At 35.9% G+C, this 144,179-nt stretch overlaps 1 protein-coding gene across 1 annotated transcript; it reads left to right on the top strand.

The window, feature by feature from the left end:
* The first annotated feature begins 24,104 nt into the window (after positions 1-24,104).
* Positions 24,105-111,681, top strand: LOC131064890 (indole-3-glycerol phosphate synthase, chloroplastic). The gene is made up of 10 exons (XM_057999222.2): positions 24,105-24,369; positions 24,459-24,635; positions 24,958-25,131; positions 48,558-48,632; positions 48,775-48,819; positions 49,039-49,203; positions 66,075-66,153; positions 66,468-66,550; positions 110,886-110,954; positions 111,208-111,681. The coding sequence occupies exons 1-10, from the start codon at positions 24,253-24,255 to the stop codon at positions 111,316-111,318; spliced, it is 1,095 nt and encodes a 364-aa protein (XP_057855205.2). The 5' UTR covers positions 24,105-24,252; the 3' UTR covers positions 111,319-111,681.
* The last annotated feature ends 32,498 nt before the right edge of the window (positions 111,682-144,179 follow it).

Here is a 144,179-nt window from a genome sequence, read left to right as displayed (position 1 = left end):
CATATTAGGGGACCATTTTCTAACAGAAAGAGAGGATTTACCAAACATCCAGGGGCCACCACTTAACACCGCTTCCAAATCTTCCCCACATGAAAAAGAGAACACAAAAAAGCCTCTAGGCAGGGCAGAGACTTCAACCTGTCCTTTCATTCTCCATTTTCTCTTAACAAAGGATCTAACATCCTCAATATTAGGTCAGGGTCCAACAAATTTCCCCACCAGAGAAAGAGTCATTAAAGAGATACTATGGTCAATAACCAAATCAGGAATCTCAATCACAAGTTTACCTGTTCTATTGTCTGATATATCCTTCACAAAGGGGAAAGATGATTTACCAGTCGGTTTACCAGATGCTTGTCTTGCGAAGAGACTATTCCAGGGTTTAGGTATTCGCCCCTTGGTATTTTCTGAGTTGATCTTCACCGCCTCGGGGCTTGAATCTTGAGAATCTTTTAAGTTTTCAAGATCGGGAGGAGGGTCCCATGTTTGTGGGTCCCCATCCTATCTTCCATCCTCATCATCAGATGTTTGTCCTTGAGCTGCAGTGGAGTTAGAACCAGAGGAACCAACATCGTTGTTCCCTCCATTTCTCGAATTCAAATTTCCCACTGCAAACGTTGTTCCTTCCGCTGTTCCCTCCATTCCTCAATCCAACCTTAGCTTATGTTAGTATAATCATGCATAACCTATCAAACTTGTTGTCTCTTCCTTGAAATCTTAATAAGCACGTTGATAGGTTGGTTGCAATAGAGGTTCCTTAGAATGTTAGTAATGCTTGGGATAAGAGATTAAAGAGGATTTGGTCTAGCATTATTAAACCCAAGAAGTATTTTGTAAGGAGAAAGTTATTATTCAATAAAATTGTTGTTGGAGAGGTCATGGTGGATTATAAGTCTAAATCATATGGTTGGTACATGGTGAGATTGTCTATTATTCATTTTTTTTATTGTCGATTCTCAAGGTATGGCATGCATTATTTTTTACTTGGGATTTTACTTTTAGTAAACATAGTATTATCTCATTTGATATCTTATATGGAAATATTTTGTGTTCTTTCTCTCTTGATAATTTTTTAATAGTTTGTGGTTTGTCATGTCCAAATAAGTTCTCTAGTTTATTTAGAATAATAAAAATAAGGTTGTTTTTTAATGGATGTAAACACATAATTACTAGACATTCTAAAAAAATCATGGTACCTTTGGGTGCCAGTTTTATTGCTATACAAGTGAATAAAAAGAAATATGATATCAAACGACTCATCATTGATAAGAAATCAATAGTTAAGAATCCTCATGCTATCCACTGGGACAAGGTTCTAAATGATTTAGTGTATGAACATGATAGATGGGTGATTAAAAGATATATTGTGATGGTTAATGCCTCTTTAAAAAGTTGGTGTCTATTCTAATTTTGGGTTATTCTTAGTGATGTTGTTAATAGGGTGGTGGCGATCTCTTTAGTGATTTTTTTGCTCTTGTTATTATATATTTATGGACTAGTTTGTTATGCAAAATATTTTTGGACCCTCTTCTTTTCAAACATGGATGCTTCCCTTTTTTCGGATGTTCCAATTAAGATGCATCACAAGTATTAGCATTAGGAATGTGTTTATTATAGAATCAAGTCTCTAGAAAAGGGTGTTAAGTATTTCATTAGCAAGATGCACATGAAGTGTGGTCATATTTAATAGTAGGTGCTATTATATGATATAGGTTATTTCTATATGTACGAACTTGTTATCTTGGATTATCGATCTGATGCGGGAGGGATCTATGACAAATGTTGCTAAGTGAATGTGCATAAAGTGAACATAATCCAATGTCTTAAACTTAATTTAAAGTTCATAAAAATATATTAGATAATGGAGAAACATGAACAATAAAGAGAGATAAGTATGACACTAAACAAAGAGAGAGGAAAGGACACAAGATTGATTACGGAGTTCGTCTGAGTGGACTACATCTCCAGGTCTATCTCAATTGAGTGACCAATCTATTAACAATGCTCCAAATGCATTACAATCTCTAAAAAGAGCCTCTTGCAATATACTTTACAATCTTCTATAGCATGTCCACAAAGTCGTGATACAAAATTCCTCACTCAAATCACCTCACATAAAGGTTCTCAAATCCACAAGGTTGATTTACAAAGAGCAAGGAAAAGACTTTGCCAAAAGGTTCTTCTACAAAATCAGAGCATTATTACATCAAAACTCCCTATTCCCTCTACAAGAATTCTTGTCACAAATTATTTACAAGCAGAGAGAATAATCTCCCTAATTCTCTTCAGAAGAGAAAATCCTCTCCCCAATTCTTTTCTCCAAATTTGCTCCCATATGATGTAAAACCATATGATTTTACAAATCACTCATATCTCCCAATTTAAAAAAACAAACTTATAATCAAGCATATAGGTTTTAATGGTTCCACTTAATTCGAGCCCTTATATAATTATCATATTACAATTTCGAGTTTGAATGAATAAAGGGTTTAATGCTATTTGAGGGGCTCAAACCCTTTGATCGTGGGCCACCATTTGCTTGAACGAATACAAATAATCTCTACCCCTTATCTTTATTAAACTCGCTCGAAAAAGGGCTCAAATAGAAACTAGCCCCTTTTTATCATCGAGAAAATCGCTTGCTCTAGCGGTGGAGAGGAAAAGTAAAGAGGGAGAGGTTGAGGGTTTGACCCCTTCCTCTAAACACCATATATTTTAGACATGAACTGCCAAAACAAACTCCCACGACTTGAGGAGAGAGATATGTGTTACATGAAATTTTGAACTATTTTAAGGAGAGCATATCCTCTTACGACTTGAGGAGAGAGATATGTGTTACATGAAATTTTGAACTATTTTAAGGAGAGCATATCCTCTTGGATCAATTATTTCCTATTCGGTTATTTTTTTGGGTCAATCATAGATATAACTTAATATAATGGTATCTTATCTTTAGATGGTTAAATTGGATGGGTTAATCTTTGTGGCTATCACTTTTTGAATTTTTTTTAGTCGTGTTGAATCTTTCTATATCTTTATAAACAATTTTTGAAGAAGCTATATTTAGAAAAACAAATTTCATTATATATAAAAAGACAAGAAACAAGTGGTTTCCTTGAATCTATTAGGGGACGTATAAGTTTTTTAGCAAATCACACTAACACATGAACTATGTGAATTAATTTTTATATTAGTAATTTCATTTTTTGCAAATTATAGTAACACACAACCTATGCAAACTTATTTTTTATATTACTATTTTTTAGGGGGGAAATGGTCTGAAAAATGGAAAGATAATTTTATGTCCTTTACATGTCACAATTTAGATCCCTTACTTCATGAGGGATAATCGAGGATATTTTAGAATCATAAGTATAAATTAATTTTTTTATAAAGAAGACCAATATATTGTTATATGCTAGGTGAAATAACATCTTAAAAAATGTGAATACGATGAGCAACACTAAGCTTATCATAATTTTTTTACATAATCTAGTAGTTCCAATTCTTTAGTTTATATATTTTTTTAATAATGATAATATTTTTGAAATATTATTTATTTAAATTCTATTTATAGACAACTGAGTGTGTAACAAGAGACTGATGGCATCCAAAAGGAATTTTTGGAACTTTTCCTAATAGTTATAGGAATAAACTTTGTTACCCATGGATGAACACATTAGTCTTAAAATAATGTCTAATCAAAGTTCACCTCAAGAATGTCATACTATATTATCTAATTTATTTTCTTTCAAACCTATAAATTATTGTGAAAAGTTATGAAGAATTAAATATAAAGACAAAAATATTTTCTAAGTAATACACATGTAGATTGTAGATTATAATAGAATTAAAATATTTTTAACTATTAAATCATAAAGGTTAACATAGAAGTTCTTTTTTTGGTCGGTAATATTATGTTATTTATTAATTTATCAAAAAAGAGTACAAAATTCATAGTTCATAGTTCAAATTTACACCATCAAAATTCACCAAAATTTAGCTTCAAAAAAAGTTCAGAGCCAACATGACTATCTACAAAACCCTACCATCATCTACCCCAAACCAGTCCATTACGCTTTGATTATCTAACCCATGCAAATATATGCCATATTAACAAATACATACAAAATAATATTAAGTCTAAATAAAAACATAGATTATTTCTTTCGCATGGCTTTGAGTGGTTTGTTCACCCAAAAATATTTCAGCTCGATGCCTTTCTCTAGTGCAATAACCCACTCCAAACTTATGAATTTTATAATAATTTTTTAAAAAAATAATATAACACATTTGTAAACTACAAGAAATAGTGAAATATGACAAGTAACCATTCCATTCAATGTTAAGTGTTAAACAATAACATATGGCTTCTTTTGGGTACAACTAAACATACCTTCTCCATACTCAAGTTGCTCTCACAAATCCATTGTTTTGTATTTTCCTTTCTTCTAAAACCTGCATCTACAAATAGTCTACTTGTCTAAATGTTCAACACAAGGTCAGTGCTTATTAGATATGTGATCATCAAATCATATCAATACTTTAACTGAATCATTCATACAATAGATGACTAATGATTTTATAAAGATGGATAAGTCATGCATATTAATGGGAAGGTATGGAAAGATCGATCAAACTCAAGAGCAAGACCTAAGGGCCAAACCTAATGTCTCGGGGGCTCATCACAAATGGCCTTGCCTACGTGAAAGCACAGAGACTTCATAGTTCGTAAAACAATTTAAAACCCATCTAATATGATGGTATAAGAGTGGGTATGCAACCCTTTCTAGGGTCCAACTCCCCAGACATATTCCTCGTCGGCTGCCACCCACTTAGGTGAAACAAAGACGAAATCCTTACTAGTTCAACTACATAGTTATGTCACCCATAAATCTCCTCAAAAGGCTCCTCTAAGGACCTACACATGGGTTCCTTCTGACGTCAAACCATAATTTTATTATAAATCATCATGACATCTTTGAGTAAGTAAAGTAGTTGTATCACACTCTTTGACCATTAGAGGTAAATGTGTATAGAAAACTCTCAACAGGGTTAAACAATGACTTAATAAAATCATCAACTAGTTATGCACAAAAAAAATCAATAACAATATACAAGGGAAATCACTCTCATTATTGTAATAATATAAAACAAGGCACTAGTAAAGATGTTTACCACGACTATAACAACTTGGTATCAAAGATGTTTATTAGCAAATTTAATTCAGCAAACAAATATGTCAATGAATGTATTGTGAACAAATGAGCCAACTGTAACACCATTCAATATTATTAATAATGGTGTCAATTATATAACAACTACAATGATGGAGGTAGCATGGGTATATCTTGCCACTAAAACAACCTATATGCTTGGGTGAAGAATAGCCAATTGTAGGTAATACTTTATGGGTTATAGTTGGAACTATAAGAAATAGATTATATTGTCTAAATATTAACCAAAATCACTATATTAATCTCCCAATAAATAAATCCTAGTATACTTAAATTCACTAACTATACCTACATTAATTTTGTAATATTCCACCTTCAACGATATAATACTCTTAAGCTTCAAAAATTAATATAGGTACTAATGCATTCTCATTTATCACTTGCATTTACTTTCTACTCATGTGACCCATTATAATATTTACACTATTATTGGCTTGAATGAATCCTTATCAACAATATTGTCAATGGTTCATGATATTAGCAATGATATTACTATTAACACTTGTGTTTAAACCCTTAACCAAAATATCTAATTATCTCATTGTTGTTATTACCAATGCATTACATTTGGCAATCCTAATCAATAATAACATTACTAAAATGATTGTTAGCATACCATTAATATTAAGGATCATCAACATAACAAGGATCCTATTGTAAAGACGAGATGGTCTAGGTAACCCTTCATTTTGGTTAAGACTCTTATATCATGAGTAAATATCTATTACAATTTAATGCATGCCAAAATATCTACTACACAATTCCATCAACCATCCTACTCAATAGCAAAGCATTTGATAAATAACCGATGACTCCAAGTTTAAGGAAAAATTGACATTATATTCATGATCTTAAAAATTCATAAACACTCTAGAACCCCTCCAACATGAAAATTCTCAAGTTTTAAACATTGAATCCACCTATGTTAATATCTACATGACTCAAAATCATACAAAGGATCGTACAAGCATAATATAGAAAAGATGCCTTAAAGTCAAACAACATAATTCCATTATTTGGATTCTACCGCTCTAAGGGACAGAAAGAGAGGCTTCAACTCGAATCATTTGAAATACTAAATAGCCACTTTGTTTTTATTTAAATTTATTTATTGGTTCCTCTAACATGCAAAACAATGGTTTATAGAAGATGGAGAAGAGTATTGAGATGGTTCAAACACAACTACTTACTTAATTTTAATCAAATGCAGGAACTCAAAATTCTAAGATAACATACATAATTAAAGCCTATAGCTGCAAGCACAACACTTCAATTAAGTCATTATATGCATGGTTAATAATCAATAATCAATAAGTAAAAAACCATAACAAAGCGACTAATTGCCTTCTAAAAGATGCGAGTATAAGATTGCTCTCAGATTGTTATAAGCAATACCAGTGACTAGACTACACCAAGACGAAGGATTTAATCTATATGATATTAACTATATGGATGCAAGATGGATGAATAATTCAAGCAAATAATCAATTCAAGCAATAATGGATGCAAAATGGATGAGTAATCTAAAAAGCACAATAATCTTCAATGACTCCAGAGCGAAATTAGCGTGATAATAATCTCCAAGCGTGTTCTCAAAAATCTCTGGGGTAAATTGGAACGAGAGCTGAAGACTGAATTTATAGAGAATTGCAAGAGAAAAGCTCAATTTAGGATTAATTGAAAAAAATTAAGAAAACAGGTTAAGTTAACCTTGAGATAGATTCCAATTATAGTTTAATTGAAATGCATTCAAATTAGAAGTCCAAGTTGCATTGGAAATAATAATAAATTAATTCCATACATTTGTGATAAAAATAGATAATTCTTTTATTTATTCAAGAAAAGAGTCTTTTCAATGCAACCGAACTTCTTTTTCTGAAAAGCTTTGAGTTCCAATTTTAGAGAATAATTCAATAATTCAATTTAAATTACTTTTCTGATTTCAAGTTCTAAATTTAGAAAAAAGAAATAATATCTCAAGTTTGATTTCTCTCTCAATTCAATTCTTTTTGTTTAATTTCAATTCAACTCTTGTTTTGTAATTAATTCCTCTTTTGTAATAAATTAATTCCTTTTGCATTATTAAATGGAAAATTAATTAATTAATTAAATATGCAAGGATATTTAATAAATTAAAATAGGATAATTGATCAAAATGATATTCTTGGAAATGATTCGATTAATTAAATGAATATTTAATTAATATTGAGTAATTGATTTGCCATGTGATATTTGATAATTAAAGAATTAATAATGTGCTCAAGATTGATTTAATTGCCTTTGGTTAGGACCTTGGTGATGTTGTCGAGATTAGAGGCCCATGGTTTAGATGACCATTTTTAAGGTATTACATTTGCCCCTCTTTGAATTAATGTGCGAGCAACGCGTTGGTTCAAAGAATGTGTGATGTCTAGAAGATGCTAGTTCTGAACTTGAATGATCACGAACTAGATGAAGAGCAAGGTGTTTAGCTTGATTCGAAGCGACAAAGCTAAATGAAGTCTGATTAAAGTGATACCGTTCCCAAACTTGATTGAACTGAGGAAGGATAGAAAACAAAAGATACCGAACTTGAACTTGATTGATCAAGAAGCGGATCTTACTGATCTAGAACTTGATTGAACTTAGATATAGTGAGTGATGATAAAAATCGATCTTGAACTTGACTGATCAAGATACGATGAAGATAAACTGTCCAGCTTGATCAAAAAACGAATACTGAACACCTGCTTAGATTGAGTGTGATCAAAGATACTCTTTAAACTTTTGATTGAGTTTAAACGAATAATCAGCTTGATGTGAAGCGATGAAACTGATTAACCTTAAGAGATTGATTCAGATGAAAGACAAATATAAGCTTGATTTGAAGCGATGAAACTGATATGCCCCTAGCGGTTGATTCAATTTAGATGATCGAGAGATCTCAACTTGATGTGAAGCAATGAAGCTGAGATGCCCCTTAGCAATAAGAATTGATTTTCTTTAGTTGAAAAGATTTTGCTCGACTTTTGATGAAGATTTGAAAAATTTCTCAACTTGTGAGATGTGAGGTCATAAGGTTGTGAGTATGCCCCCTCGGGAATGAAATCGAAAGATAACAAGGGATTGATGATAGGCAATTGTGTGGCGAAAATAAGTTATTTGAGCACAAATTGATTATGAGGAATATTTGAAAAATTCGGTGTTGATTAGTGAAATTGAACATAGAGTTGATCGTAATGTTGATGTGTAGAATTGAAATTGAATTAAGATTCAACATTGAAATTTGAGCGCAATTAGAAGAAAAATGAGCATTTTGATGAAAAGAGCGCTAAGTGGTCCAAATTGTGAAATTGACTAGCAAATTAATCTCAAATTTTGATTTCAATCTCGAAAATGGAATCAAAACGGTCAAATTAGCTAAGGGTGCAATTTTCATGTCCATCGGAGCAAGTTGAAAAATTAGGTTTTTAGCTATATATGGGACGAAAGTGTCATTTTCAAATCATTTTAACCCTCCAAGTTTGAAAATTCTAAAAGTCTTCTGCGAAGAAAATGGTGGTCCCTACTCATCAGCATCGATTCGAGCACCAGAGACGTCATAATCGACCCCAAAATTATGAGCCAGCGGTAAGTGAACGATCTTAAGCCTCTTTATGTTTTCAATTTTGAATTTTTTTGCTCATTTTTCAAGTTTTCGCATGTTTGGGGTCGGGTTTCACATTTTATCGTGCGAGACAGGATTTTGTCTTGTACGAGTAACTGGTAAATTTTCTTTTGTCGCTTAGGGTTATTAGAATTGTCGTTCGGGACGCACCCTTGTATCATTCGACGGGTCTGTAAAAAGACCATTTTGTCATGCAGAGTCCAATAATTTGTCGTTTGGGGTTATTTTATTGTACGATAGCTATTCTTGACTCGTACAAGATTCTGTTTCTCTGTGTTTTGTCGTTCGAGCGACAATGAGCATTTTTGAAGGTCTAAACGTGAAATTTTGATTTTGCATTTGACTTAGTTGGATTTGCATGATGTTGTCGAGATGGTTCCAACACAACTACTTACTTAATTAACCATGCATATAATTATGACCTTATGACCTCACATCTCACATGTCGAGAACATTTTTGTTTCAAATCTTCATCAAAAGTCGAGAAAAATCTTTTCAACTAAAGAAAATCAATTCTTATTGCTAAGGGGCATCTCAGCTTCATCGCTTCACATCAAGTTGAGAACTCTTGATTATCTGAATTGAATCAATTGGTAGGGGCATATCAGTTTCATCGCTTCAAATCAAGCTGATATTTGTCCTTCATCTGAATCAATCTCTTAATGTTAATCAGTTTCATCGCTTTACATCAAGCTAATTATTCGTTTAAACTTAATCAAAAGTTTAAAGAGTATCTTTGATCACACTCAATCTAAGCAGGAGTTTAGTATTCGTTTCTTGATCAAGCTGGATAGTTTATCCTCATCGTATCTTGATCAATCAAGTTCAAGATCGATTTTTATCATCGCTCGTTGTGTCTAGATCAATCAAGTTCTAGATCAGTAAGATCCGCTTCTTGATCAATCAAGTTCAAGTTCGGTATCTTTTGTTTTCTATCGTTCCTCAATTCAATCAAGTTCAGGATTGGTATCACTTTAATCAGATTTCATTCAGCTTTGTCGCTTCGAATCAAGCTGAACAACTTGCTCTTCATCTAGTTTGTGATCATTCAAGTTCAGAACTAGCATCTCCTAGACATCACACATTCTTTGAAAAAGTGGGCGCCAGAGATGTGTGTGTGAAAAAGTGGTCTATAGTTGCAAGCACAACACTTCAATTAAGTCATTATATGCATGATTAATAATCAATAATCAATAAGTAATAAACCATAACAAAGTGACTAATTGCCTTCTAAAAGATGCGAGTATAAGATTGCTCTCAAATTTTTATAAGCAATACCAGTGACTAGACTACACCAAGATGAAGGATTTAATCTATATGATATTAACTATATGGATGCAAGATGGATGAATAATTCAAGCAAATAATCAATTCAAGCAATAATGGATTATATAAAATGGATGCAAATAATCTAAAAAGCACAATAATCTTCAATGACTCCAGAGCGAAATTAGCGTGATAATAATCTCCAAGCGTGTTCTCAAAAATCTCTAGGGTAAATTGGAATGAGAGATGAAGACTGAATTTATAGAGAATTGCAAGAGAAAAGCTCAATTTAGGATTAACTGAAAATAATTGAGAAATCGGGTTAAGTTAACCTTGAGATACATTCTAATTATAGTTTAATTGAAATGCATTGAAATTAGAAGTCCAAGTTGCATTAGAAATAATAATAAATTAATTCCATACATTTGTGATAAAAATAGATAATTCTTTTATTTATTCAAGAAAAGAGTCTTTTCAATGCAACTGAACTTCTTTTTCTGAAAAGCTTTGAGTTCCAATTTTAGAGAATAATTCAATAATTCAATTAAATTGCTTTTCTGATTTCAAGTTCTAAATTTAGAAAAAGAAATAATATCTCAAGTTTGATTTCTCTCTGAATTCAATTCTTTTTGTTTAATTTTCAATTCAACTCTTGCTTTGTAATTAATTCCTCTTTTGTAATAAATTAATTCCCTTTTGCATGATTAAATGACAAATTTATTAATTAATTAAATATGCAAGGATATTTAATAAATTAAAATGGGATAATTGATCAAAATGATATTCTTGGAAATGATTCGATTAATTAAATGAATATTTAATTAATATTGAGTAATTGATTTGCCATGTGATATTTGATGATTAAAGAATTAATAATGTGCTCAAGATTGATTTAATTGCCTTTGGTTAGGACCTTGGTGATGTTGTCAAGATTAGGGGCCCATGGTTTAAATGACCATTTTTAGGGTATTACAATATTGGTTATTGACATTAATGTTAATGCTATTACAGTCAATATGGTGTCAAATTCGTAGGGCTCCTCTGGTGCATCTTACAGTGACACGCGAACTAGATAGAATTCATTTGGGGATTTTCCCATTTTGGCACTGAGTAGAAGGCAAAGAAGAGATTTATTGCCAAGCGCAACAGCTATACTAGACAAGGGGATACCGCAAATGATGGTTGCTCTAACTATCTTCCAAACTAATGGTTCATGTTGGTCCTTAAAAAATTTCTACCATACACGCTTGCTACAAATATATTGTCATTTGTCCTTTGATTCCACAAAAATCATAACCCAATTAATCGATTAACCCAATGTACTAAAAATCTCTTTAATCGACACATAGATCACCAGAAAATATCGATTCTACTTCTTTGAGATATTTTGCATCAAGTTGATTCATCAAGTCAACTTATAAAATTTGCCTCATATCCATATTCGTTGGTTTCATATCTCATTAAGTAAATGACATGCTTGAATAATTTAAAACATACACAAAAAGAGAAATTACTACAGTCATAAGACTGTTAATACACAATGAAGACTCATTTATACTAATTACAAACACTTTTTGATCACATATTCAAAATTATTTTTTCTATATAGAAGTCCTAGAAAAATTCAAACATTTCATGCAACTCTATTCAAATAACAATCTCATCTAAAATCTATATTTAGAACATGCAATTCTAACTGAGACATACAACTATAGTTCTTTCCATGTGATTAGAAAAAAAATACAGTTCCAACAATGCTCAGCACTATTTCCACTTTTGCATGCAACTCCACACCCATTCTTGTGAGGCGTAATAATAAGAAATATTGAATACCTTAGCAATACCACCGAACAACACATTGACGGATAAACATGAGAATGTGCACCTATCAGAGGAAGGGCTATCAGAATGCCACAGAGGTTAGTAAAAGGCAAGTGACCCCAAGCGTGAAATAAGGAGATCAGAATGTGTATCAGTGAAAGATAAAAAGAAAAATGGCAGGGTCGTAGCTCCCATAGAAAGCATGAACATGCATTCGCAGGAAAGGTCGTGAGGGCACTGGCCGATAAGCTCAGAGCCAAGCAACAATTTTAGATTAATGTCGATACTATAATCATCACACAATCATACAGGATTATGAAAGAAGGAAAAACCATCAATGTCAGGAGGAGTATGATATTCATACTCGGATATACATATACACATATATAAGTATTCTCATATGTAAACCGCCGTAGCACAGGAAACTTAGATTGAGATAATGAAACCTCAAAATGATATGCATAGGATAAAGAGCGAAAGAACGCGACAATGGTGAGATAACATGCAACAAATCGATTAATCCAAACATTAACTAAATCGGGAGGATTAGATCGACTCTGACCATGAGGATCATAAGCTGATCGAGGCAAGAGAAGAGGTAACATGCTATAGGCAGGGGAAAGAAAACGTAACAGTTCAAGTAAGGCGTACTGCTTAAAACAAAGATCCAAAAACAACACTTTTGACCATAATTATAAAGGTTCGAATTCCGCCACAAATCCACTCACAGGTGCACTGAGAGGAATACAAGCTCAGAAATGGACTAGTGGGACAGAGGTAGAATTTTCAGAAGTAATACGAAATCCAAAAAACTTACAGTTGGTCTTTGTCAAAGGCAAGAAAAGGCATGAGCTCGCTTGTGTAATGCGACATCGGTGTATTGAAGCAGTAGACCGCCATATTTTCATTTTCAACCACCATTGCGTATAATCTTGCTTTGTACATTACGTGCTCAATTATAATATTGAGAAAATAATTAATTTCCAAATAAATTTTGCTCTCATGTGTCTGTCACCACTTATTACTTTTCTTTTCTTTTCAAAATAGTTTCATCCTTATTCAATTTTTCATCTCTAACTAACATCACTCACAATATTAATAATAATGATGATGATGATGATGATGATAATAATAATGATAATAATAATAACAATAATATCAAGTTTTATCAAGCTCTAGAAGGAGGGTTATGACATCTGGGACCTCCTCCATTCTCACCTTCTTCTTCCCCTTTGCACATTCACGATCTTTCTTCCATGAGTAGAGCTTCAGTGAGTCCCAACCAATGTAAGCCTTTGCCTGACGTTTTTCCTTGTTCATCCACTTTGTCCAGCGAATGAATGACATTAATTGTTGAGGCACTTCTTTGTCTGAGCCCTTTGTTGCCTCCATCAGTAGGAACCCTATTCCAGGGACAACTCGTGCAAGTACTCACTACAATCCAAACAACCAGACACCATCCACACACCCCTTCATCACACATTCCACCTCTTCTTTCTTGCCAACCTCTAACCCCATGCCACCACCATTAATACTATATCAATGTTTGTTATGTATTTGTGCTTGATCGGCATAAAATTGTTTCCAAGAAGAATCTCCATTATTTAAATGAACACTTCTTCATCAAATTTGAAAAGGCCTTTCAACCTCTTCTTTGAAATTTTCCCCAAGAATGCCAATTGTTGCTTTGGCATAATCCATGAGAAGGTGGCCTCCATAATGTGAAGTTCTCACCACCCATCTCAATCTGTGGACACCACATGCAATCTCAACAGGTTATATTAAAAGTTAATAATGGGATTAATCTGGTGACAAATAATAGGATTAGTTTTGTGTCATTAAGATTATTTTGTACACATATTTTTATTATTTGTATATAATTATCTTCTGAGATAAAGATGAAACACCCTCCCAAGCTTGGTATAGAATAAAGTGTGGCAATTTGATTGTCAACTTGACAATCTAACCCATTTTTTTCATTAGGTTTTGTCTTTTAGTTTCTATCCTTTATAAGTGCTAGGTAGAATTTGGAGTAACAAAAAAGCCCATCAAGACTTGTTGGCTTTTTGGTCCACCAGTTATTTGGAGATATTTTCTTTGTATGGCTTAGATTTTCTAAATGATAATGCTTATAGATTTGAAGATGCATTAAATGATTTTTTGTTATGCTTAGTTCCATCTAGTGATCTACTATTGATGGAACTACTATGTAGAGATACTTTGTCATAACATATTTTTATCTATTTTAGTAATTCTTCAAATTTGTTTAGAGAATTAAAAGAAAATATAAGAACACAAAATATATCTATACATATAGCTCAATCTAGGGAATCACTATTAGTCTATGATCCAACAAATTTCAATACAAAATGATATAACACACTCCCGCACATGGTAACATTCATAAAATAATATGTGGGTATTACATCTCTTATGTATAAGTGTAAACAAAGAACAATTAACTTGGTACATGATAATGGGACTTTTGAAACACCAACTTAAGTGGAACTCACTTGTTCCCTCTTCAAAATAAGTGAACTCTTTTATAGTTTAGGATACCTATATAGGGTACAATTTGTGCTCAAAATCAGTATCTATATGCATGTATTTTGTTACAAAAATTATTAGTATTAGAAAAAAATAAGGATCAAACCAATTAATAAATAATAAATTATAATTTTGTTATATTCAACTTAATATGATTTTTTCAATAATTAACCTAGATTAAGCACCTTGGGGCCATAGAAAAAAAACATACAAAGCTCAAATTTAGGCAGCCAATGGGCTCATCCAATTCTTTCAATAAAATATGTATAACATATCTCAAAATTTTAAAAAAATCCATCTCCTTTAACCAAAATACCTCACCATTTGGTTTCTCCTTAAAATTTACCATGTTAGATCTCTATTGGCCTTCCGTGAGGTTAGGAAAGTAAAGACAAAAATTACAATATAGTTTATATGTAAATTGTTCATATATTAGTGATCAAAATTCAAAAAGTGCACTGTCTAGAAAAAATGGACCAGCCCATGATGATTCATAGTATCATAATAGTATATAAATGCAAAACAATAGGGAGGTAAATAACTATGACTAGCCCTATGTCATAGCTACCGAACAAGGAAGGGAATACAATTTACACATAACCCCCTCTCCACATAACATACACATATATCCTATTATCTCCCTAACCAGGAAAAATCTTTCTGCCAGAAAATGATAAAAAGTTTTAATGGAGTACCTTACGGTTGATGGTAGGTTTTCGAAAGTTTACAATTACCACTTTGTTATCCTTAACCATTTTCACCATGGATCTAAGATATTGTTGCCCTTCTACTTGGCTTCATCCCTTAACGATAGCTTGGCTGACCATGCCAAGAAACCTAATTCCTACCCCATTTCTCACTAGGGCCTTATTTTGTTAATATATGAGCATTTGAAGGGTAAAGCTAAGGCTAATAGGGATGATCCCTTTGTGGAGAATGCCCACATTTCTAAGGATTATGATGGCTCTGATTCTGATGAGGATTCTTCTAATCTTCCTCCGAAAAAGAAATTGAGGGTTAGTGATAAAGCAAAAAAAGACATTGAAGAGAATGTTGGTTCTAAGTAGGAGCAAGAGAAGGAGGTGGATGAAGAGGCGGAGAACGAGTAGGAGAAGGAGGTTGAGGGTTAGGAAGGGGATGAGCAGGGAGAAGAGGATGTTGAAGAGTCAGAGGCGAAGGATTATCCCTATGTTTCGGATAACAGGGATGATGTTCAACATAACATGGAGGAGGGAAACCCTAGGTCTGAGGACTCTGCCCCGGATTTGGAGAACGCGGAATACATTCTGAATGCTGCTAGAAATAGCACCCTGGAAATGTTCAATTTCCAGAAATGGGTGATTGATAACATCACTAGCATTCACGAAAAACAGAGAGAGCTGGATTTTAAAATTGAAAATTAGATTAAGGGTATCAACATTAAAGATAAAGAGGATAATGCGGAGGATACTAGTGCTGCAGAGGATGAAAAAGAAATTCTGGACTTGGCCGGAAAGTGACATTATAAAGGGAGATTTGAAGCACCTAGAGGATGTGGTGAGGATTATCAAAGAAAAGGGGGAAGTTGATAATGGTCTGATAAACAATCGATTCAAAAAACTGAGAATGCTTTGAAGAAATTCATGGAGCATAGTCTGATTGTGTTGAAGGTATCCTCTCAAAACATGAATGCGTTATTTGCTTGCCTGGAAAAGGATAAGCAGAATAAAGAAACTGTGATTATTGATGACGAGCTAACTTCTAGTTCTGTTCTACACTCTTCCAGATGCAGAACCAGGAAAAGTGCAAGTGAGCTGGAGCTGAAGACCAAAGGCAATCAACAGATGTAGGAAAATAAAGACCCATAAGAGGTAGCTAATGCGATGATGATGCTGGTCAAGGATGCAGAAGAGACTATAAAGATTTTCACCTGAAATGTAATTTTGTTTTAGGTGTGCCAGTCTCTCGCTGGCCTTTTGTTGTTCTTTTCTTTGGTTGCTGTTCTTTTTGCTGTTCTTTTGCAGCCTTTCTCTCTTTGTTATGTCTTCTCTAGTTTCTCTATTGCTTATCTCTATGTTATGTAAGCGGGTTTTGGGTCCCTTAAAACCTGATTTTCCTTAATAAAAAACATACACATATATTTATGAAATTTATCATCCTTTCTAAGGTCACTCCTTTAGGTTGATTATCATATTAAAATTCATAAAAAAAAGGTGGAGATTTGACACAAGCATTAGAGTGTAGATTCACCTTGAGATTCTTTCCCACTTCTACAACTACATTATGAGTCTTGTAAATTTTATCCATGTCATGAAAATGTTCTAGATGATAATTGATTTTTTTACCAAATCCTATCTATATCAATATGAATTAGATAAGTCCCTAACAACCGTAGACATTCGAGAGGCATAACTCATGGACCAAGAAACGTCAAACATATTCCTTCACCCAATAGAATGATTAGGATCAGATAACAACTTCAACATGTCTTACATAATGACAACATATCCGTAGCATCTATTCTTTTTATAAAATCCTAAATTTCCAACACCCAAGTCTACAATGTAGGATTTAAGACATCTTTATCTAGATAATCTAAAAAATGTCAATATTATCTTCAACACACTTCCTCTTCTTCCTTATCTTGTTCCCTATGCATACCTTCTTGTCATCCTCTAGAATTTGAAACTTGTATTTTCTACCATTAGCTAAGTATTCCATCACAACAAAGGCACAAAAATAGATTCAAAAGACCAGAAAAACTTTTCCCTAAGTTAAAGATCTCATACTAACTTCATGAACCAAGGCATCAACATGTAATACTTTGCACAAGGAATTCACACTTAGAAGATTGATATTAGTCTCTTCCCAACCAACCAATAACATACCATACCATAATTATTATTGTTCCTTTAAGCATGCAAGAGAGTGACAAGAGAAAATCTAAGATCTGTTATTCCAACCACCTCCCAAAATAATGTCAACCATATGACTAGCTTCCCATTATTATGAATTAACATGAATACTTAAACCATATAAATGTTTATATTTAAATCATAATTACAAAAACAAAAGAAGTTCCAATCTAATCCTTATCTACCTTAAATATAAAAAGAGCAAAAGAGGAGACATTGAAAGGACAAAGAGAGTAAAGAAGAACGTGAAAGGACAAAGAGAGTAAAGAAGAAAGAGGCTTATCTCATTTGCATAGAGGTTTGGAAGTACCTTTCAAATATTGTTTATTTCATAAATTGGATCATATAAATATTGTTATTTAGTTTATATTTTTACATTTTTATTATCTAGTATTTGATAATATGTTTGTCATTACTATTATTATAGATGAATTGAATCACAAAGTTGGGATTTCATGCTTTCTAGGCATCGTTTGTTCATTGTTCATAGAGACAATAGTGCTACAAGTAAACATTCATGCAATGTGCTACTATCCTTAATTGAGACTTTCAAATTTAAACCCTAAATTCTTTATTGCTTGTACTTTCATTTTCGTAGTTAATAAAACATTTTTATTTTTCTACGTGTTTTTGTATATTTTTGAGTCCACTTTTAGTAACCATTTTAGTTAGTTATTTCTATTTTGTTTATTACAAGTTAAACTAGTTCATCCTAGTGTATTGAGTGAGGTTAACTCTCAAGGAAGATCTCTTTTGTTGAAGTTAACTTTTTCTTTCACCAAAATAACTATGGACTTTTTTGCTTGTAACTTGAATAAGATAACTATTTATATAAAGGGGCTACTAACTAGCCTCTAACGATATTCTAATAGGTTCCATGCACGTATGGTGCACTTTCATGTGGCTAAGTGTATGATAGGTGTTAAACTTATATGGTGCCAAATGTCACACCTATATGGTTGGATACATTTGTGGTGTAGGTGTGGCTAGAAGTTGGACAAATATGGTACAAAGTAGTTTTACCAAAGTAAAGACATCTTCACCCATGTGCAATATTAAAATATATGGATAAACAATGATATACAAATATGTTTAGGGAATATGTGTAATGCCCCGCCAGGAAACCCTGAAGGGATTAAGCTAAAACACAAGAATAGAGTGCAAATAATTTTTTTTATCTTTTATTTTTAAATAAAACACATCATAAAGATACAATGAGATATCATAAGTTCAGATAACACAACGGGAGACTAAAATAACACCTAAAGAGTTTCCCAATGTGGTTACTTAATTCAATATCAATTCAGCTTACACAAATTCATCCAATTAAGCTGATAAACTTAATGACATGATAATACTTAAAACAAGGATAATTTCTTTCGGTAAGTTAATATTATAGATCACATGATAAGGTTCATCCATTGAGGTTAAAAGTATAGATAACATGATTAAGGTTCATCCAATAAATATTAACCATACACTACGTTCAAACTTTCATTAAAACTTAAGTCATGCATCTAATTTCATAACGTACTTAAATTTCATCATAAACTAATGAATGTTTTTCATGCATACTTAATTTCATTATCAATAACTGAATATATTCCATTACTCTAATCTACATTCTTTCATGTTCCAAATTACTGCATTTAATAAGATGACTACATACATTCTTTTAAGATTAACTTCATCTAATCCACATTATACATTCTAACATAATGCCATCCATACATGATAAACTAAAAAGGAAACATAAGAACATAAACATCACATAACACCAAAATGATATCGAAGTTCACCCCTAGAGGGCTACATCTCTGGGTCTGCTCAACTGCAAGACCCCTCTGAAAATTAAATAATAGAGAAGAATACATAAGGTCACATCATTTATAATCCTATCATCAAGGCAAACATAACCAATAATACATACGACCACATCGGTCAAATAAATACATGAACGATCCCTGAATAGGAAAGGATCCAACTGAACATAATAAGAAGTAATTACAAAACATCAACTGGAGCATCCACGAAACTAAGTCTTCTCAACCCATCATAAGCATCCCATGGTCTAACATGGATATCAGGTTCTCACAAGGGTATATACATCAAGATGACTCCACAACAATGCTCCTATCAAGACAACACAACAACACACTAACGAACATAAGGGACAAGTGTCATCACATAACCTACTATGGTTACCATGGCAGGTCTTCATAGGTTCTGACCCTATCCACTGGGTTACCCTAGCAACCTAATCCAAACCTCCAGCCCATCCAAACCTTATGTGGACCAAACACAACCTTTTGTGAAGACAAGGTTGATGGTTTACCATTTCAGGACTTCTCACTGCATGCCGAGTCTGTACTAGCACTCATCTCATACATGAGGCACAATTATCTTCCTTAATGAATCATTAACTAACTCTCTAATATGCTATTAGGTTATCACTTATTTAGACACACTTTTGATGGGTTACCTAGCAACCACTTTGGGCGCGACCCCCAATTGAAAGCCACTTTCCCAAATGACACTAGGCTATACTCAAGCGAACTCCTAAACCAAGGAATACACAAGGTCAAACAAACAGAGTTCAAAATGATAGGAATACCCACTTAGTCAAACAAGACTTCATATGAGGTGCACTGACTGACGGTACTCTAACTAGAGACCTGACCAACTATGGTCAACCACAAACCAACATTCAACACCTGCATAAAGGACATGACCGGATACAAACCATCACATGAAAACAGTAAATACTTGAGATCAAGGACATAAGTAGGTACCCAAATCAACAAACGACAATAACCAACAATCACAATCAAGGACTTGCCATTTCATAAGCAAATGCGAATACATAAATTTAAACATGCATAAGCAATAACCCGAAAAGACAATCTTTTTCCATATTGATTAAACATTAAAAATCGATCCAGTTTTCTAAAAGATCTAAGTTTGATTGTAGTTATCTTCCACATCTAGGTACAAGCCGTTCATGGTTTTCTAACTCGCTAAGTTCATATGCATCATAACATAACATAAATACTTCATCATGAGTTTTTAAACCAAATTCACATTAACATAAATATTCTATACGCAGAACACACAATGATATAAAATCAAATATTTAGATTAATCAACTAACATGATATTTATTGTTCAAAATAAAACATCATTCTTATTTTTTTCGAAATAAATAATCCACTCTCATATCTCCAAAACCAACATATACTTTCAAAAAAATTGAAAAATACATTTAAGGAAACTTAAACTGGATAATCATTTCCCAACGAAATAAAGTTCCCAAGCATATATTAAAATAATATACCAGCTAAGGATATTAATTTGTATATATATAACTTTATATATACCTAGGTTCATAATTTACAACAATTAGTATATATTTAGAAAAATATACCTTAATTAACAAAAATAGAATTTGAATATTAATTAATGTATATTTACCATTATACAATTAATTAATAACAAATTAATCATAAATAATTATTTAATGACTAACTTAAATAATAATTAAAACTTTATTTAAAAATACTATTATTTTTTTTTTAACAATATATATATATATATATATATATATATATATATATATATATATATATATATATATATATATATATATATATATATATATATATATATATAAAAGTACAAAACCCAAAAGGGAGGGGGGTACCCACGTGGGCCCCTTGGTAGCCCATGCTACCATTGGTAGCGCTGCTACGGTAGCAACCGCTACCTCCCCGCGTGGTGGGGGTTTAATTTAATTTAATTTATTTTGTTTAATATATTAAAATAAATAAAAACAGCACCCCAGTTTCTGGGTATTCTCAGACCCAGAAAATTTATACTTATTTTTAATTTTTAAATTTTTTTTAAAACAAATCTGCCCCCCAAATAAGTAGTCACAGAGAAATTCTTAGTCAATCTCTGAGAAATAAATTTCATTTTCAAATTCTTCAGACATAAATATGCATTTATTTTGATGATCTCAAACAAAACCCCCAAATAAAATAAACTCAGAATTTTTTTGAGACAAAATAGAGAATGGATTCAGCCAATTTTAAAACACCATTTCTTTCCCAAAATGAAGAAATAGATTTGCATCCATGAACAAAGGGTTCAAAGTTAAATTAATTTCTCACTTCATAACCAAAATGAAAGAGTTTTCTGAAAGAAAAAGGCAGCCACACACACACATGAAGCTCCTTAAATTCAGTCAAATTTCAACAAAAACAAAGAGTTAACCAAAATGCCAACCTTGAATGCTAACTTGGAGGTGTTGAAGATGAGCTCCACCTGCAAAATTCACAAACTCCTTCCACAAAATGCCCCCAAATTCTTCCCCAAATTTTTCCATAAAAATTGCTCTCCAAAAATCATCCTCCCAAAAATATTTTCAAATCTAGGTTATATGGGAAAAGTTTTGACCAAAAAGCCCCTTTTAGAATTTAAAATACAATCCCAAAATTCTTATTTTTGAATTTAAAATACTTTCTTTTAAAATTAATCTCCAAAAATCATTCTTTCCAACTATATCAAAATATATATTAAACTTGCTTTTCTAATTAAAATTGATTTTCCCAAATAATTGAAATTAACCTTTCTATTCCAAAATGCCAAAGAGATTAAATTAATTCTATTTCAAATAAATTTAATCTTTCCTTTCAAAAATCATAATTAAAAATATTTATCATTAAAATTAATCATTTAATTGAACTTGCTACCAACTTGCATTGAGCAATTCTAATTAACGATAAATTGCATAAAAGGAACCTATTTAATTTAGTCCCCAAAATACTAATGCATAAACACACATTAAATCCAATTAAATACTAAGGATTAAATGCTCAATTTAACCACACACAAAACATGCAACCCAAGAAAGCCAAGCAGACAAACGACCTGCATTCCCAACCACAGGGGATATCGACAGACGACTAACGACGCTCACTTGAGCACGACTAGGGTCAAACGAGGGTCTTACGACCACCTAATCCAATTCTCTAAGGACCAAAGAGGTACACTCAAACCTGTGAATCCAGGCAGAGACAAACCTCGCACCCATGCGGTACTGTACCTGAAATCTCCTGCAACCAAGAGCCATACATGCATACATATATATATACTTAATGAAAGTGTTAGCCCAAGATTAATAACACGAAATAGGAGAACTAATAAACTTGCATACGAATTGGTGCGAAAACCACATTAACAGGTACGCACAAAAATCAAAACATATGACTATAACATTATAACATGTTAAACTAATCAAGGTCAAATTGAGATTAAAAATTGATTAGGGCAGGGGTACTACAATATGCATTGAGAAATGTATAAAATTATTTTGCATAGAATTACCATGCGATTGTTTAATGCACATTGAGTGCACACAAGTGTTCAAGCTTAGTGAATGAGTGAAACTATTGTTGTGTTTGTGGTTGTGATCCAATAAATCTTCATAGTAGTTCACATGTCAATTAAAGTGGGGACAAAATGTAATTGTGAAAATTGCATACCTTGCACTTTTTCCTTTCATTTTGAACTCACGTTGATCCAATTGGCCTTTATGTAATGACTAGTGTATAAGTGACATATTTGTACATAAAAGTTGATGAATTTTATGAGCTTGATTGATCCCAATTTCTTACATCCTAAGAACCTCAATTTAGATTGAAGTTGTGGTGCAAAGTCAACTTCTAAATTTTAAATTCAAATTTTAAAATTGGGTCCATTCCCTCCTCTTCCTATTGACAATTGCTTGTTGACTTGAGCACACATTATTTCAAAATATAATCTATGGTGTTTTATAAAAAGATAAACTCTAATTTATTTTAGTATATTGATATATCTAGAATTTAGAATGTAGAATCAAGAGTTGTAAGTACACTTCTGCATTATCACTAAAGCATTGACACAACACCAACATTTTTATATATAATAGCACTTAAACATAATGCATGATTACTTATTGTCTTCAATATTTGTTAACACACTATTGAATAAGTTTACCTATGAATTTGATCAAGTAGAACATAATCCCCACTTAAGAAGCTCCTTCAAGATAAGGTAAATGTAACCATTGTCAATTATTTATTACAATTCTAGATACCTAAAAGCAAGACAAAATGCTTTTTTAGATTGCAAGACTTGTTAGTTTTTTTTACATGATACAAATCAATTTTGTGCACATAATTCACTTCTACATTGCCAAATTAATTTAATGCTACAATTTAAAATATTACAAAACCAACTTTAATATCATAACATCATTTTAAATCACACAAAAACAATTTAAAACCCAATGCTACCAAACCACACATAAAAGTAAATAATCCTGATCTCTATTTATCATTTAAAGAACATACTTATTAGCTAACTTGAATTTCCAATCTTCAATGCTAATTCCAAACTATTAATCACATTTAGTTATCGCACTTTATCTAATAACCTGTCAATAGGAAGTATTTTATTTCTTTAAAATGGGAAAAATTTCAAGCAGCGAAAATGAGCTTCAATGTTTTTTAAAACCTCCCCAACAAAGTTTACCTGAAATATTAACTGTTTGCCTCTTTTTTGACCGCCAAAAAAAATTGCGAGACGGAATGGCCATGAATCAGCTACCAAAATTCAACCAAAAAGCTAAAACGAAAGATTTTAAGCACAACTGATAACGACTATATGGGCGAAATGACGGTAGCTAATTTGGATGAGGATCAGCTCTCCAAAGACAGCACGGGGCTAGATAGCAATGTAGATAACGGTAGCAGAGAGCAGAGAGCAGTGTTAGTGGGCTCCTTGTGCAGCATACAGGAACATGGAATGCAGCATGAGGTTTGGGCGTTTAAGAGGTATGGACCATTTGAATGTGAGGCCAAGGTCTACTGCCATTAACAAGATGAGACTCCTCCCCTGCAATGCTCATGCTGACCAGGTAGGACTTGGCTCTTGCTTTCACTGTTCTCTGTGACTAATGTTATTTCTTGCTCATTCATTTGGGTTTGTTGTTGAATTAAATTTCAGCGGTATAATAGAGATGAAGGGGGGACGAGCATGCCCTTGGGCATTAGAAGGCGTCCTTCCACAGGGCCTCCTTTGCATTATGTTGGGCCTTTTGAATTCCGTTTGCAGAATGAAGGAAACACTCCCAGGAACTTGCTCGAGGAAATTGTTTGGAACAAAGACAAGGAGATTTGGGAGGTAACGATCTTTAATTTTGAACATAGATTATTGTCAGGCCATGGAAATTATGTAAAAGGTTTCTTGAAATGACTATGTAAGTTTTTGCATCCACAATTTGAGTCGCACTCGGTGATCCGTCATCAGGATAAGAAAGAATGATAAAATTTTGCATCAATTTTGACCTTTGATTTTTTTTATAACCTGTTTGTTATTTAGTAATTTCAGTACAGATTTATGGTGGTATTTTGATAAACTCAGCTAGTTCCCTATTTCATAATGGATTGCATTGCCTTTGAGTTCTTTGCTTGCTTTTGATAACAACACACTCTGTACATTTCAGATGAAAGAGAGAAGACCCCTTGCAAGCTTGAAAAGAGGCATGACAAGCCTGCCCCCAAGGGATTTTATTGGTGCACTCAAGGCTCGAGAGGCAGAAACCGGTATGCCCGCTCTCATTGCAGAATTAAAGAAGACGTCACCCTTTGAAAGTGTCCTCCAGCCTAATTTCAATGCGGTAAGATAATAATGAATGCCATCTCTGGAACACCATTTGTTCTATTGATTTTGCTATTTTACCTCAAGGCTACAGAATAAAACAGATCCTTTTTTTATTGACTTGGTGCTCAGAAGTTGCTGTTATATCTCTGGAATATAAATATCAAGGGAATTGGGATATAAGCTTGAGTGCCTCATATGGTGAACAGAAGCCTTGCCAACATGTTGATTGCTGCATGCTTGTGTTATTTTGCATTCCACATTGTGAGTGCAAGCAAATATGATCTGAGAAAAACGGGTTTTTACTTTTTAGAAGGGCCACTTGACCATAGCCAGACGCCAATTTGAGTACCTAAGCTACTTTGGTCTTCTTGTTAAAATGGACAATTATAGAGAAGGGAATGCGGAGAAAAAGAGAAACTATTTGTACTTCGTGATCATATATAATTAAATAATGGTGTTATGTTAACCGCCACTGCGGTTCACAATGATGAAAACTAACAATTGTTGTTCTCTTCCCCCTTCAACAAGTGGTACAAAACAAGGTAACCCTTCATTAAACCATTGCGATTACATATTACTAAAAACACAAGAAGCAACAGCTTCCCCCTGAAACGAACAAACAAGAAAGTTCCATTCGACAATGTGCAGCATTTCTGTACAATACATTTACACCCTCTTCTTGGAGGTAGGTCTGACACAATATGTAGTATACCACTCCCCCGTTGGCTGATGCAAATTTGATATTTTTGTTTTTTTCTGTGTTTTTTCTGATTTTTTTTGCTTTGAGTTTTGGATTGTTTGCAAATTGGAAACGAATGCAATAAAGAGAATGATTACTGGAAATGAAAGGAACAAATACAATTGCAAGCAATAACAATTTTTTGATATTTATTTGATAAGAGGGATGGCTACATACTCCTAACAGCAAATATAGGTCTGATACAAAATCTGGGTCAGCAAATAAATCACCAATGGCTTGTGAAAACACCATCAAATACCTCCATTGAGACTGATCCAACTTATAGTCTGATTACCAGGTCTGTTCCACCACAAAGAGGCCTGAAAGCCCTAGTTTCCAGCTAGGGATTGGCTGGAAATGATCATTAGATGGTACGGCCAGCTGGTGAAATTAAAGTAATGCTGATATGTGCTGAAAGGAGACCTCGATCTGCAAATGAACACCTTGATGCTGAATGCCTGCAAAAATTGAATAATTCTGACCCTTGGAGGATCTTTCACTTCTGTAGGCCACCGAATTATGAAGGGATTTCGTCCTCCACAATAGATCTGAGAATTTCTTCTCCACACAGCTGCTGCTCTCCAGAACCAATGCCAAAGAATGAATGAAATGAACCTTCAAAAGTTACTTTTATTCTCCTTTCAAAGGCTCACTTTTTTTCCCTCCTTACTGATCAAACTTTCTCAAAGTCCCCTTTTATTTTTATTAAGTTGTTTTTAAAACAACTTATTTGAGCCTCCCTAGACATCATGGCCCATGGTGGTCCTCTGATTAGTTACTTTATTAAAATAATATAAACTTTATTAAATCATTACTCTTTTATGATTATTTAAATATTCAGATTTATTCCCTGAAATCATACCCAATCACCGCCAAACTGAAACCTGATGTTGCCACTGGTACCCGGTACCCAGAATGATGACTGGGCGTAGTGCTCCAACGGCCACTCTCTCCTAAAAATTAGGGATCCTCCTCAAATACTAAGGAATTGCCCCTAATCACTGAAATTCACACTCCACTGGCTCCCTGACAATTCTCCTGACATCCTGGTGGATCCATTTGTGACTACCAGTCTGCTCCTAAAAAATAGGGATCCTCATAAAAAATAGGAGACAATCCTTGAACAACTGAAAATGCTCATAGGGTCTCCTACTATGCTCTACAGGCTCCGAGTGATCTTTGGGTGAACTGTCAATCCCTCCCTAAAAAATAGGAATCTCCCTAAAATTTAGGAAACTGTCACCAAACATCTTGAACGGTTCACAGAGCCTTCTACCAGTCTCCTCCACAAAATTAGGTCCTCTCCTAAAAAATAGGAGCCACTCCTAAAATTTAGGAGACTATCTCTAACCCCTGGAAATATCAGATAAACTCTTGAAGTGCAGTCAGAAGATGTCGTGTGTGAATTTGCAACCCCTGGATGGGTTCCCTATCCATCTCATTGGCCTACGGGACCTTGCTGATAGGCCAATCCCTAAAAAATAGCTGGTGTTCAAGAAGGGTCAGAAATGGGGACATTACAGTCTGCCCTCCCCAGAATTGTTTGCCCACAAGCAAAGCCAATGCAAACCCTAAAATCAATTGCCTGAACCCAACTGAAACCAAGAATGATCACAGGGTCCCAAATCATCCTCAGGAAGAAAGCACCACACGGATGTTGCGCCACTTTGATAACATCATGTCCTGACTTGTGTAGCAACTCCTCCTGACCCCAAAGAAATAGTGCACTGAATACGCCGATGCTAGAATCCAAAATCATTTTGTCACCCATGCTGGAGGCGAGGAGATAAATGCATCTCATTAGAGGAATATCATTAATGCTCTGCTTACATTGGTATGCTATCATAAGGATATAAGATATATCCACCATATGTGTGTAGGATAACATACCACTCCACCCTATGCTATTGATATAAATTAGAATAACATCCATCCTGCTGAGAATATCACTAGCAATGATGCAACTAATATATCCAATGGTAGGAGAAGATGAAATCAACACTGTACCAATCTCTAACAAAGAATGCATGAACCCAAACTTCCCAAATCATCCATCCAGCTGCTGTCCTTAAGGACCAAGCTGAAGCCTCTGTGATCAGGAGTATAAAACCTTCATCTAGCATAAATGTAATGGTTCCAACCCAATGGTACAAACATGAAGTACTGCTGCCTTCAACATGCTCCCTGATGTTTTCTTCATACATCACATATCCTCTCCAAATGTGATAAGGGAATGAGGTTGTCATGAAACCAAGTTATGGTGACAAACATTGTAGACCATATGGTGCTTTACTCCTCATCATGTCTTTGTATTACAACATAGTAAGTGAAACCATGTGTAGATAGATGCCTCCCAAATTTGCATAAAGGTAGAGAGCTGTTGTTACAAAACTGAAAATCAGAACTTACCTTTACCATGTTTTGCCACATTATCTTGATCTTCTGGTGTCCTAGATACACAAATAAGATTTCATCTCTTACTGCCAAAGGACTAACAGTCATAGAGGACAACTCCACACTAGCATCTGGTTGAATAGAAGTTGCCAAGCTATGACCACATGAAACCCAAAGACTGCTGTCCCAGAACAGAAAATCAGAACAGCTATCACGCCATTCAAACATATCCTTCCTCCTTGTAGGACTAAATGTGTTATCCTCCTCAATCTTCATCATCTTTCTGCTTGGGAGAGGATGGATATCAACAAGTGCAAGTTTAAGGAGTGAATCAAGTTGAACACCAAACTGATTTGGACTCACATGGCTGCAAGTTAGGTGTTCATGTGAACTACTATCCTCTAGTGCCAAAACCTCACTTCTTTGATTTGCCACACATTCCTGGTCATGACCTTGAATTAAGATGGTATGATGAGTACTCACAATTCCATGCAATGCCTCATTCCCATGCAATACACCCAACTCTTCTTGAGGAGTGGATGCTACCATATGATGGAGCAAGTAAACAAGACTGCTATTGCAAAAATCAGAATGGTCATCATACCCTTGTGTCATGTTGTCATCCTCATCAATTTTCCCCATGTCATTGTCCTTTCATCTCAAAACATCAAAGTATATCTCATCAAGTGCAAGGAGATGGTCTTTATCCGCAAGCAGGTGTAGGTAGTTTGTTTTAACCACTACTAAGGCCTCCTTGAGTACATGCAAATCGTCAAGTGGTGGACCTTCCTCGGAACTATCATAATGCCTTAAGATCCTCTGACACATCCTTGCCATTATCTTTTGGACTTGATTGAAATGGTTTAGAGCCACCTCAACCATTTCTTCCTTTACCATTAACTGACCTCCCAAAAGATGCGACTTGGGTGACTCAACACCTCTCTATAAATTTTCTGATTTGTCATCATATTCACGCACCTCCAACCCATGCTTGTAAATGCCATCAAAATAGATCTCACCAAGCATGAAAAGGTGATCTCTATCAGAAAGAAGCTGCAAGTAATTGGTCCTTATTCCCACTAATTCTCTTCTAAGTAATTGAAAATCAGAAAAAAGTAGTTCTCCACCATGCCCAATGTGTATCTCAGAAGATAACCAACAACATTTTGCCACCCACTCACAAGTGTCGTCAAAATGTCTGATGGCTCCATAACTGCCCATCATTTATCTTTAACTGGCTTGACAAATAATGGCTCCCCTGTGACCTATCAGCCCCATATAGATTCCCTGATTTAAGATCAGCACTATACGATGTCAAATCAGATTTGTTTCCATGGCTAGCATCAAACTCATCAGTGCTAATAATGTCATTCTTTAAGCCCAACCGTGTGGATGAAGTAGTGTCTTTAGTATGGTCATAAATAAGTCCATTACAAGCAGGAACGCCGTCATATGTAGGATCCAACACACTCGCCTCCCATGTGCAAAATTGTTGATCACTCAGCTCAATAATAATGTGATCCAAGCCTTCCTGTTCACTGCATACCACATTCTTTGAGTGCTCATCATGTGTATGAATTGGAGAAACGAATCACCCAAAATCGCCTAGGCTCGATGAGTCCAGGAGGCTCGGACTCGGACTTGCCCAGACTCGTTGAGTCTGGCGAGTCTCGACTCCCAGACTCAGCTGACGGCAATGACATTTTAAGTTAAAAAAAACAAAACTTACAGTATGTTTTCAATTGACTTTTTGTTTGTTTATATTATGCTTTTAGCCTAAAAGTGAACTTCATTTCATTCATTTGGCAAAATAGGAGGAGAAAGGTGAGTTGTGAGGAGAAACAAGGGTTCATTCCATTTCCGCCCTACTTTCAAGGCGGATGAGGAGGTTCTTAGTGGGCTGTACTCAGTCATAGAGTGGATGGCACCTGCTGGTTGTACTACCAAAATAATGTGAGAGATACAGTTGTTTTCTAGTGCTCAAGGGGAGAACTTCTCTTGTCCTATCTACAAAGAAAGTAGGACAACTATGATGCCAAGTAAGAATACATTATAAGGCATAATTTTAATTTTATTATATATTGTTAAATAAGAGTTGAGAGTGAGACTGATTTTTTTTATTTTTCTCATTTCAGATAATTGGTGGAATTTTTTGGCCCAAAAACACCAAATATTTAGAAGTTGGCCATTCACATTTTGAGCCAACCCTGCAGCGCATCTGGTTGTGAACGCAATTGGAGTATGTTTGAGCACATACACTCCAAGAGGCGCAATAGATTATCTGTGGAGAAGTTGAACGATCTTGTCTTTGTTCACTACAACCTCCGCCTCTAATAGAAAAAGAGTGCACAGAATGACATCTCCCCTATCATTCTAGAGGAGGTTGATCCTGAAGCCGAGTGGACCACTAAGGCTACAAAACTTGTCTTTAGTGACGACGACATTTGATTGGGTCGACCGGGCAGATAGGCTGAGGTTGTAGCCATGGTAGAGGAGGAGCAGAGAGCACAAGTAGAGACAACAGAGCCAGAGGCAGACACAAATATTCATATACCTGATGTTGGTGAGGGTGGCATGGTGTCACTGGCAGAGGCTATGGCTGCCGAATCATCTAGGACCTACCTTAGACGCTTTCGTAGGAGGGATGCAGGCTCCTCTGAGCCATAGGCTTGTAGTTGTTTTTACTTTTGATATTTGTATGGAACATTTGATCATATGATGACATGGATTTTTTATTCCATGAGTTTTGTAATATTGTATACATTTGACAATATTTATATATCTATGTTTGTTATTTCCTTCAGCTACAATTTGCGTTTATGCTTATGTGATTGATGTATACTTGTGTATGTAATCAAATTAGCTTCTATTTGATAATGTTATTGTGTCTTTAAGGTGTATTTAATAAAGGGTGCATGAAACAAGTTTTAAATCTTTAAAAATCTCTAAATTTCTTGAGTTTTTCACTTTGCCGAGTCTAGTCGAGTCTGAGCCGAGTTTTTTTTGCCGAGTCCAAGTCTCGAGTCGAGTTGGCCTTGCTGAGTCCGAGTCTCGTTTCTATGGTATGAACATCATCTAACTCAACAATTCCAAGACAACGTTTTGATTCCATGCCAAATTGAGGAGAGAGTGATGAAATAATACTAGACCCAATAAGAGGGAACCCAAATGAACTCATACCACCTTGTGGCTGTTCCATCATAGCTGGTTCAGTCATTTCAATGTCTGTATCTTCTGCAATCCTCATATGCTCTACCTCTGGAAGCACATGAGTGCATTCAACACTGTCACTAGCTCCATTCGAAACATTAAGGAACTCATCACGCACAACCTCAACTACTGATTTTTCTTCTTCTTGAAGGACAAACTCATCGATAGTAGGTGCATGCATGTCATAGGAATCATCATCAACATTCTCAAACTGCTCACTTGTAGTTTTTCTACCCTCTTCTTGAGCAAATAGATCAAAAGCTATCATGTGATACTCCTTTGCAAACTCAATCTTGTAGCATAATCTCGGATGGTGGTTCATGAAACTATTGAAAGGTAATTCTTCTCTAATAGGTTGGTGAAGTGTATCATATTCCTCAAACATGCTAAGAATTTCTTCCCTCATCTTTTGCTCATGAACCCATTATTAATTTTGAATTTCTGCTGAAAGCACAAGATGGCAGGAATATATGAGCTCTGATACCACTGTAGTATACGCCCCGGTTGCCTAATGCGAATTGGATTTTTTTTTCTTTTTCTTTTCGAAGGTTTATTTTTTTTCTTTGATTTTTTTGTGATTTTTTGAGTTTTTTCTGATTTCTCTTTTTTGAGTTTTGGATTGTTTGCAGATTGGAAACGAATACAATAAAGAGATGTGATTTCTGGAAATGAAAGTAACAAATACAATTGCAAGCAATAACAGTTTTTTGATATTTATTTGATAAGAGGGCTGGCTACATACTTCTAACAGCAAATATAGGTCTGATACAAAATCTGGGTCAGCAAATAAATCACCAATGGCCTGTGGAAGCACCATCAAACACCTCCATTGAGACTGATCCAACTTACAGTTTGATTATAAGGCCTGTTCTGCCACAAAGAGGCCTGAAAGCCCTAGTTTTCAGCTAGGGTTTGGCTGGAAATGATCATTAGATGGTACAGTCAGCTGGGGAAATTAAAGTAATGCTGATATGTGCTAAAAGGAGACCCTGATTTGCAATAATACCTTCAAATCTGCAACACCATCTCAAATAGAAACCCTGTGATGCCTGCAAATGAACACCTTGATGCTGAATGCTTGCAAAAACTGAATAACTCTGACCCTTGGAGGATCTTTCACCTCTGTAGGCCACCAAAATATGAAGGGATTTCGTCCTCCACAATAGATCTGAGAATTTCTTCTCCACACAGCTGCTGCTCTCCAAAACCAATGCCAAAGAATGAATGAAATGAACCCTCAAAAGTTACTTTTATTCTCCCTCCAAAGACTCACTTTATTTTTCCCTCCAAAGCTCACTTTATTTTCCCTCCTTGCTGATTGAACTTTCTCAAAGTCCCCTTTTATTTTTCTTAAGTTGTTTACAACTTATTTGAGCCTCCGTAGACATCATAACCCATGGTGGTCCCCTTATTAGTTACTTTATTAAAATAATATAAAGTAACTTTATTAAATCAATACTTTTTTATGATTATTTAAATATTCAGATTTATTCCTTGAAATCATGCCCAATCACCCCTAAACTGAAACCTGATGGTGCCACTGGTACCCGGTACCCGGATTGATGACTGGGTGTAGTGCTCCAACTGCCACTCTCTCCTAAAAATTAGGGATCCTCCTCAAATACTAAGGAATTGCCCCTAATCACTGAAATTCACTCCACTAGCTCCTAAAAAATAAGAACCCTCCTAAAAAATAGGAGACAATCCTTCAACAATTGAAAATGCTCATAGGGTCTCCTACTATGCTCTACAGGCTCCGGGTGATCTCCGGGTGAATTGTCAATCCCTCCCTAAAAAATAGGGATCTCCCTAAAATTTGGGAAACTGTCTCCAAACATCCAGAACGGTTCACAGAGCCTTCTAGCAATCTCCTCCACAAAATTAGGCACCCTCCTAAAAAATAGGAGCCACTCCTAAAATTTAGGAGACTATCTCTAACCCCTGGAAACACCAGATAAACTCCTGAAGTGCAGTCAGAAGATGTCATGTGTGAATTTGCAACCCTTGGATGGGTTCCCTATCCATCTTATTGGCCTATGGGACCTTGCTAATAGGCCAATCCCTAAAAAATAACTGATGTTCAGGAAGGGTTGGAAATGGGGACATTACACAAAATGGTTATCTTTGATAAGCTTCAAGCTTACAACAAAGGCCTTGAACACTAGATGCAACTCTTTATCGTGAGCAATAGAGATAATTTCCTTTTAATTATCAATGGAGCACATAATCATCTGGATGTTACTGGAGGCAACACCCCTCCGTAGGACCCTTACATCCTAATGTTTTATTATTTTGAGCATTGTATAATCATGGTTTGGTTATTTAATTAATATGTAATGTCCCCTACTTGGAAGCTGTCATGTTATCAAAAATTGTCATACATCATTAAATGCATTACCAAATGTTATTATGCTTATTACTACTATTTCTTCATATTATAAATCATAACCCTCTATATTATGGTCTAACCTGGTTACTACCTAGCCCTAATGGAGGAAGAGGTAATTATTTAGCTAGGGCGCTGTGATACCAAACTACAAACAGGCTCCCTCAAGGTTTATGGATGCAAACCCTTACCCCATTTCAGGATTATACCTTCAAGGTTTACGGAATCTGATCCTTACCCCATCTCGGGACTACCTAATTGGTTGGAATTAGACTGCCTCTCCCTGAGCACAAATCTAGCCTATCCTCCATAGGCATTAGCAGAAGTATTAAGGAATGGGATATTAATATTATAGTCTTTTTCATGTACTATGAATGTATATGAAATTAAGTATGACTGTCATACATATTGCAGTCTATATTAATATTACCTACTAAATTCTGCATACAACATTATCAGGCTTCATATATTAAGCATGCATATTAAGCACATCCTATGCATACCACCAAGAATAAAGATGTTACTGCCTGTAACTTAATAACAGTTCTGATCTGATCTGATCCATGGTGATGTCACTGGATGCTTTGAATCCTTTCCTTTATATCTCTCAACGTGAGGGAGAGGTCACACCTCTTCATCATGTATGCCCTTTGGCAAGAGACACACCCTTTCCACCAGTAGCACCCTTTGAAAGAGTGCAACTCTTCATTATTTCTGCCCTTTGAAAGTGACACAAGCTTTCACAATCAGATCTGCACTTCTGATTCCCCCAATTATCCTCCCTCAAATGAGGTTTTCTTCTCCCTTTTATATCTCATGTTTGAGGGAGTCACAACTTTTCATTTTATGTCTTTCGACCATTCAATAATTAAATATTAATTATATTCTTTTTTTATTTTAATTTAATTTATAATATTTTAGTTTTATTATTATTATTATTTACCATTAAATTCTATTTCAAAGTGGGGACATTACATAATATTAAGTGTGTGGATTTATTGGACATTCATTGTACCTCATAGGTCACTCTTGTTTGTTGCACCTCATAAATCATTCTTTATGAGACCTTTATATTGATGTTGTTTTATCATCTTCGAATCATATTTTGTAAGAGAGCTTTGCACTTAAGGAGGTTGCTCCTTCAAAGTAATAACTCCTTTTCTGCTCTAGTTTGTTTTGGGGTCTGTTGGCCAATTCTGAGACCCGTTGGTCAGTCAGAGGTAGAATTACGGTTTCCTATTTTCTAGGAGGATGCTTTGACAGTTTTGGTGTCTTGCATGTTGGAATTTTATAGTTCTGATTTTGGATTCCTTCTGGGTTTTCAGAGAGCTTTGCGATGGTGTGACATGCAACTGAATTCGAGGACTTTTCTGAACTTACTATTTTTAGTAAGTGGGGGCGATGACAACTTATTTTTCTAGGTTTTTTTGGGTTTTCAAAGAGCCTCGCGATGGTGTGACATGCAAACGAATCTGAAGACTTTTTTCGAGCTTACTAGTTTTAGTAAGTGCGACGACTGCTCAGAATGTAGTTAAAATCACTTTGGAAACACTTACTATTTTTAGCAGTATGCTATTTTTAGAAGTACTATTTTTAGCAGGATGTCAGCAGGCCTGTTTAGATGGCTATTTCCGGCAGGTCAGTTTGAATAGTTGGTCTTCCAACATTTTTGGTGCTATTCTTGGCAAGGGTTCTTCAGCTCAGTTCAGTGACTATTTCTGGCAGGGCAATTCTCTTAGCTTGTTTCCCCATATCCTTGGAGCTTGTTTTGGCAGGTTCAGTATTTGATGAAAAAATGGTGTTTTAAATTTAAATTATAACTTAAGTTGGACGATTTATTTAAAAGGGATTGCTAAAGTTATATTGATATCTAAGTCATTTCCTTAATTATATGTGGGTGATTTTTGGTTGAGGAAAATATTTTATAAGTGAATTATTGTTAAGGCAAGATGGACACCTTAGGAGGAAAAATAAGACAATTTTATTTAATTCACTTTATTCTTTAAACGCCATAATACACTTTATCAATGTATTTTTTATAAAGTGTATTTGCCACCAAGTAATGGGCGATTTTGGAAAAATGAAATGAAATACAAATTAAGGAAATTGGAATGTGGTTGTTTAATCCCATATTGGAGGGAAAAGAAGTTCGACTTGAGGAGGAAGTTATAAATATGTGCCTTGGCCTTCATTTGGGACTACCCAAGAATTTTTAATAATGAAATGTTGTCGAAATGTAGAGTGAAAGCTTCAGGGAACGCTTACCTCCTAGCCATAGCTTGATTTCTTGCTTGCAATACAACAACTAGTTGAGCTAGAGACTGCTCTTCATTCAGAGGAGTGGATTGAAGATAATGTTGCAGATTTATGTATTAGTTTTCTGAATCTGGAGTGCTGTGTGTGGATTTTCAGTTTGCTGGTTTTGGTGTGGCTGTAGCATGTTTTAGTTCATAACTCTTAGTTCGTGTGTCAGATCATTCTGGGTACTTGCTCATTCATTTCCTATGCCTTGGGCGATTCATCCTGTAAGTTTTTATTGAATATCTTGGAGTATTGGATTTTATATAGCAAGTCGAACCTTTCAGCTGTAGGCATCTTTGCTGGGAGGTGTTTGGGGTTGTGTGTTATGCTGATTCTGATTTGTTGGTGCCATTTTCTCAGTGTAGCCTTAGTCACTTTAAGCCTAGGGCCTTTGGAGTGTGTTTAGAGATAATTTGAGTGTGTGGGGAGTGATTTAGAAGTGTTTGTGAGGATTTTAATGTTGCTGGTTTGTATTTCCAGCCTACTGTTCATTCATATCAGATTTAGTTTTTTTGGGGTTGAAGCTGGTTTTCAGGTGTGTGAGTCTATTGGTGTGGTGTGAAGAGTCTTGGTAATAAGTTGCAGCTGTCAGTTTGGGTTTTGGCATTTGAATGTCCATGATGAATCATATTGTAACGTTGGTTAGTAGTACTAACAGCAATTTATTTGAACTCTCTTAGTCCCACTGCATAAGTGGAAGAGGTTGGCCTTGCCGCCTAGTTTGGACAATGATTCTAGTAATTTTGTAATCCATGTTTGCATTGTAAAGCTGATTAGTAGTACTAATAGCTATATACTTGGATTGTTGTTCTTTGGCCCACTGCATAAGTGGAAGAGGCTGACTTGCCGCCTTTTATCTATTGTAACACTGTCCTCCCACTGAATAAGCGGTTGAGCTGGTTGTAATCTCATTTTTAGTCCTCCTGCTGAATAAGCGGTGGAGTCTATTGCTATGTCATTTCTAGTCCTCTTGTTGCATAAGCGGTCGAGTGATTGTTGTTCTCTTAGTCTTTTAATCTTCTAATTGGTTGGTTGCACCGCCATATTGCTGTAGAAGTTCTTACACCCGTTGGATAAGCAGAAGGGGCTGGCTTGTCGCCGAGTATTGTATTTGAGATTTCATTTCCAACAATTATTTGAGCTAACGATCCCCTTGACACCGTATGCTCTCACCCTCCCATATTGGGTTCTCAGTGATCAGAAAGTGGAAGGGTTACTTTCAGCATTTCCTTTTTGCGCAAGTTTGATTATTCTAACCCTAATGGGTGAATCTTGTTGTGTTAAAAATAAAATAAAATTAAGGGGGATATTATAGAGGTGTGCGATACTTGTTCCAAATTCATCAGTATAAGCATATCTGCAGCTATTTCCAAGCATTCATTGTTTTCTTTTTCACATGTTATTACTTCTTTGATATAGTATTTGTAGGTGAGATCCTAACAAGTGGTGTTAGATCTCTTCCAAGGCTGCATTCCACAACAATAGGAACAATTTAGTGGTTTACTACAACTACCCACCATATGCTCTCACCTTGACCTTACTGGATCTTAGTGATTAGCAAATGGTGAGATTAGTGGGGTACCGATCATTTTTTGGTCAAATTTTTCTCTTTTTGCAGTAGTGGTCTAGGTTAGAAATCTTGTGTCGATGGTTCCAAAATATCCCTAGACAGTTTCATTTTTGGCTAAGCATGTTGAATCAGATTGTAAAGTGAGCTGGGATTCTTTTCATCAATGTTAAAGCCTCAGTTAACATATGTATAGAGTTGCAAGTTTTGATGTACTGTAATAACCCACCAAAATTGATTCAACAAAAATTGAGTATTCCTTTTTTTTTTGTTTAATGTAATCATTATGTTTTATTCAATTGCATAGTCTGGGCATCCATCCATTTAGGATTAGGCATTCATCCATCCGGGATGAGCATCTAACCATACGGGTTAGGCAATTGTCCATACGGGACATAAGATTCCATCTATCCAAACGGGATAGGCATCTACCCATACGGGGTAGGCATCTATCCAAACGGGATAGGAGATGCTCTGGCCAGAGACTTAGACTCATTGGGACCATTTGGGTCCTGAGCCACTCACTAAGTACTACACTCTTCTAACAAAAGTGCACCGAGGTCGCCGTCCTTAGGAGTAATTAAAATAATACAAGCTTGAATTCCGCCTTGGAATTTGGCTTAAAGCCTCGAGAAGTCAAGTGAATCCATACGGGATTCCTTCCGAGTATGCATTGAATTTCTTTTTTTTCAATTTAATTATCTTATCTTTCAATTAGGATTCTTACTCAACCAAGCCTAGACCCCACCCACGAACGCCTGAGTACGAGGGACAACTCCGTCCCAAGACTACCTACATACCCACTTCGGCACGGGATCAAGGCGTAAAGTATGTAGTTCTATTTTCTATTCTATGGTTTGATGTAAACTGATTTGTGGGTACGCAACCCTTTCTAGGGTCAGTGTCCCAGACAGTTTCTCTGCGGTTGCTACCCACGATGGTAGCACTTAAGCGAAGACTTGTGGCCTAAAAATAACTAGATCCTAATTCTTATCATGAGCGTCACCCTTGACCCAATTGCAAATCACCAATATCCCTTCAAGATAAAAAGAAATCAATTTCATGAGAGCATTTAACTTGACCATCCCTAAAAGGGGTTTACTATGGTTTATCTCAACGGATGTGAAAATCATTTAAAAGTTATCTTATTAAATTATCGATCCAAGGGGGATTACCCGCCTCTTGGATTTTAACTTCCAAGTGTCCCTTATTACTCCCCGACGATTTATAGGGACGATGCCACAGACGTCGTTAATGCAGCTTTATTAGGCGTTAAGTGCAGTAGTTCAACACGACGGCATTACCCGTAAGCATGACCCAGAGGCATCGTATATACCGAACGCTGCTAGTTTTGGTTTTCCAACTTCCTTTGTTTAGTTTCTAAACTAAGAGCTTATGAACATCATGCTTGAAATATAATTATGAAATGGATGTACATAATTTAAACTTTAAATACTATTTGAAAAGAGAAATATCATTATTCTACAATTAAACGAATTAATACATGTATTGGCATGGTAATGATAATTGTGAACTTATGAGTAATTGCATGAAGATAAGGAATGCGAAATAATATAAATGCAATGCAAAAGTAACGTCATTTACATACAAAATACAGAAATGTTTTCTCTTATCGCGAGACTAATTAATTATAGAGTTACAAATTCCCCATGAGTGATTAGCTTATATTTTTTGAAATTTTGGATCAAATTGAAATAATAAGACTTATTTGTTTTTAAGTAAATCAAAATCATTGATCAATAATCCAATAATTCCCTAGAGGAATTGAAACAATAATTTGATTTCCATCTTTTGCTAATTTAAAATTTTTTTTTTTAACTAAACAATTATATATAAAAAAAAAAAAATTAACTTAAATTTAATTTGAAACGATAAAAGAAAAGTAACTTAAATTTAAAAAAAAAAACGATTTTAAAGTTCCATTGAAATTAATCATTAACAAGTGTATTGTTTAAATGTAGTAATTAGGGGGGGGGGTGGGGACCACGGGTCCCATCATCCCCTGTGGTCCTGCATGCGCAGGCCCGTAGGGAATGAGGGGGCCGCGTGGTCCCCTCCACTCCCTTGCGGTCACTTACGGTGACTGCAGGGTAGTGGGGGTACCATTAACCCCGCGGTTTTCAATAAAACTTGCGGCGGCTGTATTAAATACCGTGCGAGCATGCCTTCTGCTAGCCGTCTCATGGCAATTTTTGAATGCCGTGCGTTACAATGGTTTAAAGTTTGAAATAAATTTTTATGTTTTATATATATATATATATATATATATATGTGCATTTTTATATGCAAGAGAATTACATTTCTAGATTATTGAAATTCACACAGAGAAGAATAGATAACAGGTATGTAAAAAAAATATTAATGTTAGAGAGAATACAGATTAAGTTCCAGGAACAACATACAATAGAGAAGTAACCAGAGAGGGATTATTTATTCCTTTGTTCTTTACACAGGGAGATTTATTTACAGAGAAGAGAGATAAATTTATTTGTACACAGAGAGAAAATTTTTCACAGAGAAGAAATGTTAATTATATTTTTACAGAGGATTTAGATAACCAAAAAATGAGAAATCACAATGAGATCTCTTCAAATATACGTTTCAGATTTTAAATCAATAACCAGAGAAATGATTTTGGAGAAAGGAGATAAAAATAGTTCTGATTTTAGCAAGAATCAATCTAAAACTTAATAAGAAATTTTAAACGATTTAATCTAATTCCTATCAAGAATTTGAAATATATGGATCTAACTTCTTAAACAATGGATCTAATACTTATCAAAATTTGAAACTAATGGATCTAATTCTTATAAAGAATCTGAAAATAAATGAATCTAATTCTCATCAAAATTTGAAACAAATGATTCTAATTTCTTAAACAATTTAATCTACTTCTTATCAAAAATTTGAAACTAATGGATCTAATTCTTATCAAGAATCTGAAAATAAATGAATCTATTTCTCATCAAAATTTGAAACAAATGATTCTAATTTCTTAAACAATTTAATCCACTCTAATTTGCAGCAAGAATAAGATGCATGAAAAAAAACTAAATTTGAAAGAACCTGGGTGCTTGAAAATGGTGTAGAATCCTCTATGGATCTCCCTTTATCCTTCAAACTTGAAGAGAAGTCCTCCCAAGCAAAAACCTTAGCTGAAAAATGAAAATATGACTACAAGAGAAATTTTTTTTTTGAAGAATTTCTTTATGGAATTACCAACTGCTTTTTTTTGAAAACTTGTACATCTTTTATAAGAAAAATCTCCAAATTCCACTACCTAATTTTTTTAATTAAAAAATAGAGATTCTCTCCCAATTTGGCCTTCATGCAAATTGATTAGACTTAGTGGGAGGAGTTACATGCAAGGTGGTGGAGAAGCCTTTAGAAGCTTCTTATTCTTCCTACAACATGTGCCATAATTTGGGTGAGGAAATTTAAATAAACAATAAAGAAAAAAAAAAAAAAGGTATATTTTCCATGTGTGTGAGATTTATTATTATTTTTTTTAATTCCTTTATGATATTCATTCAATAGTTTAGCCAAAAGAAATATAATAGAGTTTGTATTTTAATCCAAAGGTGATAAAGGAGGGTTGTGACATGTACCTTCAGGTATATCTGAAGACTCTCCAGATTAGGAGAAACATGGGAAGCCATCTACCGTTTAAAAGCTATAGCACACTATTTAACAGTTAGTATGAGGAAGTTACTCTCTTTATACCTCGAAGATTGGATAGTATGGCTATAAGATGGTGGATTTCTTTGTAGTTAGAGTTTTGAAATTTTCAGCCATTTCACTATTTGTGAATGGGAAAAGTATATCAAAGAGTCTATAGGTCAGACACACCCTAGCCTAGAAATTTCAGACTTGAACCCTAGTTGTGATAAAGTTTGGACACATTTGGTTAGAGATTTGTAGATCCCAGCAGATTTATACATTAATATAGTGGGTAAGTGAGCCGTAGCATTCCAAGCAAAGAAGTTGTGTCAATTGCATCTGAGGTGTTTGGCTCCTTTACAGTTTGCCAGTCTGCAAATTTCAAAGAAAAATTCTCATCATCTGGGAGGAATTTGATGGGTTTATTTGAAAAATCAGCAGATAGTGTATTATTAATTAAAAAAAGGTTTTGGAGTGACTTATTTTCAACCATTTACAAATTATCCCAAATTGACAGTCTCATCTTGTCGATCACTTTGGTATAATTTTTTTAGTAATCCTGTTGGCAACACAAGTGACCAAAATGGCTGGTAGGCATAGATCTTAGAACCCATAGAACCTTTTTTTGGAAAGGTTGGATGAAGAAATTAAAAAAAAGATAGTTAATAGTTAATACAGTTCACTATAGCTCAGCAATTTTCCAAGGTGAACAAGTTAGATCAAATTGATGATCCCAACAACAGATTGATTGCCCTTAATGCTAGATATGACACTATCAACCAACAATTCCAATAGAGCAGACAATCAGAATGGGACAAAGCCGTCACATTGAACATGATACTTTCCAAAACTAACAAAATATTGGCAGGATTCAACATACACTTAATCTAGACTTCCCTAAATTCATTGATGATGACCTTGCAAGTTGGTTATGCATAGTAGAATAGTATTCTATAGTCAATCAAATTCCCATGACTCATAAACTCTTGATCATTTCATTTCAATTGGAACTTGAAGCCATTCAATGGTGTTAATGGCTGGAGTAGACATATGGTTACTTCACATAGAATCAATTTGGTGAGCACCTCTGCATCTGCTTTAATTCGAGCGAATATGAAGATTTCACAATGGCATTAACTAATTTATGGCAAATTCATTTGATTTGTGACTACTAGACACAGTTTGAAAAGTTGGCAAATCAGACCAATGGTCTTGATGACAATCTTTTTAAAAGTTGTTTTATCAGTAGCTTGAAGGAGATATTTGTGCAAAAGTCAAAATCTTTAAGCCTACCACATTAATTGAAGCTCTTGTATTGACCAAATTAGTTGAAGATTAATTTATTGCTTAGTACTATCCCTATAAATCACCACAATCTAGCACTCAATAGGCATTTCAACCCAGACCACATAAGGGCAGTTGCCCCACACCAAGTTAAGGCATCCGATCATCACCCATCATATGCTTAACACTTGAGGAAATGGCTGCACACTATTGTAAAAGTTAATAGAACACAATTTTTTAATATTCTGTTAAATTACAAGATATCATTTACAAAGAGGTTCATCTCCTTATATAGAGATTGGAGGATGAAACCAAACAATCGGATAAACATGACATGACTCACCCAACACTAAGAATAGCCAAATAAAAAAACAAAAGCAAAAAAAACATTTGCAACTAAGGTGACTTTATTACAAGTGTAAGCCTTATCTAATAATTATTTAGTATTAATCTAATACCCTTGAGGCTTACTTCACTAAAAGAAAAACATATCAAGCTAAAAACACCTCAAACCATAAGTTTGCCATTCTTCAAAATATTTTCTTTGAAAACAGACCATACACCAAGTAGAACTCCATTGAGCTGCCTCGAAACTTTGTAAAGGTGTAATCCTGAGCTGAATTCTCAAGTTCTTGGATTATCACCTCCCCAAACTCCCAAATTACAGATCTCCCAATAATTTGGACAACAAAGGCAACCATCCATTTTGAGATTTATATACACTACCTTCTTACCTGTCTTCAAAGTGTGGACTTCTTAGAATACATGCAATTCATCATTCATCTTCGTATAGAAATCCTTCCAGGCTCTCTTGGCAATGCATTTGGAGAAGTTGCAACATGGCAACAAAGTGTGTTGGCACTAGCTTCAAGCTCAACACATTTTTCTTCATGATATCCATTAGGCAAAGTGCAAGGTTGTTCAACCTTCTGAGTCTGCTCCATCTTCATTGTGCTGGTCATTCAGAGCAACTCCAGCGAAAAGAACATGTTGCAATGTGGCATGAAAAAACATGTTGCCAATGGCAAGTGCCATTTTGGATAAATGGAGGATGTTTCATCTCTCGTCAAAACTTTGACTTATGGAGTTGATAAGACCAATAAATGCCAGAGTAATGCTTGGAATGTTGGATATAGTGTTGTAAAATTTAGCAATATGTGATGAAAAAAATATTTCTTCTCACACCATTCTGTAGTGGATGTTATTGGGCCTCGAAAGCTATCCACCCTTTGATTTGACATTCTTTAGAAGTATCTCTCCCTCAGGCCAAACCTTGTGAATTTTGCCAAAAATGGGTTGCATGAAACCATTTACAAGTTGAGAAAAATAGCAATGTCCTCTTGTGAGTTGACAATCTAGTCGCTCATTGCCTCCAAATCCCTGCAAAATTCTCATTTAGCTTCAAGGTTCAGGTAGCACGCAGTGAAAATTTTAGCATGAGTTGATTGATATGCATTGGTTCTGGATAGTCTTCTTTCATAAGGAAAAACCTCTCTAGTGGGTGGAGATATTGTGCCTCTTTTGAAGGTATCTAGCAAGGTCCTTTAGCTGTAACACATCTTTATGAATAGTAATCACCAAATTTGATGCGACTCTCTTCATATATCTCTTCAACATATGCAACCCTAAGCTGAGTCGAAAGATAATCTTGTGAGGATGGCTGAAGCTTGAAAGAAAATTTTCATCATGTGTCCTTGACTTTTTAGGTTACAATGGGTATCAGTTGTGCACCTTGTAGTGGGGACACCTCTTCATCATACTTGTTAGTTAAGCCTCCATTTGACAACTCGTCAAAGTCTATATCTTTCAACACTAGATCATTATCAAAGTAAATGTTCGAAAAAATATCCATCTTTGGTGAGAACTTTGCCATGCATCATATTTTGACACAACAATAGGCGGAGAAAATTAACATAATGTTTGCTCTTCCTCTTCCTTGATATCTTCTTGATATTCATCTTCTGTATTCACTCTTCTATACGTCTAATTCCTTTCACATACTGCTTTGACGCATTCTACGATGAACTCGTTCAGATTTTTTGAGTTTTTGGTACCTTTGTCTTGTTGATCATAATTGAATGCTCTATAATATTTTCTTCACCTATATGAGCTGAAACAAAGAAGTCTTGAGCTGCTTTCACTATCAATAAAACATTCTCATATTTTGTAGCAATCTATTTTAGTATAGGTTCGTGATAACCAATGGATTTTCGACATCAACTTCTTCATTATCATGCATGGGATCTAATGAAGATGAAGATGAGTCAATGTCAAAAGGAAATTCATTTTATCTTCCACTAAAGACCCATTCTCTAGGTGTTGTGTAAAACAATCAAGATCTAGTAATGATTCCTTCATACATGTCTTTGACATAATATAAGCCTCTACAGCTGAATTATTTTCAAGGATAGTATGTTTTTTATGAACTCTGATCCTTCATCGACATCATGAAAAATATCAACCTCTTGGAACTGAAATTCCTTGTTAAATTAATTTTAGAATTCAGGCAACAACCCCCTTAAATAAAGAAACATTTGGGCTTTCTAAAATGAAATTAGATGTTGAAGAAAACAACAATTTTTGGCATGAGGTGCTATGTTTTTTCAGGAAGTATTGCTTGAGCAATTTGAACAATTTGAACAATTTGATCTTCATCAATTAGATTTGGTGCAAGCTCTTCGAACAACCTTTCAAATGAAGAAAAGAGGCTACTATTCATCATCTCTGTTGGTATATTTGACTTCTTGTTTGCAGCTCTACTTCTTAGATGTCTGTGTGACTTCATCCTCCTCAGGTAATATGCAATACTTGTATAACGTTAGGCTTTTCTTCCATCAAAAGATTTTCTTTAGCCTCAAAGTAGGCAAAATTTTTGCTTCTCACAGGTTCTCTTATGTCACAGATTTTGATTGTGTGAACGCATAAAACTATTCAATGTATGATTCTACAAATAATTCCTTACCCTATTAGGTTGTATTGGGTATATCCCATCACAAATCCACCACCGTATTTATCTATTAGATGTTGAGGATCATCCAAAGACCCTTGATTTTTATTTGAAGTTATTAAAATTCATGGGAGCTTTTGCATATCAAGATAACTTCTTGCTTATGAGTTGATTAGTTTCATGAAACATGCAGTATGTGTGTATAGGACAAGAAACTTATACTACTTGATTTGTTGGGAAAGTAGGTAGAATATTACCATCACTGATATAATTGATGAAACTGAAAGAATCATTTTTACTCGGAGAAGGTGCATACTGCTAAAGTGGTGGGATGTTCAAGGGGCTAGTGGTCTGTTTGAATAGTTTTGTGATTTAATCTTGAAACAAACTTCTTTATAGGTTTACTCATGTTTTTCTTGGCATTTGAGAGTTATGCGAACAAGATATGATTATCTTCTACTAGTTTGAAGCATACAAGAAGCCTATCGCTCATTGATTTCCAACTAGTGATTGAACTGACAACAAGATGATGAACCCAGTCTGTTGTTGCCCCTTGCAATGTTTCGACAAACAAGTGAATTAAATTTTCTTTATGCACCATATTTAGAATTCCACATGCAGTGGTGAAGTTTGAAAAAGATTCATCTATATGCTACTTGCCATCACCAGTTCACTTTGAAAAATTCTTCATTGATCTATGAGGAAGCGCACAATTCTTTCACAATGTGCACAACACTTACTAATTTATTAATGAAGTTATTCTAACACAACTTGGAAACTTGCACAACACTTTAAGACCTAAAAATAAAACCAGCTTTCCTAATTCTAATTCTTCTACTCTTCCTTTTGCTTTTCTTATTCCAGTGAAGATTATGCATGCTTTTTCCACCACCTAAAATTAAATTACATTTTTGTAAGCTTTTTACCACCTTTTTTTATTAAATTACATTTTTGCTTGATACACAAATAAAATATTTCTGCACATTTTTATTATATATTAATTCTAAAGAAAAAAATTAAGTAAATATAATCATGCGCAAAGACTAATAATAGCCTAAGTAAGCCTTGTAATGTCATTAAGTACATTATTGGATTTTCCTTGGCAACTTTGACCAATCTGAAGTGTTGTTGCGATCTCTAGGTCACTTGATGATATCTGAAGACCTTTTGATGAAGCCAAATTTCAGTCCACTCACTTATCCATCGGGCAATGAAGTCAATGAATATTGTATTTCATGAATTTCAACCACAGTAAAACCATATCTGAACCATACCTGATACCAAATATTTTTTTTTGAATGCCACTAGGTGCCCGAGTCTTCAAAAAGTAGGCCCCATTTATAATTAGTCTCTGATTAGCCTAATAGAATTTTTATCCCTGTATGAGGATAACACATAGCATGCAATGAATTGAGGGGGAGCTTCTCTGTCTGCAAGATTCAACTCCCAGCCAAAGTTCCTGTGGAGCAGACTTCTCTGTGCTAGGACTATGACATGGCAAAGATAAAAGAATATTCTTAAAGAAGAATGAACAACTGTAGCTATGAAACTCATGGCAAAGATAAAAGAATATTCTTATAGAAGAATGAACAACTGTAGCTATGAAACTCTGCAATAACACTTCTGCCCAAGAACTGCACTGAACTCGGGCTCTCCTTCCTATCTGGATAGGATCTCCCTGCTTTCCAGACACATGGGAACATACCTTCCTCAGTCCCTCAGTCTTCCCAACTTGTCATGTCATAGTCTTCTTTGAAATTTCACTTGAGCAATTGGTTTTATTTTGAATTTGTGATCTGCTTTTAGCATTTGATTTGTATTACGCTTTCAGCTGAAATTAATATTTGCATGATGCACATCAAGCCTTTGTCTTCACAAATGAAAAAAGCAACATCAAAACTACATCATCATCATCATACTATTTCAATTACCATACACATTCTACCAAGATTGTAACACCTTGAGATTGCAAAATATCTTTTCAGGCACAATGGAGCCCTTAACCTGGTTATTATAGTTCAGGCCATAGACATCAAATTTTCTTCATATGTGTGAGGTCAATATGTGTATAAAGCATCAAGAATTACCTTCAGGTAATGTAGAATTTTTCTTAATGCAAGAGCACATGATTTTGGTTGTCAACGTTTGTATGAGAAAACTGGAAGTGGCCAATGTATGCAATTGTAAATATCCTTCATTAGGAGTTCCTTGAGTTAATACATGGTTTTGTAAAAGAAGATTTGCTTCTAATGGAAAAGTTCTGTGGCATCAAAGAGCCAGAATGATTTTGTAAAATTATTCTTGGTACTTGAAATAATAGAGTTTCTTGAGATTAGATGGACATTGCGTTGTTATTGGTCCATCGTCAAGTTTCCTATGGTTTAACATCCAATCATAGTAATAATTTTTTTCACATTATTCTTTTTGAGATAGGAATTAGACGTGTGTCAAGTAGCCTATCTCTAAATTTATATTAGGTTAATATCATCTCATAGCTTTTACTCTTTGCATCTTCATCAGTGTTGCAATTTCTTTCTTTTCATTACTGCTCTTATGGTGACTTATCAGTTTAAATGCATAATGGTTTATTTCCATTTTGTTTTGCAGTGCTAATTTGAAAGTATTCTTTCAGGTGCTTGCATTTTCTTTTGTTGCCTATTACATTATTTGTCTATCTCAGAAAGTAAATCTTATAATCAAGAAGTATGTGCTTTCCAGCATTTTTGATGAAAAATGGTGTCATGTGTATTATATTACTAATTGCATGTCAAATAAGTTTGATTTTTGTGGCTTCTGACATCTTTGATGTGATGATGATCTGAAATCAAACATAAGTGGTCTTATCATCAAATGAGAGTTTCAACTGTTTACAAAGTTATAGCGTAGCGATTTTTTTCTTAAACTTTGACTCTGTGCTTTCATTTCATTCTTAGGCTGAAATTGCCCAGGCTTATGAAAATGGAGGAGCAGCTTGTATTAGTGTATGGACAGACTCCAAATATTACCAGGTAATATCCGCTATTTTAAGAAGTTTGTGTATCAGAACGTGCCTATATTAGTAATTTCTTGCACTTTAATTTTTTAAAATATATATCTTAAATTTTGATATGTTTATGTTGTTTAATATGATATGTCTATTGCATTCTTCAGGGGAGCTTTGAAGATTTGCAGGCGGTTCGAGATGCTGGGATAAAGGTGGTTCTCAATTTACTGCTTTCCAAGTTTTTAGTTAAAACAATGCATTAATATATCACTGTTTGGTATGCTTGTATAGTTCATAGTGATGTAGAAGGTATTAGCTAAGAAAAATATCCACGATGAACAGTTTAAAGACAAATATGCCATCTTGGTGAAATTTAGTAGTCTTTCCTTTTGTTGCTTTCTCACTCTTCTGTTTGGAACAATGAAATGCAGTGTCCTTTATTGTGCAAAGAATTCATCATTGATGCATGGCAAATATATTATGCTCGGTTGAAAGGTGCAGATGCAGTTCTTTTAATGGCTAGTATCTTGCCTGACCTTGACATAAAATATATGACAAAGATTTGCAAAGTCCTTGGGATGGCCGCCTTGGTTGAGGTTTGTTGAATTTAAACCTTGCTTTTGGATGTTGGAATTTGTGCTAAAGCCTGGATATCATAATGGAAATCAAAATGACTGCATGATTTTGGTAAATACAGTTAAAGAATTTTGGGTTTATTTTTGAATATAACGATTTTGTAAGATCTGTACATTAGACTTCTTGTTAGAACTTAGAATCAAAGAGAAAAGTCATTTTGGCAGTTACTCAGACTCTACAAGAATATGGATTAATGCATCTGTAACATGGATTTTTGATGCCATAATGAGAATTTCAAATGCTTAGTAGTTGCAGAATTTGATATCGGCACACTGTAATGAACCTAGTTACTATACAATTAACTATTTTAACAAACCCTGAAAAGTTGTGGCTTATCATTCCTATATCTCTTTAGCATCTATATGAGGATGCCCTATGAAATGTTGTAACATTATCCAATACATCTCTGATTATATAATACAACATATTTGTATGTATACCTTTTCTTCTAGGAAAAAAATGATCCTGAAGACTTTTAAAATCTTTTCCAGCTGGCAAGGGTCCGTACATAAATTTGTACGAATAAAATGGAAACTTGTATTGATCAATGCATAAACTTGGCCAAAGAGGGGAACTAAAAAATAATGTATTATTTTTAAAACTACTAGAAAGTTAACTTTGTTATTCTTGAAGAATATGGTGCATGCAGATAAAAAGACACGACACATTATAAATGTGTTAATAATAAACTTCACATGATTTAAAAAACTATATTAATTTCACCTAAGAGGGTTTAAATAAAAGACATATGGCTAGCCCTAAATTAGTAGGATGTTGTGTTATGGAGCATTACCTATTATAGGGACAGCCCCGTGTTTTTTAACCTAAACTTTCATTAGGATATTTAATTAAATAAAAACCTTCATTATAATTTAAAATTTAACTTTACAAAAAAAGCTATTCAAAATAAATAAAAAAAGAAAATTTAAAATATCCTAATCCTAACTCTAAACCAAGAAGTTTCTGTAATTTTATACCCTAGGATTGTTAATCAGATTTATATCCTTTAATTATGCCCTAGATTGTAATCAGATTTGTAGCATTTTAGTAAGTCATAATTTAGTAAAATCAGAAATGAAGGAAGTAAACAAGAGACAAACACAAATACCCTGGGAAAACCTCCAAGGAGGAAAAACCCAGCATTAAAGACCCTCTAGTCAGATTATATATTCTCTTGATAGCACAAGTACAATACTTAGCTTCCTTGACGAATCTGAATCCTTCTTAAATGACAGATCTGCACTTCTAATCCCTGCGCCAAAATTGTCTTTGTCCTCTAGAACTTGTTCACATAAGTCTGGTCAACTTCGCACCCTCCAAGGGTAAGTTCGCACTTTTCAGGCAGAGCTAATTCGCTGGAATGAAGATGATTATGATTGATTTGCAAAGTGTCTTTTATTTATATGCATCTTTAACCTTTTATTTTGCAAGTCGGCCTCTTCCATTTTGGCGCCAATGTTTGTTATTGTAGCGTGGGGTTTTAGGATAGGGCTGGGCTTAACCTTGGGCCACGTTACCCTTTAGGAAGGGGCCCAGTCCTAAGTGGGTTCGGATGTTGCCTTAAGGCAATCCGAACCCATACATTATCCTAGTTACAAACAACAATTTCAGTCTGCATTTGCTTTGTATTTTATTATATCTTAAGCGTAAAAATGTGCCAAAAAAGATAGGTGTGTATAGAAAACATTCTAACCACTTTTTGAAAACTTGGGAAATGACATGGCAAATATGTCAGATCGTGATTACTTGGGATTAATTGAGAGTTTTACAGATGTAATGCAACTATGGTAATAGGAAAAGGTCTGTAAACAATCTTCTAGGGTCTGAATTTCTATGTTGGCAGAATCATATTGCTTTAAGAAATGGGCATGGCTATTGTAGAAGGCTCTTATAGTTGTGAGTGCAGTGTTTGTAATGTTCCCATTTTCCTTCATCTTTGTAGTTAGTTCCGTCTTTTTCGGTGACCATCAGTCTTGTCTAAGGGTATGTTTGATGTTGGCAATGAGCTTAGTTGGTCTAGAGGATTACTGTGACACTTTCCGAAGTGAATTTTGACTTTTGATGTGTTCTCCAAGATTTTTGGAGAGAGCATCTATTTACAATAAGTCACTCGATCGGCCCCAATTTTCATTTTGCATCACTAGTATCATTCCTATATGGTCAGATTTTGATTCCGGTGCTTTTCAGTAGTTTCCGCAACTCTAGTAAATTATTGAATTTAATTTAAATATTTTACTAAGGTTGCTTAGTTTTGTTGAAATAATTTAAAAAGCACCTCAGTGTTATAGCTTCTTGGAAAGGGGATAAAAAGCTTCAAATTGTAGATGAACAAAATAAGGACCTTGCATATCAAATATTATTATTGTTTCATAACAGGGTCTTTTGGAGCAAAAATTAATTCTTGATTAAAAGTAGTGAACCACAGGGACACATCTCCCCCCCCCCCCCCTCGAGTCCCACGTCTTCGAGATGGGGTTGTCTCTGGGACATGGCGTCCCTCGCCACCACCGCTGGAGACGCAGAGACGTCTCGATGTCTCCAAGGAGTCTTGGAGACGTCTCGGTGTCTCCAAGACTCCTTGTAGACGTCCAGGTGTCCCTCGAGGGTCGGGGAGACGTGCAGGTGTCTCTCATCGGACAATGTTGAAAAGCGCTTTAAAGTCATAAAAATAATTATTTTTAGCGATTTTTTGGGGTTTGTGGGTAACCCTAATTTGACGTGGGCCCCCACCCATGCCCCCAATGCATTACAACCTCCTAAAATTATTGATTTCACTCACATTTGTATTTCTGATTTTTTTAACCAGCTAGGTAAAGAGGAGAAAAAACTCAGAAAAGAGTGATTGAAGGAGTGAGAAGAGTGAGTGCAAGTGACAAGGAGTGACAAGGAGCAAGAAGAAGAGGATTCTACAACATTTTGAAGAGATTTTTCAAGAACAAGGTAGGTTATTTCTTGTTTTTTGTTTGTTTCATTTTCTGATTTTCAATTTTTTTTCTTGTTTAAACTTGTTTTTTCTTTGTTTCATTTCAAAATCAGATTTGATGTTGAATCTTGGGGGCAAAATGATGAATGATTCATTCATCATTTTGCCCTCAAGATTTAACATCAAATTTTCAAATTTGAATTTTGTTTTCAAATTTGTAATTTGTTAAAGTAGGCTGAAACTGCATGCTTATTGAATTTATTTTTATTTTTTATTTTGTGAAATACAATGTCACTATCACAATGAGCTCTCATGACATGAGTGAGGATGAGATGGAAATCCATTGTCATAATGGAAATGATTCAAAATATGAACCTGAGGTTGAGGGGGGTGACCATGGGGTTGATATTGGAGCTCAATCTAGTTTCATGGCAAGTGTAGCAGCTACTACAATTTGCCCTTCCGAGTTATTGGCACAGTATGCTGAGGGTCCTTATGATCCTAAATCTCCTCTCAAACTGTTTGCATCAAAAATAGCAGGCACATCAGGGACAGGTGATGGTACAAGGAAGTGGCAATGCAACATTTGTGGTCTTGCATGGTATGGCAGCATAACTAGAGTCAATGCACACTTCCTTTTTTGGAGAGGAAAATGTGTGGATTCGTGTTGCTTTTTGGAAGATCCTAAAAACATTCAATATAGAATTGAGATCAACAAGCTTTGGGGCATTCCTGATGACAGTGTAGTTGCAATCCCTACTACTTTGTCTAGTAGGGCATAGCTTCAGCAGGGCCAACAACATACTTCTACTCATACATTGTAGACAAGACGAGTGATTTCAATACCTTCATCCACTTCCAGTGCTGTGGCCCGATCATGAGAGGTTAAGGGGACATGGAAATGCAAGTTGCAAAGCAACCCCATAGCTGATTTGTTCAATGTACAGCTGAAGGATGAGATAGATGATGCCATTGGCAAGTTCTTCTTTGCCAATGGCATCCCATTTCATGTATCTCGGGCTCCTTATTATAAGGAGATGATGTCAATGGTGGCGAAAGGTGGACCATCATATGTGCCACCATGTGAGACCAAATTGAGGACCACGATCTTGGATTAGAACTATTCCAAGATCAATGTTTTGATGGAGAAGATGAAGGCATGTTGGATGGACTCTAGATGTAGCATAGTTATGGATGGATGGACAAACATTAGCCATCATTCACTCATCAACATCATGGTTACATGTGTAGAGGGCCCATACTTTCTCAGAGCAGTTGATTGTACACGACATCACAAAGATGCTGATTTTTCAGTTTGAGGTCCTCAGTGAGGCTATTAAGGAGGTTGGGCCACACAATGTGGTCCAAGTAGTGACAGATGTAGCACATGTGTGCAGAGCTACAAGGAAACTTATTGAGGCAGCCTACAAACATATTTGGTGGACTCCATGTTGTGTGCATGCTATGAACAATGCACTCAATGACGGGGAAGATTGACTAGATTAGAGGAGTGGTAAGTGATGCGAGAGATGTGCAGATGTTTATCAGCAACTACCACACTTCACATGCACTCTTCAACGCCTTCTCAAAGGAGTTCTTGAAACTAGTTGAGACTAGATATGCATCCTATTTCATTCTCTTGGAGAGTGATTGAGTTGGAAGAGGCACTACAACTCATGATTATGACAATAGAGTGGAAAAGGTGGGCCGAGGCCAAGAGAAAACAAGGGAGGAGGATGAAGGAGATAGTGAAGAGTGATGTGTTTTGGATTGATGCAAAATACAGTCTCCACCATTGCTCCAGTTTTCTAGGTCATCAGATATGGGGATGGGGATGCACCTAGCCTTGGAGAGGTGTATGAGTGCATCAATTCTATGCTTGACCAGATGAGGGTTGCTATGCGAGTGAAGGACCCCACTTTAGCATTCTACTATGAGCACATTCAACCAATCATTCAGCACAGATGGGACAAGCTTAGCACTCTCTTGCATATGGATGCCTATGCCTTGAATCCTATGTGGTACAAGGCTAGGCCTAGTAGAGTTACACTAATTCAGGATGATGAGGTGAAGGCAGGGTTCTTTAGGTGCATAGAGAATATGTATGATGCTAGAGATGCCGACACAATTCACCCTGAGTGGACAAAATTTGCCACTCTTAGGGGTTATTCAGACACGACAAAGATGGATATAAAAACTATGGCATAGGAGGACCCACTTTTGTGTTGGAATTGTCATGGTTAGAAATCTTTGACTACCACTCCAACAATTCATTTGCTATCTCAGGTTCTTAGTTTTTCAGCTGCTGAGAGGAATTGGTCTACATATAGTTTCATCCACTCTTCTTAAGAGGAACAAACTTACCTCTAAGAGAGCAAAGAAGCTTGTGGCTATACATAGTGCTTTGCGTCTCATTGACCGCAAGACACATGTGTACAAAGAGAGTCCGACAACACGATTGGATGTAGAGCTAGAGGAGCCATCACATGTTGATGAGGATGCTACCACTTCAGATGCAGGTCTGGTTGGTGTTAGTTTAGGGTATCTTGACTATGAGGAGTCCAGTAGTTCCAATGATGAGAAGTTTGCAGATGATTAGAGGCCTCCCTTCACTACATTTTGACATTTTGATATTTGTACATAAGTCTTATTTTGATATCATTCTAGTAATTCTAATGCTATTGCTACTCATTGTAATGATGTAATCATCTTTATAATATTCATATTTTCGATATAATAGAAATCTCCAATTTGACAATTTCATTTGTCAAATTTTATTTAGCATTCAAGAAATCTTCGTATTTAGTATTTGCAATTTTACTATATTTTATATTTTTACTAATTTTCCATAGTTTCATTTGAAATGTAATTCTTATACATTTTTTCACAACTAGTTTTTCAAGTACTATATTTATATGAGCACCACCACCCCGCCACCCCCTTGCTGCCACCCCCCCGTTGTCCCCAAACTTAGGCCCTTTGTTCCCCCATTCCCGAAACTCGTCCCTGCATCCCCCCGTCCCCAACGCTTGTGGAACACTGATTAAAAGTGAATTTTAAAATGTATCTTTTGGAAAATTTGGCAGGAAAAGTATAAAATGAGGTTTTGTGAACTTATTTGCATTATGCAAATTATTTGATTTCTCTCTAGTGAAACCCATGTGGTTCTGTGGGATTGAACTTCATTAGTCTTCACACCCTTGTGAGCTTATTTGCATTATAATGGTGCGAGGTTGGACTTAATCCTGGTGTGAGATTTTAAGCCTCATGCTGGAACTCAGACTACATAGAAGTTTGTAGATGATTTCAAAATTGCTTATGCATATTTTTGTACCAACGGAGCAGCGGTTTGAAGATTATTGTTCACCATTGCAAGGTTAGAGACATACAGATTTCTGTTTTGTACTAATTTTATTCCTGTACTGTCAAATGTCATTTTTATGATAAATTGTATCTGAGATTTGGCTGAAAAATCTGAGTTTTATTCAAGTTATTTCTAACGCTGTATGTCTGAAATTCAACAGCAGCCCTATTGAAAAATATAGCTATTTGTCTTTGGTTGAATCATTGCCATTTAATATCATTTATGAAAGTCTTGCACTGTGGATGTTGTATGGAATGATTGTAGAACTGAAACACATAGCTTTGCAAGCCAAAACTTTACGTTCTTCAGAAGCATACAAAGTGTTTGATGAAATGCTTTCATAGTAGGAAGCAAAAGTATTTGTGGGTTTTGGAAAAAAATTCTAGGGTGGGCATTACAATGGTATCAAAGCAAAATGACCTGCCAGCATGTGAGTTTATTCATTGTTGATTTCAATGTTGAAGATGGCTAATAGAGAAAAAAATCCTTTGACAAATTTTTTTAGGGTATCTTTCAAACTTCTCAAGTATGAGCCTTCGTTGAAAGTAATGGATGTGAGTAGTATGCTTTATGCATTGGGAAAACAACTTGAATCTCGGTATCTGGCAATGGGAGTTGTACTTGATAGATTGAAAAATTGGAAATGTGCTTAGCAAGTTTAGACCAATCAGATTGTGAGGTTTTGAAATGGGCAATAGAGGTGCCATTGATTGCATTAGTCCAGCCCTAACTTATGAAGTATTCAGATGAACACGTGAGACTTGCAGTCACCACTTGTCTCAGTGAAATTATAGGAATTTCAGATCTTGAAGCACCCTACAATGATGACATAATGAGGGAGATATTGCTGTAGATTATTGAAAGCTTTCATGGGTTAGATAATATCAAAATCCCTTCTTTTGGTAAGAGTTAAGATTTTAGAATTGATGGCAAAGGTCAGAATTCAGATCATGTATTCTCTTGATTGATTTAGACTATGATGATCTTATTCTTCAAATGTTTCATCATTTTATAGCTTCTATCAATGAGGATCATGAAGAAACTATTTCTGTTTGCATGAGAACCATTTTGGCCTTGATTATTAATGAAAGTGATGCTATCTCCCAAGCCATGTTATCATGTTATTGGCTGTTTATGAGGCAAGTGCATGTTACTTCTACATTTGCATATGAATTGGTTAGCAATGTTTTCAAACACTGTGAGGAGAAGCTGAAATCTTTCTTGGACAATGAGGGGCACGAGGAAGAAGAGGAGTTCATAGCAAAAGTTTCTTATGAAGAAAATACCTTATCTCATAAGGTATGTATGACAAAGTCTGAAAATGATTCCATTGATCTGCATGCATCTAAAAATGACGAGGATGTGTTTGATGAAGATGACAAGCAGCTTTCAGTACAGGTTCAGACCAATCCAATGAGATTTCTGTGACTATTGGTTTCCTTGATGACACTAGTGGATTAAATGTAAATGATGAAAATGTTGAGATCACTATGCATTTTCAAAAGAAGAGCATGTTGAAGTCTCCAAATCAGTTTATAATGATGGTCTCTTATCTCACTTTAGTAATGATAGTTCAGATGGGTGTTGGTTAGATTTCCAAACAGAGCCTATGGACAGGAGTGTTCATGATAGTGTAAGTCTCCTTGATTTGGAGAGTGATTTGTTTAGGGAATCAACCCTCATGAGGTACACAACGAGCACACTCTTTTAAATCAAAGCCATCAGCTCATAGATCCATGAGATCCAGGTTTTTGGGCACCAAAATATGACGAAGAACCAGTTTGGGATGAATATCCTTTTGACCAAAGTGTTGTCCTAACTTTAGAGGATAAAATATGCAAAGAGGATGCCTTAGAGGGAGTTGATTTTGAGAGGTATGATCTTGTAGGCAAATCTGGAAATTTAATGAATGAAGCTGATTTTGGTCAAAAGCCTAGTGATGGAGATGGAACAAGCTTTGCAGGAGAGGTACATGAGATTGGGGCAGCCATGGTGATACCATTGAAAGGTATGGAATTGATTCTGATTTTGATATGCATTATAATAGTAGTTCATTAACTTGGCATAGTCTTGACATTTGTGAGAATGGCTGGAAGAAACAACTGTTGGTAATTGCTGAAAATGAAGTGCAAATTGTATCCCAATTGGATGGCATGAAGAGTCTTGTTGAAAATTTCATCCCAAAGACAGAGATCAACGTGAACAAAATATTACCCTTGCTGAAAATAATTGAGTACAATGGAGGAAGTAATATCAGCATACTTGCACATGATCAATGGTAGGGATGTGGCTATCAAATTGGTAGATGAGGCTTTAACTACATACAAGGAGACAAGAGCAAAGGTGGAAGAGCTCACCCATGAGCTTAAAGCAACTAAAGACTTATTGAACCACACCCAAATAGCATTAATTGAAGCAGAAAATCAGCTTTATGTGGTCAAATAATTGATGGAACAAGAGAATGAAGAAAGGGCCAAGCAGATTGGGCAAGTAATTAAAGAACTTGATAGCATACGAGGTTTTTGATCTAGTCCATTGACTCAAGAAATCAGAAAACGAAAGTTTGGATCAGCAGGAGGATTGGGTTGAGCATGAGAATAACGATAGTTTTTCAGTTTGTTGATAATCCATTGTTTGAGATGTATACTGAGTCTTATTTTGATAATCCACTTTTTTAGTTGGATGATGGAGTACTTCTTGATTTTAGTGTGATGGTTGGTGGGAATCATATAATTTGGGATCTAGGTGAAACTTTCAGCTGTGCAATATTTGATTTAGGATTGGGGGTGTGGGTGAGATCATAGAATTGGAGTTGCTGTCCATTGTCCAATCAGCCTACATAGGACTTTGGTTCCTTGCATGCAGATGGTTTGGCAAGCATTTCTAGCCCAACAGTGGAGTATTTTTCAGTTGGAGCTGGATGGTAGAGGTGATTTGGCTGGTTGATAAGTCCTTCCAGCCACTTCCATGCTCACATCTCCTATGTATTCAAGATTAATTCATTATGACAGCTGCTGCCTTACATTACCATGTTGATTTTGGCAACATCAGTTAATGAGCAGATTGATTTTGAGTACCTGTAAGTCTTATAGCAGCAGATTGTGGGAGATTTTCCAATAAAGGTTTGGTTCTCCAACATCCAAATTGGTGAGTGTTAGTTATTGTAGTCATTTCATGGTGTTGGACTACACATTTACAGATGTTGCATTGATGATTGCAGTTGGTTGTTTGACTTGGTGTGCTTGAGACTGCCTTTTTGACACTTGGAGGCTAAGTGTTATTGAGGTATTTTGTGTTTATGATAGCGGAAGCATTTTCAGGATAGCAATTTTCAGATTAGACACTGCTTCATCTTCTACATCAGGATCTTGCCAGGGACTAATCTGCATCACCATTGGGATACCATCATGAGATATGCTGAGGATCATGCTTTCTTATCGAGTAGATTATTTTTTCTGTTGCCCAAGGTCAATCTGAAGTTGTGAGGAAACAATACTTGTCTATAGGCTCGAGCTGTTTTAGAGCATTATCCTGGGATCCTAAGGCTAATTTTGATGAAATCTTGGCTCTGTTGAGCCCTAGATGGATTACCATTAAGAGTGTCCCTCCATATTTGTGGAATGTTATTCCGAAAGCGATAGAATCGCTTGGTAGGGTGATTAGGGTTGATGAAACAACATCCCTCCTCCTGCACATGGATGCCCGCATGTTGATTGCTCTCAATTCGGGACAAGATCTCCCGAAGGACCTCAAAATTGAGCTTATCACAGAATCTATCTCCCGTCCTATTGAATATCTTAGTGGCATCAATGCTTGTTTTCTTTGCAAAAGAGGACATATTAGGAAAAATTGTCCTATAATCAAGAGGCAAGCTAAAAATAAAAACCCTACCAATCCTCCCATGGATTCTTCCAGTCCCTCCTCTGACACTGTGGAGGCTTCCGCTCCTTCCTCATCTGACCTACACTCCCCTTCCTCCTCCTCTGTTGTTTCCACTCCCGATGCTGAGGTTCCCTCTCCAGTGGCCGATTCCTCACCCTCCGCTGCTTCCTCCACTGTTTCTTCAGGGGAGTCTAAATCAAGAGAGTTTCTTGTGCTGAACCTTTCAGCCAGAGGCCCCCTCCACCTCCGGTGGTCACTTCTAAGGCTCCTCCTAAAGGTAGGCTCAATGCTCAACAACTTACTTTGGAAAAATTCAAAAAGCTCAATGTGACCAGAGATAGGGTCCAACATTTGATCAAACCGGGGCTGATTAAAGAGGGGAAAAGCCCTCCCAACACTCAGATACCCCCCTCTAATGGGATTGATAAGCCTAGTGACTCCCTTGCCATGCCTGACAGGGAAGGTGTTGTGAGTTTTGCCTCCACCTCTTCCATGAATATCCCTGCCACCATTGATGTAGGGGAGAACTGTAATATTGATTGGTTAATGAACTCTTGGTGCACCTCCAGCACTCCTCCCCTGAGGTATGGTTTGGGAGCCACTAAGGAGGATGGAATGCCTTTGTTGAATCTAGGGCCCTCTATTGTGGAGGTGAGGGGTGACAATATGGAAGTAGATATGGGAAGTGTAGGCTTGAATGAGGATGAGAAAGCAATCAAATGGGCCATTGTCCCCTTTAAAGGAAAGTAGGATGTTAATACTATGGATGATGTTATGGAAAAAATTGGGATCAAGAAGGCTGCCAACAAAAAACCTAAGAAACAAAAAAAGGCAAGAAACCTGAGGGTACTCCACACCTTGGGGCAGATCAACTTTTTGTTTTCAAACAAAGAAGAGGGAGACCTAGTAAAGCTATAGCATTGCAATCTCCCAGCAATGCCTCCATAGGTCAGTTGCCTAAATGTTTCAACAACTTTAGACCCCCTGTGGACTCCACCCCTTAACATTTTTCATGGATTTACACATTGCATCTTGGAATGTGAGGGGGCTGGAATCCCCGGATAGAAAATATGTTGTCAAGAGGTTCCTCAAACTGTATGAGTATAGACATTTTGCTTATTTAGGAGATTAAGGTTGTGGACTTTTGGCTAGATATCAATTTGAAGTGTATTTGGAGAGATGCAAAATTCTTTGCAACACACCATAACAAGGGTAAAGGGGGAGCTGCTATTCTGTTGAGCCCTAAATGGTCCAAATGCGTTTCAAGGTGGGGGTGCTCTCCATGCAATAGATTGGTTTGGGTGGTATTGAAAATCAAGGATGTGGAGTTTGGAATCTGCTCTATATATGTAGCAAATGATTACAGAGAAAGGACAAAGATGTGGAATTGGATGTCGGAGATGGAAGACTTGCCATGGCTGGTTGGAGGTGTCTTCAATATGGTGGAGTATCAGAGAGATAAATTTGGAGGTACTAGGGTGGATTGGAAAGGAGAGGAAAGATTTTTCTGGAAAAGAATGGTTGGCAAACTTGGTCTTGTAGACCCTCTTGCAAATTGTCCCAGAGAGAATCAAAATATTTGGTTTACTTGGTGTAATTATCAGAGAGGCAATAAGAGGATATACTGCAGGTTGGACAGATTCTATTTTAATAAGGATTTTTTTAGGGTTGTCAAAAGCCATGATGGTTCCCTAGTGAAAGATACTCCCTATACCCTCTCAGACCACCACCCTATCCAGGCCCTATTCTCTTATTCCAACCTCCCACCTAGGAGAAATTGTCCCTCAAAGAATTTTGCTCTTAACTCTAGCTTGCTGGAAGAAGAGGAGGTTATTCAAGCTGCCTTCTTAATCAGTTAGTTCAATAAGAATATCAATAAATACAATAGCCCCATCCTCGAATGGGATCAGAACATTAAGAGTTGGAAAAACCTCTTTCAGACAGTTGGTAAGAAACTGGCTAAAGATGCTAGTATGGAGGAGGCTATCGCTCATCATGCCTTACAGAGGGCGGAGGGGATTGTTCAGATGGAGCCACATAATTTGGAGGCACGACAGGCTATCAGTTTAGCTAAAAACTCTTTGAGAAGAATTTAGAACAGGAGGATCCAAGGGGCTAGAACCAGAGCTAGAATTAACTGGGTTGACCAAGGTGACAAAGGTTCTAAATACTTCTTCCAAATTCTCAAAGCCAAAGAGGCTAGAATTGTTATTGATAGTATATGTGAGGAGGGCACTATATTGACTGAACAGGACATGATTCTGAAGGCCTTCGCTAGATATTACAAAAATCTTTTTTCTTCATAAGATAATCCCTGAGAAAAAGCTAGAGCTAATAATTCGAAGGAGTTGATGTGCCATCCATAATCTTGCAAAACAATTACAAGGGCCCATAAGGTACCAGTGACTTGATAAGCAATTGGAAAGAAACTACAATGCATTAGATGTAAATTGTGATGACTATCTTGCACAATTCCATATAGGCTTTCAATGAAAATAATATCCATAGTACTAGCTTGCATGATTTTGAATAAGCCTTCAATGCAAGTCATGTTTATAGTACGCTTTTGCACAATAACATATAGGCCTTTAGTGGATTTTTTAGTACTATCTTACATGATTTCATATAGGCCTTCAATGTAAGCAATGTTCAAGTTGTGAATTAAGTATGTTTTTAATATTTGATCCCCCATTCATTTTATTTCATTAACATTTCACATTACAATGCTTCTTATTGGGCCATCCCCGAATTCGAAGGGCAAGTATTGTAATGTCCCCTTTTGGGAACACCTCATACTTTACCCTAAATTCACAAATCCAAAATGAAACAAGGGCAAAGCATACTTAGAGATATAATCTTCACTCAAGAATAAGGTGAGATAAGCTTGTTTTGGAAACTTACAACTAGATTGGACAACAATGTAGATATAACTCATGAAATACATCCAATTCTATATATGGAAGCTCAAACATAGCGAGGGTTGTGTTGGGACACATGATGAGGTGCCCCAAGTATCCTCTACCCGAGGCCCAACAACAGGACCTTATCCTTTGTGGTCTCATGTGGTCCTTAACCGATGGTCCTCAACCATCATCATGAGGTGGTGTACCTAGTGAGGGCTTTACACTGTTCACCTCCATCATATCTGTTAATGCATGGTAGCTTATGCAAGATAAGATCTTCCTAACCTTCCTTGTTCTGTTATTTATCTACATGCTTCATGTCTGATTTATATTGCATATGATTATCGGATTGTACAAACATTGCTTATCATTATGCTATCGGGCTAACAACCCGATAGCATATTAATGTCAATTGTTAATTGGCATTAATATGCTATCGGGGTATTAACCCGATAGCATATTAAATGCTATAAGTTATCGGGCTTAATTATAACGGGCATATTTGTTATCGGGTTTAATGAATACACCGCTTCATTTGGCATTAACATTGGTTAACAAATGCACCGGTTGGATTATATACATCGTGCACTTTGAATCATCGGTGTTTATATGAACCGATTCATTAAATTGATCAGTCATTATATTATGATATTACAATATGCTATCGGGGGTTTTTGAACCGATAATCAGCATTGTGTTAATGGTATAATTGCAAAGGCACCGATCAATGGATGCATTGATCGGTCATGCCTAAAAGGCATGACCGGTCAATACACCAATTGACCGGTTGCCTAAATGATATATATGCCAATTGAATTCATTTGGAGAAGACATAGAAAATAGTAAATGATCTCTCTCCTTCAGACCTGCAGATAAAAATCAGAATTATTAGACATTGACATAATTCCTCATATCCATATATAGCATTCATAGTTCATAACTTGTTCTTTAATTAAAATTGAAATAACTTTACAATATCAACCTCTCATCTCTAATGATTGATTCACTTCAACAATTGATCAATGTGGAGATAGCAGGGGAGCTGCAATAGGATGCCCTTGACCGTCAACCCTAGGCCCAAGGTTAGGATCTTATCCTCCTTGGCCTCATGTGGTCCTTAACCATCATCATGAGGTGGCCTCGTGGTCCTTAATCGTCTTTACTAGGTGCCATACCTAGCGAGGAATCTTTCACCGTTCCCCCTCCTTGCACTCCCTTCCTTCCTTCGACATGATCAATAAGTGTGGATATTTAGATTCAAGCATATTTCTAAAGTAATCTAATAGATTATAATAGATTGCCTTGCTGTAGATATGACTGCATTTGCTGATGCAAATGTAATTTTGGTTTGATTACTGCCATAATCCTTAAATTCTGCTCACAAGTCTGCTACATATCTGCTCATAAGTCTGCTATAATGATCTCCAAATCTGCACATAAATTTCCTTCAGAAATCTGCTATAATTTACACTCAGATCTTGTCTAAACAAAAGTCTATGATCTTTCCTTTATACTTTATTGGTGAAAGAGTCACCACCTTTCATATGGATTGAGGCACCACCGTCCATGAGAATTGAGTTACCACTTTTAATTGCTGCGTTTGAGAATAATATATCATTCTCCAAACTGATCTCCCTTGGATCCCTTCCTCAAATGAACCTTCTTCCCTTTATATCTCCCAATGTGAGGGAGAGGTTGCACCTCTTCATCATGTATGCCTTTTAGCAAGAGACACAACCTTTCATAATTAGCACCCTTTTGACAGAGCGCTTGCCACTTCCTTATCTACTTCTCATTCCTTTTCTTCTTCCATTAATCTTTCCTTGATTTAAATGCTCCCTTCCTTTTTCCTTTCTCTCTCCTCTCCCTCTCAAATGAGGTTCTCTTCTCCCTTTTATATCTCATGATTGAGGGAGTCACAACTTTTCATTTCATGTCTTTTGACTATTCATTAACTTAATTAAATTTTAATTATACTTAATTATATTATTTTAAATTTTAAATTAAATTTTATTTTTATTCTTTTGTATTTTAATTTTATTATTATTATTTATTATTAAATTATATTTCAAAGTGGGGACATTACAGGTATAGATCCACTCTACTCCTAACTCTAATATCCAATCCCAAGTCCAAAAGTCAAACTTGGCCCAAAAAAGTGGCAAGGAAAACAAGTTCAAAACACATAACGCTCCTATTCAAAAGGTCAAACAATGCATATCCAACATGAGACCTTTTGTCACAAAATATAAACTATCCACATTTCCTATATTTTGCATTTTGTAAATTTATGTTGCAATCATCAAACACTATGAAAGCTTGAATTTTCAAAAATAAAAAACTGAATATTTCTAAAATCCAATCATAGCCTAATGATCGTAAAATGCACAAGATTCTACTTTTCACAACACATAGGGTTTTAGAGAAATTTTGCCAGCATGATAAGGGTAAAATGAGATCTCCAAAATTAAAATGCATGTTAAAATAACTGAAATACATCAATTCTAAGATTCAATTCAATTGCAATTCTAAAGAATAAAACATCATAAGCAAATGCCTAAATTTTCAAATAAGTAGGTATCCTAAATTTTCATGGAAAAATTATGCAGAATGATCCAAAGGACATCTTTACTTGCCACATTCTTCAAAGTATAGGATGCAAGTGCTGAGGAAAAATCATGATTCGCTGGCTCTTGGACTTGTTTTTTTCAAAACTTATTACAATGTAGAACAGTCCTTTTATTGGGAAGGAATTCAAACTGAATATACAAGTAGCGAAAATGTTAACCCTTTTGGAACCTTGGTTATGTATTGCATGGAAGCATCTTTACAAACTATATAAAGAAAAATAACCATAATATCAATGTTTGTAAGTGATCTGCTTTAAGCTACACAAGAATTAACGTACCACTACATAATAAAAAATATCATAGGTTTATAAAGTATGATTTAAGTTTAAGCTAGTTCTATTTTAGTTTAGGTTTTTCTTTCTCTTTTTTAAAACTCAGTACCTGCCACAGGTTCTTCTGGCAAAAAGCCCATTTTTGGGATGTTTCAGGGAAGGACCTGACAAATCTGAAGAATCTGAGGCATGTCACCAGATACCCAAAATTAGGAATAATACTAGAACTGTCCAGTTCAGTTAGTGAATCTGGTAAACAAATGAAGAGTGAGTTAGGAGTACAACTAGGCTAATTACAGCCATTACACATTCCAAGCCAGAAATAGGAAGAGATTTATGTGGACTTCATTGATACTTACCTGCTTCATAGGGAAAAGCAACATGTTTGTTGTATTAGATCATCTAACCAGGTACACTTACATCATGGCAATAAAGAAACCATAAAACATGTAAGATATATCAAAAACTATGTGGATCCCGTAAGTAATTATATGCATTTGAGATTCACTTTTTGCAAGTACTTTCTAGAAACATCCTTGACCATGAGCTCTTTGTAGTATTGTATCATCTTTAAAGTGATGGTCTACCTGAAATTGTGAAAAAGTACCTGGAAGGATAACTTTCCTTTTGATAAAAAGATTAAGTGGTTGCTCCTTGTGGCTTGTAGGATTATAATCTTTTAGAGTTTGGAGTTAGTGCCCCATGTAAGTATGAGAGCTATGTGTGTTATACAATCTTAATTTAATCTCTTCTTATTGACTTCATATGAAAAGGGTGAACAAAAAGTATTGTATGCTTTGTGGCTTTGTAATTTGCTTCCATGACATGTATTTGGAATGCCCCTTTTCTGTTTGCAGGTATCCAATGTAAGGGAGCTTGATCGTGTGCTGGAAATATCTGGGATAGAACTAATTGGAATCCAAAGCCGAAACCTTGGTTAGTCTTCATTTTATTTGTCCACTGTCAATTTGAGTTTCCAAATTCTCAAATGTTTCCATTTTCTTCTGTTTTCTGTATCCATGTAATTCTACTTGGTTACTTATGATATTTGTGCTTGATGTGTATATAAAATGGAATTTCATTTTATTGATTCTCTTGTCAAGCAATCTCACTGCAAGGTAAAGGTCCTGCTGATTCGTAAAGTGAGAATAATATTTAAAATTGCAGGTTAATGGAAATGTTTTGTGAACTTTTGTCTGAATATTGTCAAGTTTTAGCTTTTAACATACTTCATGTTCTTTGTCTTGCAGAAACTTTTGAAGTTGATGTAAATATGATTGAAAATCTCCTTCAAGGGGAACGATTACAGAGGATTTGTGATAGAGATATCATTGTAGGCCAACTTTCTCTCTCTATTTGCATTATGCTCCTCATTAATTTTACTTTGGAAATACTAACGCATTTAGATGATTTACACACATTGTAATTTTGTGATATATAAATGTTTTCTTTCTTGTAGCCATCTCAACTTATTTAGTCACATCACCTTTGTTGGAGGGGGATCCTTGACTTTCTCTTAATGTTCTTCTCGTATTATGACTATTTAGTTGGAAATGCTCATGATATAAAAGGAAAGAACTTGGAAACTACTCATTTTTAAAGCTATCTGTTAATGCTAAGTGAAATCACTCGTTCTATCAATAATCCTTGGCCTTGTGCCAGTAGGATAAGGCACAGATTGATCTCTTGCTATCATTTCCATTGAGTTAATTATGAAAGTGTAATCCAATGATTAAGGGCTAATGCATTTCTACATGGGTGCTAGTATTAAAAAATTGAGTATTTGGGGAAAGACAGAAAGAAGAGAAGCATATAGCAAGTAAGTGGAATCCACTTCATGATGGATTTCTGAAGCTTAATTTTGATGGTGCAATGAAAGGAAATCTGTGTTTTGCTGGAGCGGGTGTGCTTAGGATGTCTTTGAGTTCCTTAGTAAAAGGTGCTTCTTTCTTCTTTGGCTCCAAGATGAACAATGAATTGATAGCTTTAGCACTCCTTGAAGGGTTGGAACTCACTTCTTCTACGTAGTGTAAGCTTTTGGAGGTAGAAGAGGATACTAAAATCATTGTTTTAGGGTGTATCAAATATAGCTTGTGGGATTGGCATGTAAGAAACATCATGAAGTGAAGCTGATTGGCAGAAGCTTTGGTATCATTAAGTTTAGCCATTGTTTAAGGGAGAGAAATCAAACAACAAATTGTTTGCGTAATGTAGGTGTCTCCCTTTTTGGCTAAGATCAATGATGATCCTAGTGTGTTAGGTCCCCTTTTTAAGCATTATTGATTTATGAACAATTACCCTATTTTTCAAGTTTTCTTGTAGACAGATTGATGAGTTGGGAGAACTCCAAAGTCCTTGGAAAACGCAGGATAAATCTAGTAGAGTTGTTTTTCATGGCATTGTGTTTTGTTGGATATGTGGGGCCTCTTGATGCTTTCAGAATTGTTCTCCAGCCTTTTGGGAGTTCTCCAAACTTCTTGGAGGAGTTTTCTATTTCTAATAAGTCACCTAGTTGCTTCAGTTTATCGTCCTAAGGCTTCAGGATCACTTTGCTATGAGCAAAATTGCATAGTTATATCATTTGGGTACTTTTCCCAACTAAGGTAAATTATTGAATAATTAATTAATTATTCACTTAAGTTGTCTAATGGTGAAATATTAAAAAGGGACAACTTAGTTGAATGACTCATTAAAGAGGTGTTAAGTTGTGTTTTAAGTTGGACTCCTAGGGAAAGAGGCCTTTTGCACATGATAAATATTATTTATTTTTCAAAAAGGTGATTTTGGTGGATAATGGAAATAATTATTTTCAATTTATCATTATTTCCCTTTAGAAAAGTTATTAAAGGAGATTGAGGGCTCATTTGCAAGATTAGCCATGAAATGTTATGTGCTTTTGTTGTTGGAGATAACTTGATTTCTTCCAAAGCGTCTCGAGGACGAAAGCCCTCCTGGAGTTGTTGGTTTCGACGACAAAAACCCCCCTAGTTGCTTGGTGTGGTTTCATATAGAGATCACTAGTGAGCCGTAGAGAAGAGTTTTAGTGTTGGGCTTCAGTCATGGAGGTTTTTGATGTGTTTTGAAGTAGTTTCTATGTTAATCTTTTGGGCGATTGTATTGTGTACTTTCAGCAAAGTTTTGAATTCTCTTTGAATGTAATGTCCCCAATTGGGATTTACTTTAATTTAGTCTTGAGACAACAATTCCAACTTACGGTGAGAATGGTAATACATTTATAATTATAATTTTATCAAATCTAAAGACATTTCATTATTATATTTCACTTATAATTCTAAGAATAGTACGGAAAATATGACTTATCTTGATAGTTTTTGCTGATTTGTGTGCTTGAAACATATTCCTCCCTGTTGTGACTTTTTGCTGCTCAACTGAGCCCTTCAGAAAAAAGAAAATCTTACCCAAATCTTCTATAAAGTCTTCCCAATTCTTAACATCCTTACTTGCAAATTGTATCTTTCAACCATAGAAACACACATTTCAGAATTACAGTTCTTAACGAATCATAATGAAGTAATGAATACAAACATTCTAATAGATCGTCGTCGCTTTATGTTAATTCTTTCTTGGTTGATCAACTTAAACGTATGCCTTGACTATATTATATTTGCTATAACATTTGTTAAGAGGAGTACCTAAGACTCTTTATGAAGTCAACTCTATCATCTTCGGCTGTATTAAGACATCATCTCCCTTGTGTCATCGACTGTATTGAGACATCAAAGTCGGCTACCTTTATCATATTATGTTCTAATCAGTATATTTGCTTTTGTGATGGCTTGCTGAGTGCTGCAGTGTGAAATAAGTAGGTATACGATTCTTCTATCTGCTAGTGGATTGTGATGAACCCTTGCTGGTTCAACTCTTCAACCTGCTGTAATTTGTAGATCTTCTTTGAAATTTTGATTATTAAGATGGTCTTTTAGAAATAGATAGAAGTTGCAGAATGAGGTTTCTTTAATTTGCAACACATATTGAAATAATACATGAAATTAATCAACTGAAACAATAAATTGGAGAATTTAGAAGCATACTCGTAGGTCCTTAGCCATGTTATTGAATTAAAAGAATTCAATCAGCAACTTACAAAGTTCTGATTTTTATTCTGAAACAATTCAGATCTGCTCTTATTTAATACTAAGACACCCAAACAGTGGAAGATGGTGCCAATAAATGAGCAAGTTGCGTGTTTGGGAAAAAGAAGCCTCCAAACCACAAAAGAAATAACAACAAACAATAAATAGGAAACCTATAACAAATCTGCCTTGTAAGAAGCCAAATCTGCCCCAATTTAATTCAATTTGACTTTTGAATGAAGCCAACCAAGCTGCAACAATTCGATTGATCTTTCACAATCTCAAAGCTACTGAATTCTGAAGAATGCACGCTCTCCAAAACAGGTCCAAACCCTAGCCACCATAGCCAAGTGGTCTGAAGAAATGTCAAATGCTCAATATCAATGAATGAGGTTTAATTTCCGTCTTGGCTGCCTAAATACCCCAAAAGTATGATTTTTGGCAATTATGGATTTAAAAATCATAACTTGCTTTTAGGGTTCCCAACTTAACCCTAAAAGCAACGCCTAGCTTAGGAGATATTAATTTTTCACTTAAATAAATTTAAGTGATGCACTTTGTGATTTCATATTAATATTTCATTTAAATATTAATTGCTTGTGGAACCACTTAAAAATTCATGTCTCTCATTATTGCTCGGAAACTGAATCTGTCAAAAGTTGGGGCCACAGTTCGCCATGCCAATGAAAATAGGACCATGTCTATAATAGCAGTTTTTCCCTAAAAATTAGGAACTCCTCATATAATGTTAGAAACTTATGAAACGAAGACCAGAACTAAACTCAACACTGAACTAGAACAAATATACAGACCACTCCTCAAGATATTGCATTACTGACCCCCTTATCCATACCCTGTTAGCCTACAAGGGTCCAAAAATAGGCTAACTCCTCAAACCAATGTCCCTGACTAGGATGGGGACATTACTGTCCGCCCTCCCAAAATTTGTTTGTCCTCAAGCAAACTCAATGCTGGATGCTGTAGAATGCTATCACACTCCCAAGTAGCATCCTCTATCGGCAGATCCTTCCATTTAATAAAAAATTTCCTGATGACACTTCTCCGCAAACGACGCTCTCTGAACTCCAGAATGGCCTCAGGTACTAGCACTAACTTCCCCTCATCATCTAGGGGTGGTAAAACTGCAGAAGGAACTATTTGTTGTCCCAATGCCTGCTTAAGGCGTGACACATGGAACACATTATGAACTTTACTATTAGCCGGTAAATCTAACTCATAAGCCACTTGGCCAACTTGCCTGGAAATCCTGAAAGGACCATAGTAACGTGGCTTGAGTTTCTCTGAGCCCTTCTCCCTAAGAGAGGATTGTCTATAGGGTTGTAGCATCAAATACACCATATCCCCAATCTCAAAAGATTGCTCAACCCTCCTTTGATCAGCATATTGCTTTTGCTGATTCTGAGCCTTCTGAATATTATCACGACGTGCTCTCATAATATCCTGGTTCTCCTGTAGCAAATTCCCAACACTCGGTACTCTGCAATTGCTCATCAATAAATCCAGAAAACTAGGAGCATCATATCCATACAAAGCTCTGAAAGGTGTCATCTGAATAGTCATGTGGTGAGTGGAATTATAAAAATACTCGCACAAATGTAACCACTTCACCCAAGCCTTCTGTTGCCGTGAGATGTAATTCCGCAGGTATCCCTCCACCCATTTGTTGACAATCTTTGTCTATCCATTAGTCTGGGGGTGGTAACTGGTACTCGGAGTGAGCTCTGTCCCGCAAAGTCTGATTAACTTCTGCCAGAAATGACCCATGAACCTGCTGTCCCTGTCACTGACAATACTCCAAGGTAAACCGTGCAATCTAAATACCTCACGAAAGAAAAGATCAACCACCTGACCAGCGAAATAAGTAGTCGTGATCGGAAAAAAATGTGCATACTTAGTCAACCGATCAACCACCACATAAATGTTGTCTCTCCGTTGGGCTTTTGGCAAGCTTGTAATAAAGTCCATAGACACGCATTCCCACTTCCTGTCAGGAATAGGAAGTGGCTAAAGTAACCCTACAGGAAAGTTGTGCTCCTGCTTGTTCTGCTAGCAAATAGAACACTTTCTGACGTACTGAAGAACATCAGACTTGAGACCCTTCCAAGAGAATCTCTCCCATACCTGCCTATAGGTCTTAAAGTACCCGGGATGTCCATCCATAGATGAATCATGGAAAGTCCTCAATACTATGCACTGTTGGCATTTTTGATGTTTATGTTGTGATTGTCATTGATGGACACACACTTGCATTAAGATCCTCTTTATATGTATATGGTAAAGCACAACCGGTATTTGTTCCAACCGGTATGTTGTATTATAGTCTTTAGACTATTGATGTTTTGCAGAATGTGTTTCTCGGTCTGAAGCGGCATGTTGACCTCAAGCGGTACAAGGGATTAAAGCGGCATAACACATTTCTACCAGTCTTCATTTTTATCAAACCGACAACCGACACTTTGTATGAACCGGTAATACTTTGTGATGAGTTACCACCCACCGATTGTTTGATGGTGCCGACACTGTAGCGATGCTTTTTGTGACGTATTACCTAGTATGTCCAGGTTCATTGAACCTAGGAAATTGTGATGTAATCCTATTGGACCGACATGAAATCAGTTTCCTTTATAGGGACATCATGTCTAGGGTTTTAGGTTGTTGTTGTTATTGTTGTTGCGATAGTTGATATTGCGGCTAGGGTTTAAGGTGGTTGAGGAGTTAGAAAGATTATGAATGTGTAGAAGACTGAAGTAATGCAATAGTGCATTAAGAATGAGCTATGAAGGATCTAACCGAGCAGTCAGTGCTATTAGCTAGATCAAACACTTGTTGATTACTCACATCTTTGACAAGTCTGTAGCCCTTAACCGGGTAGGCCCAAAAGCCTCTTGTAAATCCTCTAACAAGGTGGTTCACATCTGTGAGTCTAAAATCCTCTAGCAAGGTAGTCTTTAATCGGACTTGTCTCCTAACAGAGATTGAGATTCCTAACAGAATCTGTTCTGGTAAAGAACGCTGTAGACCTTAACCGGTTTGACCTTAACCCGTCTGACCTTAACCGGTCTGGTTCCTATTCTGCAGATAGTGACTTGTGAGTTCCATCTCACCGTGGTTTTTCCCATTTGGGTTTCCACGTCAAAATATCTTGTGTTATGGTGTTTGTGCTTCTGTGGGTAAATGTATTATTAGCTATTTGGTTTGCATGTTTGTTAACTAGTTTGTCTGTTAGACTATTTTACCGGTTTACTGCTATTCTTGCAAAGTCTTTAAGAGCTAAGGTTTTTGGCATACTAATTCACCCCCCCTCTTAGTATTCATCAATTGGTATCAGAGCCTACCTTTCTATAAGTTTAACCACTTGGAAAGAGATATGGGGGAATACACCTTGAGGGAACTTACTCAACGGCTTACTCAGTCTGAGCAAGCCTATGATGATCTTATGGTCAAATACAAGGCATCTCAAGCAAAAAGGAGAGAACATGCAGAAAAGCTGATGGAGCTGTCTGAAAATAGTTCTGCAGATGAAGCAGATATGGAAGCCCTAATTGCAGAAGTAAATAAGTTGAATGAATCAAACTCCAACCTGAGAAAGGAGTTGGAAGGACTAACTATCCGGATGTGTCAAGAGCTTGAAAATCGGAGAAAAATTGAAGACCTAGTGAAAGAAAGAGATTGTGAGATCTCCAAGTTGAAACAAGAAATGAGTGCCCTAAATGCTCAACTCTATGCAAGCAAGGTGGAAAAGGAAGACATGCAAGGAGAACTGAACACTCCCATCTCTGAGAATGAAAACCTGTTCGAAACAAATGCTGCTATTTCCAAAGAACTCTCTGAGTCAAAGGAAATACTTGCTAAGTTCAGCAAAAGTACTGTCAAGCTAGAGCAAAAGCTTGAGTCGGCTAGACCGGTAAAGAATATCAATGGACTTGGTTTCTCTGGACATGAGGAAGGAGAATCCTTAGGAACAAATGCTGAAGCATCAAAGAAGCAACCAGCATTCAAAGATAAAGGTAAGCAAAAATTCAAACCTGTTTGCTTTAACTGTCTTAAAGAAGGACACACTGCCAATGTATGTAGGAGCAAAGCCTACAATAATTTTCCTTACTTTATTAACAATGTACCTAGATCCAATAAGTTCAATGGTCATTGTTATGCATGCAACAAGTATGGGCATAGAGCATTTGAATGCAGGTCTGTCATGAATGACACTGGAAGATATCCTCAGAGGACCCAAGGAGTTGATCCTGAACCTTTTGTGAACCGGAATCACAACCGGTTTAATGTCTTCAATCATCAGCCAAGAAGCGGTGACTATCAAGCGGCAACCGGATGGAGAGCAAATTGTATGATCTGTAATGGTCATGGTCAGACTGCTGCAACATGCAGAAGGAAGAATGGAAACATGAACAATGGACCTTGGAGAGCACCTGGATTGGTTTGCTATCACTGCAACAAACCGGGTCACATTGCAAGATTCTGCAGAAGCAGAAAGAGTATATCTGATGATATAGCGGTCACTCAGGAAGGAGGAATTGATGTTGAAACAGTTCAAGCGGACATGAACAAGACCTGGAAGAGGAAACCAGTCATGTTGGAAGAGGAACCGGTTTCTGCACCTAGTGTGGATATCACGGAACCGGCAAACTAAGCTTCAGAAAAGCTTAAGGGGAGCAAACGGCAAAATGTTTCGAACCCTTGGTTTATACCGGCAAAAGGCCTTAACCGGTATGTGATACCTGTCGCTTGGCAGAAGACCGGAAACGGTAAAAAGGCAAAATTAGGGTTTATGCCCTAATGGAGGAGCATTAATGACGGTAGGTGAGGACTATGTTTAAAAGCATTTTTGAAATCATTTCTCACTATTAGTTTTCGAGCGAAGAAAAGTTTCTCAAAGAGCAGAGCGACGAAAAGGCGATTTGAGTAGAGATTTGGAGAAATTGAGAAACCGCGAAGGAGATTCAAATTCAAATAGCAAATGGTCAAGTGGAGAACACAAAGCGGCGATTCAGCTACCGACGAAGTGAGGAGTAAAGGAGAATCGGAAAGCCCTAAATTCGCGTGTTTTGAAAGGTATTTCTTGAGTTCTTAAAATTTCTATCATGGCTTCCGCATCTCATACCAGATCTAGTGCATCTATTGAGTCTGAAAGTTTTATTCAACGGAAATCCAAATATAATGCCCTATCACAAGTTCCGGCTGGAGTGATAGTAGAAGAGGGAATCTCTGACTACATAGATTGCAAAATAGAAGACCTAGGCTCTCTAGCTATCCACACCCAGTTAGGTTTATTTTGCGGCAAAGATAAGAAGATCAAACCAGAATTTAATATTCTGGAGAAGAAAAAGCTCCACAATGCTGTCTACTTCTTGGAAGATTTTACAGAGGATCACATAAGGATCATTCTGAGCAGAGTCCATGTTAATAAAATGTACCTGGAGAGGACGCATGATATCACGCCGCAGGCAATTCATGCAGTCACCGGTTTCTGCAATACAGGGGAAGTACCAGCCCTAAGGACAGTTAGCAAAACTGAGATGTCCAAGCTCACCGGTTCAGTGAGTGACTCACGGGGCATGACTGTAAATTCAATCAAGGATGATCTAGTTAAGTATGCCTGCATGGTGATAGGCTACCGGACATTCTTAGCCAGCAGGATTAACTCTGTATCTGCTGCAGCGGTAAATGCCGCTTACCGGATGATAAAGGAGGATGCATCATTTGATCTGTGCACCGGTATGCAGAGACAACTCTTGTTGAATCTGAAGGCTATCAAACCGAATAATGCACTTAGGTTCAAGTTTGGACAACTATTGGTAGGGTTGTTCTTCTATTTTCAAGGCTACTTCCCAGGAGTAGGAGACGTTCAGTGTTCTGGTGACCAACCGGTAACCAAGCAAATCAAGGAAAGCATTGAAGCACTTGGAACCGGTTACCCTGATATTCTAAACAAGTATTTTGATGAGTTCGGAAGGAAGATGAGCCAAAGGATGAGGATCTCAGGTGATATCGTCAAGAAATATGAAGATGACATTTGTTTCACCATCTAGGTGGACAAATGCATAATGGAGGCTGTTGAGCCTAGAATGGAAGAAGTGGAGCCAATGGGCTATGAGGTGATGTACGACATGCTGGAAGGGTATGCCTCTACCCTTATTGCCTCACCGCTTGATCCTAAGGCGAAGAGAACCGGCACCTACCTAGAGAGGATAGCATCGGCTGAGGAACCACCAGCAATGAAAGAAAAGGAACTGGCAAAGAAGAAGGCAAAGGCAGTGCCTGCAGCATCCGCACCGGTTACTATTGGAACTCCAAAAGTGACCAAGCGGTCACCAGCCAAAAAGAAATAGGAAGCTGAACCGGCTAAAGTGTTCCAGAGAAAGAGGAAGACAAGGAACACCTCTCCAGACTCAGAAGAAACCTTGTCTGAGGAAAAGCCAAAGAAAACACGTCAAGCAAAGAAGAAGACCAAGAATGAACCGGCATCTTCTACACCGGTAAATATAGATATCTCCTCCTATAAACCTTTGACACATTGTCAAAGAACAATAAAGAATATTAGGAGAAAAATGTTAAATGATTTACTTGAATGTTTTGATGACTTCAATGAGGATGAAAAGGAAGCGGTTGAAAAGGAAATAATTCGGTATTTGTGTAGTAATGACCGGTCACCCTCAGAGATTAAGTCTCAGACACCGGATTCTTTATATATGTTATTAGATAGCAGATGGCGCATTGCCATAGAGAAAGAACAGGAAATTAGGGAGAAAGTTTTTTCACAGTACTTTCCCGACCTGTCAAATTCTGAATTGTATGATGTTATTGACCAAAATAAAGGACTCTTCTTCACTAGAAAAAGAAGACTGTGGCTGTTAGAAGGCAGAGTTGCAGATGTCGAAAAAGACACCCATCTGTTTATGCAAACCGCTATCCAGACTCATAAAGCACGTTTGGCCAACCGGCAAGCTGAAGAAGAACCGGTTATATCCAAACCGGATGAAGCATTTAATGATGAAGGAAATCTGGTTGATGAATCGGTCGACACTATTGATGTCGATGCCTTGGACGAAGAAGATGTTACCCAGGAGATACCATCTGAGGCAACAGGTCAAGCGCAACAGGTTGAACAGGAGAAGAAAGCTGAGGACAGACAGGAAGCGGCAAAGAAACAGGCTGAGCAAAGGAAAAAGGAAGAAGAAGAGAAGAGGAAAAAGGATGACGAAGAGAAGCAGAAGAAGGAAGAAGAGAAAAAGAAAAAAGATGAAGAGGAGAAGAAGAAGAAAGATGAAGAGGAGAAGAAGAAGAAGATGAAGAGGAGAAGCAAAAGAAGGATGAAGAGGAGAAAAAGAAGGAAGCAGAGAGGAAGAAGAAGGAAAAAGAAGATAAGGAACAGGAGAAGAAGAAGGAGGTAGAAAAGAAAAAGGCTGAGGAGGACAAGGAAGCAGAGAAGAGGAGAGAAGCGGAGAAGAAGAAAGCGGAAGAGGACAAGGCAGGAGAAGTGGCGAAGAGTACCCAGATGGAGACTCCGAAGGCAATCGAGAGTCAAGCTAAACCGGCTGACCTCTCCAGTCCTATAGATCTCTAGTCTGCAAGTGAATCGGAGCTAATGTAGAGCATCAAGGTTGCTCAAGAGCGCCTTGAAATCATTCGAAGGAAGGAGGAGCAGGACATAATTCAGGCGGTTGTGGACACACTTACCGGTTTGATACCCGATACAAATCTTCCCAACACTAAATCATCACTAGCAAAGCTTAAGCTACTATGCACAGTAGTGGATGATCAGGTGCAGAGCCTGGAAGAAGCAGTTGAGGCAAATGTCAAGAAGGAGCATCAAAAGGCTCTTAATATAGCTCTGGTGAAGAAGTTGAATGAGCCCTGGTCTGAACTGAAGAAAGAGCAAAAGGATATAAGGGATGCTCTGGATGAGGGGAATATGCTACTCAGCAAGATCTGCCAACCCCATCTGTTCTATGATGATGTGCTAGCTCAAAAGCAAAAACTTGAAACGGACTTGCAGTCCTACTTGAGCACATTCAAGCCGCCTTATGATTCCTTTACAACTTATGTGCAAACCGTTCACCGGTTTCATATCCAGTCCGCCAAAATGGAGCAAGAGATCAGCACACGGTCTAGAGATTTGTAGGAGCTTCAACTGGTTTTACTTCCACGTCTGCAAATTCTTCAGAAGTGTTATCTGAACCTGGATGCCTTGACAGTTACACAGGAGATGAGCACAGTTGATGCCATGGAAGAACAGGTCTCCCAGATGCAAACAGAGAAAGAAGTGGCCACCTCCCTACTTGAGTCCTGGTCTCTATCCATGAAGCAATTCTTGCAGGACTATAAATCTGTTTTTGACAAGTACTATTCCTTATTGTCATAAACTTTTATTATTTTTATATCAAATGGAAACAGGGTTGTTTAGCGGTACTTTGTCATTGTTGGCAAAGGGGGAGAAGTATTCTATTTTGGAGAAGTATCTGGTACTTAAAATTTTGCTATATGCTTTGATATATGCTATATGCTCTAATATCTCAATGTTTATGCTCTGTATGCAAAATTGCTATACATTGTATTGATTAAGCGATAGTGTATATGCTTAGGGGGAGCAATTTTGCTAATGGCATAATTTTGTTGTAAAACACTTAGATGTCAAAATTTTATTTTCCTAAGTGTTGCCATCAATGCCAAAGGGGGAGATTGTTGGCATTTTTGATGTTTATGTTGTGATTGTCATTGATGGACACACACTTGCATCAAGATCCTCTTTATATGTATATGGTAAAGCACAATCGGTATTTGTTCCAACCGGTATGTTGTATTATAGTCTTTAGACTATTGATGTTTTGTAGAATGTGTTTCCCGGTCTGAAGCGGCATGTTGACCTCAAGCGGTACGAGGGATTAAAGCGGCATAACACATTTCTACCAGTCTTCATTTTTATCAAACCGGCAACCAGCACTTTGTATGAACCGGTAATACTTTGTGATGAGTTACCACCCACCGATTGTTTGACGGTGCCGACACTGTAGCGATGCTTTTTGTGACGTATTACCTAGTATGTCCAGGTTCATTGAACCTAGGAAATTGTGATGTAATCCTATTGGACCGACATGAAATCAGTTTCCTTTATAAGGACATCATGTCTAGGGTTTTAGGTGGTTGTTGTTATTGTTGTTGCGATAGTTGATATTGCGGCTAGGGTTTAAGGTAGTTGAGGAGTTGGAAAGATTATGAATGTGTAGAAGACTGAAGTAATGCAATAGTGCATTACGAACGAGCTATCAAGAATCTAACCGAGCAGTTAGTGCTATTAGCTAGATCAAACACTTGTTGATTACTCACATCTTTGACAAGTCTGTAGCCCTTAATCGGGTAGGCCCAAAAGCCTCTTGTAAATCCTCTAACAAGGTGGTTTACATCTGTGAGTCTAAAATCCTCTAGCAAGGTAGTCTTTAATCGGACTTGTCTCCTAACAGAGATTGAGATTCCTAACAAGATCTGTTCTGGTAAAGATCGCTGTAGACCTTAACCGGTCTGGTTCCTATTATGCTAATAGTGACTTGTGAGTTCCATCTCACCGTGGTTTTTCCCATTTGGGTTTCCACGTAAAAATATCTTGTGTTATGGTGTTTGTGCTTCTTTGGGTAAATGCATTATTAGCTATTTGGTTTGCATGTTTGTTAACTAGTTTGTCTGTTAAACTATTTTACCGATTTACTGCTAGTCTTGCAAAGTGTTTAAGTGCTAAGGTTTTTGGCATACTAATTCACCCCCCCCTCTTAGTATTCATCATGCACTTCACCTCAGAACCTGGGACTAAAAATATCCTCTCTTTGTAAATGATGAGGTCATTCACAAGAGAGTACTTGCTGTCTTGTACTGTTCCATCAATAATACTAGAGGCCCATAGATTCTTGGCATACTCTCCTATAATCAAGTGTTTCCAATCTTCGGACACAGCTGCCATGGAGCTCAATTGGAGGCGGCGAGATAAAGCATCACCAACAATGTTCTGAGTCCCTTTGACATAGGAGATTTTAAAATCATAAGATTGTAACTTGCTGACCCACTTCTGTTGACGCTCATTTAGATCCTGTTGTCCAAGAAAATGCTTCAAACTATTATGATTAGTTTTGACACAAAACTTGCTGCCAACTAAATATTGCCTGAACTTGGCCATTGCATGCATGATGGCCAACATTTCCTTATCATAAATACTATAGCTCCTCTCCGGACCTTCCGGCTCTCATAAGCTATAGGATGACGATCCTGCATAATTACTGCACCAATACCCTCTGCACATGCGTCACAATGAAGCTCAAAAGGTTTGGTGAAAATGGGTAAAGCAAGAACTGGACATGTAGTCATCAATTGCTTGAACTTCTCAAAACACTCCTGTGCGAGAGGTGTCTAAACAAATGCACCCTTCTTGGTCAAATCAGTGAGTGGTGCGGCATGCCGTGAAAAAACACTAACAAACCGATGGTAGAAAGCACATTAACCAACAAATCCCCTGAGTTGAGTCAGGGTCTCAGGCGTAGGCCAATCAACAATGGCATGAACCTTATCAGGATCCATGCGAACTCCCTCTTTGCTGATTATGTGACCCAAATGCCATTCCCAATGCACACTTGGACTTTTTGGCGTAAAAGGACTCCCTGTCAAGTATGCCTAAAACAGTATCCAAGTGAACCAAGTGCTCCTCCCAAGGTCTACTGTAAACCAAAATGTCATCAAAGAAAACCAGAACAAATCTTCTCAACTAAGACTAGAAGACCCTGTTCATAGTGGACTGAAAGGTAGCTGGTGTGTTGGTCAACCCAAAAGGCATAACAAAAACTCATAGTGTCCACAATGACATCTAAATGCAGTCTTCTCAATATCCTGCTCCCTGACATTAACCTGTTCTTAGGTCAATCTTGGAGAAGTAACAAGCTCCATGAAGCTCATCTAACAACTCATCGACGCGAGGAATGGGAAACCTGTTCTTAATAGTCCTTCTATTCAGCATACGGTAATCAATGCACATTTTGAGTGTACCATCTTTCTTCTTCACCAAAACAACTGATGAAGCGAAAGGAGATTTACTTGGCATTATGTGTTCCATTGCTAGAAGTTCTTTGATAGTTTTCTCAATTTCATCTTTCAACCGCTTGGGGTACTGGTAAGGTGTAATCATAATGGGTTTGGTGCCCTCTTCAAGCTCAATAATGTGTTCTATGCCTCTATCAGGAGGCCTACCAGGAGGTATGTCACTAAACACCTTTGTATGTTTAACTCTAAGCTCCTGAATATCTGAATGGTAAGGTGTTTTATGCTGCTCCTCATAAGTAGGCATTAGTTGACACTCTTCTGCCCAATCCACCATGTCATGCTTGATAAGTCTCTCCATTCTTTTAAGAGTGATTAATTTCAAGTTGCTGGCCTTGATAGCTTTAAGAACATGATTAGTCCCATCAACCCTGAATTTCATCTCCATATCTCTGAGGTTGAGTGTAAATTCACCTATGGGATGAAGCCACGTCATGCCAAGGACCATGTCCATGTTTCCCATGTTAACCACATAAAAGTCAGCTTTGAATTCATAATTATTGAGTTTCATGGGTAAGTCTGAAATCATTCTATCGCAAGTCAGCGCATTACCATCAACAACTTTCACCCTTATGCCTTCAAACTCTTGAGTTTGAATCTCACGCTTTTCCACCAACCGTGCATCTATGAAATTATGAGTTGCACCTGTATCAAGTAGAGAAATGACTCTTTGACCGGCCAAGAGTCCACGCAACCTAAAAGAACCTTCTCCTTGCATGCTAGACATATGAGCTTCCCGTAGATCGAATTCTCCTTCATTTTCAACTTCCTTTTTTGAATTTTCAGTCTCGGAATCATTTTGATCAGCTTGCTGGTCTGTGTTATCAATCATGTTTTCTCCCTCATAAAACCACTCCATATTTCTATTTTGACCCTTAGGCTTGAGGGGACAATCATGGTTTTGATCATAAGGGCCCTTACAAATTAACACAGCTTTTTTCTACGCAAATCATTATGTGTTTCCCTATCCAAAGGCGCTGTAAACTTCTTCCCTTGGTCCACATTTTCTGATTTCTTTTGATCAGACTTGCTGTCATTAAATGATGAGAATGGTTTTGAGTTGTTTGGAGTGAACTTACTACGAGGAGCAATAAGTTTCATGCTACGTGCCTTCCTCATGGCTTCTTGCAAGGTAGGAGGATCAAAAGCCTTAATCCAACCTTTCATAGGCTCATAAAGACCTTCAACAAAAAGAATGACCAGCCTTCTCTCGAAGATGTTAGTTACCATAACTGAAAGCTTCTGAAATTCACTAATATAAGATTCCAAGCTGCCCATTTGTTTCAGCTGAGCTAAATCCATGAAATACAACTCTGGATCTCTTTTATCAAAACGCTCAACCAATTTGTCAGTGAATTCTTGGTATGTAGTAATAAGGTCATGATGCAAAGTCACCATTCCATGGTGCCACCAATCATGGGTTACCCCATCCAAATGCAAAGCTGCAAACTTAATAGCATCTTCTTTTGACATAGGACATAAGTTCAAGAAGGTATCCAACTTGCTAATCCAAGCTCTGGCTATAACTCTATCGCTGCTATCAAAAGTAGAAAGTATGAGCTTGTTGATTGCATATTTGAGATCATTAGTTTTGTTCCAAGGTTTCCTGTCATTCCAATTCCACTTCTTGTTGTGTTCCCTCTTTTGACTCATAAACCTGTCAAAGTTAAGATGTTCCTTAACTCTTGGTGGTAATGCATCCCATTCATCATGAAGTTTGGTCACGTTAATCGTAAATGCCATCTCATCTTCCTCCTCAGCCATGTCCTCTTCTTTAGGTTCATTTCTAACAAAGGTTGGGTGTGTAGGCCTATCATAGGTGTGTGTGGGAGTCACTCTTGCCCTTGGGCGACCAGCAACACTACCATTTCCCTCCTAGTTCTGATTATGCCCCCTTGGCACAATGATCTGTTGTATGGCTATAGTCAACTGCTGCAACACATTTGCCACTTGTCGCTGCCCCGTTACTAAACCCCTCATAATAACTCCGGCATCTTGGTCCTCATTGTTCATAGCCTCTCTGCTTGGCTCACCATCATTCCTGTCCCCCATAATTTCCAAGGGTAATTCTTCAGTTTCATCAGGATCACCCTGTAAATCAAGTCTCCTGCGTGTGTAATACCTGTGAGGCCCAGTTTGTTGTTGATGCATAAAAAAATCTAACCCTCCAGGAAGGCAGGATCAAAGCTCTGATACCACTGTGATGAACCCTTGCTGGTTCAACTCTTCAACCTGCTGTAATTTGTAGATCTTCTTTGTAATTTTGATTATTAAGTTGGTCTTTCAGAAGTAGACAGAAGTTGCAGAAGGGGGTTTCTTTAATTTGCAACACATATTGAAATAATATATGAAATAAATCAACTGAAACAATAAACTGGAGAATTTAGAAGCATACCCATAGGTCCTTAGCCAATTTATTGAATTAAAAGAATTCAATCAGCAACTTACAAAGTTCTGATTTTTATTCTGAAACAATTCAGATCTGCTCTTATTTAATACTAAGACACCCAAATAGTGGAGGATGGCGCCAATAAATGAGCAAGCTGTGTGTTTGGGAAAAAGAAGCCTCCAAACCACAGAAGAATTAACAACAAACAGTAAATAGGAAACCTACAACAAATCTGCCTTGTAAGAAGCTAAATCTGCCCCAATTTAATTCAATTTGACTTCTGAATGAAGCCAACCAAGCTGCAACAATTTGATTGATCTTTCACAATCTCAAAGCTACTGAATTCTGAAGAATACACGCTCTCCAAAACAGGTCCAAACCCTAGTTGTCATAGCCAAGTGCTTAGAAGAAATGTCAAATGCTCAATATCAATGAATGAGGTTTAATTTCCATCTTGGCTGCCTAAATACCCAAAAAGTATGATTTTTGGCAATTATGGATTTAAAAATCATAACTTGGTTTTATGGTTCCCAACTTAACCCTAAAAGCAACGCCTAGCTTAGGAGATATTAATTTTTCACTTAAATAAATTTAAGTGATGCACTTTGTGGTTTTATATTAATATTTCATTAAAATATTAATTCCCTATGGAACCACTTAAAAATTCATCTCTCTCATTATTGCCCGGAAACTGAATCTGGGGCCACAGTTCACCACGCCAATGAAAATAGGACCATGTCTATTTTTAGCAGTTTTTCCCTAAAAATTAGGAAATCCTCATATAATGTCAAAAACTGATGAAACAAAGACCTGAACTGAACTCAACACTGAACTAGAACAAATAGACAGACCACTCCTCAAGATACTGCATTACTGACCCCCTTATCCATACCTTGTTAGCCTACAAGGGTCCAAAAATAGGCTAACTCCTCAAACCAATGTCCCTGACTAGGATGGGGACATTACATGGATAACCTTCACTTGAATCTGCAGAACCAATTGGATTAAAGATCGAATCCCCTAACTCCCTTTTTTTCCCTTCAAAATAATTATTGATGTCTCTTTAATATCATATGGGAAGAATATAAGAATGGCAACTCTTCATTGCACGGATCGCTCTATTAAAGTTGTTTGTTAATGAATCGTAGACACGGATCGCTCTCTTAGTAATTTCAGGATATATGCAATTATATTGACTAGCGATTGTATTATTTTATTCAGTCAAAACCTTTCCAATGATTGTTCAACGTGATATGAATATTTTCTTTGCTGATATTATGGGAAACATAGCTATATTGGCTACTGTACTCATATTATTTGCTAGATATGATCAAACCTCTTTCTTGTATTGGTAATCGAAATCTTTTAATGTTGATGGGTACGTAGTCTTGTGGTTACGTGATTCTTCATGTCATCGTTCTTCTTAAGTCAATGTTTTGATCAATAATAATAATATTTGATGAAGAACCTCAAACATCGTAAATAGGAACTTTGCACAATCACCCTAATAAGCTCCACATCATATAGACTAGTATCTGTTTATGAGTTGTTACATATTATATGAATGGTGATCAAATGCTTGCTTTCATTATGTTGATGCTCTTGGACATCTTCATATATAATCGATATGTTTGTTTATTAAGGAATGCCACTATAAGTGGGATGGTCGTCTAATTTTATAGTGGCAGATATCTTCATGTCTACAGTGCTTCATGGTTTCTTAATGAATTTTAAGCTATCCTTTAAGATAATATAAGGAGCTTTTTCAATATTAATAATATTTGATGGAGTCTTGTTTGGGGACATCATACTAATCTTAATTCATGTTTTTTAAGGTTCCATATATGTGTGTGTGTGTGTGTGTTTACAATTAAGAATATGTATATTATGCTTATATATAAATTAATTTTATAACATAATATTAATTTACTTTTATTTGAATATTTCAAGAATATTATCAGTAATAAATATCAATCAAATAATAATATTTAATAAATAAATTTTAATTAATCATTTGTTGTTAATTATTAAATTAATTAATAATAATAATTGAAATTAATATAATAATAATTGCTTTATTTATTATATATATAACGATCAAGGAGGGGACATGACAGTCTTTGAAACGATGGCAATGAATGCTCAAAGAGCAAATCCGTTTAGGATGCAAATAAAGAACTAAGTCCAAAAATCCCTCGTTACTTAGTCATCACGATAGCTAATATCACTATATATTGGCACACCTTAGAATCCCAATACCAAAGCTATCATAGGAACTATATCATTGATATCCTCCAATGTTTTTTTGCTATTAACAATACTCATTAAGAATTCTTTTGGCCAATGCAAAGATTATAATGCTACAAGAAATAAAACTTGATTGTCAACAAGCGGAATCCTTTGGTGCAGGGTGTAACATGCATAAATTTAATTGAAACATTTATACAATAAATAAACTAGAAAAACGAGACTAGCCGTTACAAATATAACCGTTAGCATGATCAATTTCGAACTTAACATAAAAGGAAGAGATTTTTTTTATTTTTATTTTTAAACAAAGATAACAATAACTAGAAGTAATTACATTGAACTAAATCAAACATATACGTAAGATAAGGAAATAAACAACATTGCATTAAATGAAAGAGAGAGGGTTTAGAGAGTACATTTCAACTGATGCTAACATTCTGAACTTCATAACTCTGTCACAATACCAGTGAGGAGGGAAAGTATCATTAGGGCGCTTTTCCGCCCAACTGCAGACTATCTAGTCCCCCATGCCATATCCAACTGGATTGGCCCGGCCCTTCGCAGGGAGGTAATGGGAAGAGGAATTCAATGCCATCTGAGACTTGGTGTTAGACCTACACGCCTTAGTCGGTCATACATTAAGGGTAACTCCCTACTAGTATGACGCTTCTGACTAGAGGTGTATCTGGTACTAATGATCAGACAAATGCATGCATTACACAACACCACCTTGGCCAAGGTTTAACACTGCAAGCATGAATTAACGCGCTGTCAATGATCACACCCTTCTCGGCATGGTTTAAGGTCAGATGAGTTCGACTGAACTCATATAGGAAATATGACCATATTTATGTTTAAATTCTCATTTGTTGTCAGCTCTAGTACTTTTAAAGTTACTGAATATTTCTCCTCATTAAAGATTGCAATGATTTATGACAGTTCAACTAATCGCTGGCATGGGAAAATAGGGGACACAAGAGCCGCCAGTTGTACGTCCAACTCTTAAGTATGAAATATATAACCATGCCTGACATGTCTCTGCTGTCCTAGCATCTTGAGAGTAACCTCTCAATAGTGATGCTATCTGCATCGAAGTACAATGGTGCTCTTCTACCCACTGTCTTCCTAGGCTAGGGTGTAAGTTGATTTCTTAATCTAGAGAGGGTAATCTCAATCAGATAATTTTACCTTCGAGCTGTCTTTACTTTTCAGTCTTAGAAAGTTTTGAAATAACTTGAATAAGAGGTCATATTCTTCATAAGCAGTCTCAGGTATGAACACCCTTCTACTAAATGGAATATGTTTGCACCCTGTTGACGTGGCTAAAATCGCATTGCTACGACTCCATCCGGCCAACGCAGAATAGAATGTACTCGCTGATTATCCTATCCTCTCTTGAGATAAGGAAATCCTAATGCTGGTTAATTTGATCAATGGGGATGACCTCAATGTTTTGTTTGTCAGGTTTTGACTGCAGGATAGCTTAGTAGTTTGATGTGTTTTGCTGGGAGCACAAAGGGAACTTACGATTTTGCAACTAGATGGTCTTCTACGATTCTCAGACTACGAAATAAAATTAAAAGGGAAGGGATAGGAGATCTAAAATTAACAAGACTGGTATGTGGGTAGATGGATTCAACATAACCAATCCTTGCTTGGCCAGAATAGCTCACAACCTTGCAAGAACGGTACAATCTTCAAAGGGACTTGGAAGATTTTCAGACTGCAAACGTACGGCTAAGAACCCAATTCTGGCGCAGCTCAGACGAACACCTGCAATTGAACTAAGCACAATTCAAAGGCTCAAGTTAACCATACAAAAGGATACACAATCAGTATATCCTCAATGGTATGAGCCTGAATCTATCAAATACCTGCACACCCAAAACAGAAAGATCTATCTAAAATGCGGAAAGAAACCATGCAAACAGGATGAAAACAAGACAATAAACACCAAATCAATGTCTATATATTGATTTTAGCTGCCTATTACAACAATTTTTGCAGCATCTCTATGCTACTGCTAAGATTTAACCTATTCTAACTTCTGAAATCTAACTATCTAACTCTAACTGCCAAAAAATTCTAATTAGAGTCTAACCCTTTACAAAAGAAAGTCCTTTGCGTTTTATAGATTTTACAATATGAATCAGAGGCTAGGATGGATTGCATCCAAGGGTCCTGATCTGCCTCCTAGAAGCTGGCAGCCTTAACCCATGCCAATTGAACTCTCAGTTATCCAACCACTCATAATTTCAACTACCTACAACTATTTTGGCATTAATTTGAGTCTATCCGGTAGTTTGACATAACTGTCCACAACTGACCTGTTTCCTTTTTGTTTCAAAATATCTTGAGTGGGGCCCACAAGAAGTTTTACAATAAAACAGTTTCAGTTCTTAAAACTGAACTCTTGGAATTAAATCCAGCCATGCACTTTTCCTGAGAATGCATACTTTGCAGTATTTGGATTGTTCTTCGGTCCTTGGTGGTGAACTTCAGCTTGTCGTCCAGCGGCACGCTTCCCAATGCTCGGTTTAGATCTCGCTCCCAATAACGCGTTCCTGCATCTTCTTCTCCAACTTTCAGCACCTGGCTTTGTCGTTTCAGGCTTTCTCCTGGTTCTTCGAGAGGACGTCCGCGACCTACGAACAATCAATCTCACTTTAATAAATCAAATTGAAAAATTAAATAATTTAATTTAACAAACATTAAATTTTAACGATGTCTGGCTCGAGAAGTTCTTTGTGAGATGTATCTTTTGAATGTTTTCGCTTTCTACATGAAATGAGAGATCCAATCTTTCGTCTGATTCGTTCTCCAATTTAGACGAAGCTCAGGTCTGAGAGGTAAATTGCGAGATATTAAGTTTAAACCTTCCAATTTCTAACGTTTTACCAAAAATGCGAGACCTTGGTTTATGATTTCGGGTTATTCACCCAAAAGGAGAGATCTTTGTTTTATGAGTTTACCTTTACCTTTAGCAATTTTGGCCTGAAGCGTTACTTTTGTGAGATTTAGTGCCTATTAACTTTTCGGCCAAAATGCTTCCTTTCACGATTTTGAGGATTTTTGGTCTAAAGGCCATTTTGCGAGATTTTACTCTTTTGAAGAATTTCGGGCATGAAGCCAATTTTGCAAACTTCAAGCGTTTTACTCACTTCTAGCAAAATTCGGTAAGGGGTCGAGTTTGGTCTTAACCCAATTTGTTTTGAGACGGAAATCGCGATTCCACCCTTAGCCCCCTTTTCGGCCTATTAGACCAATTTCGCAAGCCTCTTAACTTTCGGTTGAATTGTCGTTTTGCAATTTTAAGAATTTCGGCCCACTTGGCCGATTTGTGAGCTTTAACATTTTCGGCCCAAATGAGGTCCTGGCCCGATTTTGAACTTGAATATCCAATTTCGGGCTATGAGGAAGCTTTTTAAACTTCGCGATAATAACATCCTTTCATTTCTGTTTGAAAGCCGAGTTTGCAAGTTTAACGCCTTTTCTTATTTTCTTCCCCCCCCATCCGCGATTTTGGGCTTAGGAAGCCTTTTGCAAAGTTTTTGTCTTACCTTATCACTCGATACTTCATATTTTCGGGCTAAAGGGGGGCTTTGTAAAGTTAAAAAAGTTAAGCGTTTTACACATTTTTGCGTTTTCGGGCTAAAAGCCCTTTTTGCAAACTTTAAAAATAAATGACGCCTTTCCTTATTTTCAAATTCGGCCCGAAGGAAAGGTTTGCAAACTTGACTTTAGTTAAAATGCCCTTGTATCGCATTTTCGGACTGGAAGGACGTTTTGCAAAGTTTTAAGTTAACGCCTTCACTTATTTTCTTCCCCCTACGCGATTTTAGACTATTTTGTTTTCGGCTTACAAGGGTATTTTGCAAACTTCGGCCTGAAGAAGGCTCTTGAAAAGTTTTAATGGTTTTCGGCTATTTTCTCCCCAAACTGCGTGATTTCAACTTTTGCCATTTTCGGCTCTCTATGCCACTTTGAAAGTCGGTATGAAAGGTTATTTTGCAAGTTTTGGGCGGATTGAGGATTTTGTGAGATTCTGAAATGCCTTTGTTTTCGGCGAAACGAGAGGTTTCGCGAGATTTCTTCTTCATTCCACTTTTCCACTACGTGGGCAGACCAAACCTGACACAGGGGTCCCCTGTCAAAGACGGGGTGTGTGTGCGATACGCACAACACACCCCTGTGCCGATTATAAACTTTATGGTTTTCCGGTGTAAGTTTGACCGAATGGAGCATTTCTGCACCTCAATATTGGTTATGTTCTTATGATTTTCAGATTTCAATCTAACTGAATGGTGCGAGTAAACATAACTTCCAGGCCTGCACACCATTACTCAGATATATCTATATTTATATATATAAATACACACCTAATAGTGTATTTATATATATAAATACACGATATAAATATATTTATATAGTCATTCATAAAAGCAGACCTTATTCATGCTGGTCTGATGTCAGCGTGACCTTGCTGTCTACTTTGGTTATGAAAACTTTTTAAAATAGAACAATATAATTGAGGAATTGAGCATGTGTTGGGTCTACGCACTATAATTCCAGATCCATAACATTTGAAGGAATAAAACACCTTACTGGTTTAATTTCATACAGCATTTCAACACTAAATAAATATTCTGACCTTTCATAACATTTGCATTCAAAGTGTTATATATATATATACACACATACATATGTATACATATATATATTTATGAGTATATATATGTATTCCATAACTGTGCAGGTATGAGAACCAGTTCATAATCTCATAACCATCCTAATTTTACCAAGAACAGAAGGTAAATCTGATTTAATACAGAATAAAGCAGATATAGTACGTATTTTGTTTTTAAAAACTGCAAGGGTTAACCCTTCTCCACTCTAGAATACTTTTCAACATTCAAACCACAGAATGAAAATAATTCAGAAAATTCAAGACATAATGAAGAACACACTGCATTTCGTTCTTTTCCTCTATTTTTTTTTTTTGAAACTTAAATGAGAAATGGAAGAAGAATTATCAAATTCGCGGGGTATCCAGACTACATGACCTGTGAAATGAAGAATCACTTTAGAAAATGTATTCCAGCACCCTCCTTTCAGCAGATTCCTCTAAACTTTGAATAAGCAGAACTGGAAATGAAAGAATTTGCAAAGCAAAACCCTTGTTTCAAAAAACACAAGAAGAAAGAAAGACCAATTCTGCAGAGCGAATAAAACCCTCCTCGTAGCTTCCAAGTGAAGAATGAATTCTTCTTTTCCCCCAAAAATCCCGTAAGTATTTGGCAACAGGTTTTTATTACTTCCTCCCTTGCCTTAATACCAGGCGGATTCGTGAAAATCAATCAGGAGTCACGCCATTCTCCTCACGCGTATAGCATTTTGGCTTCCTGAAGAAGCCTCTCCAGTTCACAATAATCATGCCCGAGAAAAATATCTTTTTTTTTTCCTTTTCATATGATAGAAGCTTCCAAAATATTTCTTTTCCATTTTAGTTTGATAATGAAGTTTTTTAATAAACAATTAGTCCAATTCTCTCCAAAAGCCCGATAGAGAATTTACTCAACTAAATAATAATATGAGGAGAGCATAGCGCTTAAGAATAAGGTGCAAATATTTGTTATATTATCTTCCTATGTGCCACATAATACACTTTGTGGCTTAGGAATAGCTTTTAATTTTATTATAAGACAAGGCATCCCCCTTTAATTTCATTTACTTGACTTAATGAATTTGCCAAATAAAGTTGGCTAGATATTAATTTATTTATAATAAACCTTGTCTATGCAAGATAATTAATGTGATATAGATATATATATTTATATATATACGACATATATCTTATGTATACCTGACTGCGGGAGCACATATACATTTGTGTATACGTACTCTCATACCCAAGTATTCACATAAGATATATATTTAACATATATATATACATATATATATATTTATATATATAAATATATCTACATATATATAAATATATACAATATATACATTAGTCATTGCAAAAATTGATTAATAATTAGTAAAATAATTAATTATTATTAATTAATAATAATAAGAATGTATAACCTCGAAAAGTAGCAAAACCTAGGGTTATGAACCCTAAAATCTCTGCGCGGACCATCTAGGTTACTTGACGCAATGGTTAACAAGGTTTGACAAGGTCAACATAAATTTACCTGACTCAGGTTAGGGTTTTCAGACGGCGTTGAGTTCTTTCATTCCCTTACCTCCCCACGTGATGATACTTTCCCTCCCTTCGCGGAGGACGACGGTCTCCTGCACACACTTGGCCAATTAAATCAGTTAGATCCAAAATCTTGTTCTGTTTTGACAATTCATAATTCATTGACAAAGGTAAAACATTATGTCACAATGTTAATTGCAATTTCATCAATTAACCAACTTCAGTCCATCAAATCATCATTATAAGCATAATTGTCATCATTCAAATATGCATAACCATTTGAACATATACATCAAATTAAACATGAAAAATTAGGGCACAATCATTCCATTTAAACATGAAATCTAGGGCACATTCGTTCAAATTAATTATGAAATTAGGGCACGTTAAACATCTTGCAAGTATATCATAAATGCACCAGGGCAAACATGTATCAGGGCATAAATACTGCATATTAACAACTAGGGCACAAGTGGGATGTAACACATGTCTTGGTCATCAATACCTTGGTAGCAAGCAAGTGACCGTGTCAACAGAAGGTGCATCGGGGGGTTTGCTAATAGTTTGGAAACCTTCCATTGTTCAAATTGAGGGAGTTGCTTCCAATTGAAATTGGTTGCTTGTGAAAGTCATGCATTTGCAAGCAAATGTTCCTTTTCTGTTGATTAATGTCTATGGGCCAGTATCTCCTGTTTTTAAATGTGCTCTCTGGTCGGATCTAGGAGGGGTGATTTCTCGTTTTCAAGATCAACATCTTTTCATTGGAGGGGACTTTAATGCCATCATAAGCTTCAAGGATAATAGGGGAGGCATCTCCAGACTTGGAAGATCTCAACAAGATTTTAATGATTGGATTGATCGAAATGGTCTCCTTGAGATTGAATCAGGCAACAACATCTTCACTTGGAACAACCGGAGGCAAGGGTTCAGTAATATAGCAGAGAAAATAGATAGATTCTTTTGGTTGGGTGATCCCTCATCCTTTCCCTTTCCCCTGGAGTGCAATGTTTTACCTTGCTCTGGCTTTGATCATTATCTGCTTCTTCTTACCCTTCACGGTGATTCAAAATTTTCAAAACCACCCTTCAGATTTGAGAATATGTGGATGAAGGATTCCAATTTCCTAAATCTTATTGATCAATGGTGGAAAGAAGTTAGTTTTGAGGGCTTGAGGCTTTTCTATTTTGTGTCCAAATTAAAATATGTTAAAAAGAAACTGTTAGAATGGGATGCTACTCATTTTAAGAATATTTTTGTTGTCAAAAAGGACTTGGAAGATCAGTTAGAAGAATTGAATGAAAATGTTATTAAGGAGGGAATGTCGCAAACTCTATTTGCCAAGGAAAAGCATTTGTTGGCGGAGTACGAGGATATCCTCTCCAAAGAGGAAATTTTCTAGAAACAGATATCTAGAGAAGGTTGGCTTCAAGCTGGGGATAAGAACACAAAGTATTTCCATAATGTTACGAGGATTTAAAGAAACATAAATAAAATAACCAGGCTGGAGATTCAAGGAAACTGCACCATTGAGGACCCACATGCCATAAGAAATGAAATTGTCCAATTCTTCTTTAAGCTACTTAATAATGAAGATGGTTTTGATTTAAGATAACAAAGGAAGTTTCTTTCAATGATCCCAAAAGTGATCTTAGATGATCAAAACAAGAAGCTCAATGAAAGCTTCTCAATGGAGGAGGTGTCAATTGCTTTAAACCAACTCCCCTCTGACAAGGCCCCAGGGCGAGACGGCTTCTCGACTGGCTTCTTCAAGAAATGTTGGGATATTCTAGGGAAAGATCTAGTGGAGGCGCTAGAATTTTCAAGAAAATCAGGCAATTTACTGAAGGAAATTAATAATACTTTTATAGCCCTTATTCCAAAGAAAGAGAAAGCAGTCCATTTAGGGGATTTTCGACCAATTTCTCTCTGCAACACAATCTACAAAGTTCTCTCAAAGGTGATGACAAACAGATTGAACCCCTTATGGATAACATTATTTCAGAAGAGCAAACTGGGTTTGTTCCAGGGCGTTCAATCTTAGATGGGGTAATTGTGGCCCAGGAGGTAATTCATTCTCTTCAAAGTACAAACAAACCAGGTATGATATTGAAATTGGACATATCCAAAGCTTATGATAATGTGGACTGGCGCTTTTTATGCAAAATCTTGCAGGCTTTTGGTTTCAATAAGCAATGGGTTAACTAGTCTTTGAATGCATTTCCACTCCAAGATTTTCAGTTCTCATAAATGGAAAATTAGAGAGTTTTTTCTCTATCCTTTAAAGGCATACATCAAGGTGATCCAATTTCCCTTTTCCTTTTTATCATAATGGCAGAAGCCTTGGGAAGAGCCATTAAAGATAAGCACTCTAGAAAGGAATTGGAAGGTATCAAGATCACCACTAACTTTGTTGCGAGTCATCAACAATTTGTTGATGATAATCTTTTTCTTGGTGCAGCAAAATTTAAAGAAGCAGCTCACTTCCAAGAGCTCCTGTTCTCTTATGGCAAAGCTTCGGGCGAGGTAATCAATAAGGAAAAATTAGAGATCTATTTCTTCTTCACCCCTCTGTCCACAGAAAATAGGATTTTGAAAATTTTTAACTGCAAGAAGGGCACTCTGCCTTGCACATATCTGGGTATTCCCGTAGATAGGGGTTTGAGGAATTCGAATCTTTGGGATCCTCTGAAGAAAAAAATGGATCTGAACGTTAACTCGTGGAAAGGAAAGTGGCTTTCGTGGGCTGGCTGATTGATAATGCTTCAAGCAGTAATTTCAGCTCTTCCAATCTATCTAATGTCATTTTTAGCTTTCTCTGCAGGAATGAACTCTTTTATCATTCAAAAAATGAGGAATTTCTTTTGGCAAAATACGGAAGAAAAGCACAAAATTGCACAAAATGGCTTGGGATAAAATTTTTAGGCCCAAGTCATCAGGAGGGCTAGGAATTCACAACCCTCAGATCCAAAATCAAGCTTTCGGGGCTAAATTAGGCTAGAAAATGCTTATGGATCCCAAAGCAAGATGGGTAAGAATGATGCATACTAAATATATAGCAGCTGAGGAGGCTCTTAATCTTTTGCGAGTCAGTAATCCCCCAAAAGTATCTCGAATTTGGAATTTTATTCTTAAGTGCAGGAACCTAATAGCAGACTTTGTCTCTTGGGATGTCCATGATGGTTCATCATGCTTATTTTGGGAAGACTCCTGGGGAGGATATCCAAGCTTAGATAGTCTTATTTCTGTTCCATCCACAAGGGACTGGCTAAGACAACATTGGGGGATTTATGTAAGGGACTATGTAGAATTTTCATGGGAGAACTCTTTTCTTGGTTGGAGCTAGAAGAATTGGATGGCCTCCCCATTCCCTCCAATGAATCAGACCAACTTTTTGAGATCATAAAGGACAGGCAACTGTTTTTTAGAGAGGGAGCAGATTCACTGATTTGGACCCCATCAAATTCAGGTCAATATAAAGCCAAGGAAGGTTATAATATTCTTGCTAATCAAGGTGCTTTTGAGGATCTGGGAATTCCCCATAACTCTTTTGGAGCAGTAAGATTATTCCTAAAGACGGTATCTTTGCTTGGTTAGCAGCCAAAAAGAAAATCCTCACAACGGAGAAATTCAAAAAGATGGGATTGGAGGGCCCATCTAGATGCATTCTATGTAAATCCCATGAGGAATCAGTTGACCACCTTCTTCTAAATTGTCTTCAGCAAAGTGCTGGAGGTGGTTATGTGCTAAACTTGGTTGGATCACGACCCTTCCAAATGACATAGTTTCACTTTTTCAAGGGTGGCCAATTAGACCCAAAGATGGTATCCTGAGTTCCCTATGGGAAATGTCTACCTCTTGTCTAGTTTGGGAAATTTGGGAAGAGCATAATAGGCGACTCTTTGAAAACAAAGGGAGGAAATTATAATCAGTTCTATCCTTATTTGAGGCTTCTATTGTTGAGAATATTAATAGCAAACTAGCTCTCACTCCAAATTTGAATAAAGATTTTACTAATTGGGATGGCAGAGCTAGGTTAAGATGGGGTGGCATAAAATTTCCTCCATTGATAGGGAAGAAAAGCAATGATAGAGGAAGTGCAGTTTTGATTCCCCCCAAAGTTGGTTGGTTAAAACTAAATTTTGATGGGGTCTCAAAAGGGAACCTAGGTGCTTCTGGAATGGAATGTGTGGTTAGAGACTTCAGAGGAGATGTTAAAGGCACGCTGGTCGTGCCTATTCCTCTGGACACTAATAACATTGTAGAATTGAAGGCTCTATTTGCTAGGTCTTATGGAGTGCTCTAAAATAAAAATCAAGAACCTAGACATCGAAGGGGATTCAACAATCACTATCAATGCAGTAAGATCTGCAAATTCCTCAAATTGAAGGCTACAAGCTCTGCTTGAAAAAATCTTAGCGACTCTGTCCACGTTTGAAATTTTTTCCTATAAGCACATCTATAGGGAAGCTAATACTGATGCAGATGTCCTTTCTAAGGTCGCATCTGATGGGACTGCTCTTAGTTGATGGGCTGATGATTTAAACATTTAATGGCCCTAGTGATTTAAATGGGGAGTATTTCCAACGACCACACCAAACAGTAATGCTTTTCACCTATTCTTTTGCTAGTCTCAGGTGTCTTCTCATGTATGGATTTCAAATTTGAATTTGAATGAATTGAACCGTTAAGCCTTTCAACGACTTTCTCCTTTTTGAACATGTCACCTACCTGCCCAACTGAAGGTTGCGCTGGAGCTACTGAGCTGGAAGTTGCTTTTTCTTTTTAGCGAAGTCACTGCTAATCTTGATAAGACATTCACTAAATAGATGGAGGATTTTTCTATTATGTTGGGTGCCTTTTCAACTGCCAGTTATTAATGTCCGACATCATTAAATGATCTGGTATTGGCATGTCTCAAGAAGGATTGATGAGGTCACTGCAATCTATCATATATTTTTTCCAAAAGATGAAAAGGACGCCGCCATCATGGTTTGGAGAGCTCAAGTTGGCTTCATGGCATAGTATCAAGGTCTTTTCAATTAAAATCTAAACTTTGGAGAACGATCCTTTGCCATCTTTCCCCCGGGTTTAATTACTCAAGGAATTTCTCATTAATGATGGTAGGTAGGAGAGAGAAAGTCGGGTGCAGTTATTTTTGTTTATGCCGAGGCTTATTTCTGCTATCTTGCCTCGTTTATGCTGCTTCTTTCCATTCTTGGTTTCTCTTAGCTAGCGAGAGAGCGTGTTCTTCTGGTCATTGGTTAAGAATGGCATAACCTTTTGGCTTCATAGTAAGGGTTTTTCCAGAACTGATTTCTTGCTTTGGGACGGATACTCATGTCTCTCTGTCCTGTCGGAGCCGCCAAGTTTCTTTTAAAGAAATTTCGGACCAGAGACTCAAAAGACTTCTTCATAATTCGGAACTGTTGGTAACCTTGGCGGTCAAATTAATCCTGGGTCACCTGAGCAGGTAGGAATATTTGAGGGATAACTCTCATATCTCTTCAAGATTCGTGGCCTCATTACTTGATAACCAGGTTCCTAAGGCGGAGGTAATGGCTTTGACTTCTCAATTGTTTGAAGAAGAGATGTTGGTGGGCTTGGATTTAGTTCTTAAATATGCCATCCTTGGTACTGGGCTCCCTCGGCCAGGGGATATGATCCTTCTCTCAATTCTGGGAGAAACTATCCTATTACCCTTTCCTTCTTGACCTCAAAGGTCTTGCTCTTTTGCAACATAGGGCCTTTGCAGCAATGGTGGCCAGGTTTCTTAAATGGAAACTGCTAGGTGATGAACCTGAGAACCAAGATAGGGAGGATGAATTTAGAGATTTCGCCAGATTAAATGGTTTCCTCCCTCCAAAACTAGAGCATGATAATTCGCCTACTAGAGGAGATGGTCGTGATGTACCACAAGGGGGTCAAGGCCGTGGGCGAACGGGCGTTCCAGGCAGAAGCAGAGGCTGATCGCGAGACAGGGGACATGCTCGGTTTGGAGATCAAGCGTAGGGTCGAAATTTGAAAAATGGATAAAGCATATATGAATTTTTTGCTCTTAGATGTGAAATTTGGTTTAGTTCCTATGTAAACTTTTATGTAGTTTCGATGTTGATATTCTCAGACTCTTGAGGCATTTAGGATGTTATTGAATGTTGATATTTTCAAACTCTCGAGGTAGTTAGGATGTTTCTGCATAGTCTTGAAGATCATTCCCTTTTTTTTGCTGTGGGGTGATTATGGTTTATTCGGGGAATCTGCCCTTCTTCTTTTTTCGAATATCTAGCTCTAAGGACTGATATTTTCTATGTAATCGGATTATTAACTTTTAATACAAACTCCTTTGGCTCTGCCATATATCAATCAAAAAAAAATATTAATTAAATAATAATATTTAATAAATAAATAAATTTCAAATAATCATTCGTTAATAGATATTATATTAATTAATAATAATAATTACTTCGTTTAGATTATATATAACAATCAAGGAGGGGACATGACATTGAGTAGGTTGTACAATTCCTAGGTAGGTCGTACCTCTCATTTCTAAGTCGTTCATCCCTTACTAGCTGCATTGTGTGTTTCTTTATTGTTGTTTGGAGTCATCATTCATAAGTAATTGCAGGTCATACCTCTGAAAAGGGTTCATGTTCAAGGAGTTTGTTGGTCATACCATCTAATACAGGCCGTACAAGTGGTTGTAGGAAGGTGTGGATCTTGTTGGGCAAAGCGCTTGGTATTTTAGCTTAGTTTCTCCTTGTTTGGAAGCATTGAGATCTTTCAAAGTGATTCCAAGTCATTTAGCATTTAACTTTCTTGATTTTGAAGTGCTATAATGATATTTGAGGTGGTGGACACTATTGTACCAGTGTCATAACTATCACAAGTCCGATTTCCAGTTTCCAGACTGATATAATTCTCCTTCCAGCGTGTTGTGGTAGTGTTTGGGTATGCTCTAAGGTTTTATTTTTCTGCTTGTGATCTATTGGTGGTGTGTTGGGCACAAGTGGTGGTGTTTTTTGGGTGTTTATCTCAGTGTCCAGACCTGTTGCAGCATGTTACAAGTTGATATCAGATCTGCACCAGACCTCTATATCATTCTTCGAGGTATCTCATTGTCATTTCTTATTTGGGTTGGTTGGTTCATGATCATTGACGTTATTTTTGGTGTGTCACCAGCAGTTCTATTATTATTAGCACTTTATAACAGTAGTTACCCTTCTTTATGGTGTTTATAATGCATATGAACTAATTTTGTCATACTTAAGCTTAAGATGGTTATACTACCGAAGAGTTATCACCTCTATGCTATTGTGAATATTGGATGATAGTACTATCACTAGGTCTGATTATTGCCCATTGATGTATTTACTTACCCCACTGAACAAATGATTATATTTGTGTTTTTCTTTACCATTGAATAAATGGACGTGCCTCCTTTTCTTTTCCACTAAATAAGTGGGTGTGCCTCCTTTGCTTTCCTTCTAAATAAGTAGAAGTGCCCTCTTTGCTTTCCCATTGAATAAGTGGAAGCACGCTTGTTTTACCACTGAATAAGTGATGTTTGTAATTACACTCCATTGAATAAGCATGTAGTGTTGTTTCTTTCAGTATTGCATAAGCACTCCACTGAATAAATGAGATTGGCTGGCTTGCTGACTAGTGCATTTCCATTTCAGTTGCAACATTTAGTTCAATTGTATAGTCCTGGACAATATATGCTCTCACCTTGCCCACCTTGGGAACTAGGTGATAAAAAAGTGGAAAGGATGTTGCATTGCATCTTATTTTCAATTGGAATTTGCTTTTCAAAAACATTGGGGTTGTATATTGTAGTGATATTGTAGTGGAAAGGATGTTGCATTGCATCTGATTCTTGAGAGATGCAATTTTCCGTGGTCCCTATTGTGAATTCTCTGGTTAAGCCTGAGTTTATGAGACACCCGGATGAAGAAAGTTGCATTAATGTCTTGCAGAAGTGAACTTACAAGAATTGCAGCTCCTGGAGTCCCATACAATGATGACATAATTAAGTATTTCAGCTGATGTAGAGAGTTTCCATGGTTTGGATGATATTAGACATCCTTCTTTTGCCAAGAGAATAAGAATTCTAGAAACTGTTGCAAAGGTTAGAGCTCATGTGGTGATGCTTGATCTTGATTGTGATGATCTTATACTCCAAATGTTCAACTATTTCTTTGATGTTGTTAGAAAAATTCATGCGGAGAATATTTTAATTGCCATGCAGAAAATCATGTCTTTGATGGTCAATGAGAGTCATGATGTACCCCATCCACTGTTATCGGTTAAATTGACTAATATGAGGAATGGTGACCAAGATTCTTTATCAGTTACAAATGTTAGCAGAAATTGTTGTTAACCAATGTGAAGAAAAGTTGAAATCATATATGACAAAGGAGCATGAAGAAGAAGATGAATTAGTGACTTCCATCTGATCTCTATTCCAGCAGAGTGGTGAGGAGAACCTATAAGAAATTGAGACAATAGAGCTTGAGGTAGAAGAGCAGATAACATCAGAATCCTCTGTAGTTATGACCAAACTTGAGAGGGATCTCCAAGATGTATCAGAAGAAAGTGAAGCCTATTCAAAAATTGAAGAAGAGACACAAGTCCTTATTGTGTAATGAGCGAAGCAACTTTGCTGATTTAGATCAAAGGCCTAGAGAATTGCGAGAATTGAAGAATCATTTTTGGATCACAAAAGAGAAAGTAGTACAAGTTTTGACAAGAGTTGATAATACACACAAATTTATGGAAGATCTCATTTGGAAAACCCAAGTTGAGGAGAGACAGAAAGGCATTGAAGGAAGATCCACTCTTGCAGTTTTGCAAACAATAAAAAAAGCTTTGGAAACAATGAAATCGGATTACCAACAATTGTTGTTAGACAAAGACCATAACATCAAGTATGCAAGAGAGACCCTCAATGCATTGAAAAGCAAATTTTTAAAACTCGGACTGGCCACGGACTCGGCAAACCAAAAAATTGGACTCGGACTCGGACTCGTGAAAGACTCGCGAAAGACTCGACAAGGACTCGGCAAAAAAAAAACCCGTAGTTTTACAAAAAAACATAAATAAATTAATGCATTTAGAGAACATAAGAGTCATAATTGAAACATTACACATGTCATATGATCTCCAAACACTCAAAATTTGAAATTTCATCATTCATACTCATAGTTCAAACTTTAAAATGTATAATAGCAGCATAAGTTTATAAATGTTTACAAAATTACATATAATGATAGGTCTAGATCTTGGGGGAGAGAGGAGAGACTGAGATAGAGAGTGGTAGAGAGAGGGGATAGAGGAAGAGTGATAGGAAGATAGATAGGTCTAAAATTCTGGGCAGATAAAGTGAGTGAGATAGAGAGGGCAAGAGAATGCTAATAGGAGCCTACTGATTACTGAAATTTGACCAAGTTTGAAAATTTAAAAGATCTTCTAAAACCTATAATTTGCATTATAATTCCTAGAGATCTAAAACCACTCTCAAACATCCTACCAATATATACATGAAATATAACTTAAAGTATAAGAAAGGAAAAAGACATATTATTCATGTATATATTCTGATGAAGAGAATGAGACTGACTTGAAAAAAAAAGATTTAGATAATTTTTTGACATGTTTTTTGGGTTGCACGAGTCTAGTCAAAAGACTCGCGAGTCCAAGCGAAAGACTCACGTGAGTCAATTAGAAAGACTCGCGAGGACTCGCCTCGCGAGTTGACTTGTTTTTTTTTGTAAAACTACTGTTTTTTTTAATTTCTTTATGTTTTTTGTAAAATATAAAGAAATTAATGCCTCTTGGAAGAATTTTTAAGCTCAAAGCTGCATTTATTTTGGAGCATTTTGCAGAATTTTTAAGCTCGTTCTTGCATTTGGAAGCATAAAAAACATTAATAATGATTGTTCATTGGCTGAAAACAAACAACTTATTGCTGGAAACGTTGTCATTGATGTCAAAGGTATATAGATGACTGGAAAGTGTTGACATTGATATCAAAAAGTATGGATGAAATTGTTGCCATTATTGTTATTTTTATCTTGGTACATAAGCAAGATCATTGTCAAAACTGTATAAGTGAGTTTGGTGGCAAGATTGATGCATATGGGTGAGATTATTTGTAAGAATATTATCAATAGGTTCAAGGAGAAAATTGATGATTGTATTAAAGGCAAAGGCCACTTTAATTGCCCAAGAGTGAAAGATAACAATGATAAAAAGGCAGCAATGCTGATTAATATTAATTGGCATTGCTTATGGAGAAAATAAAGCTAGACAAATGCATGCTTTGCTGGCCGACCAAGACAAATTTATTCCCTCTATGCTGGCCAACTTCATGTTATTTATGGTGCCCATTTTTGGTATTATAAAATAAAATAAATGTATTCACAATATCCTTAAGAGGACGACCACTTTGGTTGGGATGCCTCTCATGGGACAAGTTGTCCCCTTTGGAAGAATTCACCTCCTTTGTGAAGAGGCATGAAAGAGATATAAGTAGAAGTCAAGTGGGTGTTTGAAAAAATAAGAAAAATATAAAATATCATTTCTGAGTTAATACAGCAGAGCAGAGATAAAATTGAACGATATTGCTGACATATGAAAGGTCACCTCTCTTGTGTAAAGAAGCATTTAGTGTGATACATATGCAAGGTGTGTGAAGGATATTATTGCAGATCAAAAGAAGATTTAAGGCAGATTTTATGAAGAGTTTAAGAGCAGATCTAAGAAGAATATAACAGCAGATTTTGAAGGAATATAAGAGCAGATCTAAGAATATAAAAGCAGATTTGTGAAGCAATATAAGAGCATATATAAAAGTGCATAAGAGCAGATTGAGAACTATATAAGTGCAGATTTGAGAAAAAGATTAGTGTAGATTCGAAAGTATATAAGTGCAAATTGATATGCTTATGGTGTTAAGTTTGAAAAAGTAGAAAATTGTATTATATTGATTCACCGCCCCCACCTCTCAGTATAATTGTGTGCTCTTCACTTAGTTGGTGGCCTTAGTGAATTTTCTTTGGTCTATGTAGTTGTATGGGCCCACACATTGGTCGACAATCCTTGTACAAAGTTTCTTTTAAACTTTAAGGTTCATTTTTCAAGTGTCGTATACAATGTATTGTATTTGTCCAAGAAGTGGAGATTTGGCACAATTGTATTTCTCCAAGGGTTCTTGTTATTAAGATCCAAGCTATTGGGTGTACCCTTGGCATACACCTTTTATGGCACAACTCTCATGGTCCCATACCTAGTAGTTCTGTCATTCAATTCAAAACATCTAGTTTATATACCAAAAATCATAGCTAAGAGGCTTCATCGTATAATTGGACCACATCGACCTTAGCCTCTATCCAACCTTGGTGATTGTGTTACAGTTGCATTATACTTTGTAAGATTTTTTGGCAACATGGTACTCCTAGTTGGTGTCCTTTTCAGTATCTCTGGTGATTTTTTTCATAGAGATAACTTCATTGAAGCTCTTGGTGACTGTGCTATAGCAGTCCATTTGTATTTCTAGTGATACATGTGCTTGGGACATGTGGTATTCGATTGCAACCATTCCTATGGTTTGCACTCTTAATTGGAGTACTTTACCTTCCACAATACTATTCGTCCTATTTATGCTACTTGTGCCTATGCGGTATCTTTGACTCCTATTTGCTTGGAGTGCATATAAATCACCCCCTCATCAGTTATTTGGAGCCACTTTTTAAATTGAGCAATCAAAGCACAATTATTGTGGCTTGTTACGTACCAATGTACCTACAATTATTTTTAAATTGAGCAATCAAAGCACAATTATTGTGGCTTTTGAGTTAGTGTTTATGATTATTTGAAATTTATTTAATAAAATGCAACCACTATCTTGTTATCCAAAAGTCGAAAATCTCTCCTTCTGAGAAAGAACCACAATGTGTTGAAAAGGCTCAAGGTTTCACTAGAAAATAGGCGAATTCATGCAATCGCCTCTGTAATCTCGAGTTTCATATCAAAGTAAAGAGCAACTAAATAAAATCGCGCAATTTGTTGGAAAATGCCGAGTTTCAACCACGAATTTCAGGGAGCGATTCGAAGCAAAATTCGCTTATTTCAACAAAAATACCTGAAATTCATTTTTAACAGAAGGGCGGAGAGTAAGTATGGCGATTGAGAGGCAAATTCGTGCAAAATCTCCTTGAGAACCGAAAGACCAAAAAAGGTAAAGCTCTCAAAATAGTCTTATGAGCCGAAAATGCTAAAGCGAGCTTCAAAAGCTTATAAAATCGGCTTAGAGGCCGAAATTGAAGGAAAAGACAAAGTCGTGCATTTTGGCCATCAAGGCCGAAAAGGCTCAAAAGGGGTGCAAGCTCACAAAATCAGCTTTCAGGCCGAAAAAGGAGGGGCTTTGGGCGTCTAAACAAAGTCAGCACTTTTTATTTGTTTTCGTGAAAACTAAAGCAACAAAGACAAGTTCGCTGAATCCTTATAAGCCGAAAAGGGCCGAAAAGGAGTCAAGTTCACAAAAAGGGCCCTCGTTAAGCCGATAAGCATAAGAGAAGACAAATTCACGTTTTTGCTTTAGAGACCGAAAAGGTGAAAAAGAAGACCAATTCGTAGAATCGCCTTAAAGGCCGAAAACACTAAAAAAACGTTAAGTTCACAATATCATCTCATGAGCCGAAAAAGGTGGAGACAAGCTAAAGTCACACATAACCTCAGAAGGCCCAAAACTTTCAAATAGCGCAATCTAGCAAAGAAAGCCGAAGTTTGTCAAAAATCGCCAAAAATCAAAATCACATTTCTTCCCAAATTGGCCGAAATTCATCTAAAAAAGGGAAAAAAAAAGTTCGGTGCCTTTTGGAAGTTTGGGCATTTTCACTAATGAAGCCGAAATCACTAGCAATTAGGCAAAAATATTCGAAGTTTTAAAGCTAGGTGAATTGGCCAAAGTTTTCAACGTGTGACAAAAGAGAAGTTCGCTTAAAACCCTAAATTCACAAAGGAGGGAAATATATTGTTTTAAAAGCAAATATCTTTCGTCTTCGTTCTTCGTCAGGACAAAGCCCAACCTCACGTAAAATTTGATATTTGTCAAATTAATTTATTTAATTTTTTCAAAGTGATTAATCCAAGTCGAAATTGATTATTCGCAAATAAACGACGCGAAGTGAAGACTTGATCGCAAGCGAAGCTGGGAAGCGAGGATGCAGAGCACAGGATCAATGATGAAGCATTGGGAAGCATGCCATCACCAAACTACTAGAAAACGAGATTGAAGACAAAGAACACGCAGGACCACTCCAAATGTGCATCCTCAAAAGAATACATTGTTGGATTTAACTCTAGAAGTTCAGTTCCTAAAAACTGAAATTGTTTAATGTAAGGCTACTTGTGGGTCCCGCTCAAGATATTTTGAAACAAAGGGAACACAACTCAATTGTGGACAGTTATGTCTAACTGCCAAATTGACTAAATTAAAGCCAAATAGTGGTAGGTAGTTGGAATTATGGTTGGGTGGATAACTAAGAATTGAGGTGGCATGGGTTAAAGTTGCTAGGCTTCTAGAAGGTAGACGAGGGCCCTTGGATACAGTCAATCCTGGCCTCTGATTCAGAATTGTAAAATCTATAGAAGGTAGAGGCCTTTCTTTTGTAAAGGGTTAGATTGTTAGATTCTAGTTAGAGTTTTTGGAGAAGGTTAGATTTTAGTAGCTAGATTATTAGGAGTAGAGTAGAATTGTTGCAGAAATTGTTGTAATGGCAACTGAAGCAAATATATGAACATTGAATCATGGTGTTTGTTGTCTTTGTTTTCTTCTGTTTGCATGGTTTCCCTTCAGTTGGTTAATTAGAGTGCAGGGATTTTAATGGTGAAGTGTGGAGGGGTATTTGATGCACTTCAGGTTCATACCATTGGGGGCATGTTGATTGTAGGTCACCGTGCATGTTTAGTCTGAACCCAAACTGTGCTTAGTTCAACTGGAGGCGTTTGTCTTAGGCTACGCCAGAATTGGGTGCCTAAATGAGTGTCTCTGGTTTGAAAATCCTTCATCCTTAGGAGCTTGCACCGTTCTTGTCAAGTTGTGAGGGTGTCTCTAGCGAAACAAGAACTGGTTTATCGAAATTTGTCTACCCATTACATCAACTGTTACCATCATTGTCCTTAGGTCTCCTGAACCCTTCTCCTTTGCTTTTATTTCTCAGTCCAAAAATCGCAGCATCGCTAGATGTAGACCAGCTTGTTGTAAACTTAAGGCCCCTTGTGCTCCTAGCAAAACACATCGACCGTTGAGTTATCTTGTAGTCATGACCTGACATTTGGAATCAGAACAGATGATAATCTGCAATGCCCCCTTTCAAGGATTGCAATCTATACTTGTCCAGTTCGAAGTACTAAGTAGAATTCAAAATTGATGACTTGGTATATTTGCTAGACTATTGCTAAATAATATTTCTTGATGGATTGAGAGTCAATCCCTTGAAAAATATTTGAGTGTTCTTAGGAAAAAGTCTGAATTAATTTCTGAATTTATATGTACTGCTTAGTGTATTTCTGGATTATGGATTGATGCTTGATTGATTGTTAATTGATTTGTTTACTGCTTTTCTGAATTTATTTTCTGTGTTGTTGCTCCAAACTGAGGATCTAAATTGCTTCTTCTTAAATCTTTTATTCCTTAGTTTCTGCTTTGATTTATATAATCTGCTTTGAGTTTTTATGATTTGAATTGATGCACCTCCAAATGATTTGATCTCCTTTTTATATCTTAAAATTGGGAGGGAGACACCTTTTTACTATTTCTACCCTTTGAAAGAGACAACTATTCATCTTTATTTGCCATCTTTTGAAAATAATTATTTATTTTATATTTCCTCTAGCCACTTATATTTTCCTCCATTTCTTTCCAAGTTGATGATTGATTCATTCTTTTTATACCTTTAATCCTCCAATATTCATAACTCTTTATTTCATGCCTTTTGACCATTCATTAAACTTAATTAAATTTATATTTAATAATTATATTATATTTTTTATATTTTAATCTATGATTATTTATTATTAAATCCTATTTCAAAAAAAGGGGACATTACATAATCAGCCTAAAGATTCAACTAGAGGAGGCTAAAAGGATAGATGAGGAGGTGAGAACCCAGCTAAATACAAAGGAGGAAAACTACAAAAAAAGCCAGAATCTGAAATTGTTTCCTAAGGAACTGGATAAAACAATTGCTCAGTTGAACATAAGCTTAAAGTTTGAGAAGAGTATTGAAATCTTGGATGATATCATCGATTGCAAAATGTCACCTTCTGGAACCTTCTAGTCAGAACACGAAAGTGGATACCCCTACTAAATAACAGAAAGAACCTGCAAAAGTCTGGAAAAGGAAGTAAGAGCAAAAAAACAGAAGAAAGTGAAGTCTATGCTAGTGCAAACTGTTCTTTATGCACAAGATGAAGGAAACCAATGGTACATTGATAGTGGATGCTCAACCACATGACAAGGGACAGGAGCACGTTTCTCACTTTGAAGGAAGTGGATGGTGGAAATGTGAAATTTGGAGAAATTTGGAGATAATGCTACAAGGATAACTAGAAAAGGTACTCTTAACTTGGATAATGAAAAGACTAAAAATAAAAAATGTCTTGTATGTTGAAGGTTTGATGCATAAATTTTCTCATTGTTGGTCAAATGTGTGATCATGTACATACCCTTACATTTCATGCTCAAGATTGTGAGATCAGGAAGGCAAGTACAGCAAAATTAGTTGTAGAGGCAGATAGAATAACAAAGTCTATACATCCTTGGTGAAATCAAGGGAGAAAGATGTTACATAGAACAAATAGACGAAAGCTGGTTATGGCATAGAAGAATGGGTCATATGAATTTTTGATAGTCAAACACTGTATAAGTCAATGTTTGGCAGCCTATTATATGTGACAGCATCAAGGCTAGACGTTATGCAAGAGAGAATCATGTGCGAGTATTCAAAAGAATATTCAAATATCTAAGGGGTATTTCAGACTTTGGTTTGTGGTTTCACAGAGGTGAAGATTTTACTTTAGCAGCATATACAAATGCAGATTGGGCAGACAATGTTTGATGATAGCAGCAGTGTCATGTTGCACCAAGTTCATGTTGCAAAGGCAAAATACACAGTAGAGACATAATTATGGCATTGATGTCATGTTGCAAACAAGTTTCTTGGATGAAGTGGACATTGAAAGACAAGGCAGCAAAAAATAATGTCAAGTTGGAGTATCTCAAGCAGACATTCTGAGTGCTTAAGAAGAAGTATAGATTTAGGGGGAGCTAATGACTATATTATCTCTGAGCCTTGTAGATTCCTTGGTGATATGCTTTTAGAAAACTTAGAGAAAGTTTAGTTGGTGGACTTCAGAAGAGGGAGAGTTACAAGAAAAGGAAGATTGATGCCATTGATGTGAAGAGGAAGAATTACATAAAGGGGGAGATTCTTTATGAGAGTAATGGACATCCCTTTGCCATTGATGTCAAAGGGGGAGAGTTACAAAAATGGGGAACATTGCAGAAAGAGGGAGTATTTTGTTCTTGTTGTGTTCACAAATGATTAATTCTTTGTAAGGTTGCCATCAATGACAAATGGGGAGATTGTTGGAAATGTTGTCATTGATGTCAAAGTGTGTTTTGTTCAATGGAGATTGATGAGAATATGATCATTGATGTTAGAGTAAGATTGTTGAAAATATTGTCATTGATGACAAAGGTTCTTGATGTCAAAGTTTGGGAGATTGTTTATTATATTAGATTTAGTTGGAGGTCGACTAATGGATTTTATTATTTTGAAAGAGATGTAATTGGAGGCTAACTCGTCGAATTTTATTGTTTTGAAAGAGGTGTAATTGGAGGCTGATTCATGGAATTTTATTATTTTGAAAGAGGTGTAATGAGAGGCCAACTAATAGAATTTTCTTATTATAATTTAATTTTATAGGGCCGACCTATATGTTTTATGTAATTAATTTTGCCACCCAAAGGGGTATAAAAAGGTGAAGCGTGTTTGTAAGTATTGAGTGTGAGAAAATGTTTTATCATTTGAATATAGAGAAAAGCAGATTTTATGAAGTGTGAAAGTGCTGAAAAATATGTTCATCATCCATTGAAGAAGCAACATCCAGAAGGTGAAATTTGGCATAAGAGTCTAGGGCCTCCTCAAAGAAGAGATTGGTGTCTCTTGCCGAGTTGCTGCTTTCTAAAAGAAGAGATTGTCGTCTCTTGCTGAGTTTGTGCTTAGTTGTGGGGATCGGTATCTCTAGTGGGTTGGTGCCTGCAAATATTGTAAGATCATTTTATTTTTATCGTAGCTGGATTTGGATAGTAGACCCAAGCAGTCCTTTGTGGATTTTCCTCTAAAGGGATTCCGTGTAAATCTTGTGTTCTTAATTGTGTGGATCTTGTGTGTTCGCTATTATTGTGGTCGTTAAGTTTTAAATAAGTAAAAGCTTGTCTTATACTGATTCAACCCTCGAAGTAAAGTGTGTACATCAAGGGAGACTACTCCTAATTCTCACCTTAAAAACGCTTCAGATTATTTTTCAGTTTCATTGACTCCTATTGCAGATTGAAAGGCTTCACGCCATGTATTTTTTAGTCACCATTCTAAGGCTGAGGATTCTTCTCCGACAGATTTGATAGTTCATATTTAGGTATTTGATGTGGACACATTATGGGATGTATAATGTTGTTATGTATCATATTTAGGTTTTTGATGTGGACACACTATGGGATGTATAATATAGTCACATAACATGCACTGAGATTCCACCTTCATCTATTGCTTCGACACAAATTTAGTGTCGCTTGATCAAATACTTCTAGGTTGGATCATATTTGTCTTCTTGATCTACCTCATTGGGGTCTTTACTTATTAGACATTCATCATCTATTTGTGGACTCTTATCTTGAGGATCTTGATGACACTATTGAGGATGTTTATTTTCTCTTTGGTGACAACTTTGATAGAGTTGCATCTCCTTAAGATATCATGAGAACGTTTTTGCCCTCCTTTACTTTCTCCACCTCTACATGGTGACACAACTTGTAGCTCTCGAATCCTATGATTCACTTTCATCATCATTCATGTTGATGCCTTCCATAGGAGTAACTGATTCTTGGTTCAGTTTTCATACATATGTTGAGAGTCTTCTTATATGGGTTCTACAATTCAATCTTATTTGTTACTTGATTTGACCGATCAACACTAGTTATAGTTCATTGAGTAGTTCTTCTAAGACTTCATCATACTCTCATATTTTCTCTCTCCCCCCCTCATTGGTAGAGTATCTTTGTCCATAGGTACCTTGTATTGCTCCATTGTTAGAACTTAGGATGAATTTCTAATTATCTCTCTTCTTGAGGAGGCCTTTTCTCTTTGGATGTAATGAGGGTACACATAAACTCTTGTAATCTCTTACCTTTTCTGCTTTCTTGATGTCATCTTCTGCTGTTAGGCTGAGACTCTTGAAATATTTTGACACATCTTAACATTGACATGGAGATATGTGAGCATTTTTTGGAGATCCCTTTCCTTTTTTCTCTCTCTTTGTTCCACCTTTCGAGTGAGAATTCAGTGTTCTTGCAGCATGGGGTTTCCTTTTTTTCTGAAAAGGAAGATGCATTGTTTGATGCAAAGGGACCTACTTAAACACTCATTATGAGATCATTTGTGCCTAGATTCTCTTTTATTTTGGTGGGGTTGCATGGTCTTCTCTTGCATCTCTATTCTATGGGAGGGGGCGTGTGGACACGTCTTCTCTATGGGGGAATCATATGTACATGGGTACCAATTATGTCTATACATTTGCTAGGACCCATTTTTCATCCATCTAAGCTGCACTTAAGGGAGAGGAGGTGAGTGTCGGTGTAAGTTTTTTAATTTATTAGGTTGTTATACATTTTTCTGCACCTAGGTTTAGTTTGCTTAGGTTTGTTTTGAAGTAAGTCATGGGGGTTGAGTTGTCAGCATCTTCAATGGGAGTCACCCCTTCTTTTGTTTCGATATTCTTGACTTACACTTCTTATTGGTTGTTTTTATCACCTCCTCCCTGTCACATATCAAAGATGTACTCGCCTGCATTTATTACATAGTATAGGCATCTTGAGTTTATGCATCTTTTTTTGCATTTATTTGCTCTCTTGTTAATGGAATAGAATTGGTCAGCCTATCATCTTAGTCTTCAATAGTATTGTGGCTATCACTATGGCACTAGGTTTTGTTTGAATTTTTACTAATTGTAAAATCTAAGATTCTAACTGGACATGATGCAATTTGATCAATGTACAGTAATTAGATGTCGAGGTTATTCTTATTTTTAATGCCTTTTTTTAAAGACGTTTTCTTTTGCCTTAAAATTTCGTGTTCGAAATAATTCATCAAAATAAGATCACTTAAATATCATAGCCCCAAAATATTAGAATGATTTTTTTATTCTGTTCAGTTGGAATCCAATTGTCCTGTTTATTATAGTTTCAATTTATCATTAAGTAGTCTGGCAGTAGAACTACTATATAGTTATTATTCAGCATGCTCTAAACTAAATTAGTGCCTACCTTCTTGTTCAGGTGGTTGCAGAATCTAGCCCGTCCACTAATAGTGACATTGCATTAGTGCAAAGCGCTGGAGCCAGAGCTGTAAGTTTGTGGTGTATTGGACATGCAATTGACCTTCATCAGGCACTTAAGATGAAATTCTATATTACTCTTTCTTATAAATTGAGTTGGAAATACGTATCAAGTATTAGGCGACTATGTCTGAATGAATATATATGTGCATGTGTGTGGATGCGCGAGTGCATGTTTCATGGGTGCCATGCTATGTATAGTTGTAAGATTCAAAGAGAAAGGTCAATTTTAAAACTAAATACAAGTATTTGCATATTTGCAGGTTTTGGCTGGTGAATATCTTGTCAAGCAAAACAATCCAGCTGCTGCCATTGCAGAACTTTTTGGAAAAGATATCTCAATTGAATCCAAAACGGAAGCAATCGTAGCTTGAAGCGCTCGGGGTTATGGGATGCCTCAAATCAGTGCTATACAGAATTTGTTGTTTAGTTAGCCTCACATATCTTGTATAATAGTGCCTTACAATAGTAAGGTAACTAAATCATTTAAATATGATGAAGCAAAAGATTTGTACTCCTGTGGGCTGTCTTTGATGTGTATTTCAGATATCTTAACCCAAAAAAAGGCTGATACAGAGACTGATGCAAAATAAAGTATAAACAACAAAAAATAGAGAATAATGACATGTATTTTGTTATTAACCTCACACATGTAATAATGACTTTGTTGATTCCAAGAATCAGTTTGTGACAATCCGTATGCCAATTATGTAAATGATATTCAAATTTATGTTCAAGTCTGAAGTTATGTATATTATTATTCTTCTTACTGATATTTTCTATGTCTTATGTCACAGGTTGCTGAAGATAACATTAATAATTTCGATGTTTCTCCAGTACTTCATTTGCATGTACTTATAGCCTATGATTCACCGATCAAGACATGTCTTGATCGGTGCATAGACAGCCCTTCGGTTAATATAAACACATTACTTATGTGTTGTGCTGTTTAATCATTGGTCACGTCTTTCCTCTTTAACGTGTGTTGTACCGATCACAATCGGTCACGCTATTAACATATGCCGATAATTATTAATAATCGGGGCAATGTATAGTTTACCCTATAAGTGATCTGGATAAGTTTAAACATAATCAACGAATAAATGATTCGGTATTAATGTGTTTTAGAATGATAACTATTATAGTTATCATATGATAGCATTTAATCAATGCTATCATATGATAGCTATGATAGTTATAATTCCGGTCTGATCACAACATGATTAATATTATCGGTTATGCATCTGAGATGGTTATAACATGTTCATTTATTTAATCATGAGGTCTATACTCAAGTTGTAGTTATATCGATAAGGTAGATGATTGAATGAGAGATAAATGAAGTCTCTCATTCAATCATTTATCTTACCGAAGCTACTAAGTTTCAACACTCCCTTTTAGCTAGGGAAGATAATTATAGACCCATGAAATAAGCATCATATTTCTCATAATAAAATGTATTATACTACATAATACAAGGGATCATATTACATATGCTCGTAACATGAAACATCACATAATGAGTGACATAAGAATATATCACATCATCTCGCGATATAGATATCACATAACACGCGATATCAGTATCACATAACACGTGATACCTTGGATATAAAAAAAACTTAGGAATGTTGAATTCCCTTATATCCAAGTTATGGCATGTGCATTGACATTACGTCCCATAATGTCTACCATAACACATCATGGCACATCCATGAATCAGAGTGATATCAAGTAAGCATGATATCAACATTACAAGATCGTCACCTCATAATGTTTAATACAAGTGTTCATAGTCTAAAAGATCGTCACCTTTTAGATTTGTACATAGAGGGTGGAGCCCATAAAGTCATATCACGACAAAAGAAGTTTACACATTAAACATCTCATATATTAGTACAGATTACAAAAAACTGATTATAACTCAATCATACCAAAACTTTTTCTGAAGTGTTCAACTTTTACTCTGGCTAGAGGTTTGGTCAGTATGTCTGCTGTCCGGTCTCTTGTACTGATATATTGTAATTGAATCACATTTCTATCCACCATATCTCTCACATAGTGATAAGGGATCTCAATGTGTTTGGATCTATCATGAAACACGGGATTTACGGAGAGTTTTATACAACTCTGATTGTCACAATGAATTATAGTAGGCTTCATTGGTCCTCTGAATAATCCCACAAGTAACTTCCGTAGCCATATAGCTTCTTGTGTAGCCATGGAAGCTGCAATATATTCAGCCTTTGTAGAGCTTTGAGCTACTGAAGACTGTTTTCTGCTAATCCAAGATATCATGGCTGAACCCAAACTAAAGCAGCATCCTGAGGTGCTTTTCCTATCAGTCACACTTTCAGCCCAATCTGAATTAGTGAACCCATGTAGATTTAAATCAATATTCTCATACTTGAGTCCATAGTTGAGAGTGCCTTGAAGGTATCTCATTATGTGTTTTACTGCCATAAGATGAATCTCCTTAGGTTCACACATGAATTGACTCAAGGCATTTATTGGATAACAGATATCAGGGCTAGTATTGACTAGATACATTAAAGATCCAATCATCTGTCTATAGAGTGTAGGATCTACCAATGGGGAATCTGTTGCTGCCTCCTTCAGTTTGTGAAGATTAGTTTCCATGGGAGAAGTCATTGGTCTGCAGTTCATCATGCCAAATCTCTTCAATATGTCTAAGGTGTACTTCCCTTGATTAAGCACAATGTTGTCAGAGTTTTGCCAAACTTCCAACCCAAGGAAGTAATGTAGAAGGCCTAAATCCTTCATATCAATCTCAAGGTCTTTCTTACATTGATCAATAGGATGACCTCCTGTAATTAAAAGATCATCAACATACAAGATCAATATCAACATATCACTTTTGATTCGTTTGAAGTATAGATTTGGATCTGCGTCACTCTTTGAGAATCCCAATCCCATGAGGTAGCTATCAATTCTTTCATACCAGGCCCGGGGGGCTTGTTTTAGTCCATATAGGGCTTTCTTTAATCTGCACACATTTGATTATGCATTGTGGATCTCAAACCCTTCTGGCTGCTCTAAGTAGACTTCCTCCTCAATTTTCCCATTCAGGAAAGTAGTCTTTACATCCATCTGATGGACTTTCCATCCTTTGGTTGTTGCAATAGCTAGTATTGCTCTGACTAAGGTGTATCTAGCAATTGGAGCGAAAGTTTCATCATAGTCTATTCCCTCCTTTTGTGAGAACCCTCTGGCAACAAATCTGGCTTTACATTTCTCTATGCTACCATCTGCAACATGTTTGATTTTGAATAGCCACTTGGATGAAACAACAAATTTTCCTTTTGGTCTAGGAACAATTTCCCAAACATCATTGTTTAAGATGGATTGATATTCCTCTGACATGGCATCTTTCCATACTTGGTGTTTAAGTGCTTCTGATACATTAGAAGGTTCTGTTTTGGAGAGATCATTCATTAAGGCTACATAGCTAGTGAATCTTTGGGGCCTCTTACTTTCTCTAAAGGTCCCTGAAGGAGCTACAAAATTCCTTGCATCTTCCATTGTTTTGTGAACCCAAAGTGGTCTTTTCTTAGGGTTTTCCTGGTGTGGAATCTGAACTTCATTCTCATTCTCTTCTTAATACTCCCTCTGAACCTCAGGAACATGATCATTTTCTAGGTCTGAAGATGGAACATAAGTCTCTGACTCAATAGAGTATCTAGCCCTTTTGAAGGCTATGTCTTCTTCAAATATTACATCTCTACTGAGTTCAATATTACTATGTCCAGGTACAAATATCCTATAGGCTTTAGAAGTTTCACTATACCCAACAAAGATTCCTTTTCTTCTAGAAAGTTCTAGTTTTGTTCTTTTCTCTTTAGGTATATGAATATAAATAGGGCACCTGAATATCCTAAAGTGAGTGATGTCAGGTTTTATACCTGTGAAAACTTCTTCAGGGGTTTTATCTTCAATGTGGGAGTGAGGGCATCTATTTTGATGTATACAATAGTGTTGGAGGCATCTGCCCAAAGATGTGTTTCTAAGTTTTGGTCAAAAAACATGGCTTTGGCTGCCTCTACAATGGTTCTATTCTTTCTCTCAGCAACCCCATTTTGTTGGGGGTTGTAGGGGATAGTGAACTCCCTCTTAATCCCAACAACTTTACAAAATTCTCTAAAGATGTCTGAGGGGTATTCCCTCCCATTATTAGTCCTTAAGGTTTTTATTTTTCTTTTGGAAGTGTTTTCAGAGAGGGATTTGAATTCCTTAAATCTCTTGAGAATCTCTTCCGATTCCTTACGTTTAAGAAAATAGATCCAAGTGTTCTTGGAGAAGTCATCAATGAATATTACATAGTAAAGGAACCCCCCTAATGATGGTACAAACATTGGCCCACATAGGTCAGAGTGAACTAGCTCTAAAACATTGCTTGTTTTCCTAGAACTGTTTTGAAAGGAACTCTTAGTATTTTTGCTTATGGCACACCCCTTATCTGTACCGGAATGGTATTGTTTTAACTTAGGCAAACCAATTACTAATTTTTCCATTGAACATAAAGCACGAAAGTTTAAATGACCTAATCTTCTATGCCAAATTTCATTTGAATCTGTAATATCATGAAGTAGGGCTAGGTTAGATTCAGTACATACCTCGTATAAATAGCCTTTTCTATGTCCTAGGGTTGTAGCCTTCTTGATGGAAGAATTATGTGGCCATACTAGAACTTTACCATTCATGAACGTTATTCTGTACCCATCATCTTCAAGTGCGGATATGGAGATTAAGTTCGTCTTGATGCCAGGAACGTATAGGACTCCAGTGAGTTGAAGAGACATGCTTGTCTTCAGCTTAATGGTGCAGGTACCGACGCCTTTCACTGGATGTGCAGAGTCATCACCAATGGTTACTTCCTCATCAGTTTCTTCTACCATGGAATCCAGTAATTCTCTATACCCAGTGATGTGTCTTGAAGACCCACTGTCAATGATCCAGGTGTTAGATTTATTGGACACTTGACTGGAGAGAGCAGAGTAGAATACATGCTTCTCAGAGTCATATTCTTCTCTTTTAACTTTTGCAAATGTAGCTTGTTGTTTGATTCTATCTGGACATCTTGCTGCATAGTGTCCATATTGATCACACCTAAAGCATTGAATGTGAGAGTTGTCTCTTTTAGATGATCTTTTGTCATGTCGGTTCTTTCTCTTCTTGAAGTGTTTCTTCTTGTTTTTCTTATTGGAGTTGGTATTTAAAACATGGAGATCTTCATCTATATTCTTTTGTTTGATCCCCTCCTTATTTAGCCTTGACTCTTCTTGAAGACAATCTTCTCTTAGCCTATCAAATTTTGGATATTTATCTCTTGCATTGATGCCTTGGACGAATGTCTCCCATGTACTAGGCAACCCATCTAGAGCAATGAGCGTTAGCTCTTTGCTCTGGATCTCATATCCAAGCGTTGTCAGTTCATCCCTTAGGGCTGATATCCACATAAAGTATGCATTGATTGACTCCCCTTTGTTCATACTTATATGGTTTATTTCTCTTTTTAGAGCCAGGGTTCTACTTGCATTATTTATTTCAAACGCACTTTCGAGTGATTTGAACATCTGATAGGTAGTTTCATGTTTTGTTATTATTGGCATGATGTGATTTCTTACTCCATCGACTATGATCTTCATAACTTTTTCATTTCCCTCGACCCATGTTGATTTGTTAGGTTCATCCTCTGGTTCTTCAGATTCAACTTTAATAAATGATTCAACCTTGTTTTCTTTTAGAATCATTTTAATTCTGAACTTCCATGTTGAGAAATTGTCGCCTCCTTCAAGTTTGTCCTCAAATCTGATAACGTTAGCCATGGGAAATATGATGTTTATATCTTCGGTTGAACTTCTCAAATTTGAATGCCTCAAGTTCGATCAACGTGCCTCTGATACCATGTAAATGATATTCAAATTTATGTTCAAGTCCAAAGTTATGTATATTATTATTCTTCTTATTGATATTTTCTCTGTCTTATGTCACAAGTTGTTGAAGATAACATTAATAATTTCGATGTTTTTCCAGTACTTCATTTGCATGTACTTATAGCCTATGATTCACCGATCAAAGCATGCCTTGATCGGTCATGTCTTTTAGACATGCCCGAGAGCAAGACATGTCTTGATCGTTGCATAGACACCCCTTCGGTTAATATAAACACATTACTTATGTGTTGTGTTGTTTAATCATTGGTCACGTCTTTCCTCTTTAACGTGTGTTATACCGATCACAATCAGTCATGCTATTAATATATGCCGATAGTTATTAATAATCGGGGCAATGTATAGTTTACCCGATAAGTGATTTGGATAAGTTTAAACATAATCAACGAATAAATGATTCGGTATTAATATGTATTTTAGAATGATAACTATTATAGTTATCATATGATAGCATTTAATCAATGCTATCATATGATAGCTACGATAGTTATAATTCCGGTCTAATCATAACATGATTAATATTATCGGTTATGCATCTGAGATGGTTATAACATGTTCATTTATTTAATCATGAGGTCTATACTCAAGTTGTAGTTATATCGATAAGGTAGATGATTGAATGAGAGATAAATGAAGGCTCTCATTCAATCATTTATCTTACCGAAGCTACTAAGTTTCAACAAAGTACATACTAATGTTCACAATCTCTATTATAATGTATGAGACACTAAATAATCAACTAATTATGATGACTAATAAATCTAATTATTGTAATATGATACATAATTTTATTGTCCAAAATAGTTTCTTATGATTTGTGTAAGCATACAAAGCAATAGACTCAAATGCATGTCAATCAAATGACGTGGAAAGAAATTGAATGAATATTGGTGGGTCTTAGTGGATTTTGCTTATGCCAAACACCACCTATATGTATCCACAGGAACCTTGTTGAAAGAAAGAAATTACCATCAAGGAATTGTTTTCAAATCTCAGTAGAATAGACTTAAAGGAGGAGCTGAAAATTGGAATGACAAGCCAAAAGGTATACAATATATTAGATTTTAAGATTATGCAATCCATAATGCTTAAGTAGATTTATGTATAAATAGCAAATAAAGATTTCAAAACAATTGATGTTTTCAGTTACATGGTGTTGTTCGTCATTAGTATGAGTGGATGATAAGGAGCTAACTTATTTGCCCTATAATTTATTCATCTTGATGGTGAATCACATTGTATGGTTTCAAATGTCAAACATTTTAAAATATTTGCATTCATAAATTCATTGAAAATATAAAGCAAGTATAATTGGTACCCCAAAAATCATTTTAAGAAAGCTCTATGACATGGTAATGCTTTTCCTAGTGTGACCACAACATTATGAATTTTTTAATCTAGTGATAGAATATATTTTTCAATTCTTATAGTTTCATTATTAGTTGTTTGCTTTATATATTTGTTTAATTGGTGTTAAAGCACTTGAATTTTAGAGGTCAAAGAAATATATTTGTTGAAATGTGCTTAAGATGTCTGAATCGAAAAATAAATATGAAAACCATTGAATCAATTTATAAAAACACTTTAGCAGCTGAAATGTCTCATTATTCATCTTATCTCATTTAATTGCATGTTAATGGGGCATGCAGAATAACTGCAGTAGACAGTACATTTGTAAGCTTAAACTTTGTAGATAAAATATGTCTATCAAATATATAACATAGAATGTGGAGTTAGAACCTTCTAATGATCATGTTTGTTTCTTCAAGAGTGATTGTTTGATTCCTTTTGAAGCATCTCAATTTTGTCCTTTTCCAAATATTTTTGGCTTTTACACCTTTTTTTTATAACTTGTCATATGCTTTCAATTAAAAATTTCAGCTAACATTGAATTAATGAACTTTTAAAATGCAAAAAGTGGGTAGTAATGGCAGATGTTTTCATATGTGGGAAAATATAGTAAGTTTCTAAGCATGTGAAAGCATAGTTATTTGAGGGAATTGGTAAGTGATTTTGTAACTGAAATATCCTAATCTTTTAACTCTATTAGAATTAAGGTTTTTATTAGGGTAAGATCACCAAACAACTTTTCTATAAATAAGTGTAAAACAAATTATTGGAAAAAATATTGTATTAATCTCTTATAATTGTTATGCTTTTTTTTTTACTAAAAAAATATTACTTTAATAGTTTAGTTTCATATTTTGAGATCATTCAATTTTGGAAAACAAAGTTTGTAGAGAACAACAACTAAGATTCAATGTTGGCATGCCTTGGTTGACAAGTTATTTATCACTTATTTTCACAAAATTAATTAAAAAAGAATATTGACTTCTATTTATTATATAATTAGAAAATACAAGAATCTACATAATGTGTACTAGACATGACTTTTTTCAAGAGTATTATAAGATTGGGTTTCAAATGTGTCAATTGAATGCAGTTAGCTATTATGCATCTTGTACTAGTATTAACATATACTAATGATCTTATTTATTTGTATACTTACGGGTAGTCAAGGGTATGATTTAGAAGAATTTGTAGATATTTAAGGGTGGTCTTTAAGGTGTTTATAATAGAAAAAAATAGTGGATACAATTATAAATAAATAGTAAGTAAATAAAAAATGGCATACAAGGGTTCCTAATAAGAGTGGTTAGGATTTGTTATGATATGTGAAATAGTTGAGATGAGGTGTTGCTCATTAAAACACCTAAGTTTGAGTCCTAATAGCCCCTAATTATTAGGAAGGAAAGTTTGACTGTAATGTCCCCAATTTAGCAGATCATGGATTTTGGATGATTAGTCTATTATTCTGACCCTCGTAGGCTAATGAGGATGGTTAGAGGGTCTTTTGAGGTTTGTATCATCTCCAGTGTTCAATGATTAGCAGTTTTGGCTTTCGTTTGAGGTCTACAGGACTATGTATGCATTACTTACTATTTATAGTAAGTCAGAGTTACATAGAGGGGACCCTTACTATTTTTAGTAAGGTGTGTGGTCATGTGTAGATTCCTCAGCTCAGCACCTAGTTCAGACGACATTCGGAGATATTAAGTATTTATGGAGTTATTAATGTTTATTTCGCTCAAATAAATATAATTAATTAAAAGGTATATAATATTAAGTTTTAACTTAACTTAATATTGAGGGTCATGTCATCATTAAAGAGGGGCCAAATATTCAATTAATTTAATTGGCATCTATCCCAAGGTGTAAAAGGTGAAATATTAAATGTTGCAAATGTAATAACATTCAATTATTATTAAATGAGCTTTTTGGAGGGAAATCGACTTCTTCATGAAGTTATATATTTTTAGCCTTGGGAATCGGAGTCATTCATTCTATGAGCATTTGATAACTTGACATTTATGATTTCTTGGCATTTGGAAAAGGCAAACCCAAGGGTTTTTGCATTTCTACAAATCAAGGCATTGGAGAACGTAGTATCTTCATTGTGACAACTACCTGAGGTGGTGAAAGAACTTCTAGGGGTTGTTTTTGAGTTGGTTGTAACCAACAGTCAAATTTGTGAATATTGGAGGTCATTTTTGAAATAAATTGGAGATGTCACAAGGCTGCAATTAATTAAGTTTGAGGACTGATATTCTACAACAAGGGCGACATACATAAAGGGCACATTTTTATCAAATATTGTGAAGTTTCATCAGCATCAAGGGTTGCAGCGTTGTTAAGAGCATATCGATTTGTACATCAGGTTCCTTATTATTTATTTGTATTGTCATATCGATCTGCGAGTTGTTGTTGTAGATGCACATTTTATTAGACTTGTGAGGGCATTTAGATTGTGAGCCAAGAGTCTTGGCATTGCATATTGGATAGTTGAAATCATCATATGCATTATGCATTCCAACTTGTATTTGGTTTAGCATAAAATGAAAGTAGTACAAGGTTGCATTTTAGTTATTTTAAGATGCATGAGAAGTGTTTGATAAAATGTCCATTGGTTGTAGGTGCACATTTTACATGTAAAAGTCATGCGTGCATCCAAAAGACAAAAAGATTGCAATTGCATTTTAGCTCTTGGCCTAGAATTTTTACTAATCAATTGCAAGCATTTAAACTTCATTTGAAACCATTCCAAGTAAGCAAAAACAATCTGAAAACAAAAGAGAACAAGATAGAGGTTTCATGACAACTATTTGACAATATTCCTTGAGGTCCAAGTCAGCAATTAGAGATCAGAATTAGCAAGGGATATTACATTGACCTCCCTTAATTCAATATAAGAAAAAGTAGTAGTTAGGGATGCAATCTATTGTGACAAAGGTGCATATGGCTATCTACAAGTTGGGGTTATAGTGGGTCATATGTGGTTCTAATTAGCAACCAAGATGTGTGAAGCGCTCTAATTAGTTGTGAAGATGAGTAAGCTATATGAGAAATTTGTAAGTAAGAAGTCTAAGCATAACAATTTGTTAGTACTAGTGAATCATATACAAGTAAATACTACTCATGGAAGTTATTATTATTCTTATTAGGGATGATTGGCTACAAGGGATTAAATGAGTTGTTAGGAGATGTAGATTGTTGGAAATTTGCCATTGATGTCAAAGGAAAAAAAACATAAATTGTTAAGGCCAAAGGCTTTGACCACTAAGTCGACATCCTTTAATTGTCATTCCTAGCCAACTTTACGAGAAGCATTTATTATATATCTCTATTTCATATTTGTTGGCTGACTTCATATGTATGGTAGAATTGGGTTTTTATGAAGAAAAATTATTATTTAATTGTTGACCGACCTAATTGGTGGCACCTACATTGGAGAATAAATACATTTGTTTACATTTTAATTTGAAGCTTGATCTTCTGGCTGACCCATATGTTGGTGCCCAAGTTTGGAGTAAGTTAAAATTAAAATTAATATTTACAAAGTGGGCTAACCCATGTCTAGTGCCCATGTTTAGTATTGAAGAGACACTCATAAAAATAAGATTTGCTACCTTTGCAAATGAGATGCCTTTCAAGAAGTCACCTCCTCTAGGCATTTGTAAATAAAGTTTGTGAGATGAGGAGAAGAGGATTGTGGAAGAATGAAAGAGATATATCATTTAAACACATAATAGATTTTAAGAAAAAGTTATAGTAGATCCAAAAGTAATTTATGAGTAGATTCAAAAGAAGCCTATGAGCGAATCTAAAGGATCTTTATGAGAAAATTTATGGGCAAAGTTAGAGCAAATTTATGAAAAAAATTATAGTAGATTTATAGTAGTTTTTAAAGGAGATTTATTCTCAAGAAGACAAACTTTGTTGTTAGACATTGGTGTATCTTGAATTAGAAGAGATTGGTGTCTCTTGCTGGGTTGGTGCTCAATTGTGGGGATTGGTGACTCCCATGAGTTCATGCCTACAAATCATTTAAGAGGGGATTGTTGTCTCCTATGGGTTGGTGCCTACAAAGCTTGTAAATATAATCGTATATAAGCAATATTTTACCATGATATTATCCCGAAAGGGTTTCACGTAAATCTTATGTTCTTGTGTGATTGATACTGTTATGGTGGTTAAGTTTTGAAAAAGCAAATTTTTGTCGTATACTAATTTAGCCCCTCGCCCCCTCCCCTCCCTCTTAGTCTAAGCTTGTGCCCATTATAGATGAATGTTGTGGATATTATTAGATGTCATTGAGTACTTAGACATGTCCAAGGGATTGTAGAGTGATGGTAATGAGAGACACTTATGTGAGTGTGACTAGATCTAAATTCACTTATCAGAGTAAGATGAGTCATAATTGTAGTAGTAATGTCAAGGTTTTAGTGCAATAACTATAGGTTATTTTAAAGTTACAAATTGTATACTTCATAATTATCACTTTATGTTGCACTCATTTTAGCATGCATTTCTGTAGACCTATTTAGGAATCACTTATAGCCTATTTTTGTGCTCAAAAACTTTTGATATTGCCATGTTGACCAAATTCTTGTTCCTTGTTTCTTTCCTATGATTTATTTGCATTATATGAACTTTTGACTACTTGGACATGGGTGATTGCAACAATGACCTTGGTCACTAGCATGATTGTAGTCTTGTCCTACCATGAAATTTAATTTTATAATGGCCGTATAATGGATGCCTTCAACTTTTTGTGATTTTCCAATAGCTAGTTTGATCCCCAATCTGTACAAAAAAAATTTCATTTTTTCAATACGTTTTGGCTTTTGGCATGGCTTATTGACTTCCTAGAAAACTTCATCTTGGCTATTCTCTACATCCTATTGTTACTCTCACCATTGTTATCCATTGCTATATCCATGAATAGTTTTTCCTTGTAACCTAGGGAAAAATTATTTTCCCATAACCTGCATGACACTTTATTGAATCTATTTCCTATATTTTACCACAAAAAAGAATTTAATTATTTCAAAAGTTGAAGAACCTACCATCTTAAAGTTTGTACTTTAGGCTAAACCATGCATGCCAATATATAACAAATATTGTTGAAATTGGAATATGCAAACTAAGGAGCTAATTAGCATAGTCTTCTTGAATAGATTTCACTCCTACAAGTTCCACTATAGATATAGTCCTTAAAAAAAATAGAGGCATAATGATAAGAGAAGTTATTGTTTGGATTTTTTGTGACATTAAGGTCAACAATGTGCTTTGAAGGTCAGATCCACAAAAAGTCAATCTTTTAGGCATCCATTTCAACACAAACAATCACATGAAATAGAGGTTGCTTGCACATGTTTAGAGGTCTTGAGTGTGATCTTTTATATCATAATCATAACTTTTAGGTTTAGAAAATCTTGTCCAAAACCTAGTTTCTAGAACCTTCTTTTAGATCTTCTTTTCTAGTTTATTTAACATTTTGTCTTATTGATTTTCAAATAAGGGATGTTCTCTCTCACCATATCCTCTTTACTTTACATCATAATGGTTTCTTTTTCGAACTCAATATGCTTGTTTACAATTTATTATTGTTATTTCTATTGCTAAATGTAATAAACACAGACACTTAGGCAAATACACACTAGTAAGTAAATAACTCCCTTTCTCTCTTAGAGGTAATTTGTTTAATCTTATAGTTACATTCAAACATGAGTCTTTAGAAATCTCCACTATGTGGTCCAAACAACTTACACTATATTAATATAACCATTAAGCTCACTATAATAATCAAATAATAACAAAATAGGCTTTTGGTGATCCATATAGATCAAGAAAAACATCACATTCAACAAACAACCAAGTGTTATATAGAATTGATAGTAAAATATTATACTATTTATATGGTGACAAAGTTACATGATGGATTTATTATGCAAGTTGGTAGCTCTATTTGCAGCACATGAAGTTTTGTTTGAGACAATGCTAGTGTTAAGGTACTAGTGGTTTAATTCATGACATCATAATAATTTGTGTGGTTTTAGAAATTTATAATATAAAAAGATAGTTATTAATTTGACTTGTTTGAAATAACAAAAAAGTTTCTTAAATGTTGATGATTGATGTTCATTTATTGAATGAAAGGGTGCCCTTAATGTTTTTTCCAAGTGAGATGATTCTAATTGTAAACACCTGATAGCAGGAAGTAATGAGGTAGTGCCTTCAATTGTTGAGTGTTGAGGCAATTTATGATGTAACACATAGTTGAGACAAGTATGTTCAATATTTAAATTCTCAATTGACTTGTGATTTCTAATTTGACTTGATGGGTGTTTTATATTCATCCTTAAAATGCATCTATAATTTATCATACAAGTGGATGCAATTCCTTACATTAAAAAAGAATATAAAATCAATTATGTAGTTGCTTCTTATGTAAATGATGCTCAACAAATTGGGAATTGCCAATTTTTGTTCACATAGTTCTAGAAACTCAATATTTTGTTAGTTTAGTTTCATTATTTTGATATTAATTTTTAAATTAATAAATCAACTAAGGTTCAATGTTAACATTCCTTGTCATGGGCTCTAGATATAATACTATTTTACTTGTTTTATTCCATCTTTCACAAGGCATTTATATGTTTTAAGGATTCATCCTGAACTTTATTTTAACATAATAGGTGATATGTGACATATAATGAATGAATGTGTTTCATGGATGTTCATGGCTGATATAATCACATAATGTTATGAATGGTGATAATGTGCATGAATGATTATTTTTAAGATACTAACATGTAGTTGAAGGATTAAATGTTGGCCCATACCCAAAGTAAAATGTTCCATGTAGCCTATGAAAAGGCAATCCAGAAGGTGTTGATCGAAACACAACTATTAAGGAGCTTTGTAAAAAAATTCACTGAAAAATAAATGCACTTGAAGGATATGGAAGAGTTTACGAGCTAGTGAATTCATGCTTCATTATGTCATTCATTCAATTCTCTCATGTTTCTTATCCTTTATGTTATGCGGTTGAATAAAAGTCCAATTAGGATTGTGACTCATGTCAGTTTAGTTGTTACTTTCAGTTTTATAGGAGAATAAGTCATCCTCAGTGTTATGGAGGATCAACGAGTATTAATAGCTATTTCTAAGATGTAATTAGCCCACTCTCTCGAGACTATGTATAAAATTCCAATCCTATCAATTTTGGGGAGCTCTCAAAACATATGATAGACACTAGATTTTTATAGATTTTCTTGTTAATTGATGAAGTTGTTATTATCCATTATGTATTGGTGAAGAATGAACAAAGTGGATGATTGATGATATCTTGACTTAAGATTGCTTTGTGATCATAGGTTGCAACCCTCAAGCAAGGGCCACTTGAGGTATTGTAATCCTCTTCATTTTTGGATTGTTAATTTTAGCACTAGTTAAGTTGTTAATTATTTTGATAGATTGGTTGTTATGTTGTTCTTATTTAGTTAGATAGATATAATCTATTAATGGTATCAATAGCATAGTATTGTGAGTTAAATTTGCAGCCAGTTATAATATTGCACCAAACACAATTATTCCTAAGTCACTTTGTCAGTTACCTGTAGTCACTACTATGCAGATAGGTTCATTATTAGTATTGTTCATGTTTTGGTTCATTATTTGAATTCAATTAGTTCTCTTTACACAAATGATAGGTAGGTTAGAGAATCCTTGGTTGCACACATAGTGTTAGCATCATCCAAAAAGATACATCCCTGGTCGATATTAAATGAACCTCTCTAGGATAGTGGGTGATTTAATATAGGATCATTAAGGAACACAATAGGTCACTGAGAGGGGGGGTGAATCAATGATATTCTAAAACTTTAAGCTAATGAGTGAAAATGCAAATAGCTCAGGAATCATACCCACATAAGACACACCACATAACACAAGTGTTTATGAGGAAAACCCAATGTGGGAAAAATCTCGGTGAGAATAGCTGTTGGAGTCTACTTCTCCAATCCAACCTCATAATGAAAATTGATTACAAAGTTTAGGGCACCAACCCCTAACTCTGAGCACCCACTCAAAGATTGCAATAAACATGTAAACAAATAAAATTTATAAACCTTGTTACAAATAAGGTTTTGTAACACCTTACTGATTGTTTTTTTCTTTCAAACATAATCCTCTGTACTCTGCACTCTGATCTCTGATCTTGTTCTCTTCTCTCTACACTTATCTTCTTTTTGTCTCAACAAACAACTCTTTGTTTTCTCCCCTATTCTCTACCTTCTATCCTCTGTAGCTATCTCTCTTACTTCTACTATGATTCTTCACTCCGGTTCACCTCTACAACTCTTTCTTCTCCCTAGTCCAGAGCATCTCTGCAACTCTCTTTCTCCACCTTGATCAAACAAACAACAGTAATCTCATCATGCACATTTTTCATCAACTTGGTCGGTGAACATCCCATATCTTTATACAACCTGAATTCACCTCCATAAGGTCGGTCGATCGTAGATCACCATAGGCAGTTTGCATCATTGTCATGCAACATGATCAGTTCAATTTCCTATGCTACACCAGATTTGTCAATTTAGTCGGTTTTCATTTTCTCCAGTCGATAATTCAAGTTCCCAAATGCACAAAATCATGCCAACTTGTATTCTTCAAAGACTTTAAACATGGACCATCAATCTCCTAGATATGACCAAAAAGACTTGGTCAAAGTTGTCATGATGTCGATGTGTTGAACTAGCATATTTAGTAGTTTGAATAACACTTCGTGTTATGCGCATTTCACAAAAATCTTTCCTTCCTGCGAGCTAGCAGGATAGCACATCTTCTTCTTCTTAACTTGCCCTGCAAGTTTATTTTTCATTTGTCTTTAGCACTATGGGATGGAGGGACTATTCATCCTTCACTTCGCCTCACCACCCTACGAGACCAAACTACTTTGGTCAACATCACTGCGGGATGGTAGGATGCATCAAACAATAATCTTCTTGATGCCCCGCAAACTCCACTTCCAATCTTCCCAGTCGCGAGCTAGCGGGATACTATGTTACATCGTGAATACTTTCTTTTTCCTTCTTTAGGTCGCAAGATAGCGGGGAATTCCATCTGCTTTGCATTTGTGTTACCTCGCAAGGTTATCTTCTTTTGTTCTTTTTAGCATGGGATGGCGGGAGCCACTTGCTTCATCTTGGTCTTTTGTCTCCTCGTGCAACCTTTCATAACTCCCAACTAAGGTGCGGGATAGCAGCGACTGCCTCCTCCTACATGCTTATGTTTCCCTACGCGATTGTCTCTCATCCATGTTAATTGGCACGGGATAGCGGAATACATTGTTTTCCTTTATCTTTAGTCTCCTCGCAAGACCATCGTACTACCTTCATGCATGGTGCCGAATAGATGCACCATATTTTGTGCCTCTTTTGTTTCTCCACAAGTCATGCTTGACTTCATCTTTTACACACCGCAAGATGATGATGCGACTAACTTGTCGTGTTATTGACTTCTCCTGTCGCATAACAATCGTGTTATTGACATCTTCAGTCACTTTCCATAGTTTTGTAGATTGTGATAACCCATGTGCTATGCACATTGCTTGTAAAATTTATGTAACTAACACGACATGCTATATACAATTGCGAATGGTACTCCCTATAACTACATACGACTAACATAGTGTGTTATACACAACTATAGCTATACTTTTTCTAAGTCAGACCAGATTGCACAAATGCATTTCCAACTCAATTGCTTGTGTCTTCCTTGTCCATTTTTCTCACTTCCTGCTTTCCCTTGTGTGACTAACACGATGTGTTGTATGATGTTGTAGCAACACTTGATCTTTATGCCATCACCAAGTCTCTACATCTTTGTCCAATTAGAACCTTTATCTAGTCAGATCATCATGCATCTATGTCCAATCAAAACCTCTATCTAGTCAAATCCTCATATTCAGGGAACCTCTATCCAGTCAAATCCTCATATTCAAGGACACACATCATTTGTTGTATCTTCTCAATTGTTGACATCAATGAAAACTTAATGCCAATAGATCAGTTAGTTTGTTAAATGTATGCATTGAGTTGTCTGCATCAACCTATTGCACTTAGAAAGAGTCAGTCACCTTGCTTGGTAAGTGAGCTATTATATCTATTATTTTCTCAAGGTGACCTAAATAAAAAGGGTTAAACTTATATTTTTATATAATTAGAAAATTAGGCAATCTAAGTGATATGCACTAGACATGATTTTTTTTTTAAATAGTTTAATAATAGGGCTTAAATGTCCAATCCAAGTGTAGTTAATAGTTATGAGTCCTATACAAGAGATACGAGAAAAATAATGGTCATATTCACTTGTATACCTACTTAAGGGTAGTTAAGGATACAATTTACACATATTTTGGATTAAAGGATTGTTGTCTAAATGTGGTAGTTGTGACATTTATAGGGGAAATAATGAAATATGGATTGTAATTAGAGGTAAATAATAGGTATATGAATAATGACACGTAAGTGTTACTAATAAGAGTAATTAGGGGCTTGTAGAGTGCATGAAATAGTTGATATGAGGCATCACTATTTAAATCATCTAGATGGTAGCATTGACAAAGGGAGAGCCCTTAGTTAAATTTTGGAATGGACATAAGGTGTTAGACAATGAAGCCCGCTTCATACATTGTGCTCACATCTATAGATTCAATGGATTTTGGTCATCCCTTCCAAAACTAAACAAATGGGTTCGGAGTCTTAGAGGTCGCTAACTAATATGGTAGGATAGAACTTTATCCCTATGCTAGGGGATTCTTTGTGGTGAGCTTCCAATCAAACGATGTCAAGTCTTAAGTTTTGGACGATGGTGTTTGGCTACGGGAAAATCACTTTCTCTATTTGAAGCCTTGATTTCCTTCCTTCAACCCTATTATAGAATCCTAAAGTTATTTTCCTATCTGGCTCAAACTTTCTAATCTGCCCCTCCAATTTTGGAAAATGTCTTATTTTCAATCTATCAATAATGCTCTTGATCATTTTTTAAAGGAATATGCTGCAATGCTAAACTATGGTCATACTACTTTTTCTCACATTCTTGTGTACATTAACACCTCTAAGGATTTTCCTGGGGATATTGTCTTTCTTGTTAGGGACGAACCATGGACTCAAACACTTGACTTTGCAAGAGATTTTTTGTTATTGATCATATGGCTTCAAATTGCCTAAGATTTGTTATAAGAAAGGTAAGGCAATGTGGTGGAAAAATGCCCATCATGAGCATTTGACTATGGGTTGTTTTACTCATTCAAAGGATGAGATGTTGGAGGAGGATTTGACCTCGGGGGTTACTACAACTTCAATGATTTCTCACTTGTTGTTCTCTTTCGGCCATATTTTGATTGGCCTTCCTATGGTTTCTTTGGGTCCAAGAGTGTATTCTATTGTGGATGATTCAACAAAGTTGTATGCTCCACTCTCTTTGCCTTGATAATAATCTTCTTGCCTTCCCTTGTTCTAAGCCTTTGGAGAATGGTGTTTCAGGGAAGGTTATTCTAAAGAGGTAGAAAGGTCTTCCAAAATATGATCGTGCACCTAGGTCATGGGTGCTTAGGGCTATAGGAAGGGACAAAGTGTAGTGTAGTTTCCAATCCTTGGTTGTTGGGTTGGTCGCCTTGTGTTATTTAGTTGTTATTTTATGGTAGTCAATCTTCTTGACTAAATTCTTGTTATTGTCTACCTTTTGGCTAGAAGTCTTATGTTGTAAAGGGTTTTGATGACCCTTGAAAACTTGTTTTTACCTATAATAAAAAACAAAGAACATAAATCAAATTTGTCATTTTCTTTATTGTGAAAAAGAATAAAAAGGAGAATAGTTGTGAGAAGAGAATATAAAACCTAGTGAAGGGAAAAGGCAAGAGAGCATCAAATTTGCATTGTCAACTTACAAGGATGACATTATGCAAAATTAAATACTCGTTAAAGAATTTTGGTCTCAAAATATTTAATTTAGGCTTGGTGGTAGGGAATCTACTCGTTGACCCATCACAATGGAGAGTGATTTAGGGAAACTCCACCCTAACCAATATTGCTCAGCCTTGTGCTGCCTCAAATCTTATGAGGGACACTATCCATCAACTCCAATTACAACTTACTAAACTCAACCAAGAGGAATAGAATTATTGTCACATCATGCAAACTCTATACCTTCTTTGTGTTGATCCTTAAGACTATGATTGTAATTGTTATTTTTGGATGTTTGTATGGAATGCCTAGTGTTATGGACTTCACCGATCAAGTAACTAAAGGTTATAAAATAGAGAGTTTCATTTTAATTTACAAAATAGTTGAAACTATACATGTATGTTATATTTTTTGAACTAACCAAGTACTGACATTTATGATGATGTGCTTGACAACTGAATTGATTTTGCAAGTACTCAAGATGCAATAAAATCATACTTAACAACATATTCTAAAAAGTAGTCCTATAACCTTATAACCATGCCTTCCTATTAAGAGGTATAACTCTATCAACTAAAGTAATGAATTTGACCTAAAGTCACTTCTTTCTAAACAGATTGGTCGATTAATGCTCTTATTCTCCCATGAATGTTCATACTCGAACCAAGTAATAAGCAAGTTACTTTCACCCACAACCTCCATAAATCAGCAATGTTGGGCTCAGTTTAGAGAAGAAAAAATGAAGGGGAAAGGTGCAAACCGAGACAGTCTAGAGATGTGAGACATTTGGAAAGGGATTTTGGAGACTGTACATGGGGTTAAGAAGACATTAGCATGGTACTATGCTTCCAAAACTACAATCTCCTTCTTAAATAAAACCTAACTTTTAAATCTTTGCAAGTTATGTTAATTTTAACTTCCAACTGCCTACAACAATCTATTATTTTTGGGCTTGCTTACTTTGTCCAGCATGAAATGTCTTTTGTTCCTATTTTTGAACTTTATTTGAGCTCATGATTTTGAAACCCTTAACATAAGCACCATCACTAATTTAGGAAAATGTATGCTTGCTAGAGTTACTTGGAAGAGTCTTGATAATCCTCTTACCCATTATGCTACCTTGTTGTATAAGTATTTCAAGATGTTTAACAAAACCATACACCCAAAGAGAAACAAATGTAGAACAAGTTTTACGAAATCCAAACTAGTTTGCCAAAACAGTAAGTATCAGATCACTAATACTAATTTATTTCCCTAATTAGTAAGCTACATTTATATCATTCATACCACGTTACATCCATTTCATGCAACAAAACTTTAGTACGGTATTTAGGTAGTTTGGACAATGGTATGACAAGTGTAATAACATCTTGCATCCTTAGTTATGTATCAAATCTTTATGTTCCTTAGCTATCTTGTATTTTGATGATGGATCATGGAGTGTGATCCGAAACTTGATGAAAAATCTCACACAATCAATTCCAGAAACAACAACTTACAACTTTATGGATTGTGGAAATCAGATATCATTAAGTGCAATAAAAATTAACTTAATGTGAAGTGGAGATCAACATCCTATTTCATGAGGGAAAACAAGAACTCAACAAGTCCACAGGTAGTAGAGATGATAGCAGCGACGACAAGTAGCGGAGATGGTAGCAGTGTGCAGAAGGTGACGAAGATGGTAGGAATGACCTTGGACAAACTATTGGCTCTCCTCCCTTTGTCGACTCTGTCATAGGTACTAGAAATGAGTGCCCTATAGAGGAGACTAGTTACTCAGCGCTTTAGGTGGACCCACGTAAGAGTTTGACTTTTAACAATGGTATCCCTTCTTTTCAGGGGGATTCAGGTGTTGTTGGGTCTCTTCGAAACAATTCTCAAAAGGTTCCTACTTTGGGACCCAATGGTGTTGTTTTGGACGAAGGAAAGAATTTACAGAGTTCAAATTTGAATTTGGATGGGAAAAATGGGGGAGGCAAATTGCCTTGGGTTTCTCTCTTTAGAGTTAAACCAAATGGTAAATCATCTTTTCCCCCTGTTACTATTTCCTCAAACCCTAGCAGTAGTGGTGTTTCAATATCTATCCCGAACCTGATTGTTGATCATAATATCTGTTTGATGGCTTTATCCCTGGTGGGAAAGTTTATGGATCCAAGACCTAACATTGAGACTTTGAGAGATTTTATGAAGAAAAAATGGCGATTGAAAGGGAAAGTGGAGGTCATGGTATTGCCTAAAGGCTTATTTTCATTTAACTTCTCCTGTGAGGAGGATATTGTTGTTGTTCGCTTTGGTGGACCTTGGGTCATTGGCAAGTCATCATTGGCTCTTAAGAAAGGGACTACAAAAGGTGTTGAATCGGGAAGTTTCTTTGAAGCAGTCTTGGTTTGGGTCAAGATCCCCGAACTCCCCATGGAATATTGGAATGAATAAGCTTTCAGAGGAATAGCTAGCTTGTTTGGGGATTATTATCAAATCAAATGACCACTACTAGGAAGAGGTTGGTTTTTGCCAAGATTTGTGTAAGTGTTGTCCAATCCTTTGATCTTCCTTCATCGATTGAGATTCTTTCAAAATTAGGGAAATGGGTTCAAACAATAGAGTTTGAGACCCTCCCCTTTGTTTTCTTTAACTGCAGTAAGTCGGGTCATTGGGCTAAAAATTGTCTGAGCTTGGCTATGAAACCAAAAAACAATGCAAATAAAGTCTGGAAGATGAAAAGGGATCCCCTAGTAGGAAATAATCTAAAGGAAAATCAGGACATCAAGGGATCGTGGGTAGGTAAGCCTTCTAACCATGAGGGTGAAAATCATTTCAAGTAGTCAGACAAAAACACTTAGCAGGGAGAAATAGAATTGGAAAAGACTCGAGGAGAAAAAGGAGATGACTGTACTAGACTAATAGCGCAGACTGAAGAAGTCAGTCCTTGCCTTGATGGAAAGAAAATAAATAAGGAAGATAGTTCTTTTGTGGAGACCCATGATTCTCTTATCCCATCCTTGGAGGAAGCTATTAATAGCCAGACATAGAACTCTTCTCTTCACTCATATGAGTTTGTTAGCAGTGTTAAATCCACTTTCTCCATTGTTGGATTGGATAGTTTGGGAAATGCTTCTCAACCCATCTTAGAGGACGAAAACCAAAGCCTAGTGGCGGGTATGGAAAGAGATGGTAAGCCCTTAGAGAAGATTTATGACTCTAGCAAGGAGAACCCAAGTGTAGAAGAAACAAACTTCGAAGAGGACGGTGGGTACACTACAGTTACTAAGAAGAAAAGAGCTAAGAATAATTCGGCTCCTGGTATGATCACCAAAAATAAAATTAGAGTTGATGTGGGGCCAAGAGCAAGTGTTGGAAGGAAATATTCAAGATGGCACAAAGAGTAGGATAGCAGCCAAGACATTGATGATGGGATTCAATGCACCATCCCTGAGATATGTAAGAATCTTACCCCTAGTAGGTAATGAAGATTATATCATTGAATATGCGGGTGTTAAATAGCTCCCATAAACAAGAAATTTTGCATAATTTTGTTAGAGATCATAAAACTGACATAGTTTTAGTCCAAGAATCGAAAATGCCTAAGGAAAGAGTTGAGAAACTTTCTTTCTTCACCTCCAATGGTGTGCATGGAAACAGTTTTGAAGGAGCTTCTAGAGGAGTTGCCTCATTTTGGAATCTTAATATCATTTGCGTTCTCAGGTTTGGGAAGAATCTAATCATGTAGCTACCAAATTTCATCATGTTAGGGATAATTTTAGCTAGATTCTCTCAAATATCTATGCCCCTAATAGCAAATCGGCAAGAAGAAAATTTTGGAAATCCTTGGCTGATTTTAGATCTAAATTTCTAAATGAAGCATGGATTGTTAATTATGGGGGATTTCAATACCTTGATCAATGACTCTGAGAAATTTGGTGGATCCCAAGTGCAATTGGATAGTAAGTTGGATCTGTTGGATTTTATTAATAATCATGGCTTGATTTATTTGCAGCTCAAAGGTGCCTCCTTCACCTAGACTAACTGTAGAGTTGGGAATGAACTTATTTAGGTCAGACTTGACCATGCTTTGGTTTCCAATGAATGATTGTGCTAATATTCGTGCTTTCTTTTGACACTTTCAAGAATTGGTTTTGATCACTATCCTATTAGCTTTGTTGTTGACTCTTTGTCAAAGCAAAGGAATTTTCCATTTAGATTTGAAAAAATGTGGCTCTCTGATTCATCTCTTCATGAAAATATCAAACTGTGGTGGAACATTAGTGTCAATGGCTCTACTATGTTTAGGGTGGTGAAATTTTTTGGGGAGATCAAAAGGAAAATCAGAATTTGGAACAAGGAGTCCTTCAAGGACATATCTTTGTTAATAAGTCGACTATCCAGATGGAGTTGAAGGAAATTCAAGATAAAATTCAGAAATAAGGTTACAAGGATGGATACCTAGCAAAAGAAAATGAATTTATGTCCAATTATCATGAAATTATATCAAAGGAAGAGGAGTTTTAGAAGTAGAGGTCGAGAGCTACCTGGCTTGCTTCTGGTGGTAGGAATACCAAAGCCTTTCACCTCTCGACTATGAAACATAGGGCTTCTAACAAAATAGAGCATATTTTCAGGAATGGAATCAAGTTTGAGTCTGACAAGGATATTTGTAATGAGGCGGTCATGCATTTTAGTGAGCTTCTAGCTGCAGATTCATGTTTGAAATATGAGGCTCAACAATGTCTCATTGATGCTACCCCAAAAATTCTTAATGAAGAACAGGATAAAATGCTTGTTGCCATCCCGTCTTGCCTTGAGATTAGAAAGGTTGTTTTCTCTTTTGAAGGTAACAAGGCCCCTGGCCCTGATAGTTTTCCCATATTCTTCTTTCAGAAATTTTGGGACATTGTGGCTAAAGATGTGTGTAATGTGGTGAAGGAGTTCTTTGGAGCTAGGAGAATCCTCAAAGAGATTAACTCGACTTTCATTGTCTTTATTTCAAAAGTGTCTGGAGTTGATTCTTTGGATGCTTTCCGCCCCATTAGCCTTTGTAATTCTTTTAATAAAATTATTTCTAAGGTTCTCACTTCTAGATTGTTGTCTGTGCTCCCTTTTATTATCTCATCTCAGCAGACTAGGTTTGTCCCAGGAAGACAAATTCTTGACTCAATTATTACAGTGTATGAAAATATCCATTCTCTTGTTGAATTTAAGAAACAGGGATTCTTGTTAAAATTGGACTAGTCAAAGGCATATGACAGAACAGATTGGAGTTTTCTTATGAAGGTCTTGGCAACTTTTGGGTTTGGTAACAAGGTTTTGCATCTCATTTGGCAACTTATCTCAACTACTAATACCTGTATTCTAGTTAATAGATCGCCTTCTCACTTTTTCCAGTCTTGTAGGGGTTTAAGATAGGGAAACCCTATCTCCCATGTTGTTTTCACCATATGTAATGCCCCTACCCTAGTCGGACTTGTAAAACCCGTTTGACCTTGGTTGACTTCCTATGTGGCATTCTTGAATGGTAGGCTAACCATGATGCAATGTGTAGTTTAGATAATATAAATAATTATGCATACTTATTATTGTGCTCTTGCATCGATTCTTGTGTAAATGTAATTGTTTCCTAACTCTTGTGATAAATCTTGAGCTAACGCCTTCATTGATTATGTATATGTATATGTATGCTTGCATGAATTCATGGGTGCAGGAGATTGCAGGTACAACACCGCCTAGGGCGATGTACATCTCCTTTGGGATTTGCAGGGTTGAGTATACCTCCTTCATCCTTAGAATTCGGATTTGGTGGTCATAAAACTCTCGTCTTGCCTTAGCCATGGTCAGGTGAGCGTCGTATGTGGTTTGTGGGGTTTTCTTTTCATTGGGTTGCGTGTCGTGTGATTTGGTGGACTTCCTCAGTTTGCATGCCTAGCGCGGGGTAAGTGGAGTTGTTATCCTAAGTATTTAATTCAATTTAATGTGAGGATGTACGCATTAGTAATTTAGAAATTTAAAATAGGTAGTTTCTTTTATATGATTAATCGTTAATTTAAAGAGATCGCTTTAATTATAATTGTAGCAAGCTTAACGCATTTAAATTGAAATAATGTGTTCATTTACGCATTAAAAGTTGATGAATTAGAATAAATAGATTTCTTTCATGAGATTAGTCATTTATTAAAAAGGTCGCTTTATTATGTTAGAGCGAGTCAATTTAATAGTTAATTTTAATAATAACGAATTTAATGAGTTATGCGTTTTAGAAAGGAAAGATTTAAAGTCATTTGAGAAATAGAAATAAATTAATCATTTTCGCATTTTGGAAAAGAAAGGGTAAATTTTATTATTTAAAGGAAGTTATTCTTTTTACTTGTAAAGTTGATATAGTATAAAGGATTGATTTTTGGAAATTTAAATTAATTTAAATACCTTACCCTTGTTAAATAGTTCAAAATATGAATGTTGGCTAAAGTAATATGGAGAAATTAAAATTTGAATTAAATAAGAAATAGAGGCATTTTAATTTTAATTAGAAAAGCGAATAAGATGTATTGAATAGTGGAAAGGAATGATTTCCATTTTCATTTTCTTTTATTTTAAAAATAAATGCCTAAATTCGAAATTGAAAATTAGGTCAAAAAAGGGGGGTTTCTCATTTAACCTAGTTTTTGAAATATTTTTGGGGGTTCTTTCCTTGGGTCATCTTTTTGGAAAAAAAAATGGAGATGGGGGAATTTTGGAGAAAAATGGAGTTTTGCTTGGAGTTGCAGGTGGAGCTCTCCTTCAAGTCATGCCGGAATGCGTTAGGAGGTAGGATTCCAACCTACCATTTTATTTATTTGTTGGATCAAAAAAAAAAAATGGTGTTTGAATGTTCTCCATGAGATGCTGGAAAAAGAAATGATATTACCCATGAAAGTTTTTAAGATTTAGTTCAGTTTTTGAAAGCTTGGTTGTTCTTGGATTCAAGATTTGTTATGGTTTCTTGGACATTTTGAAAGGAGAAAATCTTCCCCAATTCTATTGCTTAAACATTCTGGAAAAAAAAAAAAAAAGGGGATAAAAAAATGAAAAAAAAATAAAAATATAAAATAAATGGCTATGGCTGTGACTGTGTAGGCATTTTCTTTCAGTATCCTCATTCAAAAATTTTGTCTTAGTTTTAAACTGTGATTCTATCCAAAAAAAAAAAAAATGTATAAAAAAAAAATGAATATAAAAAAAACAAGGAAAAAGAAATATTTATTGGGGTTAGGGTTTGGTGGGCAGAGGAGCCGAAGCTCGGCTCGCGCCGCCGCCCCCTCCCCCATTTCCTCCCTACCCCGTGGCTCCGCAGGGAATCCCTGCGTCCACTGTGGCCGCAGGGTAAAACCTGCGACCACGGTGTCCGCAGGGAAACCCTGCGTCCACAGTGGCCGCAGGGGGAATCCCTGTGCCACCGTCGGGCCGCGAGGGAGTTGTGGGATTTCCCGCCTCTTCCGTGTTGGAAGGTGGGCCCCGCAGTGCCCCTTTTTTTATTATTTATTTTGAGTTTTCATTTTATTTTAGTTTTAATTTTTTTTTTTTTAATTATTATTTAAATATATATATATATATATATACAATAAAATATACAATTTGATTTTAAAGGCAGTTCTCTTAAATATAGATTTAGTTAATAATTAATTTTGTCTTATTAATATATAAATTTAATGAGAAGGTTAATTTATGTATTAATAAATAATTAATTCGAAATTGTACGTTATTGAACCATACTATCAATATATATATTTTCAAAGAAATTTATATATATTTATATGTTGAATAGTATTTAATAACTAGTGATTTTTTTAAAAATAATACAGTATTCAAGAAATACATGGTGATTCGGTCTGATCTTTCTGAGAATTTAGAAATAGGAGTCGAAAATGTTCAAGTATTTTAAGTTCTTCATGGAAATTTTGGAAAACTCAATAATATGCTAACAAGATCATCAGAAATGTAATAATGTGTCGATTGGAAGGTTGGAAGAAAATGATACCCCCTTTTAGTAAAATAAATAATTTAGTTATTTCTTCCCCGATGATGTGAAATAGAAAATGGAAAGGATGGCAGGTTTATTTTATGTTTTCGCTTGTGTTAAGTACTGGCAAGGCTTTGCTAGGTTTGTTTGGACCCTGTTATCTGGTTACTTGTGTTGGTCATAGCCGGTTACGTCCCTAGTCAGAGTATCGTCAGTCATTAGAACCTGTAATTGCTTGAAGTGTTCAGTTGGATCCACTTCAAAAGGGATCCTTATGTAAATTCCGACCGAGGTGTCTGTTGTATATTGGTTGTATTCGCCTAAGTGGCAAAGATATAAAAGACATGTAATTTATGTATTCCTAACGATATTAAATGCCATAGGGGTCTTGCAGTTGAGTAGACCCGGAGATGTAGCCCTTTAGGGGTGAACTCTGAGATCATATCCGTGTTATGTGATGCCTTGTTTCTTTATTTCATTTGTAAGTTATCATGTATGGTTGCTTTTCATAAGTGTATGATGGGAATTTGATGAAACTAAATCAAAACGCATAAAATTATTCATCTTGATAAATGTAGTAATCAGGTTCATAAAACATTGTAAGTATGATTATGGAAAAGAATTTGGTTTATGTTAATTAAAGGAAATAATGGTGGAAAGAATCTCATTAGGATGCCTTTATTGTTTTAACTTGATATAAGTTGGTAATTTGAACAAATGTGAATGGGAAACAAAGTTTGAATTAATGTTATAAATTCTAAGTTGAAATTTAAAGGATGAACCTCATATAGGTATTTATCTTTTTATCTTAGTTAATGAGCATCGTCATGTTAGTTATATCGCACTATATTAGATGAATTTGTTTAGTTATTTCACGTTTTAATCTCAACAAATAATCCTTACCAAAATTAACTTGATAATTGGGTGAACTCAACTATGTATCCATAATTATAACTCAAATAAATAAATCTCTTATGATTGCAAAAATTGAACTAAAATGGGAAGCATTTGTATAGTTGTTTATATCTTAATCTTAGTAAATGTAGATGTTCATATTAACTTCATTTAACTAAAAGGAGTGGCATGCAATAAGATAGTTATATTCTAATCCTAATGGAAGAACGTCACTATGTACTTATATTTTAATCCTATAATGATGAATTTCATCTTGCTAACTATATTTTAATTTAAAGGATGAACTCATGTGTCCTAATACATATCCACCTTAATGAATTGAGTCCATCTAATAGCACTATTAAAGCTTCAATGAATGAACTCTATGGCTTCTTGCATCTTATCCTCCATAAAAGGACTACGACCCATTAGTTGGGAATGCTTGAATTCAAATGATGGAGCCTCACTCTATTAATGGAAGTTTAATCCTTAATGAATGAATCTCATCTTATTAGCCATACTGTTAATATTTAAGAAAGATATCAAATGTGGGTGGTTATCTTAAGACCAATGAATGAACTTCGTTATATTAATCACATTGAACCTTAAGGGAGGCCTTTTATATTAAATAGGTGTTAATGTGCATTGAGTAAATAACCTCACGATGGCCTCCTAACCACCTGGAGTAAATGAACGCTTCCTAAAATTCTAAGACGTCAATTCATTGAACATACATATGACCATGTCGAATGCATTATCTCGTAATTAAGTTATCTAGCTTATTGGATCAATTGTCACGAGTTGAGTTAGGTGTAAGGTTGCGTAATTGCGTTGGGAAACTCCTTAGGTTCGTTTAGCCTTCCGCTGTGTTATCTAAGTTTTAGATAACTCCAAATTATCTTAATGTTGTAACTTATTATTAATGCTCTTAATTATTATTATTATAAAAAAAAAAATATTTACACTCTATTTGAGTGTTTTTAACTTAAACCCTTAGGGGTTTCCTGGCGGGGCATTACACCATAATAGTGGAAAGCCTTGGAAGGTATTTGCAAAAATTGGTTAGAGAAGGTAGCTTGAAAGGGCTCCACCCCTCTTCGGATTCTTCTATTTGTTCACATCAACAGTTTGTTGATGACACCATTTTGATGGGAACCTCAACTATTGGAGAGGCTCAAGCTTTAAAAAAAGCTCTAGTCACCTATGAAGAAGCTTCAGGACAATTCATTAATAGAGGTAATGCTCCCTTTTCTTTCTAAATACTCTTGTTGAGAGGCAACAGAGAATTGCCAATATTTTGGGGTGTGCTATTGGAGACTTCCCATCTACTTATTTGAGACTTCCTCTTGGAACTGTCCCACTAGAATCTTTTTGGATTTCTATGGTGGATAGATTGAACAAGAAGCTTGTTGGCTGGAAAGGTGCCATCCTTAGTAAGGCTCGAAAAATACAATTGTTGAAGGCTGCTTTGTAGAATCTGTCTGTTTATGCCTTGAGTCTCTTTAAAATCCCGGCTAAATTTGTAGACATTATTGATGGTGTTCAGAATATATTCCTTTGGTCAGGAGTTGAGGATAAGAAAATAATTATGTTGATTGCTTGGAGTGGGGTTTGTAAGCCCAAGAAATTAGGTGGGCTTGGATTGAGGGATATCAAATCTTTTAATGAAATTCTTTTGGCAAAATAGGTGTGGAGGATTTACTCAAAGAGAATGGAATGGAATTGAATTCAATATTACATAGCAAGTACTTGAGATAAGTTACCTCATTTAAAGGCTTTATTACCTCTAATTGCTTACCTCGTGGATCATATCTCTGGAATAGTATTATTAAGGCTAGAGACTTGGGTTCAAAAGGTGTTGGATGGAAGTTAGGCAATGGTTCAAGTATTCGGTTTTGGGAAGACTCTTAGCTTGGTTATGAGCCTCTTTGTCTTAATTCTTCCTTCAATCCCTTCAAGGATGATTGCATCAGAAGATTTGGTCATTTGGTTGAAGATTACTGGAGGAATGGTTGCCGGGTTGATTTGATTCAGATCAGTCCAGAATTACGTCCTCTGCAATCTCTCCTGAATTTGGCCTATGTGACTCAGTCGGAGGATTTGATGGTTTGGAAATCTGACCCCTCTAGTATGTATTTAGCATCTTCTTCTTTTGCCTTGATGTCTCAGAATTAGTATACCTCTAGCCCTGTTTGGGCGAAGGCCTTGATCAAAAATCTCACTCCTAAGGACAACATCTTCTCTTGGATTCTTCTCCAAAACAAGATCCTTACCACTGATAATTTATGTAAAAGATAATTTATCCTTCCCAATGTTTGTATCTTTTGTATGGATGATGTTGAGCTTGTTTCTCATCTTTTTATTGGATTCCCTTTGCTCAGGAAATCTAGGGGAGAATGCTCCAATTTTGGGATCTTAGTTGGGTCTTTCCTTCTTCTATGTTGGATATGTTCACTCAATGGAGAGCTCCTAGTAGAAATCAAGTCATCAGAATACTTCGGTTCAATACCCTTCTGCATCTTGTCTAGTGTATATGGAAAGAGAGGAATAATAAGATTTTTAGAGACCTAGCTTCTTCTGCTGAGATTTGTTTCCACAAAGTTAAAAGAAATTTTAAAGAAAACTTCAATTGTATTAATGGTGATCAACTGAGAAATTAAACTCATAGATACATTGAGTATGATCATAAGATGGCCAATGCTTGGCAAATCCAATTAGATGTTTTCAAAGTTTTCAAGCCATTAAGAAAACCTTGTGAGAGTTCCTATTGGTTGGAGCCTCTTTTGGGATGGGTTAAATTAAATTTTGATGGTGCGGATAAGGGTAATCTTGGCCCCATTGGGTGTGGAGTGATTAGAGAGAGTAATGGTTATTTATTTCTGCAGTGGCTCTTCACTTGGTCAGTCAGACTAATCACATTGCTGAAGCTATTGGAGCTTTTCAGATTCTTTTGATTGCCAAATTAAAAAAAATTGCTAAGGTTTGGATTGAAGGGGACTCCAATAATATTATTCAATGTCTTAAAAAATAAATCAAACCTTCATGTAATATAGCAAATTGGATCAAATTATCTCATTCCATTATTAATTCCTTTAAAGAAATTAAAATTTCCCATACCTATAGGGAACATAATAGAGTGGTGAATCATTTTGCCAACATAGGAGTTAAAGCCCTCGAGAAAATCATATGGCATGAAGGAGACTATCTTGATGATAAAGTTAAGGGACTTATTAAACTGGATAGCCTTGTCAGCTGAGAACTTAAGTTTTAATGATTATCATGATACTTTCTATTTCGGCTCAAAGATCCTATGTAATGAATTCCAGTTGTGTGTGGCATGTGAAGGACATCCCTTGGGAGATTGGCATTAATTACTTTTCTAGAGCCTTCCTTTTGCATGTTTTTTAGGTGTGCATGGGATTAAATGGTGTGCACAAACAATCTGGATCTATTTTCTATGTGAAGAGCTATAGAGTTTGGGCGATTTGAAATAGGTTTTTGGGCATGATGGTGTTGATAGAATGGGGGGGATTTGAAGCGAGTGGAGCCAATGGATTTTGCAAGGTTGAAGAATAACACTACTATTTGGAGAATCTTGGAAAAAGGTGGTTTTACCACCTATATTGACAAATTACATGGAGACAAAGCCAAGGTTACGAGAACCTTTGTTAGAAATTACAGCAAAGGCTCTTTATCTCTTTTCGGTACAGAGTTCGTTGTTAATGAGGACCTCATTGTCGAAATTACTAGTTTCCCTACCAATGGTGCTAAGTTCTACAAAGATAGGAAGTTCTCTGAGAATGTTGTGAAGCTCTTCCCCAAAGAGGAGAAGGAGAAGCATGACTTAGTTAGAGATGGGTCGACAAGCTATAATACAACGAAGATCAAAGACTATATGGGGCGATGTTCTGGAGGTATTAATGGAGTATGTCACCCTTGACGGTAGATATACAAGGGCCTTTGCCTACCATTTTTCTCTCCTAAACCATTTCAAGCACAAGGTTAGAATTTCCTTCCCCTTTTTTCTTGCACTCTCTTTAAAGGATAGCTTAGCTGGAGATAAAAAGGACCCAGTTAAGTACCATGTTTTACATGTTGGTCTCATCCTTTTGATTTTTGAACATGCCAAATCCTTGTTGCTTGTGTCATCCTCTCCCCTTGATGTTAACATAGATTCAAAGAATAATTAGTCTCGGGAGGATGATTACCACACAGAGACCGACGATGAGGATTTTTTCCCTCAAGCAGCTATCACTAAAAGCAAGGGAAAAGCCATTGCAACTAAAATCCCTAAACCTAAAACTCTGCGCAATTCCAGCCCCCCCCTAATTGGCCCTAACCCTGTTGTTGCTCCTAGTGCTAATCCTTAAATTCAAGGAAAGATTCACTCTCCCTTGGCCTATTGTGACTCTCCTCCTATTCAGAACCCCAAGAGTTGCCAACCCTTTCCCAGCACTCTTGATCCTTCTTCAAACCTGCTTCGCTCTGAGAAGGAAATTGTTATAGATGTTTTGGCTTTAGCTATTGATGGGGTTGTTGACACTTTTAAGATCTTTAAGTGGATCTTTCATGAAATTAAGGATGTTCAATTAAAATAGAGGGCTAATAGAAGCAATTTAGAGATGGTCAAAGATAAAGTTAAGCAGATGGATAAGTTGCAGGTGACTGATGAGATTAGCCCTAGGTCATTGAAAGATAAGACCTCATTCATAGACTATATTAAATCCACAATGGAGGCTTTTGATGACTTCAAAAAGGGTTATGAAGCTAGGATGGCCACTCAAGAAGACGAGATGGATAAAATCAAGGATGAAATCAAGATGGTTGTTAAAACAAGCCGTGGGGTATTGAGTGTTGTTGTGGATAGTTTCAAAAACATGATCAGTAGTCTCGAGGAGCAACTCCAGCTGAAGAACATGGTGGAGGTGGATACAAATATTGAGAAGGATACCATTTCTGGACCAAGTAAAAGGACCAAAGGAACATTGAAGAGAAAGGTTTTCGCTCCTCCTCCTGATTTTCATAAGCATAAGAAAATCACCACCACTATGATGGAAATTGAAAAA

This window comes from Cryptomeria japonica, chromosome 1 (genome assembly GCF_030272615.1).
Source record: "Cryptomeria japonica chromosome 1, Sugi_1.0, whole genome shotgun sequence".
NCBI classification, from domain to species: domain Eukaryota; kingdom Viridiplantae; phylum Streptophyta; class Pinopsida; order Cupressales; family Cupressaceae; genus Cryptomeria; species Cryptomeria japonica.
Note: the sequence above shows the minus strand (reverse complement) of the source record. Positions and strands in the feature narration are given on the sequence as shown.

Coding starts and splice junctions, on each gene's coding strand:
- LOC131064890 (XM_057999222.2), top strand. CDS start 24,253: ATGGAATGCAGCATGAGGTTTGGGCGTTTAAGAGGTATGGACCATTTG. Junction 24,636..24,957: donor AAGACAAGGAGATTTGGGAG/GTAACGATCTTT, acceptor TGTACATTTCAG/ATGAAAGAGAGAAGACCCCT. Junction 66,154..66,467: donor AATCCAAAGCCGAAACCTTG/GTTAGTCTTCAT, acceptor TTTGTCTTGCAG/AAACTTTTGAAGTTGATGTA.